We start from the raw sequence: 144,179 nt of genomic DNA, 5'->3' as shown, positions 1-144,179 counted from the left end.
AATCAGAGGGGCAGCTTCTGTCCCAGCACAAAAGGCAAACTCTTGGAAACCAGGCTGTTTCCTGTACAGAATGTGCAAAGCTCCCTCTTAAAAACAAAAAGCCAAGGCTCAGAGCTGCCTAGGTATAGCACCACCTTTATCCCAGAAACAGAATTCTACCTTAAAAGTTAAAAAAAAAAAAAAAAGAGGAAATACTGAAGGAAAAGTAAAGAAAATGAGTAAGAAACAGAAAAGAACCTTGATGATAGAAAGCTACTATAGTGACAGGGCAGACCAAAATACAAACAGATGAGGACAGAATGTCCACAGAAGAAATCTCAAAGAATGAAAAATTGGTCTCAAGCCTAAACAGGTTTCTTGGAAATGCTCATAAAAGACTTCAAAAGGCAAATAAGAGAGGTAGAAGAAAAAAATGAGAAAAGAAATGAGAGATATGAATGAGAGAGTCAACAGTTTGGAAAAGGAAGGAAAAAAATTGAAGAAAACAATTCCTTAAACAGTAGAATAAACCAAACGGGAAAAGAAATACAAAAAATAAATGAAGAATATCACAAATTAAAAACTAGAACAGGGAAAATGGAAGCTAATCACTTTGTGAGACAGCAGTAATCAGTAAAACAAACTAAAAAGAATGAAAAAGTGGGAAAAATGTGCAATACCTCATTAGCAAAATATCTGACCTGGAAAATAGATCCAGAAAAGATGACTGAAAAATTATCGATCTACTTGAAGGCCATGATCAAAAAAAGAACGTGGATAGTATTCTAGAAGAAATCATTAAGGAAAACTGCCCCAATACTCTAGAAACAGAGGGGGAAATACTCATTGAAAGAATCCAGTGATCACCTCTGGAAAGAGATCCCACAAGGAAAGCTTCAAGGAACATTGCTGCCAAATTCCAAAATTATGTCAAAGAAAAACTACTGCAAGCTGACAGACAAAAACAATTCAAATATCAAAAAAAAATTCAAATATCAAGGAATGACAGTCAGGATTACTGTTATGAAATATTACTGTTCTATAAAAGTAATGAAATATTTATATAAATATGTAATGAAAATACATGACGTATTGAAATATTACTGTTCTATAAAATGAAATATTGCTATTCTATAAAAATGATGAACAAGCTGATTATAGACAGGCCTAGAAAGATTTACATGAACTGATGTTAAGTGAAAAAAGCAGAATCAAGAATACATTGTACACAATAACAGTAAAAATGTGCGATGATCAACTATGAAAGACTAGGTTCAGTGGATTATGACCCAAAGCAATCCCAGAAATCTTTGGACAGAAAATGCCATCTGCATCCAGAAAAAAGATCTAAGGAGACATGTCATGTTCAATTTTCATGTTTTTTTTCATCTCTCCCATGCTTTTTCCATTTTGCTCTGGTTTTTCTCTCCCAACATGATTCATAAAGCAATATGTATTTAAAAATAAACTTACTACAATATAAAAAGAAAGCTTTAAGATTCATCCCCAATGCACCAAAAAGAATCTTTAGAGGTCTTTCAGCAGAAGCTGGTGGACACTTATAGATGAGGCCATAAAGTGAATCATTTTTGTGGCTTGGTTCAGATTAAAGGTTTCTCAAGTTTCCTTCACCTCTGAGATCTGTGATTCTGAGATGCAGAACTGAGGATATAGTCACACCATCTAAATAGAATTCACCCAGATATTCACCAGGACACAAACTTAGCTAAAATGGCATGATAACTGCAATAAGATTCTGTCCATAGGATCACAGGACCACAGATTTGGAGTTAGAAAGGACCTCAGAGACCATCTACTCCAATTCCTTCATTTTTACAGAGTAGGAAATTGAGCCTTAGAGATCATTCAGTTAGGAAGTATTGGAGGTTAGAATATCACAGGCAAGCTTCAAAGTTCCCAAGTTAAGGAGAAAATATTGGAAGCATCAAGAAAAAACAATTAAAATATGGAGCTACAATAAGAATTACACAAGACCTAGAAGCTTCTATATATCATAGATCAAAAGAGCTGGGGTTATGATTAAGAGTAACTTACACAGTAAAATTAAGTATAATCCTATATGAAAATAAATGGGTTTTTAATGAAATGAAAGACTTTTAGATATTTGTGATAAAAACAGCATAATTTAAGGGACAATTCATCATAACATCCAGAAATAAATATAAGGTAAACATTAAAGAGCAACTACAAGGGACTCAATAAGGTCAAATTGCTAACTGCTCATATATGAAAATAGTCACTCCTTTTATGACTGTCACCATTATTTGAGTAATTGAAAGAAAGGCTTAGGCTGAGCTGAATATGATGGCTAAACAAACAAACAAACAAACAACTGGTTAGGGAGAGATAAAAAGGAGTAATTATCTCCTACAAATGATGCATGAAAGGAAAAATGTATATAGAAGAACCTAGTAGCAGGGAGGTATAATGCTGGAACCTTTTTCTCATTTGGAATGGGTTAAAGAAGAACAACATAGATATCTAAAATGGCATTAAAAATCTGCTAAAATCATACAGAAATAAGAGGGTAATGGAGAAGGGTGAAGAAAGAAGATAAGGGAGGGACTTATCTCCTCCCTTATAGGGAGATGACTTAGGATGGTAGCTTAGCACCATCCTAAGTGGTGAGAGATGAATAGGTTAAGAATGGGGTAAGGGGAAGACAGCAGGTGGATGTTAAGTAGAGGAGTGAGGAGGAATAGGAATAGGGTGAGGAAGATGGTGAGAAAAAAATAGGAATATACATGACAAATAATTATAGCTTAAAATAGGAATGGGATGAATTTACCCATAAAATGAAAAGTGACAGCAGATTTAAAAATTTGAATTCAACAATATGTTGCCCTCAGGAAATGTTATAAAATGAAAGATACACACAAAGATAAACTAAAGGTCAGGAATAGAATTAATTATGTAAAAAAGTAAAAAGCAGAAGTACTAATCACGATCACAAAGTTAAAGCTAAAATAGGTTTAATCAAAAGAGAAAAATAGGGAAACAACATCATTCAACATGGTTTTTGACCATTTAAAATAACTTGAGAACATAAAATACATGAAAATGTATGTACCAAAACAGACATAGGAACTATATGAACATAAACATAAAACACATTTTATACAATTAAGTTGGGTCTAAATAATTGAGGCAATACTCATTGTTTTGAGTAAGTAAAGTCAATATTTTTTTAAATGATAATTTTACCTAATTAATCTATTCATTCAGAGTCATCCCAACTAAATTACCAACGAAAATCTTATAATAACAAAGTTTATTTGGAAGAATATAAGGTCAGGAACTTCAAAGAAACCATGGGGAAAAGGTATAAAGAAAGCAACACTAAACCATAAACTATTTTATAGGGTGAGAGCATTATTAAAATGTAAAATAAATAGTTTTGATCACTTTAAATTAAAATGTTCTTGTAAACTAAAATCTATACAGCCCAAAATAGAAAGAATGGGAAAATTGGGGGGAAAACTTCTATAGACAATCTCTCAAATAGGTTGTGATTTGTTTGGAATATTGCTGTGATATAGGAAATAAGTTGGTTGATTTAGAAAAATATGGAGAGACTTAGACTAAAGCAGGAAGAAGTTATCTACTTTTAGAGAAACAAATGACAAGTAGAAATAAGCGTGGTATATATATTGTATGTGTATGTGTACGTATTACAGCTATGTGTGTGTATGTATTTATATACATACACACATTTTATATATATATATATATATATATATATATATATATATATATATATATATATATATATGTTCCCATTTAATTGCAGTCTTTTGTGGGGAGAAAGGAAAATATAGTAAAAAGTACACAGAAGAGAACAAAACATAAAGAAGCTAAGAAAAGCTGGGAAGCTTTGAAAACAATGTTTGGTATTTATTATGGATTTTCTTGAAATTGAAATTTATTTCTTATGGAAATTTTTATGTTCTGATGTGTACATGGAAATTTTCTTCCATTGTGTATTTCAGTCTAAAATAAATTTTAACAATTTCCCAAAAAAGGATATGTCAGAGGGAACACATGAATACAAGGCTTCCTGATGCCATGTCCACTAAAACATGTTGCCTCTCAAATCTGGATGTATCTATGCATGCCCAGATATCAGATTGCCAGTTACTCTAGTTATTTCTCCAATCCACGATGGATTGGCTGTGCAGATGATAGTCTTCATCCACAATGTATGGGACCCAGGTACATAAGCATTCCTGCCCTAGCTAGTCTATCATTCAAGATATGGACTGGTGAGATGTCCAAATGCAGAAAATCAATGTGAGGATGGAGGAAATGGAAAAAGGTTATTCTGTAACTAAAAATAATGAGGTCACATATAAAATGGCAAGTGCACTGGGCAGGAAGTCAGAGTTCTAATTCTCCCTTCAAGACCTCCTTGCCATGTTATCATTTAATTTCTCTGGCTCATCTGAGTGTGTTGCTTGTCTCCATCACTCACTCTCTTGTAATACTTATTTATATGTGTCTCTGCCCAAAGTCCTACTTTAAATATCTTACTATGGGGAACAATTGACTTGGGGCCCTTGGAGGCCTGAACAGAAGAGTAATAATAACTGTAAATGATTCTCCATCTATTCAGGAGGGTACAATATCTACCCACCTAGATGTCAGTTGGGTAAATCAGTGCACAATGGAGGGATTCATGCTGGTCACAGATTAGCACCATCTGCACATTTCCAATGATAATTTCCATTTAGGAACAGGCCTATGAGACATCATCAGAAATATTTCTGGTCATAAAAAGAGTTGGGAGGATCAAGTACATTTAACAGCAAAAGGTATTTCCTCCTTGTTTGAGTAATGTTTCTCCAGAAGCTTCACACATCAGCATTTTCTTTTAGGAACAACAAGACGGGGAGAGCAGAATTGATGGTCCACCTGTGAGGAGACAAATTTTGGGCAGAGCACGATGCTACCTCTGGTAGTTAAGAGGAAAGATTATTAAAGTTGGCTTAGGGCTATTGAATCAGAAAAACTCCTTTTAACAGAGGTTATCTTGTGTGATGACCCTCTATTGAGTAATATCACACATGCAACAGTAGAAGAAAGCTTCTATTCACCAAGGGTTTTTGATTTGACCATAGAAGATGCTAAAGACAAAATCAAAATGGCAGAAGAATTGTCTGTACATATCTAATACTAGATATATTTAAACAAGAGAAAACGAATGGATGATGAACTATTTCTACATTAGGAAATACAATTCAATAAGCAACTGGTAAAGCTGGTCTTTTGATACCTAAATCTTGGACAAATGCTAAATATAGTTACTGAACTGGATGTGGAATGAGAAGAATAGAGAGGGCTAAATGGCTTATGGAGAAAGAATGCAGCACTTCGAATGAGTCAAACCTTTCTTCTGAAAAAAATACCCAACTCCTTAATAGTAGCAGTCTTTTGATGACTCACTCCCAGAAACTCTGTCTCTAGAGGATAGAAGTCATGGGTCAGGTGAGTAGCAGAGCAAAAGTGGTCAGAAATAGACTGTTATCAATGAAAAACAATAGATATCCTTAGAGAGATGTACAATGGGAAGGGAAAGGATGATGAACAAGGCATGTAATAGAAGTAAAAGAAAGTAAAAGCAGAGCACGGGGATCCTTCTCCCAAAATTCAAAAGTTCTAGAGAAGGTTCCCAGTTGGTTGGGTGAACTCTTGGGTGAGGATTTATAAGAAGAAAACTAATTCCACAGAATGAGAAGGCCTCGTTGGATTATATCTATACTTTTGGAGAGGAAGCCTACATGTGCAAAATCACAGATCCATCTAAATGCTTAAGTTTAGATATATTTAAAATATTTTTCAGTCAAAAGAATTTGAATTTTTCTAACTAATTTTGTGCCAAAGAATGGGTTACATAGCTTGCTTATTTATCAGATACAGTTTCACTTATAAATTAATTAAATTTGAATCTCCAAGGCCCCCTTCCTCTTGCTTTAATTTGTATAATAAAATCAACACATTGAAGAAGTTTAAAATGTGCTAGAAGCACAAACAAGAGAATAATTACAAGATATTTCCTTCATTTTCCCAAATTCTCAAAGTCATCCATCTTGAATAGAGGAGTAAGCAGAGCAAAAATCATAACTCAAGATTCAAGGATTCAGAGTTGGAAAGAATCTCAGAAACCATCTAGTCCATGTGTCTCAGTATTTCAATCATCGAATAGATATCTGTTGGAGAATCAAAGCAGAAATGAGATATCCAGCCTTACATTAAAGGACTATTTTGTCCCAAAGCCCAGGGCCTTGGATGGATCCTCTAGGAAAAACTTAAGGTTCATGAATAAAATAATTCCTGATCTGAAAGTATAGTTTGGCTGTGGTCTGCAGTCAGACAGAGACCATTCTCCAAAAAGAGCAGACTCCTCAAAGGATAGGAGAGGTGAAGTCCCTACAGAAAAATGAAGCAGACACTGTCCAGAAGACAAACACAAAGCAACACTCACAATAATAGAAATATCAAACCCAAGAAACATCCACTGGAGGCTTGCTGTGCTCTCCATCATGCAGGTCTCCTGTCCCTAGGGATGAAAAACCAGAGGTCAACATATTCTAAGGGGCGTCCCTTTGGCTTATGTATATGTTATTATTATCCATGGTTTGTATCCTAAATATCTAGGAATACAAATGTTGGAACTGAATTTGTTTTTATTTGAGTTATAAAGAAATGAATGGGCAAATATTTAAGGAGAAAAATAAATGTGTTTTACTCTTTATTGAAAGGTGAGAGAATAAAACACACTTATGATGCTGCAGCTTATGATGATACAAAGCAGGAAATGGAGAATGGGAAGAGAAGAAATGTCAGTTCTTTAGCCAGGGTGAAGGATGATAAAAAGATGATAAAGGATAGAAACTAAGGGCTGTCCTGCATCTGGGACATACTTAGGATGTCATGGAAAGTAGCCATGCAGAATGAGAAGGATTTACTCCTCTGGAAAAAGAGGAAGCTGGAAGAAAGGATTTCTGAATTTCTTTCCTATTCTCCTTCTATGATCTTACTTAGGGTTCTATGATAAGTTGTAACCTGGAAGAAAGGCAGAAGGAGAAGGAAAAGGCAAAGAGAGAGAGGGAGGCAAAGAGAAAAAGAGAGAGAGAGACAAATTTTGATTCATTTCTCTTCATTCTACTCTCTGGAGCTAAGCAGGAAAAGTCTAATCTGTCTTCCACTAAAAATTCTTCAGAAAGAAGAATATAAATTTAGTTTCCTCTTCTCCAAGCTAAATTTCCATTTCTCCCAGTCAATGTTTAAAACACGAATAGGATTCCCTCTCCTCATCATGGCATCTTTTTATTGATTTCTGCTTTATAGAAGTCTTTTGTAAGATGTAACCTCCAAAACTGCACACACAATACTTTATATATGTTCTGATCAGGACAAGTGGATCAGGTCTCTTACCTGGTACCTTTCCTAATCTAGCCAATAATCTCATTGACTTTTCAAATGGCATAGCTATTGATAAATGCATGTTGGTGTCACATTCTGTAAAGCCCTCAGAATTTTTGTTTATCTTGAAGCATGGCTTTCTGGTAATGGCTCCCCCATCTTGGACATGGGAAGTTAATTTTTTTTCACTTTTTTTCTTTCTATCAAAGTTCTTACTACGAATTCAGGCCAGTATTCCAACCTATCAAGGAGAGATCCCTATATGCCAGAGTTAGCTTGCTCTCTCAGCTTTGTATCATCTGGAAATTTGATAAACATGCCAATTATGCATTCAGACAAGTCATCAATAAACCTGTCAAAAAACAAAGGACTAGCACAAAGCCCCGAGCCACTCCTCTGGAGACCTTCTACCAGGTTGACATGGAATCATTAATGACTACTCTTTGGATCCGGCTATTCAACCAATTCTAAACCTGCCTAATTCTGCTATCATCTAACCCACATGTCTCCACAGAAGGAGAGATAGAAAACCCAATGAGCCAGGAAAACAAAGAGCCTTAGTATAAACTTTATCACATAAGAAAAATGGATGGAAACCATCATGTGAATGTATGGTGGAGAGATGACCATAAAACCTCAAAAATCCCAAAGCCAACTTACTCTGTAAAACCCACATGTTCCCACTCAGTTAAACCAATATAATTCTGCTTTCAGCTATTCTATTTTTTCTCAATGTGGAAAGGGAAAAAATTCTCATTAAGCGAGGAAATTTAGCTTCCAAATAAATAGTCAAGATTAAAAACAGAGAGTCCAATTAGGTTGAGAACCGAGACGATTGTGTTTTCTTATTTATTTCTTTTTATGAGGCACAGGTTTATAACACAATGGAGTGTGTAATTGCTTCTTTTGAAGTTTTTAATCACTTTTTGTAAGATCAAGTGAAACTGACAAGCAAGGCTATCGGAACAGCGACTCCATACAAGAGAGGCACGGGGGACACTCCCAGGCTCGCCCCCCTGGTGGTAGGTGGTGGTGGTAGGTGGCTGTTAATTGTTTCCCAACTTCTCCAAAACCTCCAGAGAAGGAGGGAGACTCCTCCAAAGATTCCCCTGAAATAAAGGATGAGGTCAGAATTCCAGATCTCCCACAAACCATTTGTCTGTGAATGTGTTATCAAAATATGAGCTATCCCCCTTCAAATATATTTTAAACAATGTTAATGTATTTTCACATGTCATCCTTTGACAGCTCCACCACACTCCCTAGTCAGCCACCAGGGAAATTTACATGCATTTGAATTCACCCTGCCAAGCACAGGCATCCCACCCTGACAGCCCATTTAACTAGGTGATAAGTTAATCTGTACGATGTTTGATAGATTTCTGTCTTTGCTGGAGCCAGAGTTTGCAAAAGTGATTCAGCTACACAATGTGCAAAGCGCTTGTGTCTCAGGAGCGGCTGGCTGCAAGGCAGGGAGCTTCTCCAGCACCCTTCCCAACGGCCCCTGCACGCCGCAATGACTCCTTTGGCTGCTGTGCTCTATTGCAAACCCTCGGCCCCTGCACTCCAGCAAGGATGCCTTTGGCTGCTGTGCTCTGTTGCAAACACCTTTGCCCACAAGCTTCACAACCACTGGCCCTTTATGTCTTGCACTTTCTCAGCTTTCTGGAAGGGAAAGAGCACCAGCCTGGCGATGGGGAGACTGGCCTTTCAATGCCAGCTCTGCCATTCGTTCTCTAGGTGATTCTGAATGAATCACTAGAGTTTTCTAGTTTCCTTGTTAGTCATAAGACAGAATGTAAGCCCTACCCCATCTTCTCAGAGGATTATTTGTGAGGAAGAAATGCATGAATCTGAGCAATATTCCTTGATTGTGAATTTCAGCTGGAGTGGTAACTGATTGATATAATACATCAGTAAATACATTTTTGTTTTTTAAAAATAATTCACAACTTCTAGTACCAAGGACAGAAGCATCAGGAAGGAGCCCTCTGAAGCCCTCCCAAATTCCCTCCAAACAACTAGAAAACCATCTTAGAATTAAGAAATGTCTTCCCAGCAAGGAAGCAGTTTACAAGCACTGCAGGAAGGGAAAGAGACGAGAGTAAGGTCCAAAAGCAGCAGCAAGTCCCCCCGCCCCCCAGCAGGAAGCCTACAGCAAGGCTCCAAGCTCCTTGCCCTCCTGAAAGCCAGCAGCTCCCTTGGCAAATGAACAGTATGCAGAGCACAGCAAAGCCCCAGCCCAGCAGCCCCAGCTCCTGTAAGGCCTCGGCCCCATTGCTGACCAGGACTGGCCCATGACGAGACCCTGGCCCTAGGGCTTACCAGGGGAGAGACCTTGTTTCCATAGCAACCCAGCAGGAGGGCCCCATCCTTTGGGCAGATCAGGGACAAAATTACTCCTCCAGGACCTGCTAGCAGAGGTCCTGTTTCCATAGCAACCCTGCAGCAGGGCCCCATCCCTGGAGCTGGCCAGCAGCGAAACCCCATCTGCAGAAGAGGTCAACAGGAAGGTCTCACCCACTCATATAAGCCAGAAAGGAAGCCAGAGGAAGTAAGTAGCCAAGTTCTGAAGCCCATTGGAAGCCAATAGTAAGACCCAGACCTCCAGAATAAAAAATCTAGAACAGAGCAAGGCCAGAGTCCAGTCTCACATAAAGCCACCAAATCACTCCTCAAAAAAGGCAGAAATATAAGCAGACAAAAATAACAATAACAAAAAAGAGCTTGACTATGGAAAGTCACTATGGTGATAGGGAGGATCAAGTATGCATAAACTTAGAAGAGGACAATAGTGTCAAAATGACTACATGTGAAATCTCAAAGAAAAGTGTAATTTGGTTTCAGGACTAAAAAGAATTTCTGGGAGAGGTAAAAAAAGATTTTTAAAAATTAAGCTAGAGAAGTAGAAGAAAAATGGGGAAAGAAATGAGTAATGCAAGAGAATCATGAAAAAATAATGGCATGGAGAAAGTTTACTGAGAAAAATAATTCCCTAAAAAATAGAATTGAACAAGTAGGAAAGAATGATTCTATGAGACATCAAATACAAAAAAAAAAATTTTTAAATAAAAATAGAAGAAAATGTGAAATTATTCACTGGACAAACAATTGACCTAGATAATAAATCCAGAAGAGATAATATAAGAATTTTGGATTACCTGAAAGCCATGATTTAAATTTTTTAAAAGCCTGAACATGATTTAAGAAATTATCAAAGAAAACTGCTCTGATACATTAGAAACAGAAAGCAAAATAGAAATTGAAAAAATCTATCACCATCTGAAAAATTCCCAAAACGAACGCTCCCAAGAACATCACAGCCAAATTCCAGAACTCATAAATCAAGGAGAAAGTATTCAAACAGTCAAAAAGAAACCATTCAAATATCCTGGAGCTACTGTCACAATTACACAGGATTTGGCAACTTCCACATTAAAGAACCGGAGGTCTTGGAATATTATATACTAGAAAGCAAAGGAGTAAGGATTACAATCAAAAATCACCTACCTAGCAAAAATGAATATAATATTTCAGATGGAAATGAATATTTAACAAAATAGAGGACTTTCAAACATTTCTAATTAAAAGACCAGAGCTGAATAAAAAATTTTGATATCCAAATAACAAGACTCCAGGGAAACATTAAAAAGGTAGAAATGAAAGAATGAGAAAATATAAAAAAATTCAATAATGCTAAACTGTTTATAATTGTATATGGCAAGATAATAGTTGTATTTCTTAGTAGCTTTATTACTATAAGAGCAATTGGAAGGAGTTTATATAGACAGAAGTTGTGGATATCTGATGAATCTAATAAAATGATAACCCAAAACACAAAATTAAGGGGTATGAAAGAACATGGAAGCATAAGACGGAGGGGCAAGATTAAATGGGGTAAATTATCCCATACAAAAGAAGTATTTAAAAAAAATTGTGGGAGAGGAAGAATTGGAAGGTGAAGCTTAAACCTTACATCAAAATTAGCTGAAAGAGGGGATAACATACATACACAAACATAGAAATCCATCTTATCCTATATAAAAATAAAGAAATGGGGATAATAAAAAGGAGTGTAACTAACAAAGTAGAGTATATATTAGGGAAGGTGGGGATCATAAGAAAAAACTTGTGAGAAGTAAAGAGTAGAATGTAAGGGGAATAAAAAGGCAAAATATACAATAAGGAGGGACATATACAGTTGGTTATCATAACTATAAATGTGAAAGGGATTAACTCATTCATAAAACAGAAGCAGATAGCAGAAGTGATTAAAAACTAGAATCCCACAATAATGTTGTTTACAAAACACTCACATAAAGCAGAGAGATACATATAAGCAAAGGGAAAGGGCTGGGACACAATCTATTATGCTTCAACTAAAGCAAAGAAACAAGTAGCAATCATGATCTCAGATAAATCAAAGGCAAAAATAGAAAATTTAAAAAGACAAAGAGGGAAATTATATTTTGCTAAAAGTTACCATAAACAAGAGCTTCTTAAACTTTTTTCTACTCCCAACCCCATTTTACCTGAGAAATTTGTATGTGACTCCAGGAATAGGTACACAAATCAAACATTTACTGATAATAAATCATAATTCCAAGATCCCCACATGATCCATTTAGTTATGAAGCCCCATAAGGGGTCATTTAAAAATTTTGACCATAGACAATGAAGTTATAAAATATTAAACATATATGTACCAAATGGCTTAGTATCTAAATATTTGAAGAAGTTGAAAGAATTTCAGGAGGGAATAGGAGAAAAACTATAGTAGGAGGACCTCAACTTTCTCCTTTCAAGAAAAAAGTTAAGGATATAAATAAAATTCTGGAAAAATTAGATATGATAAATCTCTAGAGAAAGTTGAAAGGGAAGAGAAAGGAATATATCATTTTTCAGCAGTACCTACACAAAAATGAACTTTCACCTTCTGGACAATGAGGGGAGTCTGAGGTCTGAGTCTAGAAAAATTAAGGGAACCTTGACTATTTAGGAAAGCCAGACTCAACTGTCCTGGCTAGAATGAACCAGCATGCCTAGGGAAGGCAGAAGCAGTGGGGCAGGGTCACTGCTGACTACAGACTCTTGTAGGAGGACAAAGTGTTTGATTTGGGGTTCCAGATCAGAGGGGAGAGCTGAAATGAAGCCTAAGGTACTATCTCCCCAGCCCACAATTAGAGGGTGGAGAACAGACATGATTTTCCATGACCTCCTCTGACCTTCTCTCAAATCAACAGCAAATTAAGCCTCTAAACTGGTTTTGGAGTCACAGAACCCACAAATATCAGGAATACAACATTCCCAGAAGAAGATACCTTGAAAGAACTTCAGAACAGGTCTGTTTCATTCTGGCAGGGGAACAGTCTGCTGAGCTCAGACGACAGCACAGGGAGCCTGGGACAAAGAGTAGGAGAGGAGAGTCAGAGTGTTTCAGCTTCCATGCACCGGGAATTTTCTGTTAGCCTTTTAGGCTATGCTGTCCTGGTTGCAAGCAGGTGGTTTGGCATTTTTGCTACAAAAGGTAAATTGTAAACCACTGAGCCCGGGAAGACCTAGCCATAATTACCCAGCACCGGAAGTCAATCAGCAGAACTGCCTTAGGGCAAATTAAAGCAGCTGTCTCTCCATTGCATTGAGCAGACCTCAAGCCTTAAATGAGTGAAAAACCAAAAAGAACTCTACCATAGATAGCTTTTATGGAGAGAGAGAAGAATAGATCTCAAATCCTGAGGTTTCTAAAGGTAAAAAAAACTCCAGATGAAGCCCCAAAGGGAGATATGAGCTGGTCCCCATTTCATAAAGCTTTCTTGAAAGACTGAATAAAATCTTAAAAGAGAGTTAGAAGAAAAATAGGGAAAGGAAATGAGATTATTAAATCTCAAGAAGGAATGGAAAACGCACATAATGCCCTACAAAAGAGATATGAAAAAGACACCAATTCACTAAAAAACAAAACTTGTAAAATGGGAAAAAATGCAATGAACAAAATAATTCAATTGGCCAGTTACAAAAGGAGGTAAAAAGGTAACTGAAGAAAATGATACACTAAAAATTAGAAATGAACAATTGGAAGTGAATGACTCAATAAGACTTCAAGAATCAGTCAAACAAAAACAAAGACAAATGAACAAATAGAAGAAAATATGAAATATTTCCTAGGGGAAAAAACTGACCTAGAAAATAGATCTAGGAGAGACACTCTAAAGATTATCGGGCTTCCTGAAAGTCATGATGAAAAAAAAACCTAGACATTATCTTACAGGAAATCATAAAGGAAAATTGCCTTGATATTTTAGAATCAGAAGATAAAATAGCCATTGAAAGAATTCACAGATCACCTCCTGAAAGAGATCCCAAAATTAAATCCCCAAGGAATATTGTGGCTAAATTTCAGAACTATCATACCAAGGAAAAGATATTGCAAATAGCCAGAAAGAAATAATTTAAATACCAAGGAGCCATAATTAGGATTACCCAAGACCTAGAAGCTTCTATCTTAAAGCATCAAAGGGCCTGGAATATGATATTCTGAAAGGCAAAGGATCTTGGATTACAGTCAAGAATAAATATCCAGATAAAATGAGCACTATCTTTCATAGGCAGTCAATGATATAGGTGAATTTCACCCATTTCTAATGAAAAGACCAGAATTAAACAAAAATTTTTATCTCCAAACACAGAACTCAAGAGAAACATAAAAAGGTAAAAAGGAAAGAACTCTTGAGAGCTATATTTCTGTTATGGATATACTTAGAGAGTATTGGTATAATTTGATTTTATTATGAAAAAATGCAAAAGAAACCAAAGGTGGAAAGGGGATCGTACTTGTGCTAATAGTTCTCATTTTTTTTGAAAAGGCAAGCAAGAAAGAATATAAGCAAAAAAAAAACCAATATGGGAATAGGGAAGATTGGGGGTTTCATCTTCAGAGGAGGATGCTGAAGTAAAAAAAAAAGCCTCTTCTACTCTAAAGAATAAGGTTAAATGGCCACCTACCTAGAAAGAACTCAGAAATATTTTAAAAATCAAATGAAAGAAATTGAATAAAACTAAAAAAATAAGAACCACCATCCAAAAAAACAAGAAGCTTACAAGGAAAATATGTTAATCAACTGGAAAAGGAGATATAGAATCTTAAAGAAGAAAATAATTTCTTGAAAATGATAAATTGACAAGAGGAAGTCAGTGAAGCTATAAGAGATCAACAAATAATAAAGCAAAATATAAAGAATGAAAAAATAGAAGAGAATGTGAAGCATCTTATAAGAACAGATGAAGAAGAGAAAACATTAGAACAATTGAACTACCTGAAAGCTATAAGCAAAAAAGAACCTCAACATAATAATACAAGAAATAATCAAAGATAATCATCCTGGAGTGGGAGAACATGAGTGAAAAATAGGAATCACCACCTCAAAGAAAGAAATTCTAAGAAAACACATAGGAATATTATTACTAAATTTCAAAACCCCAAATTAAAGAGAAAATTCTGCAAGGAACAACCAATTTAACTCTGTTGGGGCTACAATTAAAATTATACAGGATTTATCAGCAGCTATAATAAAAGACTGCTTGTCCTAGAATAATACATATCAACAATTTAAATAACTAGACCTGCAACCAAAATATCATCACCATAATATTGAATGGAAAAAAATGGACTTTCAATGAACCAAGAGATTATCATGATTTTGCCTCTACCAAAGCTGAACTCAATAGAAAATTTAAGATATAAAAATATTAAATAAGCTGGTTCTAAAGAATGGATGAGTTGGGGCAGCTAGATGGCACAGTGGATAGAACACCAGCCCAGGAGTCAAGAGAATCTAAGTTCAAATTCAACCTTAGACACTTAATACTTACTAATTATGAGATCCTATGCTAGTCACTTAACCCCAATTGCCTCAGAAGGGATAAAATAGAATGAGTGGAAAAAACAATAAATCATAGAAACAATCCATAATATCACCCAAGAGAATGACAATGAGACAACATAAAAAAATTTACTGAATGCAACCAAAGGGAAACTTTTAGGGAAAAATTCATATCTCTAGTTGTTTACATTAATAAAACAGAGAAAAAGCAGATCAATGAATTAAGGCATACAATTAAAAAATAAGAAAAATTTAAAATCCCCATTTAGATACCAAATTGGAAAGTCTGAAAATCAGAGGAGAAATTAATCAAGTTGAATGTAAGAAAAATATTGAATTAATAAATTAAACTAAAACCAGGCTTTATAAAAAAAAAAATAAAACAGATAAATCATTGGTTACTTTGATTTAAAAAAAAAGAAAAGAAGAAAACCAAATTGCTGATATCAAAAATGAAAGGGGTGAATTCATCACCAATGAAGAGAAAATTAAGACAATTGTTAGCAACTATTTTGCACTAATATTTGACAATAAATTTGGCAATCTAAATGAAACGAATGAATATCTACAAAAATATAAACCATCCAGATTAAGAGAATAAATAAAATATTTAAATAACCCAATCTTAGGGGGAAAAAAGATTGAACAACTCATCAATAAACTCCCAAAGAAAAAAATCCTAAGAAAAAACCTGATGTTAATTGAATACAGACCAAAATAGGCTATTTTTCACTTTTTTTTTATTTTTTTCTTTTATTCATTTTCTTATACAAAATTACTAATATGGAAATATTTTATATAATTTCATGTGTATAAACTATATCTGATTGCTCACCATCTCAGGGAAGAGGAAAGGGAGGGAAGGATAAATTTGGAACACTAAACTTTAAATAAAAATGTGAAAAAAATAGTTTATATCAACTCAGATCATTTGAGGGCACATTTGGATTCACAACCAAATTCTACCAAAGATTTAAAGAACAATTGATCCCAATATTATGTAAAGTATTGGGGGAGGGGGGAATAGGTGAAGAAAAAATTCTACAAAATTCCTTTTACAATACAAATATAGTGCTGATATCCAAGTTGGGAAGAGCCAAAGTAGAGAAAGAAAATTATTGATCAATTTCCCTAATGAATATTGATGCAAATTTTTTAAATAAAATACTAGCAAAGAGATTATACAATATATTACAAGAATCATACACTATGACATGTATTTTCTTGGTATTGTTAGGCCGAGACAATCACAAAAGACTATTAAAGAAGCATACTATCAGCCTGCAGAGGGGAAAAACTAATATTGATTGAAAATAAACCAAAACATGCTATTTTTGACTTTCTTTTTTTTCTTTTAGTCAAGTCTTCTTATACAAACTTACTAATATGAAAATGTTTTATATAATTGAACATGTATTAACTATTTCCGATTGCTTGCCATACCAGGGAAAGGGGAAGGGAAAGAAGAACAAAATCTGGAACTCAATATTTTAAATAAAAATAAAATAAATTTAAAAACCAGATCATTCAAGGATAAAAAATTCCTTCTATCCTGGATAGATAATACAGATGGTCAATAACATTTCCCAAGCATAGAATAGAAGGCGAGTAGGCAAAATCATCTTTGGGAAACTGCACAATGGTTTCAAACCCTACTACCAACATTCTTATTTTAGAACGTTTCTCTTGGTGACGCTATATAGTTGCTAATCAAGGAACCAAAAGCTCTCAAAATAATCAAAATAGTGAGTGACCCAAAGGACAATGAAAAGACACATGGCAAAGGGAAGTAGGCTCTATTGTATGATCAATTTTCTCTTGCTTTCGCTATATCCCCAATTTTAACTCAGTGGCAAGCATATAGTAGACACTTGATAAATGCTTGTCAATTGGCTGACTTAATACAAGCATTTTAATAGTTTCTTAGTGCCTGCTTGATTAATCAATTATCTGTGCTTTCAGAATATGACCACTAGACTCATGTACTTATACTTAAGTGCATTGACTGGATGCCCTATTCATATGCCTGGAATATAGTTCTTCCTCACCTCAGCTCTTAAAAATTTCTGGTTTTCTTTAAAACTCAGATCAGGTGCCGTTTGGGGTATGAAACCTTTTCAGATCCTACAATCTCCTGATACCCTCTGTACAAAAATTGTTTTGTATTTACTTTGTATTACTTATATATGTGTGCTTATCTTCCCCAATATAAGCTCTTGGAGAACAGGAAGCATTTACCTTTTTGTCTTGTATACCCAGCCCCTAGCAGAGGAGTGCTCCCTAAATGACTGTTGACTAATTCAGATGAACAAGATCAAGTTACTGACTCTAGTGAATAAATAGGCTCTAGTGGAAAACACACTAACCAGTTTCATCTGGTGGTATTTTTCTCCAATGAGAACAAAACATCATTTACATTTGATAAATGTATATACATTGATGTACACCAAGAAAAATTGAGACTTAAGTCTTCAAGTTGAATCAAGAGATCAAATTAAACCAGTGAACAAAGAAAGGCAGCACTTAAAGATAATTTGGCCTTCTCCAGGCATAAAACTATCAAGGAGAAAGCTATGTCAGAATATTTAAACAACTAATTGGTGCCCTAAAATCGAAGCTTAGGAGAAGGACCCATTTAAAGCAATCTACGGTTGGTAAGTACCAGTTTTAATGTCGACTTTGGGATCAGAAAATGGAAGATGACAGATCTGAAAAGTATCTTAGCAAAACCTGACATAATATTAATGAAACACATGACTCATCATCCTAATCAATCTATAAAAAAATTAATAATTCTGATCCAAAAATATGAAGAAGATAATTAAGAAAACATCAGAGCACATGATAACTCTGTTTTAAAAAATTACAGAATTACTTTGAGAACATTAAAACATCACTTCCCTCAAGCAATAGGAAAAGATTAGCCATTCTTAGGCATGGTTATTTTTATGCATTCTAAAATTATTAATCAATGCAGATAATGAAAGAAAATGGCAGAAGCTATGGGGCACATCAGGAGAGGTTGCAAAATTTTATTATATACCGAAAGATAATTCAATAGCTAAAATAAATGTTCCAGAAGCTGCTTTTCATAACTTAATACAAGTCATCACACTACAAATACAGACCCCAAACTACTCTTTAGAATTCAGCAAATAAACTACATGCAGGACAAAAGTATTAACACAAATCAGCTGCCCATAATTGACTGTATATGATATCAATCCAAAACCACTTAAGAATAACCTTTTTAACAATGAATATCACCATATTTAGTCACCAGTAACTTGCCTTCATTATCACCAATTTCTCAAATTTCCAATGTCTCCCTGCTATCTCTCTCCCTACTACCTTCAAACATGTCTGTCTTCCTCATTCTTAAGCAACTTTCATTAGACCTTGCTATCCCCTCAAACTATTGTCCTCTGTCTCTCCTGTCTGTCAGCCAAACTCTTTGAAATATTATCTACACTTAACATTGCCACTGTTTCCTCTAATTCCTCAATCCTCCAGATTTCATTTTTCTCTTATTATTCAAAGAAATTGTTCTATCCAAAGTTACCAATAATATTATATTTGAAAATTAAGACAAACTAAAAGACAATGGTCTGAGCATGATCCATTTAGGATAGCAGTAACCAATATGTCAGATCAATAGCTTTTCTGAGGGGCAGCTACATGGCACAGTGGCTAGAACACCAGTCCTGCAGTCAGAAAAGACCTGAGTTCAAATTTAACCTCAGACACTTAATACTCCCTATCTATTCCTGGGCTCACCAGCCTTAATATAATTTAGGAAAGTATAGAGTTGGGTAGGTAGGGAATAGAGTATGACTGATTACATAAATGACAAAATCACAAGGGTGGAAACAATATGGTTAGTTATTTTAAAGACAGTGGGCTAGCACATCCATGTGGGACTACTGACCACCACCACTCTCTGACGATTTAGAAATGTTAATTATTTCATGTGACTCATCAACATCTTACAGATCTTCTTAGTAATACTGGGTTAGATTCCTTGATGTCCAGAAAGTTTTGTTAGGAAGTAAGAACCTTCTTAATTGTATTAAAAAAAATACATCTGACACTGAGGACTCCTCTCTTCTTCTGGCTGCCTTCCCTTCAGTGGGTTTTTTGTGACACCATTATCTCTTAGTTATCCTCCTTCCTGACTAACATTTCCTTATCATTCTCCTTTGCTAGTTCACTAACCGTATCATTCGCATCAAAACTCCAAACTATAGGCTCTCTTCTCTTCTCTATACTTCTCTTCCTCTATATTCTCTTTTGACAACCTCATTGGATCCCATAGGTTTAACTATTACATCTCTGATGGATGATTTCCACATCTACATATGACTCAGTCTTTCATTTAAGCTTCAATCCTGGATCACCAAGTGATTATTGAATTTTTATTTGGACATCCAGGAAACATCTTTAACAAATCCAGAAGTGAACTCAAGATCTTTCCCCCTAAACCTCCCTCCTCTTCCAAGTTTCCCTATTGCTTTTGAAAACATTTGTGTCTTTCCATTGTTTATAATTCATAATCTCAGTATTATATTGGGTTTTTCATTCTCCCTTGCCTCATGTACCCAGTAAATTGTCAAATGTTGACATTTAGTTCCTTTAAATACCTGCTGCAGTAACCCTTTCTGTCCAATCACTTTGCTGTCATCCTAATTCATCACATCACTCTTTTTTCATTCCAACAGGCTCTTAGTTTATTTCTATGCCTCAGCTTTTAGCTTTCTGTGGTACATTTTTCATGTAGCTGCTAAAATCATTTTCAAATTTGTGACTCCCCTACTTAAATGACTCTACTGGTTTCCTATGGGATAAAAAATAAACTGCTTTTTTAACTTTTAAAAACTTTCACAATCTAGCCCAAATCTGCCTTTTCAGCCTTAATGGCAATCATTTGTCTTTGCACATAGTGCCTTGCGAACCAAAATGGTCGTCTCTCTTTTCCTCACTCACAACATTCTATCTCTAAGTCTACACCTTGTGTTGGGGTGAGCTCCCATTCCTTCTATGCAGTCCTTGGTTACTTCTGTCTGTTTTCCTTCAAGGTGCATCTCTTACACACCACCTTCTTTTATAGAAAGTCTAAAAAAGCTTTAAAATAAAGAAATCTTTATTTATAATTTCAAATTACAGGGAACAAAAATCTTTCAAAATGCAAAGACCAATAGAAGAAATCAAATCATTTGAGATTTACACAAAGTGGTACAAAGTGAAGTAAGTAGAGGTAAGAGACACTGTACCCAATTATGACAACAATATAAATTGAAAGGACAACAATAAAACTACTAGAAAACTAGAAACTACTAGAAAATAAATGTTTCAAAATTATCAAAAAATAAGCATTCATAGTCACAAAAAAAATAGCTATAAGACCCCTTTGTAGAAATCAGAAGTCCATAGATGGAGAAACAAACATTGCATAGATTTTCAGATTTTTACTTTTTTCTTTCAGAAAATTTTCTTTATAAGTTAGGATAACTTGCTGGGAAGGTAAGAACAACAGAAAAGGGAAAGTTTAGGCAATGTTGAAAGAAAAAAGAGATAAATAATTTTGTTGAAAAAAAAAAGAAAGAAAGAAATAATGTGAGAACAAGATGAAGTGTGTGGTCTTGTCCCAGTCGTGGAGCTGTCCTCAGCATATTTTCTCAGAACCTGCAGAAGATGAACTTCTGCCCCAATCCTGTTATTCATTTACAAAAGGCATCCATTATTTCTACCTATGCAAAGAGTTCAATGAACAGCAGAATCCCATCTTGTCCCCAGCTTTTTTTTCTATTGATATTTCATCAAAAAGAGAAGAATAAAATGAATGACAGCAATGAGACAATAACAATAATAAGGAATCACATTTGCCTGGCATCTTAATGTCAGCACAGTGCTTTATATACTATATGTATTCACATACATACATACATGTATCTAAAGCTTTGGTCAGTTCTAGTCAAGACACAGCATAGGGCTTCTACAAATTAGGCCTAAAACTGAGCACTCCCAGTTCACCCAGATGGCCCTGAAGAAACTGTCTGAGCAAAAAAAAAAAAAAACTAATCAGTGATCAAAAGTCAGTATTTGTTTTGTTTTGTATCTACTGTATGCAAGCCACCAGAGATAGAGTAGCACAAATGAAGAAGCCGTACCTTCAGAGAGATTATCATCTACTGAGGGAAGGCATATAAGCTATAAAATAAAATATACACACACATATAAAGCCATATATCTGCATGTATGTTTATGTACACATTATACAATGACGTTATTGGTCCTCTTTGAAAATGAAGGATGTGTTTATTAATTAGTAGATTGCTGTGGTCAGACCACTTTAGGACAATTTGGAGAATGGACTGAAGTAGGGAGAGACTGTGAGAAGGTTGTTGAATAATCTATGCAAAAGGTGATAAGGGTTTGACTTACGGTGCTGAATGGATATGGGGATGTTACAGAACTGGAAAAAAACAAACCAAGTTTTGTGTGAAGTACAGGCTAGTTCCTTGGAGGGCCTCGGGGTCCATCCAAATTAGGATAAAGTCCTTGCTCTTTAGGGGGAGAAGTGAGGGAGACAGACAAACTGCTTGCCAGTTGCCAATGGCGTAACCTGGAGTCTTCAGTCCCAAGTCACCAACTTCTCTCCTCCTCATCCTGCCTCAAAGTGACTCTCTCATCCCTCTCTCACCCTATCCTCAAATCCATGTCTATGATTATCTTAACACCAAACATTCAGTAAGCACCAGTGAGAAGAGCCATTTATCCAAATATATGCTAATAGAGTCAATATTTCACATCGAATAGGTAATTAGCCTTAAGTGTTCATTGTCTGATTCAAGCACACCTTTTTCAGAGTTTCAGCCCTCTACAGTTTTGGTGATGGATTGGATACTGGATAGGGATGAGTCTAAGATAAGCCATGTCTTAAGGGCTTGGGTGGCTAGAAGAATAGTGGTGCTTTTGATAATGATAAATAATAATAATTAGTCAGAAACTAGACCTTGAGAGAGGGAGTAATGAATTTAATTTGGACATGTTGAGCTTCAGGGGGCTGACAAAACATCCAACTATGAAATAGCCTTAGGCAGGGGGATTTGTAGGACTGAAGTTTGGAAGAGAGATTTTTCAGTGGTTTGGATATGTTACCTGTGGGTCTCAGTTTCCTCATTTGTAAAAACAAGTGACTCAAACTGTATAGTCCCTGAAGAAGGAAGTCCCTGAATTGTGAAGTCCCTTCTATGAACTTTCTCAGTTGGAGTATCATTCTCCTTGGGTGTCTGATATATTTAAATGAAAATTATTTCTTCCCAATCTAACAGCTGTTGAAAAGGGACTGGATTTTCTTTTTAAGTCCCTATGTTGGATTCTGGGTTACAGAATCATATATTTGAATCTAGAAGAGATCTCAGAGGTCATCCAGGGCCATTCTTTCCCCCTTTCTGAAAGAGGAACCTGAAGTCAAAGGGAGTAAAGTGATTCACTTAATATCGCATAGATAGCAAAGAGCCGGGGCAAGATTCAGAACTCGTTTGGGGATTCCAAATTCAGTGTTGCTTTCGCTTCACTCCTTGGACTTATTCCATCCCCCTCTTCGGGCCCCAGTTTCCCTCTCTGTAAAATGAGGAGACATCTCTGGAGCCTCTTCCAGGGACCTGTGATTGACTCTAAGCTGATACTTTGAGGGTCTTGTGAAAACCTTTTTATAATGTGTAGGAGCTCTGAGGAAATTCAGCTGATACCGGTCTCTTTGGAGCCCTGAGTAAACACCTCAATCCTTCCTCATTGCACTCATGCTGGCAAAGACAGATGCATCCTGGACCCAGAACTGTCAGGACAGTCTTCAAATCCAAGTTTCAGCTGCTCCCGCGGTGCACACCTGTGGCTTGTTGGCGGGGTACTGAGACGAGCTATTCGGAGGATGCTGGAGCTCCCGCAGAGCCACATGGCTGGCCCATGCTCACAGAGGTATTTAGCACAGGTGTGCCTGTAATTGTGATGCATTAGAATATCTCCCAGTGTGCAATGGGCCTAGCAGTGCCCTCCTCCACCTGTGAGCAGAAGGCTGGCAGGAGCCAGGTCTGTGCCCACCCCGACCGCAAGACTTCCCCAACGTCCCAGGTGCAGACTCTTCGCCTTGACGTTACCTTTGGGGATGCTCAACAGCCAAAGAGAGCTCAGATGCCCGCTTCGCCCTCTCAAGTCCCTACTCCCTTCAAGAGGCAGGATGATGGGTGATTTTTTAAAGTCCTGGAAGTCGCAGCAGACTTTGGCTGGAGGCAAATGAGTGAACTTTATGGAGATCAAGTGACAGACTGAAGTACCTCAAAAGGAGTTTAAACAAGCAAGCTGTCAGCTGGTGGCAAGGGTTCTGGTGCATCAAGTGAAGGGGAGCAAGTGTGCCCACCAAGGAAGGGGGCAAGACAAGGAAAAGCTCAATATGCCCAGGAGGAGGGAAGCTCACATCTCACCCCAGCTAAAGGCCACAACATACAGATGGACAAACTCAGATTCAGAGGCTTCTTGTTGAGTTTGGGGCCTGCTTTAGATTTCCCCCTCTTACAAATGGAGAAACTGAGACCCCGAGAGTTTTCATCAGATTTTAAACAGAGAAGAAATTTTGAAGGTCATCTTAATGACAAGCATGTATCTAGAGTTGGAAGGGACTTGAAAGGTCATCAAAACCAACCTCCTCATTTTCCAGATGAGGAAACTGAGGAGTTTTCATAGAATTTTAGGACTGAAAAGAAACCTAAAGATTTTCTAGTCCATTCCCCTGAAACTTAATGGTATGAAAACCAATCCCCAATGACTTCTTGTGAAATTTCAGGCTGAAAAAGGACTTGAAAAGTCATCCCACCTGAAACGCATATTTTATCTAAGGGGAAACTAGACCTAAGTGTGTAACCTCAACTTGCCAAATTTTCATATCCAGGAAAGATCAAAGATCAAAGCCATCTCTTGTGACTCCCAGGCTCTGTCTACCTCTTTGATCTCTGACAAGTAAGTCTTGAGGATGCCCGAGGAAGAAGGACAAGGAAAAAAAGGGCAAGGGCAGAATCAAAGATGGCTTCTTCCACAATTTCCTCAACAAACGCATTGATCTAGAGGGAAGGTTCTTACCTCTCCAGTGGAGACAGAAGGGAGGCGTTGCATTGCTAACCTGATTCCAACTCTCTCCCAAAGAAAAGAGATCTGGGCTTTCTGAGTTGTGTTGGGCATTTTGGGGGCTTCTCCAGGGCCCTAGAAGTGAGCAGCTGGACACAGCTGATGCTTAGAGGAATTAATGCAACTGATTTGCCCACAGTCTCCCTAGTCATAAATATCAGGGGCAGGATTTGAAACCCACTCTGCCAAATGCAATGTTCTTTCCATAAATTAAAGGACTCCATTGGAACTGTAATCTTTCTTTAAAGGCTTCCCATAGGTACCATTCATTGTCTATTGTCTTTCTCCCTGGGACCTGCTGAATTGGAACCTGTCAACAAGGGTTGAAGAGAACTGTGTGAACATAAGGGGAAAGGGGGAGCATAATCTATCAATCAACAAATATTTGTTCAGTTCCTATGTGTTCTGGATGCAATGCTAAGGCCTAGAAATTCAAAGAAAAAAAAATGTAAAGGGTCTTTGTCCTTATGGGGTTTAAATTCTAATGGAAGAAGCACCAGATAAAAAGCAGAACTAACTGGGTAAATTCAAAGTAGATGGAAGGCAATCTTAGAAAAAAAGGTTAGGGGTAAGGGTGAGGGGAAACAGAAAAACCTCTTAGGAGAAGTATGTTGAATGTGTCTTTAAGGAACACGGATTCCAAGAGTTAGAGCTTGGTAGGGATGGTACTTCAGACTATGAGAAGAACAGTGCAAAAGCATGGAGGTAGGAAATTGAGTTTCATGCACAAGCCACAGAAAGTTGACTGGAAGAGCTGAACTGAAGAGTGAAGAGCTCCTGTGGAGAGCAGTAGAATGTAAGAAGACTGGAAAGGCAGGAAGGAGGCAAGCTCTAAGTGGGAAATAAAATCCTGGAGAGGACAGGGAGCCACTGATGTTTATTGAACAGATAGGTAATTTGGTCAGAACTTTACTTTAGAAAAATCAGGCTCAGAATAGAGAAAAAATTGAATAGATCTGGGAATCATCAGCATCAGTTCAATTTGGTCATTTTTCAGTGATGTCCGATCCTTCATGATCCCATTTGAGTTTTCTTGATAAAAATATTGGAGTGGTTTGCCATATTTTTCTCCAGCTCATTTTTATAGGTGAGGAACTGAGGCAAATAAGGTGAAGTGACCTGGATAGGTCACACAGTAAGGGTGGAGAAAACAAGAGGAATGGCCTTAAGGACACAATGGATTCACCTTGACAAGAAAAGAGAACTTTTTTCACCCCAGAACAGAATGAAGGAGGAAATGTTGGGGGCCAATGAGTGGGGGATATTAAAGGAGAAGGAGGTAACATAGAGAAAGATGAAATGGAAAGCTGTTCCAGTAAGAAGGAGAGTAACTCAATGAAGGAGGGCAAATCACATTGCCTTGTGCTACTGAGAGCCCCTTTGGGATTAGGGAACAGCAATATCTCTTGGAATTGAGTCAGCGCGGTTTCACGATTTCTTCCGATTCCATTTGGTAGCATGTGAGTGTTTGGGAAGGAGATGGATTGTGAAAGTCATCCATAGCTGGGGTTTGGCCAACTAAGATTGAGACGAGACAGGTAAGAGATTCAAGAGCGCGCTTAAGGATTTTTGGACCCCTTGCAATTTACTCCAAGGTCTTTTATCGGGGATCCTGGATCCACAGTTTGGAAAATTTCAGCCCAACATGTCTATTTTATAAGGCAGGAAACAGGCCCAGAGAGAAGTGATTTTCCCAGAATCACAAAGCTAATTAGCCACCAAGCACAGGTGTGCACCTAGATCATCTGAGTCCAATGCATTATCACCTGAAAAAAAGGAGGAAGAGATAAAAAAGAGGGATTGCATCTAAAACAAGCCTTATGCAGGCACAATTCTGCCTCAGGGTGAGCTGCCGTTCTCGGGGGAATTCATCTCTGGCATCTATTTTTTATTGATAAGGAGCATTGAGACTGTTTTGCAAGGATTTCTGTGACCTAGTAAAGTATAACTTGGGCACATTCCTTCTATCCAGGGGTCTTTCCAGAGGGGAGAGTGGCCATTAGCTTCCATAAGAGGAATGGCACAGAAATGGGGGGAGGATGGAGATATCATACATCTCAGGGATACCTGCCCAGTCAGGCAACAACATATATCAACTGCTTTCTCTGTGCTGGGAGAGCCGGATTCTCGACAGTCTGGAATGGAAAAATCTCCCTCCCTGACAACCTCAGAGTGAGAGGGCCCGGAGCTGGAGGGGACCCAGGTTGGCCTGGAAATGCTAACAAGCACAAGTCAGGTAGGAAACCAAATCATCAAAGAGGACGTTCCTAGGACCCATGGAATCGGAGCTGAAGAGAATATGAAAGAGCGCTAACTTGCTCCATTTATAGAGGATGCATTGGATGCCCAAAGAAAGGAAATTCCATGCCATGAAGTGGCCAAAGTCTCAGTGAGAGGTCAGGGATTTTCACCCACGTCCTACTTCTGAAACTTCCCAACCAAGCTTCACTTGAAGGCTCCCAACTTTAGGGAATCCATGATCTCCCAATGCTCTAAAATATTCCACTTTGGGAGAGTTCTGAGAGTCAGGAGTTTTAGAAAGAGCTAAAAACTGCTTCCCTGACAAAATTTTCACCATTCTCCCCATAAAAGACTTGAACACAATCATCTTCTCCCCAAATCTGCCCTTCTCCAGGTAAAACATCCCCAATTCTTTCAGCCAATTGGAATCTTCTCACAAGATTCGCTGCCTTTTTCTAAATTGAACTAACCAATCAAAAAACAAACAAAAACATTTATTAAAGACCTACTATGTTCTAGGCACTGGACTAGGTCATTGGGGTACTCTCCAATGTGCTGATTTCTTTTCCTATAATGTGACACCCTGGATTGAAAAAGCCTGATACACTGCAACAGGAGGCAACATGGTAAGATCATTCTGTCCTTATTTCTGAGTGCTTTATGTCTCCAAGCAGCCAAGATGGCCTTCATTTTGCTACAGGCCATTCCCCTATCTTCATTTATATTTGATTTTCATCCACAAAAGCTCTGAAATCACATTGTAATGATCTGGCCATATCCTTCCTTCCTAATTCCTATTGCTGACTCTTTCTTTTAATTCAAGTGTAAGATTTTACACTTAGGTCTATTAAATTTCATTTTCTTAGCCTGAAATATGACTTTATCTTACATCCTGATTCTCATTCAGATAGGTCACTTATTCCTTCCAAATAAGAACAATCTGTAAAATGGGCAAGCATGAAACCTTCAGCCAAAGTGTTCATAACAATCCCAGAACTCTTCCTTCCACATCATTTGTGACATTACATCCTGAGAGAGACCAAACACAACCCATAGCAGCCAGCCAGTAAGTCATATAAGCCAAGAATATGATGAGTTGTGGAGGAAGCCAGTAAAAAGCTTTGCCCAAAAACATGCATCCCAGCTGGTTTGGGGATGTCTAGAATTCCACCCCGAGAGGAGGTCTCTGTCCTCCTACTCATGCAAATAGCAGTGGACCAAGTGACACTTCTGCCAGTGGCAACTTGGGGGGATTTTATCAGAATCTTTCCGCAGTGGGAGGATAGTGAAGTGAGGGTTTATATGAGAACCATCAGAATTGTTTAAAAGTGAAATGAGATGTCCTTCACTATGGGGTCATAGGATCCTTGGCTAAAAGTGGGAAGAGACTTTGAGGTCATGGAGACTTGAGAGGCAGAGAGAAGTTAAGGAAACCGTCCTTAGAGGCTTTTCCAGCTCTCCTCTTCACACTGGCACCTTCCTACTGAGATGACGTCTCCTTTGGTCTGTATTTATTTTATATATTCCAAGTTGTTTGCACGTCATATTAAATGGCTGTTGACTAATGGATTAAAAACCAGTCAGTGTCTGAGGTGGGATTTGCACCGAAGTTCCTAACACGTATTTATTAAGTGCTCCCTGTGTGTCATAAGCTACTCCTGGTGCCAAAACACGGAGCACAATGGTGAGCACTGTCGGGTTTTGCTCTAACAGAATTCTAGTCCTGCTGTATGTCGATCCAGCTGCCACTGAGATATTTCCACCTTGGAGGGTCAAAGAGGAGGGCAAGAGTTTGAAAATACTCAGTCCCTGGAAGGGGAAGCCATGGAGATAGCTTCATTTTACATTCTCATTTTCCACAATTTCGGGCAGACCCACAAAATAGGAGCCCAGGAAGTTCCAGTTCCCTCTCCCTAAGGATCTCCCTAAGATTCCTACCCAGGGATATTTCCCCTTTTCCCTCATTCCCCAAACTGCCTTCTCTTGGCAGAGACAACATTTGAACAAGCTAAAGCCATAAAAAACAAAAGGACCATTGGATCACTGGATGCATTGGGAAGATACCTCCACGCCCATCATTTTACAAATGAGGACCCTACAGCTTGAGAGGATGTGACATGGCCATGGTCACAGAGATTGGGCTCTTGATAATACTCTTGATCACCTGTAGAGGTCACCTTACCCAACCAACTATTCTTATGGAAGCACAATCTAGGCTCAGAAAGAGGAGTTGTTACCCCAAATAATTCAGTTGTAAGTGTGTGAGCTGAGCTTCCAGCCTCCCCAGCACTGCACACCTTCCTCCCCAACCCAGACCCCCAGGGTGATTTTGCCTTTCAAAAGTCCTTCATGGCTTCCACAAACCTCTGCTTTTCTGAAGGTTTCTGGGTGTCTCTCCTGGCATCAGAAGCCCTTGGAATTACATTTTCCTCGCAGTGTGCATGCCATGTTTTTTATATCCGAGGCGTTGCTTTGAGATGGAGCCAATCTGATCTCATTGGAAGTTTATGAGAAAACCCAATATGCTCCTGGCCTTCCGTGGAGGGCAGTTTGGCAGGGACATGCCGCAGCCAGATTTCTCCTCGGCTACAGTGCAAACACATGATGTCGATTTCCTCTATTTTCTCCTATGCTGCCCGCTTCCAGGGCAGTCTCAGGGGCTTAGTATTCTTGCCAAAGTGTTGATGACATCACTCATATTATTAATAATTACAGGTTATTCACAGATGGATGGACAGATGGACACACAGTGACAGAGATTTGTCTAATCTCAGCAATGCCATCCCCCCCTTCACACAGCTCCCTTTGCCCACAAGTGCCTCATCCCTGGAGAAGCAGAATTAATGAAATGCCAAAATGGCCACAATCTAGAAATGAAAATGATGTTTGCCATCTTTCTCACATAGGGATGGAGGAGAGAGGGCCTGAGATTTGACCCCTTCTTTCCCAAGATGGTCTCTGAACAATAGTTCTCTATGGACCCCCTGAAAAAGTCCTGAAATATCAGAGACATACCCTTGTCAATCCTGAGATTATCACATCCTGTCAGCCTTGATTTGTGGCTGAAAACTCCCTGAAGAGAAAGGGACTCTAGTGATCCCCATTTCATGGAAACCACAGTTCAATTTTTCCATGGCACAGCTTGCTCTACTCTAGCAAGAGAGATTTTATGGAGGGAGGGGGTTTCCTCCTTCAACCTATCTTAGATTTATCTAAAACCATATCTATGGACAGACTGTCCAGATAAAAGCAGCACAGTGTTATCCATATGGTTCTTCTGGGCCAATGGGCTGGAGAGAGCAACTATTGCTTGTGGAGCCTCTTGCCTTTGACTCCCAAAGGTAGAACTGGAAAGATGATCAGGTTTTGGGGAAGGTTTCTAAGTAAAATAAATGAGAAAGGAGGAGGAGGAGGAGGAGAAAGAAGAAGGAGGAGGAAAGAAGAAGGAGGAAAGAAGAAGAGGAAAAAAGAAGAGGAAGAAGAAGGAGGAGGAGGAGGAGAAGGAAAAGGAGAAGGAGAAGGAGAAGGAGAAGGAGAAGGAAAAGGAGAAGGAGAAGGAGAAGGAGAAGAAGAAGAGGAAGAGGAAGAGGAAGAGGAAGAAGAAGAAGAAGAGGGAGGAAGAGGAAGGAAAGGAAGAGGAAGGAGAAGAAGAAGAAGAAGAAGAAGAAGAAGAAGAAGAAGAAGAAGAGAAGAAGAAGAAGAAGAAGAAGAGGAAGGAGAAGAAGAAGAAGAAGAAGAAGAAGAAGAAGAAGAAGAAGAAGAAGAAGAAGAAGAAGAAGAGGAAGAAGAAGAAGAAGAAGAGGAAGAAGAAGAAGAAGAAGAAGAGGAGGAAGGAGAAGGAGAAGAGAAGAAGAAGAAGAAGAAGAAGAAGAAGAAGAAGAAGAAGAAGAAGAAGAAGAAGAAGAAGAAGAAGAAGAAGAAGGAGAAGGAGAAGGAGAAGGAGAAGGAGAAGGAGAAGGAGAAGGAGAAGGAGAAGGAGAAGGAGAAGGAGAAGGAGAAGGAGAAGGAGAAGGAGAAGGAGAAGGAGAAGGAGAAGGAGAAGGAGAAGGAGAAGGAGAAGGAGAAGGAGAAGGAGAAGGAGAAGAAGAAGAAGAGAAGAAGAAAAAGAGAGAAGGAAGTGGGGAGGAGAAAAAGGACTTGGGGGAAGAGGAAGAGGGAAAAGGAGAGAAGTTGGAGGGAAGGAAGGGGAAAGGAGAAGAGATGGAGGCGTGGGAGTGGATGCTGAGTGAGTGGTGCAGTGGAGTAAGAACCAGCCTTGGAGACCGTTTCTTGAGTCAAAACCCATCCCAGCACTTTGCTCTTAAGGTAACTGTGGCCTCTGTTTTCCTAAATGTCTAAAAGAGGTCACTGGATTGTCTCACTTTTGAATTCCAAAGCTATCATGTCACTACTAATTTCTTTCATTGGTTTTAACCAACAGCTCCTAAGCATCGGGCCCTACACTAGCCGACTAAAAATGCAAAGTTTTGTACTCAGGGAATTTACATTCTGTTTTGAGAAACAATATTTACTAATTAACTTGCAATTTCTCTCCTCTTTTTGTTCCTTTGCAGCTATTCTCTTCAATACAGCAAAGTTTTGAACATCTTCTATATAAAACCCTGTGTGGGCAGAGGAGAAGCTGTAGCTGAGGCTGCCCCTGCCACCGTGACACTTTCTCCAGCCCTCTCTTTTGCTCCTTTTACATCTTTCTCTTTTTCCTCATTCTCCATTCTTTTCTCCTCCTCTTTCTCCTGGGCCTCCTCCTTTTCCTTCTTCATCATTATCCTTCATGTCCAGCTGGGCTTACACTCAACTAGAAATTGGAAAGAGAAAAAGGAAAAGACTTCAGAATTGGAATTGGAATAAGGCAGATTTCTCCAGAGCTGGTCCAGCCCCGACTCTTCACCTTCGTTTCCTGTCATTCTTCATCCGAATGAGTCATTTTCTTTTTACTTTTCCCCTCTAGACTTTTCTAGGAAGTGTGCTTAGACCCTTGAGCTTGCTATCAATAGTCATTAACCCCATAGGCTACACTTTAGTTAGGCCCTCATTACCTTTCACCAAAATTATTCCAATAATCTCTGAACCAGTGACTCAGTCTCCCCCCATTTCTGTCCAATCCAGCCCAGTTAGCCTGTCAATAAACATTTATTAAGAGATTACCACATATGTACGAGCCACGTGTTAAATGCTGGGAATACAAAGAAAGATTTTAAAAAATTAGTTCCTGTGCTCAGGAAGCTCACAATCTAATAAGGCAAAAAACATACAGATGACTGCACAGGCAAGCTATATATGGAATAAACTGGAAATAATAACAAAGGGAAGGTACTAGAATTAAGAAGAATCCCACACACTGCTGCCAAAGTAATGTCACTTAAGCTAAGATCTGGTCATGTGATTTCTCCATTCAAATAACTTCAGTAACTTCATGTAAGACAACATGTAAACTTCTCCGTTTAGCTTCTAAAACCCTTTACACTTTGGTCTCAACTTATTTTTCCAGTCTCACTGGACATCCCAATATATTATGAAGATTAGACATCATGATCAGGTTGGATTTGTACCTGTCATGTGGCATTTGTTTATTATTAGGAAAATAATAAATTTAATTAATCATTAATAATGAAAATCAAGAAGATCTAATTGTATTTATAGATCCAAAAATATTGCAAAATGTAATATTCTAAAATATTAGCAAACATAAGAATAAGCATTGCTTTCTTTAAAATAACAATGTATTTCAACCTAATATCTAAAACAAAGAGCTGTCATCATATGCAGTGGGAGATAAACTAGAATCCTTTCTAATAAATTCATGGATGAAACAAGGATACTCACTGTTACCTCTTCTATTTGACATAGAACTAAAAATGCTGGCTCTACTAATAAGAAATGAAGAAGAAATTGAGAGAATTAAGAGAGATAAAGAAGACACAAAATGATTGCTTTTTTTCAGATAATGTCATGGATCACTTAAAGGACTCTAAAGAGTCAGCTAAAAAGTTAATTGGCATAATTAATAACTTTAGTAAACTTTCAGGATATAAAATAAAAATCCACATAAATTATTAGTGTTCTCTCTAATGCCAATAAAATCCAGTAGGAAAGGATAGTAAAAAAAAAATCCATTAAAAATGACAATAACATGCATAAAACACTTGGAAGTCTCCCTACCAAAATACACAAGAGCTATATAGCCACAATTATAAACTATTGTTTGGAGAAATAAAAGCAGACCAAAATAATTGGAAAACATTATTAAGTTATGAAAATGACAAGTCCATGTAGTAACGATGATATTAGCACATAAATTGACATACTTAAAGCTATGCTGCCATACTAATCACACTACTCTATAGAACTAGAAAAAATAACAAAATCAGAGGGAAGCAAAAAAAGGACAAAATTCTCATGGGAAATAATGAAAAGAAATGGAACAAAGAAGCCCTGACAGCGCAAGATTTCAAACTGTAGTACAAAGCAGTAATTCTCAAAATTTGATACTGGTTTAAAAAAAAATAGAGAGATCTTATAGAAGAACAATAAGTACACAACATTTATCTCACACCAAGTCTTTGTAAACACAAAGGCCAAACTATTAGGACAGTGATTCACTCTTCTATAAGGACTGCCAGTGAAACTGGACAGCAGGTTGTCAGAAATTCGATTTGGTCTAATTTCTTGAGTTCTAAATGCATATGTGACCTAAGTAGAAAAGGTCACATTATACACAGATTAGAAAAAATGGGGGAAAAGTATATTTCAAACATATGGAGATAAGAAAAGTTTATGACCAAACTTTCATAGAGAATGAAATGGACAATTTTGATTATGTAAACTTAAAAAAAGGTTTTATACAAGCAAATATGATATACTTAAGATTAAAAGGGATAGAATTGGCCAAATAAATCTTTATAACAAGTTTTGATCATCAAAGTCTCACTTCCAAGATATATAAATAAATGATTCAAATTTATTAGAATAAGAGTCATTTCCCAGTTGAAAAATGGTCTTAGAATACCGACAGGCAATGCTCAAGGCAATAAATTTAGGCTGTCTATAAAAAAAATTCTTCTGTCATTAAAATACATGTTTAAAAAGCAATCATGAGATTCTACCTCACCCCCAAAGATTGACAAATATGATTTTTTAAAATTTAAAAAGGAAAGTGACAAGTGTTAGAGGAGCACACAATTCGAATTTAGAATTAGAATTAGAAGTAATATAATATATACACACATATGTGTGCATATATGTTCACATCATACATTTACATACATATTTATGTATGGAAGAAATGGAAGGTAATGGGAAAGATTCTACACTGGGAATGGGAGAATGAGGGAAAGGGAACCAAGAAACTTCCTTCAGAAGAAGTGATTTGAGCTGAATTTTGAAGGAACTAAAGAATCCGAAGCTGGAAGTGAAAAGGAAGAGTATTCCAGGCATGATGAGGAACTAAGCTTACAGGAGCTTACAGGTTCTCCAATTGAGGAAATTAAGTCACATGGAAGGAACAGCAAGCTGACTAGATTCCAGAGTGGGTGGAAAGCAGCCAAATGTAAGAAGATTGAAAAGTAGGAAGAGTCCAGGATGAAAATGCCTTAGCAGCTAAAACCTTCTGACAGCTTCCCCTCCAATACCCATAAAATGGAGTCTGTATTCCTTAGCCTGGCATTCAGGCCCCACTTCCCACTGTACATGATCAGTCACTTCTCCTGCAGGTCATCCACATGTCTCTAGGACTCAGTACAACTGCATGAGTCCCCATCCCCCAAAAGTCCTCTCCAATGTCTGTCTTTGGAGCTTTGCTCACTGTTCTCCATTACAGACATATTGTCTCTTCCCCACTTCCTGCACTAATCTCTCCACTCTGATAGTTCTTCAAGGCCAAGTTCAAAAGTGTCATCCTTTAGGAATCTTTCACAGCTGCAGGTGGTATCCACTTCCTTTGATCTCCCTGTCCTTAGGAGCACAAGCATCCTCATTGATCTTCCTGCCTTATCCCATCCTCCATAAGCTGAAAAAATGATTTCCCTACTATGCCCAAAGAGTTATCAAAATGTCTGTACCTTTTGATCCAGCAGTGTTTCTATTGGGCTTGTATCCCAAAGAGATCCTAAAGGAGGGAAAGGGAGCCACATGTGCCAAAATGTTTGTGGCAGCCTGTTTGTAGTGGCCAGAAACTGGAAACCGAGTGATGCCCATCAGCTGGGAATGGCTGAATACGTTGTGGTATATGAATGTTGTGGAATAGTATTGTTCTCTAAGAAACAATCAGCAGGAGGATTTCAGAGAGATTAACATGAACTGATTCTAAGTGAAATGAGCAGAACCAGGAGATCATTATGCATGTCAATAGTAAGATTATATGATGCTTAATTCTGATGCATGGGGCTCTTTGCACCAATGAAATAATTGAGGCAGTTCCAATGGTCTTGTGATGAAGAGAGTCATCTACACCCAGAGAGAGGATTGTGGGAACACACACACACACAACACAGCATTCTCACTCTTTTTGTTATCGTTTGCTTGCATTTTGTTTTCTTTCTTATTTTTTTTTCCTTTTTTTGATCTGATTTTTCTTGTGCAGCAAAATAATTGTATAAATATTTATACATATATTGGATTTAACATATATTGGATAATTTGCCATCTAGGGGAGGAGGTGGGGGAAAGGGAGATGAAATTTGGAGTAGGTTTTACAAGGGTCAATATTGGAAAATTATCTGTGCATATGTTTTGAAAATAAAAAACTTTGGGGGCAGCTAGGTGGCATAGTGGATAGATCCCCAGCCCTAAAGTCAAGAGGACCTGAGTTCAAAAAACCAAAAAGAAAAGAAAAAGTTTTAATTAAAAAAAAATTATTTCCCTGAAGTGATCAGAAAAGCTCCTTGTGCTATTTAATACTCCCAGGATCAAATAGAATGTCCTCAACTTGCCATGTACAAACCCTTCACAACTTGATCTCCAACCACATTACACATGACTCCCCTCTCCAAACTCTCCAATGTAACTAACCCATGCTTCTTGCTGATGCTCATGAATGCCATTTAACTCCCCCTTCTCTGCCTTTGCCCCAGCTGCCTCCATGCTTGTAATTTACACCCTCCTCATCTCCCTCTCTTGGAATCTCTGCCCTCTCCTTCACGAGACCCTCCATGATCCCTCTAGTTGCTCATTTCTTTCCTGCCAAGGTTGTCTTGGTTTAAATAAACTAATCCACACACTTATTATCTCAGCTGTCAGGATGTATACTCCCTGAGTTCGAGGATTCTTTTGTTTTATCTCAGTATTCCAAGCACCTAACAAAGACCCAACCTTGGTGGTCACTTACAAAGCCTTAGTGATTGATACTTTTTTCCCCTTTTCTTCCATATTTATCACATTTCAATTGTTGATATGAGATTGCATCAGTGGTGAGGGAACTGGACTTTCTTGTCGGAAAGATCTGGATTTGTGACGGTCTTACTTGGTCATTGTTCTGGTTAAGTCCCTAATGTTACAATTGCTGTTGGAGAGCTACATTAGTGGATGGAGTTTTCACCTTAGAAATTCTCTACTCCCCAAAACAAAATACACCAGATCTAGGAGAGGGGACCCCCTTCCATCATACAAAAGTTGAGCCCCGGAAACTTGGAGCTTTCTCTAGACGTCGTTGCTCTGTCCTGCTTGGCTTTCCGATCTTTGGCAAGGACGAAATCAAGCTCGGTTCTCTGCCAGTCCGTGAGTCTCATTCGAGTAGTCACAGGAAGACAAAGCCGAGGCCCGAGAGCAACTCCATCTCTCTCAGTGGTTCTAAGTCATCATCATTCATCTTCCAAATTGGCGTCTTCCTCCAAACACATTCATGAGATAGTTGAATGTCGACCCCACTGAGAATCAGCATTTTTTAAAAGCCATCTCCTCCTACTCCACTGATTCCAAAGCTAAGCTGAAAAAAGGGAGAGACAATCTGCTTGGTTGTATTTCTGGAGGCCGAGGTTTGGGGAGGGGGGAGGCAGACATTGAAATGCATGAGGAGAAATGCATCTGAAAACATAAGCTTGAAATTTCATTCTGTAATGAAACAAATGGCAAGCAGAGGGAAAAATTCTAATCGCATATACAGAGATCAAGAAAGTATTGCATTTCTATGTAAAACAAACTGATTTCTTACAACTTGGAAGAAAATTAGAATTATTCATTCATAACCACAGAGATAAGGACTTTTTTTCCATAGCAGACAACTAATCCCTATTTTCATCACTGCTCAGAAGAAAGAAGTAGGCAAGCTGCTTCCTTTTGGGACATTACACATCCCGGTTGAGGTGGGAGAGGACATACTTCACACTGGCAATGAAGGTTTTTGCAAAAAAGACGGAGGGAAAAAGAGGTGTGATCAATTACCGGGAGCTAAAATGAATCTGCCCCAGATTCAGTCTTAGAAGATGTGAAATTAGATAGAATTTCTCTTATTGTTCACCATGATGGATCCAAAAGAGAAACAACGAAAGTTTCACCAAATGGGAGATTATATATCATCCTTAAAACTGAGCCTCAGTTTTTCCCTCTGTAAAATGAGTGCTTTGGATTCAATGACTGTGAAAATTCATTTCAGCCCTTACTTTATGATCTTTTGAATCCCTGGCCAATGATCCAAGAGTTGAAAGAGAAGCCAGAATGGTATTCTGTGACTCTGTGTTCTGGAGCAAGATTTCAAGTCACTAAAATTTCCAGCTTGAGTTGGCCAGGAGTTGTCCCAAATCCTTTCCCCTCAACCCTTCTAGGATAAGCATGTCTCTACCCAATGAACAGAGCATCAGTTCTGTCCTCAAAGAAAAGGTACAAGAGGTTGAAAATGCCCCAATTAGTACAGTCACCTTTCAAAGCTTTAAAGTGTACAAAGTGCTGCCGGTATATTATTTTTTCTGTAGCTATTTCTGACCTTCTGGCTGTAATCCCAACAGCCCATCTCTTACCTGACTTTGTACTGGCTATAACCCCCATTCTAAAGATGCAATTTCCCTTCACCTGTTTCCTATAATCTTTTTGTTGTTCAGTCGTTTCAGTCCTGCCTGACTCTCTGCAATCCCATTTGAGGTTTTCTTGGGAAAGACACTGAATCAATTTTCTTCTCCATCTCATTTTACAGATGAGGAAACTGAGGCAAATGTGATTAAGTAACTTGCCCAGCAACCCACATCAACCAAATGTCTGAGGTCAGATTTGAACTCAAGAAAATGAATCTTTCTGACCCCAGGACCAGCAATTTATCCATTATAGCGCCACCAATCATAGTTTCCTTCAAAGTTTACCTCAAGCATTCTCTGCTACCTGAAGTTTCTAATGCTCCTCGCTGGAGATTCTCCCACTGGAATCACCTTGTATTTATTTGGTACATTTGGGGTATTTGCCTGTGCACTATCTCCCCCATAACAGAACAGAAACTTCATGGGGAAAGAAGCTTCCCCATGGGGGGAGGGACTTTTTCTTTTTTGTCTCAATTTTTTGTCCCAATGTCTTCATTGTGATGATAATCACAATGCATTGAAACCAGCAGGCTTATTTTGTGCTATGCTAAGTAAAGGGGATGTAAAGAAAAGCAAAATACTTGGCACACAGCAGGTGCTCAATAAATGCTTGTGGAATCTCTTTTGAGCCTCAAACAATCTGAGGAAGTGCTCTGGAGGGTATTGTCACAATTTTTAAGAATGAGGAAACTGAGGCTCAGTGAAGTTATATGATATTCTCATCGTTAAGTAGCTGGTGGATAGGATGGGAGGGACTCTGGCCAAGGGCTTTCTAACTTCACATGCTTCACACCATCCACTCTGCTATCCTGCCTCCTTTCCTACGGACTAATTTTTAGCTCCTGAATTTTTTTCAGCCCATGAGAGGTGGCCAGAACAATCACCTCCGTTTCTCAGGCGGAAGCACCATACATATGCTAACGACTTTAAAAGTCAACCTAATCAGACAGAGCAAAGCACTCAGACTACCTTTGAGGAGGAGTGAACCCTGCCTCAAGATCTCAGATAACCTTCTGACTCAGGAAGAGCTCTGCAAGAATTGCTGATTGTTTTATGTTTGACTTAAATGCAAATCAGCAAAGGTTTGTTCAAAGATGGAGGAATAGAGTGATGTTCTTGTGAATGATCTGAAACTTCCTGGAGCTGATATATTCATCCCAGTAGGGAGGAGATCATTGGGGCAGCCAGAATGGTCCAGGGTTATTTTGAGGAAATGAAAATGACCCACTTATTACAACCTTGAAGTGCCCATCAACCGATTCCTCTAGATGCTGGGGAGGAGGTGAGGATGCTCACCTTCCAGTGGAAGGTGAATCCATTTCTTCTGATGATTCCAACTTGAGAATTACTCTTAAAGACCAATGGAAAAAGGGAAAGTTCTCCAACACCTTCCCTGGCTTTCACAGTTTAAATAGTGACATTCTCCTTGTGATCAGAGACTAGAGCACACTCATCTATCAGAAAAAAAGGAAAGGGATAAGAACTGAATCTGTGATTTCATTAAGGGAATAATAATTAGATAATTCAGATAATATTCTTGGACAGAATTGTCTATCAGGCTAAACAATTTGCCTAAGCTCACATGGTCAATATGTGTCTGAAATGGACCCTGGGATCAGCTCTTCCTGGCTTTGAGCCCAGAGCTTTATTTATTCTTGCCACTCTGCCTCTTTCCTATAAGAATGATCAATATTAGGGAGAGAAAAGTTTTACTAGACTAGTTGTCTCTTCCCAACTCAAGAGCATGTTTCCAGTGAAGATTGTGTTCTCCTTCTCCAAACTAACTTTTCCGTGCTGCTTAAATAAACTTCCCGATTCCCAGACGTGACCATGCCCACCTCAACATGTTTATTCTTTTGCTCAATAATCTTCCATATCTGCCCATTGCCTTGGAATAAAATATCAGCTCTTTGCTCTCGCATTGAAGGTCCACCATGTTGTTGTTTGTCCCTGTGCTCAAAGAAGACCAAAAAACATCACAAAACAGGAGTCGATGTACGGCTGATCACGTCAATCGGAGATTGTACAGCTCTCCCACAGATCAGGCAAAAATAAGCTAAAGGATCATTTGGGAGGAAAATGTCTAAATTTGTGCAGCTCACATCTCTTTTGTACTATTGCAATTCTGCTTTGCTCAGAGGACATAGAACTTCTTTGATGTGACCATTCCATGCTGGGAAGTCCTGTGCTAATGTCTTCTGTATCTGAGAATTGATACCAAAGTTCTTCAGAGGGAACTTGCATGTCTTTGTATTATTGCTTCTTTTATCTACCATGTGAGCACCTCCCTTGTGTGAGCTCTCTGCAAAATATTCTTTTTAAAAATTTTTAAAGCTTTTTATTTTCAAAACCTATGCGCAGATAATTTTCAACATTCACCCTTGCAAAATCTTGGTTTCTAAATTTTTCCCTCCATTCCCCTCATCCCCTCCCCTAGATGGCAAGTGATCCAATATAGGTTAAACTTGTGGAATTCTTCTATACATATTTCTACAATTATCATGCTGCACAAGAAAAATCAGATCAAAAAAGGAAAAAATGAAAAAGAAAAGAAAAACAAGCAAACAACAAAAAACTGAAAATCTCTGTTGTGATCCACATTCAGTCCCCATAACTCTCTGGGTTCTGCAAAATATTCTTTTAAACAAACATTCATTTGGCATTTGAACCATATGGCCAACCCATCAGGGTTACTCCCTGCAGTCGAGTTTGAATACTTGGTTCAAGAAAGGCCTTCAGTATATGGTACCCTTATCTTGCCAGGTCATCTTGAGAATTTCCCTAAGACAATTCAGATAGAAGTGAGTCCGTGTCCCGGCATGATGTGTAGACTGCCCAGGTTTCACAGGTATACAACAGGTCAACCCTGAAGATCTTCAGTTTGAGAGGCAATCTAACCCCTTTTCTCTCCCACATGATCTTTATGAGGCTCCCAAATGCTGAGCTAGCCCCAGAAATGCTTTATTTATGGGTACTTCCTGGAAAGGAGGCTGCCAAGGTAAGTGAGCTTATTCGCAGCATTTAAAACTTCTCCATGTGCTAAAACTGATGGTTCCCCAAGCGGAGGATGTGGTGCTGGGCTGCTGGAGACCTGGGTTTTCTTGGTGTTAATCTTAGGTCAAAATTAGCCCAAGTAGCAGGGCACGGATCCATACTTTGGTGCATCTCAGCTTCGGAGGCTGCAGTGGGTACGTGATTCCAAACTACCTTTCCCAACTTATTTCACACTTTATACCCAAACAGAAGAAGGCAAGACACTTATTAACTATTCCCCCAACTTAGCATGTCATCTCCCACCTCCGTGCATTGTTACCGGCCCTCCCACTTGCCTGAACTACATCTTCCCATCTCTCCACCTCCTCTTATCTTCATCCTCCTGCTAGGCTCAGGTCATCTGCCACTGCCGTTCCTCAAGTCTTTGCTCTGAGGTTTGAAATCTTCTGAAGATGGGGCTCTATGAGTGATCGGAGAAAATGGCGATGATGGACAGCCTGAAGACTGGAGTGGGGTGGGAGGGGGGGAGACACAAGAGCTGTCTGCAAATGCATAAAGGGGGGTGGTCTAGATTTGCTTTATTTGACCCCAGAGGGCAAGAGGAGAAAGGGGAGGCTGATGTTATGACCTTAGGAAATGCTTCCTAAGGATCAGGCAGATCCACAAGAGGAATGGTCCTTGCTCATCCTGATCTGCTTGCAGTTCCTCAAACATGGCGCCCCGTCTTCCAGTCCCTCTGCCCTGGATGTCTTCCACGCCCAGAGTGCATCCCTTCCTCAACTCTGGCTCGTTGAGCCCTGGCTTCTTCCTGATGGCAGAGTTCCTGGCGGCCCTTTCTAGCTTTGGCAGGGCCCTTGACTCACGGTCTAATGAATTAATGAATGAAAAAAATCATTTGTTAAATGTTTACTATGTGCAAAGTCCTGAGCTAAGTGCCGGACAGTCCTGCTTTCAAAAGTTCACGCTCTAACGAGAGAGACAACATAGCTATCGGCCGTACAAAGAGTCATAGGGTCTCTTGGGCCTTAGGTCACAGTGGGAAAATGGGATACTACTCTAAATTCGGCATCTTAATTATTTAGTCATTACTCATTTAATGAAATCGCAGGTCCAGTTTCTGATGTTGAACCACTGGACAGGTCCCCAAGGAGTTTGGGGGCAAGAACTCTCTTTTCTGAGCCTTCCATAGGGAGGTTAGAGAAGCTCAGGGAATAGGGACTGGGCTGCATCTCCATGGGAACTGCTTCCCAGAATGAATGCTGCCGACACTGTGCTGGAAGCATCAATTCTCCAGCGGTTCTTGGGTTCGGGACTACAAGATGTCTTCTCCATGGCCTGGTGGGACACGGTGGTCAGCTTGGCGAGGGTGTCTTGACATGTCTAGCACATGGCTGAGACGGGAGAGTTGGGACTCTTGCTCCCCGGGGCCCTTCTCAGCTCCCCAGTAAGCTCTCCTCCTTTGAGGTTCACTCACTCCATGTCTACCAATCAAATAAGGTGCTGCTGGTGGTTGGCAGTCCAAGGACAATGCTTTCCTTTACCTGTGAGTCCAAGGCCTCACTCATGGGCTTTCTTCCCTCCTCAACTCCTGCCTCTAAAGTAGGATATTCCCCCAGACACTCTAACTTCCCTGTTCTCAAGTGTTTCATTTTCCATGACCTACTCTTCCTCCACCTCAGCGACATACAAACATGGCCACAGCCTTGATCCTTCCATCACCCACAAAAGCACCACTTTCAAGTTCATGAAACTGAAAATGCTTTATCAGATCACATGATCACAATCTGTCTTGCATCCCCCAATTCTGTTCCTCTTCCTCTCTGGGACCTCCAGTCCCTTAACCCATTAAATCTGTCTTAGACACTCCCACACCAGGTTCTCTCTACTCTCTTCCTCACCTCACCACTTACTGAACCAAACCAATTCTGGACGTTCCCTAGCGTCCTCTCCCCTTTCTCCTATGATCTGCCTTGTCTTGCCAAGCCTTGGCCTTAGATTATTCCCACCTCCCGATGCCTTTGTTCCTATTCACAGAGAAAATGACAAAACCATGTTGACTGTGTTCACTACAAACTGTAATATCACAGGTGGGGAAAATATGTTTACACGGCTCTAACAAATTCAGTAGTCCATTCACCAGAGGCTTTTCCCGGCCTCTCAGTCTGCTTCCGACCTCTCAAGGCTGCCTTTCCCTCTCCCCTCTCCCCTAAGAGTTTAACCTATTTCATGAAACAAATGAAAACCATTCACCATGAGAAACTTCTCCCCTCTTCTTCATCTCACTTTACTCACTTTCTCTTCCTTCACCTCTGTATTACATAAAGAGATGGCCTTTCTCTCTCCTTGCAAAGAAGGCAAACTCCTCTACATGGAAACAAGCGATCCCTTTCCATCCTCTCTCCTCCAGCTAACTGGCCTTCCTAGCCTCCTCTGCTCATTTATCTTCAGTCTCTTCCTGTCTTTGGACTGCTACCTTACTGTCTAAAAATATACCCATGTCTCCCTCAACCTCCCCTTGATAGATTTCTTCCTCTTAATCGTCACCTCACATCCTGCCTGCCTTTTGTGGTTAAATCCTCCGAGAAGGTCATCTCCAATCAGTGCCTTCACTTCTTCTGCTCTCATTCTCTTCCTAAGTCTCTGAAGTCTGTCTTCCAACCTCATCATTCACCCAATGCTGCGCCCTCAAAGGTTACCAGTGACTTTTAATCGCCAAATCCAGTGGCAATCTTTCTTGAAGTTTCTTCAGCTTTCGATCTTATCCATTGCCTTCTTTTTGTTGATAGACTTTTCTCTCTTGATTTTCCGGATACTGCTCCCTTCTGGTTCTCTTCTCCCTCTCTCTAACTATTCCTAAGTTTCCTTTGTTGGACCTTTATCCAAGGTCATGTTCATTAATCGTTGATGTACCCAAAGCCTGCCCAGCTTGTTTCTTCTTCTGTACTATTTCACTCATCAGCCCCATGGATTTAACTATCATCTCTATTCAGGGACTCTCATCTATCTGTTGACCTGAATGCATCTCCTGACCGCCACTCTCTCATGTCTACCTGCCTATTCAATAGCTTGAAATGCACGTTCCGTGAACTTCTTAAACTCCACATGTCTAAACTTGAACTCATTATCTTTTCCCCAAAAACCTCCCCTCTTCCCAGCTTTCCTATTATTGTCAAAAAGACTCCCACTCTCTGAAGTCCGCAGATTCCCAACCGAGGTGATCTTCCACTTCCCCCTCTCTTTCACCCTCTCTGTGCAATCAGTCGCCAAGTCTTGTCATTTCCCCTCCATAACGTCCCTCATAAATGTTCCCTTCTCTCCCCTGACACTGTCACCACCCCATACCTAGACTATTCCAGTAGCCAGGACATCGTTTTCCTTGCTTCCCGTCTCTCCACCTTCACTCGACTCTGAAATTGTTTTTCTTAAACCTCAGATTTGACGGCGTCACCTCCCCCTCGCGCTCCACAATCAGCCAAGCCTAGTGGCTCCCCTTTTGCCTTCAGGATCCAGTAGCAAATCTTCTTCTTGATTTTTAAAGCTCTCCACAAAGGAACCCTCTTACTTTGCTTTTCCAGGCTCCTAACATCTCACTCCCCACATACTCTGCCATCTGGTGACCACGGCATCCTTGCTCTGTTTCCGAAGAAACATTTCTCTTGATGCTTTCACCGACTGGGCCCCTGCCTGCGATTCCCTCTTTTCTCATCTCTGCCTTCCAGCTTCTTTGGCTCCCTTTAATTCTCAGCTAAAGTCTCAGCTTCTACACAAAGCCAGACTAAAACCCCTTATCGCCTGTGCCATCCCTCTGTTAATTATCTCCAATTCATCATTTAGTGGGAGTGGGAAAGGGAAGGGAAGAAGCATTTACAAAGTGCTGACTATGGGCCAGGCGCTGTACTAAGTGCTGGAAAAATCATATCATGCTATTGTCCTCTCAGCGATAACATCCCTTCAATGTTCATTATCCCCATTTTGCAGCTGAGAAAACTGAGACAAACAGGTTAAGTGATTTGCCCAGGGTCACACAACTAGGAAAGTGTCTGAGATTGGATTTGAACTCAGCTCCAGACCCAGTGCTCTACAATACTGAGTTGCCTCCTGGAAGTGTGAATGTGGGTGTGTGTACACATGTAGGTGTGAACACATGCACACATGTATGCATGCACTGAACTGCCCTCCCAGGGAGTGTGAATGTGGTTGTGTATACATGCATGTGTGTGCTGCACACATATGCATTTATATATACACACACATGCACTCTGTGTGACATTGAACTGTCCCCCTAGGTGGGGGGGTGTATACATACCTACACATATATATTTGCACATGTATACACATATACATGCACTGTGTAGATGCATGGTATGCTGTGTGCACACATGTATTGTGAACCAGTACACAGGTTTATGTGTGTACATGTAGGCACACGTGTGTGTGCATGTAGAAATTTAAGGTCTAGTACCACTGTACTGTGCACCCAGTATATATTGGCTATTTGTTGCCTTTCTTTGTGTCCTTAGAACTTAGCATACAGGAGGTATTTAATTAATGCTTGTGTTTGTTGTTGGACTGATTGACTGGCTGATCAGTCAACTCCCTGGGCTGGTCTTAGAAATCTTCCATCTGACATTGGACCATCTCTGATTTGGTATTTTGTAGACTGGGGAATCGTTGCCCAGAAAAGCCTCTGAAGTCTCTGGGGGCTCTGAAATTCTAGGACATTTTTAACCATTCATGTTCTTTCTTTTCTCATTTCTTCCAAGAGCTCCTTGCTGGCTCCTTGACCTTTTCACTGTCTACCTTCCATTACAGATCTCTTCTGTACACATGATGTTGTCGGTCCCCGCCAATAGAATGAAAATTTATTGAAATCAAGGACAATCTTTTTGTCTTTGGATCCCCTGTTATCAACACTATCTTGAACCCAGTAGGTGCAGAATAAACATGTGTGGAACTGAATCAAATACCCAGAATGTTATATTAAAAACATTTTCTGTGTTGAAATATTTTCCTTTAAAATGTATGTGAGAGAGAGAAAAAAACTGGAAATAATTTAAAATCTCATAACAGAAGGTTGGGAAAATAGAATATGATACATTCCTGTAACATAATACTCTGGTGCAACAAAAATTTAAGAGTATGAGGAATACAAAGAAATTTGCAGAGATGGAAAATAAAGCATAGAAATAAGAGAGACAGAGACAGAGAGAATGAGAGGGGGAGAGAAAGGAAGAGAGACAGAGAGACAGAGAGACAGAGACAGAGAGAGACAGAGAGACAGAGAGACAGAGAGAGAGACAGAGAGAGAGAGAGAGACAGAGAGACAGAGAGACAGAGAGAGAGAGAGAGAGAGAGAGAGAGAGAGAGAGAGAGAGAGAACCATCAGATATGACAGACTCACTAACATAAGAGGAGGAAGAGTGAACTGAAATTAAGGAACAAAGAATTCTGATGAGGAGGGAAAAAACAGAGTTGGGATATGATACTTCCATGGTTGAATCAATTAATTTAAATGTAAATAGTCAATAAGTCTAATGTTGGAAGGGTCGTTCTAAATAAAACACTTTAAAATACAATTATTCTTTTGTTTTCTTAGGAAAAACTCTCCCTGTGGGTTGGATGTCCACCTATTTGCCCCTTCTATAACAGTACTGAAAAGCCCAGGGGAACAAGGACTACTGACCTGGAAGTCTTGACCTTCATTTGCCTGGGCCCTGGCACTGGGCAGTTAACTCTTTCAGGATCCGGACCATTAGTTAGGAAAGGCAAATGGAAGCTTGCCTTGTCTCATTTGCCAACTCGACCCGTTCCTCTGAATTGGTGCCATGGACTCCGGTCCAGCTCGAACAGGAGACTGGATGGTGAGCCTCCATTACCCGGTACAGTGTTCTATCAAGCCTATTTATTGTGATATTTTAAAAATTACAATAAATTTGCTTTCTTCTGAATATTCAGATGCTTCAAAAAGGTACCCAAAGGATGCAATTAGACCCTGGGGAAATATGCTATTATGTGCACATATCATGTTTTGCATAGGTTTTCCATCATCTACATAATTTATGTGTTTCTGCATAATTTCTTGTCTTTTTATGTTTTCTATGTGTTGGTGAGATAATCCCAAAGTCAGTTCCCTACCACTAAAAACACTGAGAAAACTTGTCGGCGTTCTCGCTTCACCCAGTCTGCTCCCCTCCCCGCGAAGCCTCCGGTGCAAACCCCCGGAGACCCCCTTTCACAGCCCCAGACATCAAGGCCTGAAAAGAGTGGAAGGTCCAGGGAGTTGGGGAGAAGAAAACAGAACCTTGTCCATTCACATATTCTTTGGGGTATTCATGAGGGCCTCTGATGAATAGCGTTAACATTTTAAAGCTTTTAAAACTGTTTATAATCCTGACTTTGGTTTTGAATCCTAGGAAAATAATGCCCAAAATGAATGGCTTTCCCCCCATTCTGATGTGAGCTAGATGCATACAAATTTCCCTAAAACTGGGAAAGTTCATTATCTGGGGACCAGGTAAGTTGGGCTTTACTCTAGTTGGACTTTAATTGATTTTTTGCCTCTCAACAGTCCTTGCTTCCCCATATTCTCCCTTTTTAATTTTCCTCTCTCTTGTGCTTTCTTTGCTATTCAAATTTCCTCGCTGTCTGTCCCCTCCGCAGCCAAGGAGGCTGTCTCTCAGACTAGCAATGACACCAAGTGGTGAGGTCTGAGCTCGCCAGCTCAAGCTTTGTGCAAAAGCAGGGACTCTGCCCAGCCGGGCTCAGAATTGGGTGGGGGGGGCCATCGGCAGGGCTTCGGACCGGTCCCTCGCAGGAAAATATGCCCGCTAGGGTCAGCCTTGCAGGGGAATGCTGGTTATTCCAGGTCATCATGGGCAGGAAGAAGGCATGTTCCACAAAAATGTCAAATGCAGGATATGGCAGGTAGCAGATGGAGTCGGCTTTGGAGTCATAGAGAGCTCCGAATTCTGCCTCTGTCCCTCACTACCTGCAAAGGCAGGGTCGCCTTGTTTAGATCTCGGTCTCCTTCTCTGTAGAGTGGACGGACTGGACCTTGAAGACCCTCTCCTTTCTGTGATCCCCTGTGGCTCCGACACAGCCCTTCATAAAGCCCTCCTGACTACCCCGGCCACATCTGCCTGATACTGCCTTTCTCAGTGTTGTTCCAGTATTTGTCACATCTGACACTTCATGACCTTGTGGGCATTTTCTTGGCAGAAATACTGGAATGGTTTGCCATTTTCTTCTCCGGGTCATTTTATGGATGAGCTGAGGCAACAGGGTAAAGTGACTTGCTGAGGGTCATACAATTAATAAGTGACTCAGGCCAGATTTGAACTCATGAATTCCTGATTCCAAGCCCATTGCTGTGTGCTCTGTGGCGCCCCCTAGCTGCCTTCCTTATATCTCACCACATTTCCAAGAAGCTGATGGTCTCCATGGTGTCTTCTCACCACCCGTCCCCATCACCCTCCCCAGCGCAATGGTCAGAGCGGGGCATCCCAGGTGACTGGACTACGGGAAGGAGAAAATTAAAAAGGGAGAATATGGGGAAGCAAGGGCTGTTGAGAGGCAAAAAATAATTCAATTCCAACTAGAGTAAAGCCCAATTTACCTGATCCCCAAATAAGGAACTTTCCCAGTTCTCTAGCTTCCCTGAAGTCATTCCACATCCTCATTTTCCCGAAGCCATTCCTGACCTTTGTGGCAGAAACTTCCTGACTCTGAACCTCCTCCTGATCAGACATAGGGCGATTCTTTCTGGCAGTAGAGATGGACTGTTGGTACTTATTTATTTATTCATTTATCTACACATTCAAAAAAATGTTAATAAATCCTGCTATGTGACAAAAGCAAAAATAAAATAATCTATGTCTTCCAAAACCTTACACTCTACTAGGTTAGGGTAGGATAGGGGAGAAAGGATAACAACAGCACACAGGATTGCTGGGGGAGCTCTCCGGGAAACCTTATGAGCTTTCTAGAGCTTGGACATGCCCACTGACATTCTGATAAAAAAAAAAGACAGAAAGGTAAGTTTTAGTTATATTAAGGCTACTCTAAGAAGAATCAGCTGGTTTAAGCTTTAGCAGGAGGAAGAGAAAGTGGGCTTGGTAGCAAGGATGGTGAAGCAAGAGAGTCACTCATGGACATACAGATAATGGTCATGGGAGAAAGGCAGGGAATGGTGGGATGTTGAAAAATTACCCAAATAAAGGTCTGATTCCAAGGCAAGGAGCACTTTCCCAAGTTCATAAGTGTGCCCCGGATTGAAAAATGCCCCAGATTGTTTAGAAAAACAAATGCTAATTTGTTAAATGCTAACTAGGAAAAAAAAACTTAGGGCAAGGACAGCAGAATAGTAAAATATGGGGCAGGAGAGAAAGGGAGGAAGGGGGAAAAGAGCAAATGATATTATCTGGGGAGAATTTTTGCCTCTTCACTCTAGTGGCTGTTCAGTCTCCCTACTTCTTCAGTAACAAGTATTTTCCATATATGATCCATTTTCATCCTATGAAGGGCTAACCACCAGAGGTATCACTAACTCCATTTTATGGATAAAGAAACTGCGGTTCAGACAAGTGAGGTTGCTCATGGCCATAGAGCTAGTGTCAGAAATAAAACTCAATACCAGGTTTCCATGATGCCATGATTCCATTGGTATTCTTATAGAAAGGATGGAGAAATGGGCTAGACAATAATACAACTAAATAGACTGGAAATAATGGAGTAACTAGATCCAAAGAAAAGTCATTAAGAATTCATTGACAACTTGGAGGCCTCCAGTAGAATGGCCCAATGATCTTGTGGTTGGTCCTATAGTATTGAATACATTTAACAATGGCTTAGATGGACACATGAATGGTGCCCTCGAAATGTTTGCTACAGACATTGCATGGGAAAAGCGACACCTAAGACCCATGATGATAAACTCGGGATCCAAGCACTTCATGGGCCTGCATATTGGAATACATTTACAAAGATAAATATTAATAAATGGAGCAATAAATGTCAATTTTTCTACTGGATATAAAAACACACAATCTTACAAGGAGGAAATTGTGATACCTTACAAAAAGTATCAGAATACAAAATAAATCCCCCCAAAGTGTGAACTTTTCTACATAGCAATAATAAAGTCCCAAAGGAAATAAAGGAGAGGGAAAGCTCATTCAGAATAATTGTAAAACACATAAAATATTTGGGATGCAATCTTACCAAGATAAAACATTCTTTAAGAAATTTTTAATGAATTTAATAATTAGAGGGTTATCCATTGTTTATGGTTGGACCATGTCAATGTGGTAAAAATGACATTGCAATCTAAATTAATTTACAGATTTAATGCTAAATGAACCAGATTTCTAAGAGGATACTTTATAGTTACAGCAAAAATGCTAAGGAGAGAAATACTTTATAGAGCAAGAAAAAATAATAAAATTTATTTGGAAGTACAAATATTCTAGAATCTCAAAGAAAAATAATGAAAAAAGCAGGACTGGAAGGGGAATAACCGTTTCAGAGAACAAATTACATCATAAAATAGTAATCATCAAAACTATTTAGACTAGATAAATAAGAAGAAAATAATCCAGTTCAATAACCTGGTTTTCAATTTCATTGAGAACATAAATTACTATGGATAGAACTCCCAATGAGACAAAAACTTCTGGGAAAACAAGAGCAATTTGGCAGAAATTAGGTTTAGACCAACATCTCCCATCATACATAACAACATAAAAATTGGATATGTGATGTATTTTTTTAAAGAATTGGATACTCTTTTAATCTCTTCTTGGAGAAGAATACTTAGGAGATAGTAGGAGATAAAACAGATAGTTTTGATGACATCCATCAAAACATCCATGCAGCTGGGATAAAAGGGGAAATGCTTGATGAGGGAACTGAGAATGGTGCTAGAGGGAATTTTTGCATCAAAGATCTCTGATAAGGGTATGATATCCAAGACATGCAGAAAACTATATAAGACCAAGAGCTATTCCCAGTGGGAAAATGATCTAAAAATAAGAACAAGCAGTTGTCAAAAGAATAGCAAATAATTAAGAGTCATATGTAAGATGGCTCTAAATCATTAAGAGTGAGAAAAATGCAAATTATATCCCTTCTGAGATTTTCCCTCACATCTAATAAATTTTCAAAGGAGACAAGCTAAGAAAATGGTCAGTTCTGCAGAGACTGTGAGCAGACCGGCAACTAATACATTATTGGTGGAGCTGTGAATTGGCTCAAATATTCTGGAAAACAATTTGTAATTGTATCATAGAAGTGTCTAAATGTCCATGTATTTGATCCATAGCTCCCATTTCCCAGCTTCTGAAGGTAATCAACCAACTTCCCTTCAATCATTCCTCTTATTGTATTCAGATCTGGGCACCATATTAAATAAGAAAATGGATAAGCTAGAATATGGTCATCAGGATAAGGAAGAGATTGTGTCTGAGGAGAACTGGTTAAAGGAACTAGTCATGTTCCCTTGCATAAATAGGCAAATAAAATACTTCAAGAGCATTAGGTCTGGTAACAGAAAAATCTGAGTTCAAATCCAGCCTCATTCACTTCCCAGCTGTGTAACCTCTATGAACTTCAGTTTCCTCAACCCTGAAATGGGGATCAGAAAAGCATCTCTCTCTCAAGGCTTGTTATGAGAATCAAAGAGATGTTTGTAAGGTGCTTAGTGCTTAAATGCTTGTTTCTTTTATTTTTCCTTTTTCCTTTGTGGATAGGTAGACTCTATTGAAATATATAGGTTATCTCTACATTCCCTGTGGCTCTTGGGTTCAAATTGTGGAGACTTCTGACACTGACCTACCTGCCCCCAGTACAAGAGCCATGAAGTTTTGCAATTCAGAGCAAACCTCAGCTTTCTTGGCTAAGCAGTTTCATGGTATAGCAAATAAGTAATATTAGTCAATTAATTTTGAGATCTGTGAACAGAAAGGATAACAAACAGTAAAAAGGGAGAACTCTGATTCCACAAATTAAGAAGTTTTTACACAAACCAAGTTAAAGTTAAAGTTGAGACAGTTAACTGGGATGGAGGGAATACTTGCAGCAAGTTTATCCCAATTTGCAGTAAGTTTATCTAATACGTAGGAACTGATTCAAATCTACAAGAATAAGAATCATTCCTCAACTGAGATTGTTCCCCAAGAAATCCAAGTTTTCAACAGAGCCACAAAATAATTCCAAATGACTAATAATTACAGAAATAAAAATTAATGCAATTCTGAGAATCCATGTCATACCCAGTGCATTGACAAAAAAGAGAAATTGTTGAAAAATACTACCAGAAAATGAATGATTTTGGCCATTTTGGGGAAAAAAAAAGTTGGCAACTATGCCCATAAAAATTATTTTTAGAGCCAGTTCTATGCTCCAAAGACATCCAAAAAAAGACCCAGATATAGAATATATTTATAGATATTGTTTTTGTGATAGCGAAGAACAGAAAATGGATGTAAAGTCCTTCAATTAAGCAATGGTATATGAATTGGGCCATAAAAAATAATGAAAGGGATAGTTTCAGAGAAACCTGGGAAAACTGTATGAACTGATACAGAATAAAGTGAGCAAAAATAAGAGAACAATTGATACAATAACAACAACATGGAAAAGAAAAATGACTTTGAAAGAAATAACAATTCTTGGTCAATGCAATATTAAACCACAATACTTTGCATGTTGATTTCAAGAGTTTGTGTTTTCCTGTATGTGTGTAGGAGCGAAAATAAATGTTTATGTTTGGAAAATGTTGCTTTTGTTGTTGTTGTTGTTGTTGCTGTTGCTGTTGTTGTTGCTTTTGTTGTTGCTGCTGCTATTGTTGCTGTTGCTGTTGTTGTTGTTGCTGCTGCTGCTGCTATTGTTACTGTTGCTGTTGCCGCTGCTTTTGTTGCTGTTGCTGTTCGGGTCCCAGAACTCCCACTTATCAGTTGTGGTACTTGGGGAAAATGGCAGATTTTGTAATGCAGTTCTTTCTCAACAAGTGGTCATCCAATATCAGCTTGAAGACTTCTGGAGTTGGAGAAATCTTCCTCCCTTTTAAGAGGCAACCAATTATATTTTCAAATGACTCCTTATATTGACCTAAATTTACATATCCTACATGTCCAATTATTAATTCTAGTGTAGCTTTTTCCAGGAAAGTATAATAGGTATAATCCTTTTTCTATGGGACAGTCATTCAAAGATTTGGAGGTAGATCTCCTGTGTCTAACTTCTCTTCTCCAAATTAAGAATTCTTATCCCCTTTATCCCACTTTATAGATGATTTTGGGTCACTCCCTCCCTCACCCTACAATTTATCAATGTCCTTCCTGAAATGTGGCATCCAAAACTGAGCACCAGCACTCCAATTATGATTGATCTCAATGGATGAGTATCATAGTACTTCACTTCTAACACCATCGTTCTATAAAGGCAACCCATGTTTCAGTCACCTTTTGTGCCTGTCGAGACACACTATTGACTTATATTGAGCTTGCTTCCCATAGGCATTTTCATCGGGACCGTTACCTAGCCATGACTCCTACATTTTATATTTAAGCAATTAAATTTTTGAACTAAATAAAATAGTTTACATTTCTCTTTATTAAATTTCATTTCATTCAATACAACGATCCAGGCTATTGAATTATTTTAGTTTTGGAGAGTCGATTCTACTTGCTAACTCTCTGAGCAGCAAAATATGTGCTAACATTTGCTAAACAGAACATAGAAGACTTTATTCAAGTCATTGGCTAAAAGATTCAATAAAAACCTTTTTCAGGCTCTTCTATAAAAGGAGGTGAAGAATATTTACAAGTACTGATCTCCCAGGACTAGTTTTGAATAAAGATCAATTTTTTTCTCCCCCAGGTGCCAGAATGCACCTCTGATTTCTTTGTTTTATGGAAATAACCTGCAGCAATGCAAAGAGAAAACTGCAGTACAACATATCATCTTAGCAAATTGCCTAAAATACTGAAAAACTTAAATGATTTGCCTAGGATCCTACAGCCAACAGACTTGAACAAAGATATCTCTCTATATAATATGCCATATGCCTTCCAAAATAATGGTGCTATAATCTTTCAGGGTTGGCAAAGCAATTTTTTCCCCAGAACAATTCAATGACATAGATGAATATGAGTACTATCATTTGCATTTTACGTATGAGAAACTGAGGCTCAGATAAGTGAGTGACTTGCTCAGGATGACATTATTCAGAAGCAAAGGAGCCCTGATTTCAGCCAGATCTGACTCCAAATCCAGTGCTATTCCTACCATGCCAGGCTGTATGAAGAGCATTCTCTCATCCCAGCGTATCCTATGAATGTAATTAATTATTAGTAGAGCTAACCCACAATGCTTTGGTTCATGTGTTTCTTTAAGTTCTCACTAACCAGAGTAAAGGAACCATATCCACAGTCTTGTTCCCTTTTCTAAACTTTCTAATAATGCAAATTGTATGGCCATACAGGTTGCTGCCTATGCAGGGAAGAACCCTCCAGGGAACATGTCCAGCAATGTTTGAAGCCCCACCACTCCTACCCCCCAGCAGGAACTGAGAAAGCTGGGAAAATTTTTAAAACCATGCATCTTTGTAGAATACATGAGGGCACACCTGCTGCTTTCCTTATTTTTTATTTATCATAATTAATATGTTCGGCTTGTACAGCCTGCAGATGCCTGAGACAAAGAGCTGAGGATATAATGAATATGTTTCATTAAGAAGTTCAGTTGCAGTTGAAAAAATTAGAGGGTTAATTAATCACAATAGAATCTAGTTACATAAAAGCCTATTGACAGATGTTTAAAGAATCAGTTGTATAATAACTAGCAAGGAAAGCCAGTTATGATCAGAATTATTTACTGTCAGCTTCCTTGAGCAATAATTACACAATTTATTCTGCATTATGCCTGATAAAAGAAAATTAGGAGGTAAAGATTCAATTTTCTTCATGAATCATTTTTAAACTTTTCAAAAAGTAAAAATTAGATAATATTACATAGCATGGGATTTAAATACTTGTTTAGTCTTGCATCCATCCAAACTGCAATCTTCTAATATATGAATGATCTCATGGGTATGAATGCACCTTCTACTGGTATAGCTCACAACCCCTCCCTGCTTTGTTATCTTGTGCAGTCTTGTCCATGTCCTCTGATGAATCTCTCAAAGACAATCTATCCAAAAATAGACCCAAACTGTCATACTGTAGGCCTTTTATTATTTTGTTGCTACTGATGTAACATTTGGATTATACATCTGTTATCTCTCACACTCAATATATTATCAGTGTACATCATTTTCTAAGCACTGGAATGAAAATCAAAAGGACTGCTTTTTTAACCTTGGCTTTACCATTTTATAGATACGTAATCTTGGCTTGATGAAGTTAGGAGTCTTATTTTTCCTTATGAAGAGAGAGTATAACAATTTGGTTTATGGAATAAAAAAAGTAGAACAGAGTTCATCAGTCCCTGTGATTGGTAAAAACCCTAACTGTCACCATGGGAACTGAGAGAATCTGAAAGGAATTTTCACACTTTAAAATAAAACAACAACACAGAGTGTAGATTAAGAAACCCTAACTGCAGCAAAAGAAAAGGAGGTCAAAACACAGACTTATTTGCCTTGGGACTGTTCTAGTTAGCTGGCTGTGTGCCAGTGACTGGAGTCTGAATCACAAAAGAGCTGAAGTAGCCTGGGGCTGTTAGATTTTCAGAGCTGAGTTTTTAACAGTTGCTGTTATAATTGAAGGATAGCACAGAGCTATAGCAGTTTAGCAGAGACCAAAACTTAGAACACCATGATGACATCACTAGACAACAACAAAGCCTCTATCATTAGAGGCATAAATTGCTCCAGCTATCAGTATTCCCCTCTGTATGTTCCCCACACATATGTTGCATCCTTTCCTCCATTGGTAGTCTCATAATCCAGGATAGAGTTTGTGGTTTCACTTTAAAATATGAGTGGGTCTTTCTTATAACTTAATGTAAAGGATTGAAACTCTGAGTTGATGCACTGAGGTCAGACAACCGAGCACTTAAGGCTAATCACCGATTGGACAATATTCGCATTTGCTTGGAAAATGGCCCTTCCCACTGTTCTGTGCTGGCTCGATAATTGGTGTATACAGAGAATTGTAGGAGGGACTAGGGGGTGGAATAAGACTAGCCAGCGTCACTTTTGGGCGGGAGACAAAGAGGAGCGGTGTGGAGATCCTGCTTCCATTCAATTCACATCTATCCTTAAAAACCAAGAATAAAGACCAAGGACTTTTGCTTATCTTGACTCTGGCTAATTCTGAGGTATCCAGGGGGCTAACTGGGTCTTCACAACTTAACATACCATGTTGTCCAATTAAATGTCTTTTGCTCTGAAATAACATGATCTTTGATAAGAAAAAGACACTGGCTGGGGCTCATGAGCTAAGAAGTCATATAGATGCTGACTTCAAAATTGCTTCAGACACAAAGTAGCTTTCTAAGGACAACATGTGAACTGGGTTCAAGATATTACACTCATAAGTAAAATGTAAATAACAACTATACTATGGAGTCTTGAGAAGATAAAATGAGATTTTGTGTCTAAAATATTCTTTCTTTTCTCCTCTGCCTTTTTGAAACCTTGAGTTTTGATTACAAGTTGCCTTCTGCAGAAATTCTTCCCAGTCACATCAGCTACTATGGCCTTCCCTTCCAAGATAGCCTTCTTTCTTCTCTCTTTAACTTTTATTTGTATATATTATAATGTGAGCTTTTTATAATGTGGCCGGGATTATTTTGATTTTTTCCTTTATGCCCTAATGTTAAAAACATTCCTGAAATCTATTAATTTCATAGATGTTTTTGGCTGATTATTTCTTTTGAAGGTCACTATACAATGAAATAAAATTAGAAGTTCATACTTAGAGTTCTAAGAGGTCAGCCAGTCCCACACTTTCTTTTTACATATAAACTGAGGCTGAGACAGGTTAAATAATTGAATCATAGAATTTGTCATTTGGAAAGAACCTTAGCATCCATCTGGTCCAAACCATATTAAAAGGCATCCTCACAAAAGCATCTTTTACTCTATCCAACATCAGCAGCTCTGCTTGCCTTTGGTGCGTTATGTAACCCACTCCCGTCCTGTTAGATTAGCTGATCATCTGAAATTTTATCACCATGAAGAATAACTTAGGTCTAACTATTCTACACTTTTCAGGGGACAATCCACAGGGCTGGAAATTAGGAAGATCTGACTTCAAAATCCAGCCTCGGACAATTACTAGCTATGATCCTGGGCAAGTCACTAAATCCTGTGTGCCTCCATTCTTCAATCATAAAATAAAAGATACGGCAAACCACTTCAGTATCTTTGCCAAGAAAATCCCCAATGGAGTCACACAGAGTTGGACATATTAACCATGTAACCATGTGCACATCACAAAAACTAGCTGCACCCTAGTTCAATAATGATGACTATGAGGGGCTTGCACTTGGGGTCATTGTCTTATTTCTTCTTCAAATCCTGAGAATCTTAGAGATAGAAGGGCACCAATAGCAGAGATATAGTTCTATAGGAACATGCCAGAGGTCTTGCAAGGGAACAATATCTCCCAAAATAAAGAAGAGAGTCTAATTGAATTCACTAGTGAGAATGGTAGACATCTTTAAAAGAATAATGATCCTCATTTCTCAGAATGGGCTTGGAAATATGGGACTTTGTGAAAAGCAAAAAGTCAACATTATGGTTTTTTCCTCACTGTTGAGATGCTACTGTGCTAATGGTACAAATAGTTGTATTGAACCCTTAGTGGGTGTCTGATCATCTCCTTGAGGCGCACACGCGCGCACACACACACACACACACACACACACACACACACACACACACTGTGTTTATCATTAGGCCACAAGACTATTGAGAAAATGGTGTCCTCTACTTCTATATGCACAACCATCTGTCTCTTTTTCTTTCTCTACTACAAACAGCAACATCTTTGTCTCTACCAGAACATTAGTGAGTTGTTCCATTTATTATGATCTAAGAAAGCATTCCTCCATCCCTCCAACTGAAATGCGATCGTCAATACCAGCTTGTACAATAATTAAATGTAGAATTGAGAACATTGTTAAAGTCAATGACCCAGTGCATTAGCAGTTTAAACACATTTTAACTTAACGTGATGTTATTAAATGTAATTCTGGAAATGTTAAATAAGTGAGAATGTATGTAAGTGTCTGCTAGTGATATCATACAAGCGGCAGGGGCTGAGTAAACAGGCTTCGCTTTCACACCGTGGAATTAACCAAAATCACAAGTCACGAGAAAGAAAGGACACATATGAGTCGACTTCTGAGAAAACAAGCTGTACAAAAATTATATTGGAAATGTTCCCACGCCTGAAGCAAACTCCACTGAAAAGAGCTTCTCCTGTGTCTTTGCAGTGATGCTTCTTTGTGGACTTGGTTGGCCTAATGTCTTGTAAGACTTGGGGCAAGTCTTAAAAGAGCTCTGTACTCCTTGGAAGAGATCAATAACTGAAAAGGAGGACATTTGTAGAGAAACTGAAAGGCCTTTGGCAATACTTGTAGATAGTGGTTGGACTCATCATGAAACATGAATGTGGGTTTTAGTTTCCATGGTATTCTATGAAAACTAAAGGACTGCAAGTAGAAATTGGCAGAAAGTTTTGACCAGCAGGGAATAGTCTGTCAAATCAAGTAAGATCAACAAGCAGGCAATAAGCCCCTACCATGCGCCGGGGTGCTAAGCACTGGGGAGACCTGCATACATGCATGCATACACGTGCATATATGTATATGTATATATGTGCATGCATACACAGAGAGAGAGTGGGAGAGAGAGAGAGAAACAGAGAGAGGTGGGGGAGAGAAGAGGAAGAGAGACAGGGAGGGAGAGACAGAGACGGAGAAAGCTTATCTCCTCTGTACCAGGCATTGTGCTAAGCCTTAGGGATATGAAAAGAGGCAAAAGACAGTGCCTTCCCTCAAGAAAATTCCAATCAAATGGAAGAAACAACATGCAAAGAAATGCTTACAAAGGAAGGTTTATAGAGAATAAATAGGAAATAATTAACAGAGGAAGGCACTAGAATTAAGAGAAGTGAGGGAAGGCTTTCTATAGAAAGTAGGATTTTAGCTGAGATATAAAAGAAGGCATTGGAGTCAGTAGGAAGAGCAGAGGAGGGAAATCATTCCAGATATGGGGACCAGCCAGAGAAAACAAAGAATCTTGCTTCCGGAGGCTGTCATTATCGGATCTTTCATACAAAAAGGCAAAAATGGTCCAAGCCATTAAGGAACTCACAATCTAATGATGGAGTTAGTATGAAAATCACTATGTTCGTACATAATATGTACTAAATAAATTGGAGATTGTTGTTTATCCTCTGTTTCCAAAGAGGAGCAACGAAATCGTGAGTGATGTCTTAACTTGCTCATGAATTGGATTTAAGTAAGGCAGAGTTGAACAAAATCACTAGCCTGATTCTCCCTTCCTGAATCATCAAAGTCCAATGGCAAGAGAAAAATGTGTATGACTAGCAATGGCCCAGAATGCCATGGGTGACTTGGGCTTCTTCAATGTCTGACCGAGCTTTAAGCTCTTCACAGCATCTGTGACAACCTGCAGCCTTCTTGGCCACTCATCTGCCTATTCCACCAGGGGAGTCTTCACAGGCTAAAGTAGACACCCCTCTAACTAACCAACAGGTTTAGGAGCAGCCAGTTATCTTCAACCTGATTCAGCCCCTCTGTCAAGATGATTTACCAAGTGTGGCCACTGTGCCTGCTACAGCTTCTTGAGGTCCAGGTGAGAGATGAGTGTCAGATGGACACTCATGATGTTCATGATGAGCATTTAAATTTGAGGTTATCTCAAAAAGAAGAGATGGAAAAGCAGGCAGGAAGGGAGAAGGATCCGAAAAGACCTCTTCTTGAAGATCCGAGCCATCATGCAGAAGGGAATCTTTCTAAAGAGTCTAGCAGAGTGGGCAGGTCTCATGGAGAAAATGAATGACCTTTCAAACGCAGCTGAAAGTTTTCCGAAGCTAAAAGTTGGAAGTTGCCATCTACTCTTGATCATTTCTGAGAAGGAATCTCTTTAACAGTGTTCAAAAATTTTAATTCTATTAATTCTATATAATTGTTTTTTTAATTCTGTTTTATTCTGTTTAATTCTATAAAAAGACCTTTTTCTCCCCTGCATCTCTCTTTTCTATAACCCTTAGATGCATTTGGATCTGGACACTTTTTTCATAAGACAAGCAAGGTTAGCAAGGGCTTAACAAACAATTCTTTTTTAATTTGAACTGGAGTTCCCATTGATTTCAACAAATTTCAACAATGAAATAAATTTATTCAAATGAAAGTTAATGAAGACAAATATAAAGTTTTACACAAGACCAAGTTTCAAAGAAATTAACTTCATGAGCAAAAGATGGAGAAGTGGAGACCACTCAACAGTTTACATGAAAACTGTCAGGGCGTTTTCAAAGACCCTAAATTTAATACAAATCACCTCTGAGTGTACTTGACACCAGGACACAAATAGTCTCAAGAGAAACCAGAAAGAGTAAGATAATACCTCCCTGCCTTTGATGAATTGGATCCTGAGTGAACTAAAGCTTCAAGACCTGAAAAACCTGGACGGTCTGATTGTGGAACTATTGTCGGTAATATTTGAAAGGGAATGGCAAACAGAAGAAATATCACAAGATTGGGAAAAGGCAAATACTCTCTTTTTAATAACCAGAATCTCCAACCATTTTGGACGGTTGGATACTGAGACTAATTTCAATCTCTTGGAAAAATTCTAGAAGGAACCATTAAATGGATGGTTAGCAAACACAGAGAAAGGGAGAGATTGGTTTCTCAAATTAGCTACATATTGTTTTTACAGGATTAGTAAATGAGGGGATTAGGGGGAATATGTGACTATAACTTGTCTAGATATTCCCAGAGTTTTTAATCCTCGTATTATTTTGCTCATATTATTATTTAAAACACCCAGCTGTAGGGACGAGGGTGTGAAGATTAAGTTTATTCCCTTCAGCTGGGGAAAGGATGAACAAACCGGGCTATGTGCTTATAAAAGAATATTGATGTACCACGAGAAATAACAAGTAGGAGGAATTCAGGAAAGTGCAAGAAGACTCAAATGAATTGAAACTGAGTGAAGTGAGAAAAACCAGGAAGACAATACAGCCAATGGCATGAAATGCAATAAGGCAATAAAGTAACCCACAAATAAACAAAAAGAAAGCTAAAATCAAAGCTGAATGCATAGCATTGTCATAACCAATCCTGGCCCCAGAGAAGACAGGCAAAAATAACATTTCCCATCCTTCTCTTTCTGTCTTTCTGTCTGTCTGTTTTTCTCTTTCTCTCTGGCTCTCTGGCTCTGGCTCTGGCTCTGTCTCTTTGTCTCTTTCTCTATCTTCCTTTGTCTCTCTCTTTCTCTCTCTATCCTTCTTCCTCTCCCCCTCCCTCTCTCTCTCTCTCTCTATGTCTTTCCAACCTATAACATCATTAATCACCACCTCCTCTGGGATCTTCTCTGGGTTTTCCTGACATTGCTCCTTCCTGGTTTTTTCCTACCTGTCTGATCACATCTTCTCAGTCTTCTTTGCTGGATCTCCATCCGGGTCCTGCTCATGAGCTGTGAGTGTTTCTCCAGGCTCTGTCAGGACCACTTTTATCCTCACAGCAGCTGCTCCTCTCTAATAAATCTCCTATTTCACCCAACAACAACTATAACCATTTCCCCCTCAAGCTCCCACTCTCTCAGCCCAGAACCTCCATTCCTACTTCCCTGGAATCATTCAGGGTTTTTTCTGACGGTTCCCTCTTCTTTCTTCATCTTCATCTCATATGGCTCTTCCATTCTGTTCTCACCTGAAGAGGTGTCCCTTCTATCAAGATAACTCCTCCCCATGAGCCTCAATCCCATCCCCCCATCTTTTTCAGCACATTGCTCCATCTATGATCTCCATTCTCCCTCATCCTTGGGATCTCACCGTCCACTGGTCACTTTTCTGTTACCTACAAACAGGCCCATGTCTTCCCCTCGCTTGATCCATTCCTCCCACTATCAGTCAGTGTTTCTGCTCCCTTTCATGGCTAAACATCTTTGGAAGGCTCATTTTAATCAGTCTCCTTTTCCTTTCCTCTCACTTTCTTCTCAACTTTCTGCCATCATTCAACAAAATTCACTCTCTCCAAAGTTATTGATGACCTACCTCTTCATTGACAGATCTAAAGACTTTTTCTTAGCCCTCCTCCTTCTTGACCTCCCTGCAGCCTTTGACCCTGGGCACCAACCTTCTCTTCTTGGGGGGGGAGGTTCTGGACTCTTCTTTTTTCCTGCTTTTTCTCTTCTCTTCCTCATTCTCATTCTGCTTTGCCAAATTTTCACCCACGTCATGTCCTTTAAAGTGAATATCCCCTAAGGCTCTGTCCTAGATCCTTTTTTCTTCTCCTTTTATAGCATCTCCATTTGTCATCTCATCAGCTCTCACGGATCCAATTATCATATCCATGCTGACGATTCTCTGATCTGTGTAACTATGTCTCATCTCTTGACCCAGCTTCAGTATCAACAACTACAACTGCCTATTTGAATTTTGGGCTGAATATCCCATAGGCCTCTCAGCCTCGATGAGTACAAAACATCATTTTTTCCAAAACCCTCTCCTCATCTGACCATCCTCATTACCGTCAAAAACACCGCCATTCTCCGACAGCCATGTTCACCGCCTTGCTCTCATATCCAATTACTCACTCTCACTTACCTCATCTATCAGGCTGTAGCTTAATCTTTCTGCCTTCACAACTTTGCTTAAGTGTCTCACCTCCGCTCATACAACCCCCATGCTAGTCCATAGCCTCTTCTTCTGTTACCTGGACTGCTCTAATCACCTCCTCCCTAGTCTCCCTTCTTCTGGACCCTCCTCCCTCCAATCAATCATCAGTTCTCCTGTCAGGTGACTATTTTAAAGCAGAGATCTGTAGCACCTCCTTTCACAATAAACTCCAGTGGCTCACGGCTATCTCCGGGCCAAGGATCAGCTCTTTGGCCTTTCACTCCTGCCCTGTCTCCTGCTTGCGACCCCTGCTTTCTTGCCCCTTCCTCTTCTTCATACACTCTTCTGAGCCAATTTCATGAGCTGAATTGCAAATCTTCAAGCACTCCCTCCTGCCTCCTTACGCTGTCCTCCCTGCACTGATTGTCCCATTGCTTAGCATATTCTTCCCCTCCCTCGGACCCTCTTAGCTTTTCTGGTGGCCTCCAAGACTCAAATTACTTCCCAGCCTCTACAGTAATCCTTTTCCAGTGCTTGCCGCTGCTGGTGACTCCTGAAACAGTCTGAAAGCAGTGTTCCAAATTTCCTTCCATTGACGCAGTATATATTCTTTGTGAAAATAATTTCTTCTCCGGGTCAGGAACTGTTTTAGCCGTTCTTTGTATCCCCAGAACTTGGAACACGGACACACAGAAGTGCTTCATAATTCTCATTGACTTTCCTCACAAATGTGGACTATGAAGGGGGTGAGATATGGCAGGCTCTCCATGTCGCTAAACGGATTTTCGTTGTAACAAGGAAAGCATCATGGAAGTCCCAGCCTTCCATCCTCTCAGACAACTCTCAGGCTAAACATTATAAAGATACGTGCATCGAAAGAAGGGACGTCTTCACTGGAAGTTCTCTCTACCTGTGTGGTCACAGGTGAGGACCACATGGAACATACAACCCCACCAAGGAGGGTTCATTGGGTTGGGTGGGGGTATGGGTGGGTGTATGTGAGATGGAGGTTTAGTAAATCCAGAAAAGATTATGATATAAAATATGACACCAAAAAACTTTAATTTAAAAAAAAACAGATTATATAAAAGGTGAACAGATTTCTGGGAGGTAGAGAAATGTCTGCTTAGTCTTGCCATGCTTTGAGGGGTAATTAGGGCATACAATAAATCCCAAATAAAGGGATCGCAGAACTTAGACAAATTGTGTTGACAAATTAAAACTTTGTCATGTGTTACCAACCTTGCACTTAATGCCCTGTGATTGCATTGTGGCCCGCCGTGATTATATTAACTGGGTTGTGTTGGGGGTTGGGGGTGGAGGGATACAACACCCTCTCTTATTCTGGGAGAGAGCAGCAATGATCAGGAGCCACGCCACCAGTCTTCACTACTCTTTGGCATTAGCTTCTGTACAATTACAGAGATGGTAAACTGAGTCACGTGACAATCCACCCGAGTCCAAAGGTCCAGGAGTGACAGAGGAGCGACGTGGCCGGGCGGGAGCTTCCGCTGGGCTCGCTCACGGGTTTTAGACACATCCCTGCGAGCAAGACCTCCGAGCTCCTCCTCAGCCCTTGGGGCCCGGCAGCCCTGGCCAGTGAACTCTCCCATGATATTATTCTCTGTGACAAGAACTTAGCAAGATTCAGAACTGTGTGAGGGGAAAAGGTTACGAGAAACTGTGATTCTCAGCCCAAACAGGGGTGAAAATGAAGGCTTCGCAGAGCTCAGGTCTGCGGGGAAAGGCAGAAAGAGGCCGGCCCTGCCCTTGGCAGCCTTTATGCAGCCTCAAACTTGGCAGGAATGTGGTGAGCAGGGTGAACTCTTCCTTGGGGCTTTGAGGTGGGCAAATATGTCGGCTCATTATCACGATTCTGCTGATTTTGCAAGTGAGGAAACTGAGTCAGAGCGCTGTGGTTTGCCCAGAGTCCTACAGCAAGGCCGTACTCCTCGGTCTAAGCCCCTGGCTGAAGCGCTAGCTCCCTGAGTCCTATCAACAACCCTGTGAGGAGGATGGGTATTGTTGCCTACATTTTATAGAAGTGGAAACTGAGGCCTGAGGGGGGATTTACCTAAGTTCTGTAACATTCACAGAATAAACCAGCTCACGAGTAGGAAGCCTGTATTAGGTGCTTACCATTTACCAAGCACTGTTACGTGGGATGCGCTCGTGTAAAAGTGATTTGGCCCCTGCTGAAGAACTCAGGGCCTAAGGACTGTATATGACTAGTTCAAAGGCACACAAGGAACAACAATGATAATGTTTACTCATACCGGGAGGTTTACAAAGCATTTACTCGATGCTCCCAACAGCCCTGGAAAGGGGATGTGGTGATCATCCCCATTTTACTGAGGAGGAAATCAAGCCTGAGCCTGGTTATATGGTTTGCCTGCAGAACTTCAATAAAGTCTTCCTGTCTCCAGGCTTCACAGCCTGTCTGCCACAGTACCTTGGGGATAAGGAGCAGCCTTCTTTTCTCCTTCAACCCCTCAGTCCAAAGGGACCCAGTCCCAAGCTCACACTGCCCAGAGGGAGACAGCGGAAGTCAATTCATTTCATTAAACTTTGATCCTGTCCATTATGGACAAGGATTTCCTTGGGCCAGGTACTGAAGGGGTGAAATTAGACACGTGAAGGACAGGAACACATTGGAGATATAGAAAAGGCCATCTGTGTGTATGTGTGTGTGCGTGTGTAAAAGACAGACAAAAAGAGAGAGAGGGAGAAAAGAAAGATGAAGTAAGAAAAGAGAGAGAGAGAGACAGACAGACAGAGACAGAGACAGAGAGAGAGAGAGAGACAGAGACAGAGACAGAGAGAGAGAGAGAGAGAGAGAGAGAGAGAGAGAGAGAGAGAGAGAGAGAGAGAGAGAGAGAGAGAGAACACAGAGACAGGCACCTGAGTTTCAAGTTTATCCTTTTGTTTTTAGTGATAGATGTTTGTGAAATAATTCTCTGCAACCAAAATTGGGATTATACCTGCCAACCATCTCATCCCAATTTCTCATCAATAAGAGCCTGGATAATGTGAAAGCCATATTTAACCATCTAAGACAAGACCTTTTGCTCAGGTTGTGGAGACAAAGTTAGAAAATGACTCAGAGGAAGGAAAGATGCATGTGATTCTATTAAAAGGTAGAACAAGGTAAATATGGAAACTGGATCAGAGAAGAGAGATGGCAGCCATAGATTGTTGTAGCCAGAAGGCCACTGGGAGATCAGCTAATCAGGGCATCCTTGTACAGATGAGGAGAAGCAGATGAGTGCTTCTCCAGGGTTAACACTGCTGCTTGTGGGCAGAACTTAGGGGTGATTGGAGCTTCCATGATCTTTCCACTGCCCAACATCATACTTCAAAAGCAAAGATGTCAGAGGAAACTATCAAGGAGGGTATGGCCATTGAATTCAGCCTTGAAGGAGGAGAGTCAGTGTTCTCAAATGTGTGATGGGAACATGGGAAGATGAAACAGGCAAAGAAGATCTAATTGATTTAGCTGAAGGGTAGAATGAATGAAAGGGGCTTATATTTTTATCTTAGAGTCAATGGAGAGCCACCGACGATCCATCATCTACTAACAGGACAACGTGCTCAAACCCAGCATTGGGGAAATGGCTAGAAGCTCGGTGAAGATGGGTTTGCCAAAAAAAGAACATTGTAGGTGGAAATACCAGCTGAGCGACTGCCCCCAAATAATCACTGATCACTTGGATGGGAGGAGACACACTTTGAGAGTCGCTCCACAGCTCGGTCTTTTGTTTTAGGCTATGGGCGCCATGTTGAAATCACTGTCCCCAGGACACTAGAAGGGAATTTGTTATCAGTGGAGAAATTCAGGAGAAATGAGTCCCTGCATTTATTGAGAGAGGGCTTTGCTGAGATCCTAGTAAGCATGTGTGTTTTGCATTCATTTTTCTGGGGAAAGGAATATGAAAGCAAAATGACCCATTTAGATTGTTTTTCTCTGTTAAATTTCTGATTATTCTCGATTTGCTAATGGATCTGGTTCTGTAATGTTGATGCATAGGATGCTGCTAATTAATTAAAGAAAGGAGGTTTTTGTTTCATTGGATGAGATGCACCAAGGATTGTAAAGAGCCTGTAAAGAGGCTATCTGCCTTGATGGAAACACAGACACAAGTAGGAATCCAATGATCCCAGCTTACCTCTAGTAATTAGGATCCCAGAACTCCATTGTCTGGGTTAGACTTCATTCTGAAAAGCCTTCTCCTCTTGCAGCCACATCAGATTACAGATCCACAGTGAGAAGGGACCTTAAGCCTTTTCATTTTACAGAAGAAGAAACTCAGGGTCAGAAAATAGAAGTGAATTGTTCAAAGTTATGAAGGTTTTAAGTGAGAGAGCCAAAATTCAGATGGATATCCAAACTCCCAATCCACTTCTCATTCGTTTGTGTCCCGGACAGCCGGTCAATAAAGTGACTTCTCCATCAGGCTTCGAGACCCACTAAAGGAGTCCTGAGTGAGTCATCAGCTCAGCACAAAGAGCAGACTGCTAACACTTGGTGAAGTCATTGTGCTCTGTACCCACACCAGCCTTTGCTCTCTCTCCCCGTGCCGTTGGCCCGGCTGGTAAGAAATCTTCGGGGTATTAATGTAGTTCCTTGCCACACGGCCTCAGTTCTGAGGGCGAAGCATTTCTCTCCTGAACAGGGAGGAACAGATGCCATCGCTGGAATCCCCAAGATCCTATCTGCAACAAACAGAGCTAAATAGCCTTGGACCAAAATGCTGAGAGAATCAACTCAGCTGGGGCCCCAAAGTCCTGCTGGTAGATCACACAGCAAGGGATTAGACATGCAAATAATACTCTAGGCACGCAAGGACATTACCCAGCATGACCTGGATGATGCTTCAAATATACTGTGATCACATATGGGGACCCCATATAATTCAAAATACTCCAGTGGATCTGGATCTCATCAATTTGGAAATTTCTTCCAAAGATAGATTACAACTCCTACTCCTGGCATCAGAGTAAGCACTTAATAAATATTTGTTCCCTTCTTTCCCTTTTTCCCTCCTTCCTTACTGCCTTCTTTCCTTCCTCCCTTCCCTTTTTTATTTCTTCCTTCCTTCCTTCTTTCTTTCCTTTCTTCTTCCCTCATTCCTTCCTTCTTCCTTGCCTTTCTTCCTTCCTTCTTTCTTTCCTTCCTTTTCTTTTTCCTTCCTTCCTTCTTTCCTTCCGTCCCTCATTTATTCCTCCTTTCCTTCCTTCTTCCTTCTTTCCTTCCTTTCTTCCTTTTTTTCTTCCTTCTTTCCTTCCTATCAGTATCTGCCCATGCAGCACAACTCTTCTCTCTGTCCTCTCATAAATTCACCACCTGGGTCCTTCCCAATGTTCTGGGTGGCAACTATCCCTACTTTCTCTTAGTATCACAAGAATACCATTGAGGCACTCTGGCTGTTCCCTTGTCATCACAATGTGACCCTCCTGTCTTCTCTTCCTACCATAGAGTTTCATCTTCTTCTCCTATCTCCCTCCCTGCTGATACCTTTTTCCTCCCGTTCTTCTGTAAAGATTGCCCTGGTTCAAGATGGCAGCCTCTTCACGTGCACAGTATGTGCCTCCATTGTTCTCTTGATATTGATGAGCTCATCTATCATCTGGGGGGAAAATCAGGTTTTAATTTTGCCACTTTGTGAAGATATGTGAAGAAGTGAAAAAAAATGCTATCATGAGAAAGACAGAGAAACTGTCATTATAACCTAAGTATTAAAAATAATGAAAAACTCGAATTTGGGGGGTTTGTTTTGCTTTATTGCTCCTGATCAAATCTGCTTTCTGGACGAGAATTCCTTGACTCCTTTCACTGACTCCTGTCACGTTCATTCTGACTGACTGGCCACTTGACTCCAAAGCCAGCCACCAATGGGCTCCTGATTTTTCCAGAGCATCAGATGGGGTCCCCACTTCAGCTCCACTCATCCTCCAAAGCAGGGTCTTGGGCCAGTTGTAACAAACAAGGGAGGAAACAACCCCAGAATCTTGTAATTGATTATTTAGTGCAAAAGAGGAAGAAAATTATCCCAGGTGGTGACGGCAGATGTGGCAGCCCGGGATACTTGGCACAATGCAGGCCAGATTTGATTACTGCTTGGAGAGCTAGTAAGGGGGTGCCTGCTCACATGGCACTGCTATGCCTTTCCCCAGCAGTGAAGGAGAAGGGGGGATGTGATATTTTTTTCCATTAAAAGCATTTACTTCTCTCTTTTCCACACCTAACTGGCCGACGTCAATAGCAGCTGCTGAGTGAGATTACATGGTTGAGGGAGGCTATAAAATTTTTCACTAAAGAAAGCCACCAGTAAAATGTTTCAAAAACAGACCATCCCTGTCAGATCTCAAAATGGAGGCATGAAAACATGAAAGCAGAAAGCAAAGATATGGCATCTGGCATCGAACCAAGTTGCCTGCATTTCCAGGCACTGATTCAAAATGTTATTATTGGAGTTAATTAGCACATACTAATGACTTTCTGAATTTCTCCACTCTTCCCACCACGTCCGCCATCTTGTCTTAGGGAGTTTCAGCAATATCAGCCCGGAGTCTCTATGGCTAGAAGGAAGGAGGGGACTTGGGAACTTATAGCTAAAGCGGGGGTGATCTTTGATGTCATCTAGTCCAATTCTTTCATTTCACAGATGAAGAAACCGAGGTTCTGATAGGGAAGTGACTTTTACAAGATCACAATGAAAGTGTCTTAGACAGGATTTGAAGAGGTCCTGGCACATAATAGGTACTATATTAAAAAATGCTTATTCTCTCCCTCCTTCCCATTTTTCCACAGCAGCTATGGAATGAATACATCCTAAAAGATTATGAACCGCCCCCCATCAACTAACTCTTTACCTATTTGTCGGAGTAATAAATTCGGGCATTTAGTAGGCATTTAATAAATGCTTATTAATTAACTCGCCGACATATTTATCTGAGTGAAAGGTGTGGATGCCTGGGATCCTAGAAGAATTGTAGTGCTTTATCTCTGATTTTGTGACAACTCCATCAGAATTAGGTCCCTTCAACAAAATTAAATAAATTATCTCTGGTGTCTGAGACTGTGCTAAAGAGCAGGTATACATTTCCACACAGGAGCATGGCATCTGTTTGGGCTTGTCCTTGCCAAGATGCCATGTTGTCTAGCCCTGAGTAATGGCGATTGAGCAATAATGAGGTTGCATAAAATATTCCCAGAGTATCTCAGAAGTTCTGTGACTGCCCCGTCCTCATCCATGTCGTGCCGACTTATTGATAATGAAGTCAAGGCACACTTCCCAAGCGACAGCCTCTCTAGTATCCAAGGAATTGCCCAGGGAGTCCACAGTAAGTGACGATACCAATGAGAAATAGCATCTGGAAAAGAGGGAGGGCAGTGAATGAGACAATAAAGGGAAAACACAAAAGGGATGGAGAGACTCTTTGGGAAAGGGAAGCTTTCATTATAAGATGATCATTGTAATCACTCTGGGGCAACGAATAGGTGCTTGGTTCATGGGATCAGGTCACAAAGGATTGCTGGAAACAATTTGTGTGCACAATATGGCATAAAAGTTGTAAAATCACAACCCTGAGAGAAGGAAAGAATCTCAGGTCTTATCACCCAACGTTCTCCTTTCACAGATGGTAAAAATGAAGCCCAGGATGAGGAAGGGACTCTCAGATATTCGGCAGCAGAGCCGGAATTCAAACTCAGGGGCTGCAGCTAGGGGGCACCCCAGCAGATCACTGGGCTTGGATGCAAGAAGACCTGAGCTCAGATCTCACCTCAGACACTTAATTAGCACTGTGATCCTGGGAAAATCACTTAACCCCCTTTTGCCTCTGTTTTGTTGACTATAAAACAAAAATAACAAGAGTACTTCCCTCTCAGGGCTGTTGTGAAGAAGAAAGATCAGATTGAAAACACCTCAGCAACCTGGAAGCTCTATATAAATGCTAGTTGTTTGTTGATCTTTTGTTGTTATTTCTTTTTTTAATAATAGCTTTTTATTTTCAAAATACGTACAACATCCCCCCTTGTAAACCTTGTGTTCCAAATTTTTCTCCCTCCCTTCCCTCTAGCCCCTTCCCTAGGCAGTAAGTAATCCAATCTATGTTAAGCATGTACAATGCCTCTATACATATTTCCACATTTATCATGCTGCATAAGAAATCACATCAAAAAGGGGGGAAAAAAGAAAAAGAAAAAAGCAAACAAACATATTATTTCTAATACTTCTCACTCTACTACAAATTTTCTTAGTAGCACAAGAAAAGTACATTTTGAAAGTGATTATTAAAAGTTGGGCAGCACAAGAACTGGGGAAGAACAAACACAAAATTGGAGGATGGATCAATGAGTAGATAGTTAGATAGGCAGGCAAGCAGGCAGGCAGGTAGGTAGGTAGGAAGGCTTCAGGAAGGGCAAAATGAATTATCTTTATGAAAATTTAAGTAAAATTTCCTTGATTCAAGTTTTAGAATAGACAAAAATGTCACAGACACCCAATGGACTTGCACCACTATGTGTTCCAATGCAGTAGCATTGCAATGCAATTTTCACCATCACCATTTCCATTTAAAGAGCATTTTCAGACCGACCATATCGACACTCCAAGTCACTCCAGACCTTCCCGTCTCATCTTTTGACCCACGTCCAGTGGGGTACTTTTGAGATTTCCAGTTCATCATGATAAAGAAATGGTTCCCTCACCCTAGAAGCTCACAGAAGCTCCCTTGTCTCAGGCCTCTCATTTTGGCCTTGGCAGAGTATGGCTTGGGGAGCATCTGTTCCCTCTGACTCTTCTCTATCATTTCACTGGTTTTTAATCCACAGCAATGTCTCCAAAAGTGGAAATGAAACCAAGGTTTGTGGCTGCCCGAGTCCGAGAGCTGGCCAGGCATCCTGTAGTCAAGTGCCAGAATGAAGATAAATTTGGTCATCTGATAGGCAAGGGAAGGGGGCCGAAAAACTGGTGAACCAGACACATCTCTACTCAAGTGTTTCCAATAGTGGAAATGGTGCCGAGATAGACTGGAGGATGGTCCCCTCTTGGACATGGTTCAAAGTATCTTTTTTCTCCTGGAAGAAGCACAAATGCCCTGGCGTTCACCACATGTAGTGAGAGGGGCCTCAGACAAGGGGCATGACAGCTTCTTCTCTTGCCAAATCAGGAGCGGGGTTTCCAGAAATTGTTTCCTTCTTAGCCCTCTCTTAATGCTGGGCTCTATCACACAGCCTGCGTGGTAGTGGGGTGGGGACTTGGCTGACCGGGCTAATTCTAACCTCCAGTTTGTGCTTCCGCAATGAAAGACTACACATAATTGCAGAAAGCATGGGGATGGAGAGGGGGAAGGAAGAGGAGTTGTCCAGACAGGGTAGTGTTCCCCCATCTTTAATTTGGACCAATTGGATCCATACTTCCAGCATCCATCATTTCCGCAGCATAGCTCTTCCCTTCACCATTGCAAAGCCGCTTCTCTTTTCCTTGGCAGAGAATTTTAGAAATGGAAACTGGTGGATGGGACTTGGAACCAGGAAAGTTTGAGTACCAATACTACCTCAACTGCTTACTCTCTCACTTCTGAACTCTCTGAGTTGCTGCTTCCTCTTGTTTAAGATGCCAACAAAATAGCTGTAAACACCTCCTAAGATTCAGGTGGGAATCAAATGGAAATCATACATGCAAATCTTGAAATGCCATGTAGATGCCAGTTATGAGCATTATTTTGTGCTTCTAGCCTATATGGTCAATGGGATCCCAAGAGAGGTAATTCTAGGATACATCACTATTCCATGATTATTTTTTGATATTCAGTCTTTTGTGAACTATTCCATTGGCAAATAAAATAAATGATATTTTATAATTGAAAGTATTGGGATTGAAAGATTATCTGTGGATAACTGGGGTGAAATATAAGGAAGGAAGAAAGGAAGAAAGGAAAAGAGATAAAGGAAAAAAGAGAAAGAAAGAAAGAAAGAAAGAAGAAGAAAGAAAGAAAGAAAGAAAGAAGAAAGAAAGAAAGAAAGAGGAAGAGAGGGAGGGAAAAAGGAAGGAAGGAAGAAGGAAGGAAGGAGGAAGGAAGGAAGGAAGGAAGGAAGGAAGGAAGGAAGGAAGGAAGGAAGGAAGAGAAGAAGAAAGAAAGAAAGAAAGAAAGAAAGAAAGAAAGAAAGAAGAAAGAAAAAAAAAAAAGAAAGAAAAAAAAAAAAAAAAAAAGAAAGAAAAAAAGAAGGAGAGAGGGAGAGAGGGAAGGAAGAAGGAAGAAAGGAAGGAAGAAGGAAGGAAGGAAGGAAGGAAGGAAGGAAGGAAGGAAGAAGAAATATCGAGAAACAAAGTGAGAAAAACAAAAGAGAAAGAAAGAGGGAGGGAGGGAGGAAGGAAGAAAAAGAGAGAAAGGAAGCAAGAAAGAAAGAGAGAGAAAGAAAAGAGAAAGATTGAAAGAAATAAAGAAAAGAGAAATAGAGAGATGAAGAGAGGAAGAGAAGAAGAAAGGGAGGAAGGAAGAAACAAAGAAGAAAAAACAAAGAAACAAAGTGAGAAAGAAGAAAGAGGAAGGGAGGTAGGGACAGAAGGAGGGAGGGAGGGAGGAAGGAAGGAAGGAAGGAAGGAAGGAAGGAAGGAAGGAAGGAAGGAAGGAAGGAAGGAAGGAAGGAAGGAAGGAAAGGAAAGGAAAGGAAGGGAAGGGAAGGAGGAAAGAAGAAAGGAAGGAAGGAAGATGGGAAGGTGGAGAAAAAAGGAAGAAAAAAAGTTTATCCATGGCTTTATTTCGGGGTGAGGAATGTCTGTCTCACAGTCTGTACAAGGCCCTCAAAATCATTTGCTAAGGCAACCATAGGCAATAATGAGCTGAAAGCTAGGTATAAAAACCTCCCATTGCTTGAGTTCTATAAGTTGATAATTTTGTATGGTCCATGGATGATGTTATAAATAGCCAAATAACCCTTGGCAGAAAAAAAGGTTCCCCACCCCTGCCTTACAAAAATCATCTTTGGATGTATATATTTTTGTAAGAAAGAGAAAGAAAGGAAGAAGGAAGGAAGGAAGAAGGAAGGAAGGAAGGAAGGAAGGAAGGAAGGAAGGAAGGAAGGAAGGAAGGAAGGAAGGAAGGAAGGAAGGAAGGAAGGAAGGAAGGAAGGAAGATTGTTGTTTATGATGATGATGATGAAGATGATGACATCAATAAACAAATTGTAAGAATTAAGAAGTCCACTGACTGGTTTGCAGCATAGCACTCAGAAGCTTCTTCAAGCTACATAAGGTTGCTCCTCAACAGAGCCGCAGCCCCCTGGTCCTGACCTTGAAGACTTTCAACTCGGTAAAATTTCCCAGGTTTTGCTCTCCCCGATGCTGCCTTCAGGAATCTCCTCTTCTCTTCAAATGTTTCCTGCCAGAATTCCTTCAAAACTTAGAATCGATTTTGATTAATAACCCCAAAGGAGCATCACCCCGCCATGTCTCAGAACTGGGGGTGCAGGGAGCCTAATCTCTGTGCATCCAGCTTCAAAACTGCAGAAGGTCATCAAAGGCTGCTGGCTCCACTCATGTGAAAAAGCAGTGCCATTAGGGTTCGCTAATGAAGGAGGCGACCGAGGAAATGTGCAAGCAAATTCTGCACGAAATTCACCATCCACTGTAAAAGCCTCGGCTACCCTGAGCAAGACAGTGATCCAAGATAATTCCATGAAAAATTCCATCCATCTCCAAAGAAAACGTTCGTGACCTCTGAGAAGTCTTGGAACTTTCTTTTTTTCCTGTTTGGCTGCACCACAAGGCGGATGTGGAAATCTGTTTTGGATACCTCCATATGCATTGTCACTATCACATTGCCTGCCTTCAGATGGAATGAAGGGAGAGCGGGATGGAGAAAAGGATTTGGAACTCACATTTTTAAGTGAATGCTAATTTTCACATCTAATTAAGAAATATTTAATGAATTAAATAAAATGTATTTTCAAAAGGGAATCATTATTAACAAGAATGTTGGGACCATACTCAACAGTGGAGAGAAGGGAAGGGAAAGGAAATGAGAATATATTAAGCGCTTATTATGTGCCAGGTGCTGTGTCCTCACAACAACACAACCAGGTAGGTACTATTAGGAGCCCTATTTTACACCGAGGAAACTGAGGCAGAGAGAGGTTAAGTGAAGTGCCCAGGATTCAGAGTCAGAACCAGGCCTTCCTCGGCTTTAAGTCCGGTGTTTCACCAATCTTACTTCCTTATCTATTACCACTGCCTGCCAGGTATTATGGGGATGGTATCAAGATGGAGCTTAGGGAGTCTCACCCCCAAGGGCCTCCAGCCTCTCTGGCGAGTCACATGAATTTAATATACATGCAAAAGAAATATAAGGTATCATCAGGAGGGAGGCAGCAGTGGCTGAGGAGGGGGGAGAGGGAGGCAGGAACAGTCGGGAAAGTCTTCATGGAAGAGGCTGCATCGGAGCAGAATTTTGAAGCAACCTAAGGAGGGGTTCTCAGACGGGGCCCACCTGGGGAAAAGCACAGAGGGAGGAGATAAAACGCCAGGGGTGAAGACCAGGAAGCCCCTTTGGCTGGATTGTAAAGGACCTACTAGCAATAATGCCCGTGAACTAAGCCTGGAACTGGAGAAGGAAATGGCAAATCCCTTTGCCAAGAAGACCCTCTGGGGTCACGAAGGGCCGGACACAAATGAACAACTGAACAACGAGCACAACAATATGCCTAGAAAGCTTTGGGCCCCGGGAGCGTTTTCTGAGGGCAGGACTGAGCTGGTCCAAAACGTATTTAAGGAGAAATCTCGTTGCCATCCACTGTCAAGGCCGGGATCCCCCCATTTAATTCAACTTTATTTGACACAATCCCTGGCTAAATCAGGAGGCTGACTGGTCTCTCTTGGTGCGGGCTGTGCCAGCCCTAATCATCGCTTCATCCCGGTAATTTAGTTACTGAGACGGCCAAGAGCTCGGGAGCTAGCGGAAGTCGCCATAATAACTCCGACTCCGTGACAGATGGAGACCAAACCCTCTCCAGTAGAAATGCCTTTGAATCAAAGAAGCTACGGAGGGCACAAGCTGTGTCTAATGGGCAGGAGGGGAACGCGTTAGTGTCGCGGGTGAGAAGGGGGCAGAAATCTCAGTCTGACGGAGCAGAGGGAAGACGGGGAAGACTGGGGTCTTAAAAGGCTCAGCTTCTCTTTGGAGACGCGCGGGAACTTCGGAGGTCTCATGGACTGAATTTTTAGAGGTTTGCTCCTCGTTAATTAGCATCCCCATACATATGGAACCGGGGAAGGCGTGTTTCAATAGCCTCGCCAAGATTGCTGGCTCAGCAAGTCATCTGGAACAGAAACTAGATCTGTAAAGCCGCACACTGTGGAGAGGGCAGGGGTCAGCCTCTGCGACGGCACAACGAGAGAACACCTCCCATTAATGAGGCGCCTGCCGTGGAACAAACGCGACGCAGCCAGGCTGGCAGTGGCGAGGACCGGGCCGCCCACCAGCGCCGAGCGGAAGGGAGCCGAGCCCGGCACCGGGGCCACGGTCGGAGCTGCCCGACTTCCAAAAGGCGCATCCCGACTCCCCTCGGGCCGGCATTTCTCTAAAAACAGCCGGCCCTCCCGCGGGCCAAGGCTGAGCCCGGGCCCACGTAGTCTCCATTGAGCCACTTCCCTGTTCGAAACCCTGCCCGTGGAGCCGGCTCCTTCCGGCTCTCGTACCGCTAAGTGGACGTGGCAGGTCGTGTCCAGACTCCGGGCCTTCGTGCATCCCCCCTACCAGGCTGCCCAGTTCCGGGAATCAGGCCCGCCTCATTACCGGCCGGGCAGGCACCCGGCTCCATCCCGGCCTCAGTCTGCGTACTCCCACAAGCCCGAGGCACGGCCCCTTCCAAAAGCCGCCCGCAGTCTTCCAGACCCCTTTCCTTTCCAGCTTGGAAGAGCCAGTCTGCACTCGGGAGTCAGCCAGGGAGGGTTTCTGATGCTTCCGGGATGAATTGCGCTCCCCTCTAGCCCAATCTTGCTCCCTCCTCTCCCCCCCCCCAAAAAAAAAACGATCTTCCGGTAGTGTCCGGGTCTCTCATCCCTAGGGCTCCCTCCTCACCGTTCCTAGAGCTCGCTGACGTTTGCCAAGCATTTTGCGGCTGTAACATGGCGGGTCCCCACAACCAGAGGGGAGGATGGGATGACCAGCCTCCTTTTGCAAATGAGGAAACTGTGCCTGGGAATGAGGTTGCAGAGCCGCGGAAGGGCCGGGGTCCAGGTTAACTCACCTCCTTGACCTCAACATGATCCCATCCGTAAAATGGACGGGAAAGGATTTACACCCCCCCTGTTGTTAGGAGAGCACTACATAAACCTCAGAATTCAACCGAATTACAACCCAAACGACAAGGGTTTCTTTACTAAGAGTGTGCGGTATCCCTCGCACTGATCACCAGCTGGGAACGCAGGGGACCTGGCACTTTATGGGAAATGGGGCAAAAGCCAACAACGGATCAAGAAATGCAAAGTCTTTCTCCTGCCTCCGCTGGTGATGGGAGCCATGTGGGGAACTCAGCGAGCCGGTCCTTCATGAATGATGGTTTGGGTTTTTCCTTCCTTCCCTCATTGTCCGCACTCCAGTCAAGCCTGATTCTTAGGAGTCTAAATGCCGGGGATCTCTGGTTTGTCTGACTCAGCCATCCAGCCTGAGAGCCATCCCTCTGAGCTTTGGGCCATCCACAAACTTGATGAATGAAGTATTTACTCGTCCCTTTATCAGAGTCACGCTCACGATTTCAGACAGCACTGGCCCAAGCAGGGGGCTCTGGGACCGGCAGGAAGAGCCCTCCCTGCAAAGGGCATGGCTCCATTAGGGATTCCTCTTCGAGAATAGCCATCCAACTCCGGAGTTGAGCATGGTGCAGCTGCTTAGTGAATGTTTGTTGACTGACTAATTGAGAAACAATTGGAATAGTGGGGAAGCAGTGGCTAAAGAACCCAAGGAATGGGTTTCCAATCCCATTTCTGTCACCACCCATTTGTCACCATTTGTCACCATTGTCATAATTTCTCTGAGCCTCCAGTTCTAACATGAGATGCTCAGGGTTCAACAATTTCTAAAGTTCCATCCAGCCCTGTGTCGATGACCCATTGAGTTGTCCCATCTTTTGGGCCGTGTCTTTCCTTCTTTTTCATAACTGCATCTGTGACATTCTCTTGATCAGAACCTTGAACAAGAAAATGGTGTTAGCCCGCCCAATCACACCTTACTGATCCGATGTGATCTTGTCCTTGAAACCACTACTTGTTCCCTCAGCACCCTTTCCTATTCTGGGCCCAGTGAACAGAAGGTGTCTTCAAAGACACAGCCTCTCCATATGGAAGAGGGGCCTCATCAGCCACTTTAGCCAACCCAGACCCAAAAAGAATTCTCATCATCATTGTAGTGACCATCCAACCTTGACCCAAAGACACCGAGGGAAGGGAGAAGAAGTCCACTTTCCAAGGAGGGCCATCTCTCTCCCAGACATCTTTCATTAGCTGACAGTTTGTCCTGACATCAAATATCAATTTTCCTCTTTATGCACACTTCTCTTATTCCTGTGTGTGCACAATGGAGCCGAACAGATCACTATTATCCCTGCTCCACACAGCAGCCCTCAGATCCATGAAGCTAGCTTTCATGTCTCCCCCTGTGTCTCCCCTATTTTAGGCTAAATATGCTCAGGTCCTTCACCATTCTAGGTGGCTCCTTCTGGATGTTCTCAGCTCATCCTTGTCCACTCTATACTCTGGTGTCCAAGACATGACCTGGCCGGAGGAAAATAAGAACAGAATCTTCGTCTCTTTGTTTCCAAAAGTCAACCCTCTAATGCTACCATCGCTTGCATTAACTGTTCTGGCTGTTATATTACTGCTGAGTTGTATTTGGTTTACTTATAGTCCCCCATATCGTTTTCAGAATTGGTAAGATCTGGCTTCAAATCTTAATCCAGATATTTATTCCATGAATGAACTTGAATAAGTAACTTAATTGCAGTTTCCTCTTCTGCTAAATGAAAATAATGAGAATAATACTCTCTCCTGTCTCACAGGTTAATTGTGGGGGTCAAATCAGATAGTATGTGTAAAATGCTTTGCCAAACTCACAGCTCATAAGCAAGTTACAGTTAGCTAGCTAGTTCACCAGCTCTCTAATCGTTCTTGCTAACGAGGGCCTAAGACTATTAAGGGCATAATAGAGAGTTGAGCTAAAAGCCAGGAAGACCTGGATTTCAATCCCACCTCTCCCAGATACTGGCTTGTGACTCAGAACCGTAGCTCCTCTCTGAGACTGTACATTGCAGGGTGTTATGTGAGCATTTCCTCATCCTTGGAATAACCCGTATAAAGCAAACAACAGGTTTGCTCCTTATTTTTATCTCCTGACAAAGTGCTGAACTCTATTGTTTCTAAGAGGCTCTAAAAGCCTTAACTCCAGGATCCTGAGACAGCGTCCAGATTGCCCGCCTTCGTTACTTTCCTTGTTCCAATTCCATTCTGTGTACTTCTGCTTGCAGTCACTCTCAGTTGATCAATACAGTGAAGTAGAATGTGGTATCGATTCATTAATCAATCCATTTATCGACAAGCAAAGTGATTTGTCGGTTCCATTTCACTCTAACCAGGCTGGGTTGGGTGTCAAGCAATGAACATTCAAATACATACACACACATACACACACACACACACACGTGAGCAATGAACATTCAAATACCAAATATACAGATATATGTATATGTGTGTATACTCATATATAGATATAAGCAAAGAACATTCAAATGCCAAATATACAGATATATGTATATGTATGTACACTCATATATAGATATAAGCAAAGAACATTCAAATGCCAAATATACAGATATATGTATATGTATGTACACTCATATATAGATATAAGCAAAGAACATTCAAATGCCAAATATACAGATATATGTATATGTATGTACACTCATATATAGATATAAGCAAAGAACATTCAAATGCCAAATATACAGATATATGTATATGTATGTACACTCATATATAGATATAAGCAAAGAACATTCAAATGCCAAATATACAGATATATGTATATGTATGTACACTCATATATAGATATAAGCAAAGAACATTCAAATGCCAAATATACAGATATATGTATATGTATGTACACTCATATATAGATATAAGCAATGAACATTCAAATGCCAAATATACACACATATATACATATACCACATGCAAGCAAAGAACATTCAAATGCCAAATATACATATATGTGTATATATCTATACACATATATATATATATATATATATATATATATATATATATATATATACACACACATACATACCACATATATACATATATACACACATATATGTGAGCAATTAACATTCAAATACCAAATACACGCACATATAAGCAATGAACAAATACCACATATACATATATGTACATATGTGTATATATACATTCATATATAGATATGAGCAAATACCAAATACACACACATATATATACATCTATACACACATATATGTAAGCAAGGAATATTCAAATGCCAAATATACAAATACATGTATATATCTATACACACACACACACACACATAAGCAATGAACAAATGCCAAATATACAAATACATGTATATATCTATACACACACACATAAGCAATGAACAAATGCCAAATATACAAATACATGTATATATCTATACACACACACACACACATAAGCAATGAACAAATGCCAAATATACAAATACATGTATATATCTATACACACACACACACACATAAGCAATGAACAAATGCCAACTATACAAATACATGTACATATCTATACACACACACACACATAAGCAATGAACAAATGCCAACTATACAAATACATGTACATATTTATATACACACACACACACATAAGCAATGAACAAATGCCAAATATACAAATACATGTATATATCTATATACACACACACACATAAGCAATGAACAAATGCCAAATATACAAATATATGTATATATCTATACACACACACACATAAGCAATGAACAAATGCCAACTATACAAATACATGTATATATCTATACACACACACACATATATAAGCAATGAACAAATGCCAAATATACAAATATATGTATATATCTATACACACACACACATAAGCAATGAACAAATGCCAAATATACAAATATATGTATATATCTATACACACACACACATAAGCAATGAACAAATGCCAAATATACAAATACATGTACATATCTATACACACACACACACATAAGCAATGAACAAATGCCAAATGTACAAATACATGTATATATCTATATACACACACACACATAAGCAATGAACAAATGCCAAATATACAAATACATGTATATATCTATATACACACACACACATAAGCAATGAACAAATGCCAAATGTACAAATACATGTACATATCTATACACACACATATATATAACCAATGAACGTCCCGATATCAAGCACACCCGTGTACATTCTTCTATGGGCTGTGTATGATTGTCAGAGCAGGTGATGGCTGAGGACCCCCCCCCGCCCCCCGCAGGGCCGGCTCCCTCCCCCCGGCCGCCCGCAGCCGGTCCTTCCCCGGCTCATCCCAGCCTTGCTCCGATGCCCCCTCTGGCCCCTGTGCAGTAATTGACAGACGCGGGCTGAGCAGGGAGAGCAGCGGGCCGCGGGCCGCCAGCCATCACCATCGATTTCCGTGAGCGCTCCTGTCTCGGCTCCCGGCCCGGCGCCCGCATCCCCAAGTCCCAACTTGGCGCGCACCTGCCGCTCGGCAGCCTCGCCACGCGGCGCCCGGACCGGGTCAGATCCACTTAGTCACAAGCGGGGAATGATCCTTCCCCCCGCGCGGAGGGAGGCGGGGGGAGGAGGGCGCAACAAGACAACTTGTTTATTTCCACACGTCGGGCCTCCGACCTGCCATCTCCGCCCGAGCATGTCATTGTCTTAAGAGCGCGTCCGCTGCCTGGGGAATATTGGGGAGGGGCGGGGGCGCTTCTTGCATCGGAGCCTGGCCACGGATTGGTGGCGGCCCCGGGGCCCTGCTCCCGGCCCGAGGTAGAAACGCGTCCCGGTGAGTGTGACTGACACCGCGGGGCAGGAGGCTTTCATTTGCTCGGCACCGGGCTGTCTTTGTTACCAGAAATGGACGAGAACGTGTAGACGGCTCCCACACGTCCAGGGAAACTCCTCCCGGGGGGAACCGGGGACGGATCCGTTAACAAGGCCCAGAGAGGGGGAGAGAGGGACGGGGGAGGAGGGAGAGGGAAGGGTAGAAGGGGGGAGGGGGGGGCTTCCACATCCAGGGAAGCAAGAAGCCTTCGGGACCTGGGACCGCCGAGACCCACGCCCGCGAGTCATGGACCCCCCAGCTCCTTCAGAGGAGAATTCTGGACCTTCCACCGGAAAATGCAAACCCCCCGACTTTCAAGTCTCCAGAACCCGATCCTAGCCTCGTTTTCTAGAACGATGTCACATCGCCTCCTTTATGGACAGAGGCGCCAGACAATCTGCCTCAATCGCTGTTCCAAACATTCCGCCACATCTCCCACCTCCAGGCCTTTGCACGGGCTGTCCCCCACTTCTGGAAAACTCTCCTGCCTCACTCTGCCCCTTAGAATCCCTCTAAGGCTTATCTTGGGGGTTGCTACAAGAGAGAGCTCTTCTTGCCACCCAGCCCCTCCCCGTAGGGCTCTTCTCCAGGCCCCCAAATTGCTGCTTATTCCTCTTATTGTTCTCAGTGGTATTTTAGGTTTCCAAATACACGGAAAGATCGTCCTCAACATTCGTTTTTGTGAGACTTTCTGTTCCAAATTTTTGTCCCTCCCTCCATCTCTCCCCCCCCCCAAAGCAAGTACCATGATGCAGATTAAATATGGGCAATCATTTTAAACAGATTTCCACAATTGTAGTGAGTGAGAAAAATCAGACCAAAAGGGAGAAAACCACAAGAAAGAAAAAGAAAAAACAGGTGAAAATTCCATGATGATCCCGTTCAGTCTCCACAGTTCTCCCTCTGGATGTGAATGGCAGTTTCCATCCCAAGTCTATTGGATTTGCCTTGAATCAGCGCACTGCTGAGAGCCATCATGGTTGATCCTCAGACAATCTCCCTGATACTACAGGCACTGCTCTCCTGGTTCTGCTCACTTCACTCTTACTTCTTATTTCTTTAGTCCATCTCTCGTATTGATTTTTCTGAGGATAAGCGGCTTCCCCCTTTAGAATCCCTTTTCGAAATCCCTTTATTATTTTCTTTGTGTCACTCGTACCTGTCCGAGAACCTAGCACACAGCTTAGGAAATAATGTCTCCCATTGACAAGTTCATTCCAGGGCTTTCATTGTGTGTTTGGGGCAGGTAGAGGGGTGGATACAACATGAACCCAGATAAAGATAATTATGGAAAGAGAAAGAGGGCAATACGAGGAGACCCTGTCGCTCGCTCCAAATACAGCCCAACGGGGCTTCTCACACTGTGAAACCCTTGTCCATCACCTCTCCAAAAGCTTCCATTGAAAGTTGTGATTGAAGAAAGCGGGCACTGACCAAAGCATTGGCCTGGACACTTTCTCGAGCAGTGAGCTACCCAGCTCAAGCTTGAAGCTCTCAATTCCTCCGGGGGGGGGGAATTTGGCAACTAACCCCCTGACTTCCCAGACAGTCAAATGCATGTAGATAGATAGATAGACAGACAGATAGATAGATAGATAGATAGATAGATAGATAAATAGATGATAGAAGATAGATAGATATAGATAGATAGAGAGAGACAGACGGACAGACGGACAGACGGACAGACAGACAGACAGACAGACAGATAGATAGATAGATAGACAGACAGACAGATAGACGGATAGATAGACAGATGGATAGATAAATAGATAGACAGACAGATAGACGGATAGATAGACAGACAGATGGATAGATAGATAGATAGATAGATAGACAGACAGACAGACAGACAGACAGACAGACAGACAGACAGATAGATAGATAGATAGATAGATAGATAGATAGATAGATAGATGATAGAAGATAGATAGATATAGATAGATAGAGAGATAGACGGACAGACAGACAGACAGACAGATAGATAGATAGATAGGCGGATAGATAGACAGACAGATGGATAGATAGATAGATAGATAGATAGATAGATAGATAGATAGATAGATAGATAGACAGATGATAGATAAATAGATGGACAGATATGGATAGATAAGACAGACAGATAGATAGATAGATAGATAGATAGATAGATAGATAGATAGATGTATGGATGATAGAAACAGACAGACAGACAGGTAGATAGATAGATAGATAGATAGACAGACAGATACATTTACTTGTACACACATACACACACACATCACTTCAAAATATTCTGAAGAGGTCCAAAGTGCAGACACAGGTTTCATCCACACTCAGAATCCTAAAGCTTCCAGAAGGTCAGGTATGCTCATGCATGTGTGTGTATATGAGCACACATGTGTGCACATGTGTGTGTGCACTTGCATGTCTGTGTATGGGTTGGAAGGAGAGGGTGGAACAAAGTCTGGGCTTGTTGCTTTGGTCATTGACAATAAAGGATCCAGGCAGGAAATACGACTTTGAGAGATGCATTGAGAAGCAGCAGAGAACTCTGGGAATCCTGGCCACTACCTCTCTGAGCCTCAGTTTTCTCCTCTGTAAAAAGGATGGGGTGGGTTGAAATTCTGACTTCTAAATCCCAGAGCATCTCCAGCTTCCAGATAAAGACTGAATAGCTGCAAAGGCCATTTGCATGAGAAGGAACCACTCTTACTCAGTTAAAAAAAATTGTTTTCTTGTCCTTGAAGCATGTTTCTGTTGTTCTGTCTCTGCATCCCATCAGAAATGATCTGCCCTTTCCCTGACTCTGAGCAGCTCTTTGCACCTCAGACCCTCAAGACGTTCCAGCTACATTAGAGAATCACAGAGTTGGGGGGTCTCCGAGGTCAGCTGCCCCCCCCCTGAATCCTGTCATTCTTGTGTATTTGCTGTGCAGGATACTTCTCAGGACCCTACAATACGGTGCAACAATAATCCTAACGGAACCACGTTAACTAAGATTGGAGGATGATGGAGCCAGATCCTATCTGGTCCTTTTTGGACAGATGAAGAAACCGAGGCAGACAGAAGTCAAGTGACTTTTTGCCCAAGATCACACAGCCGATGAGTGTCGGAGGCCGGATTTCTGCTCAGATCGTCCTGATCCAAGCCTGGTATCCTTCTAACTACCCCATACTTAAATTCCCATACTCGTGCTCAGCTTTGACAAACATTTACTCCCTTTGTTGAACAGCTGGACATAGAATGAAGAGAGAAGGGCAAGAGGAGACAGCCTTGTCCCCAGACAGTTTCTTTTGGAAGGACCACGTCCCAGCAGGAAATAAAAAAAGTTTATTAAAAGTTAGAAAAAAGTCTTGAGAAGGTTTTATTCTGAACAGGGTGACTGGACTAGGCAAGGGAAGGGAAGGTCCTACCAAGGTAGAAAAGATAAACTCTAGATCCAAGGAATAAATGGCCCCTAACAGGGGAAAAGGCTCATTACTGTGCTGACTGCCAAGCAATGATTTTTAATCATAACAATTCTCAAAAGTCATCAACCAAATTGTAGATGGAATCAAATCCATGTCTACAGAGACACACGTACGAGGCTCATCTTCGGTCCTTGACACCTCAAAATGGCCATAGATTGTCATCTGCCCCCTCCCTCGTCCATACTTTAAGCTTCTTGGTGGGGCAGGGGCCATCACACTATGGAATTTATCTTTATATCCTCTCCAGAACCTAACACTGCATTTGGAAATCTTTGCAATACAGATGTCAACATTCTGCACTTTAAAAGAAAATAAATCAAAGTTTAAAAAGTAGAAATCAGCAGGGCACATCATCATCCAGTGTGTGTTCCTTGCCCCCCTCCCGCATCCCCCTCACAGTTGGGACCCAGGGCAACGGGGCCCCACCCCAGTCTTAGGCCATCTCATCTGATTCATCTTAAAATCCAAAATGGTGCCGGGCTCCTGGTACCCGAGACGCTGATCAGCACTTCAGCTCCCTTCCCATGGTCACCTGGGTTCTGTAGCAGCTCCCACAGCTCGGGGAGGTGGGCGGGTCATCAGACACGGAGAGACGCTGCTCGAATGCTTGGTCCTTTGCTCTTTACCAAAACCGCTGTGACCTGTGGCCCGCACCCGGCTGCCTGACCTGAGCGGCGAACACAAACACACATACACGCCAGCAGCCGCGTGGCTGCCAAGTCCTCTCGTGTGTGGGTGCTCATCAGCAGTGGCACAAGCTGGAAGCATGTCAAGGGAAATCTTGATTTGGAGACCAGAGATGCCTGGAAGCCATTCCCTTCTGGCTCACCTCCAGTAATCCACTAAAAATCAGAATTGGTCAAGTTCACGTGGAGAACAGGGAGATGGCTGCGAAATGTACAGAAATCGTGAGAAATACTACATCTGTTGGGAAGGCACTTAATAAACGTTTCAGGAAACCTCAGCTTTAGGATGGAGCTCCACTCCCCAAAATGCTGATGCTAAGATTTGGGTTCCTTCCAACTTATTTGCTTGGAAAGTAGAGCTGTCTCTCTGTTTTGGAGATGCAGTAGTTTGTGTGTTCGCTTTGTGGGAAAAGCAAAACCCTGGGAAGGGAGATGTAGCAACCAAGAATTTCCGAGCTTCCCCTGACCGCCATAATTCAACCGGGAAACATTTCAGTTCTTCCTCAGAGAAGATAGGAAAAGATTAAGCAGCCTTAATGATGCTACTCAACACTCCCAGCCATCCTTTCCGGGTGCATATTTGACCTTGCGTTGCAGAGTACCACTTCCTTCTGCTCTTGTTGCAGCAAATAGACATTTCTCTTGGAACCTCCTCCATCATAAAGTAGTAGATTTTAAATATAAACCAACTGCCACCATGTGAACTGTCAGAGGAACTCAGAAAACTTACATTGACTAGAGAGCATGGTAGACTTTCTTAGTGGGTAAATCCAAAGAACACGACTTTGTTCAGATTTTTATATTTAGAGTCTAATGTTCTTCACTTCATTAGAACTAAAAAGGTCAAAAATATCAGCAATTCTCTCATCCATCCATTTCTCTATATGTACATGGCAGGCATCCTGTTTCATATGTTTATCATTTCTCATCTGGATTATCGCAATAGCTTCCTACCAATCAGCCAATAAGTCAGCATTTATTAAGCACCTATATTTATTTTATTTTTAATTTAATTAACAAAACAAGACTTTTAACATAATACAATAAAAAAGATGATTGTAGGTGAAATGGCACATCTGCCATGCACAATTTTGTATTCATTTCTAATATACAACAAAATTATCACATAAATTTATTTTTTTCTCCTCCCATAGATGGCCACCATTAAACCCCAATAGGCAACCAAGGTACTCAGAAGGATAGTAGAAAAGTAATGAGGATCATGTTGAGGTTTTTTTTATTCCTGGGGACATAGATGAAAGATTCTACCTGGAGGCCTCAGATCCTCCCTTCCTGCCATCTAGAAAAACCCCAAAAGACTATCAAAGTCCTTGACTCCAAATTCTGGTCTCTCTTATACTTTCAACTCTGTCCTAGACACCAGCTTTCCCATAAGCTCTGTTTACCTTAAAGGTTGGGCTATGACCAACCTTGGCCCAGGGTTTTTGATTTTCCAAGGTATAGTCCCCAAAATGTCCATATCCAATCTTGAGAGCACCCTGAGAAATGGCTCATCTTATCATTCCGACTTGGGGTAGAAGATGAGGAAGAAGAATTTGGGGTAGGGGATGAGGGGAGGAGGGACTGAGTTAGTTGTAGGAAACAAGGGCAAAATAGGAGAATAGTTCCTCTATCAAAGTCATTAATGAACTCTAATCAAATTCAATCATTTATTCATTCAACTCACCCCCATAAACAGTTATTCTGTGCCCTGTGCCCGGCGCCAAAATGTACCCAGAGCTTAGGTAACACATGGTACCTGCCTCTTGGAGCTTACTAGCCAGAAAATATAACATCCTCCTTGTGTTCAAGATAGATAGCAAAGATGTCTCCTCCAACCTGGAGGGGGGAATAGAATTTCTGTTGTTAGTCTAATTATTTTAAACTCACAGCAGTCATTTTTGTGTGTTTTAAATATCATTTTTGTACAAATGGCTGCAAATTCATTTATGTGGCAGACTCAGCAACAACTCTGGGACTCCCAGTCCTAGAAAGGTATTGAAGTTTGCCCAGTTTTCCATGACAAAGATCTTCCACAGCCAACCTTCTGGCTTCTACCCCTACACCAGTTCTCAACACAACTGTCTAGTTTATTTGGAACAAGCAATTTGGGATCAATAGACCTATGCTTCTATCTCCCAGTCTGACCAGTGAGGCAAGAAGTACCACATGGCCAGGTCTGCTAAAGGGTCAACTGGACCTTATTCTAATGCCCAAATAGGCATTTGTAACCGCAGCTGGGTTTTATTCTTCTCCATAGCGTTGGACTTTGCTATCCAAAAGCTTATGGGAAAGTTGGTGTTTAGTGTAAGTATAAGAAGTATAAGAGAGTCCAGAATTTGGGGTCAAGGACTTTGATAGTCTCTTGGGGTTTTTCTAGATGGCAGGAAGGGAAGATACTGAGGGCCAAAATAGAATCCTGTTTCAAGACAACATTTAATGAGAAAATGCCCTTTTTAAAGAAACTTATTCACTTCTTATTCCATTAGGTCCATTTAAAACAATTGATGATTCCTGCGTTATAGGGAACCTTTATTATTCCTTCTAACTTTGTATTATCACTGTGAACAACTAAAAAACATGTAACTGCTGGGGAAAAGAGACACCAGAATGGTCTCCCCATTCTTTAGTAAATTACCTGTAATTTTCAGGGATCTCAAAGTTATTGTTGTAAAATCCCACTTTTTTTAACACCTTTTTGTCCTCCTGTCGAAGCTAAGTGTTTCAAGAGGCTGATGTCCTCTGTCTGTGCACAGAGGCAAGCCTGAGATGGACACTCTCCTGGGGAAGCTCCAAATGAGCTGGAAAGGAGCTCGATGTAGGGTATGGAGGAGATGGCTATTTGCTCAAGAACCACCCAGAGGAGCCACTTATTGGGAGGTTCATCAGCAGATCACTGACCATGGTCACTAGAGATTGGCTATTTTGGCCATAGTAATGAAAGGACACCCTCCAGACATGAAAATACGATTTTTAGGGTAGAAAAGGTACCTTTACCAATGAAGTCATAGCTCCCTCAGCAGGAACAAATCATCAGTTATGCCAGAATCGTCCTGTATGTCTGTTTAAAGTCATGCTATCTGGGAAAAAATAAAATATTAAATAATATTTGTAAAAGGGGGGAAAGTCATGCTATTATCTTGTCAAATCAAAGATCAAAATTAATGCAAAGCTAGAGGAAAGAATAATAATGAGAGGAGATGGTCTGCAATTAAAATACCTTCACCTTGATCTAATCAAACAAGTTAAAGATGCCAAAAACTCAGAAATGGATGGTGGAGAGGACATCAACACTGAATCAAGTCATTCATTTCACACAGAAATTTAGCCAGTGGAAATTAATTGCCATACAAGAGAACCTCAAAATCACTTCACTTAGTAAATTATTGATGCATTTGCTAAGCAGAAAGACAGGCAGCCAAGGACGATGCTAATTTGGAATACAAAGTGATCTGCAAAATCTTACAGAGAAGGAAGGATGAGAGAAGATTATGAGTAATATAACCTCAAAAAATATCAGGACACAGTGGAGAGAGAAAAGAGCTTTTAAAAGCATAGGGGCCCAACTAGGAAAAATTGTTCTAAGGATGTATAAGAAAACTGTAAGGAGGACAGGGAGTAGATGAAAGGTCTGAAAGAACAGACGGACAATTTTTCACCATCAAGCTGAAGGCCTTGTGGAACCACAACATTTATATCGGTTTTGAATGTGCTTATAGATGAGAACAAAAAAAAGACCCTGGAGAAAACAAAGATGGGGCCTAAAACATGTATAGACCGAGGAGCTCCTTGTTTCCAAATGATGCATGATCCCTTGAAAGGCATAAAAGTGGAGATAATCTGATTTAATGGACCTTGAACATGAGGCAATACATGAAACAGGGCAGAAGTCATCTGCCAAAGGGAGTCCCGTGGAGAAGATCCAGGGTATAAGCCCAGGTGGGGAGAGAAGATATGAAAAAGGATTCTGGATGGCAAAGTCCTCCAAGGCTGCTGTTGGCAGATGGTACTTTGCCAACTGTATCAAGCACCAGAACATCCAGAACCTCCTGAATGAGATGGCTAACTGCTTAAGAGAGTCTGGCCGAGCAGAAAAACTGAGTGGATAAAGAAAGATTGCTGGCCAATAAAGGATATGCTGAAAGTCAAAAGCATAACCTAGATAGCTCATGCATCAGGATATCCATCTACCTATTTCTATTTCTAGTAATCTACCTATTTCTGTCTCTCTATTAATCTGTCTTTCCCTATTTCCATCTATGTCTATTGATCTATTTGTCTATCTACCTGTCTACTTATTTCTACATATCTCTCAATTGCTCTATGTATCTATTTCTCTCTCTATTGATCTACCTCTTTCCATCTATCTCTATCAATCTATTTGATTATTTCCATCTATTGATTTATTTGTCTATCTACCTATTTCTCTCTCTCTCTATTGATCTATCCATGTAACTATTGATTTATCTAGCTAGCTAGCTTTTTATCAATCTATCAGACTAATGACATATACCAATCTTTTATCTGCCATTTTATCTCTCTATGGATCAATCTATGTATGTTTTCAATCTCTCCATCTATTTGTCTACCTATGAGGATCTGCCTCTGTCTGACCAGCTTCTATGTACCTATATTGTGTTTCAGTCACATCCAATTCTCTGTGACCTTATATGGAATTTTCTTGGCTAAAATACTGGAGTGATTGGCCATTTCCTTCTCCGACTCAGATGATGAAAATGAAGCAAAGAGGCTTAAGTGACTCAGCCAAGGTCATGCAGTTAGTAAGGTCTGAGCGCAGATTTGAACTCCGGTCTTCCTGGTATTCTATCCACTGTACCACCTCACTGCCCACTATATATGTAGACAGATAGATCATGGATAGCATCTATTTTAGACAAATAAATCAACAGAAAATAATTTGGAGCCATAATTTAAACAGTAAATTTGTCTTCCCATTTTCATTTTAACGAAGCAACTGGTGGTGGAGCCTGAAGTCTGGAAGACCTGAACTCAAATCCAGCCTTAGACACTTCCTAACTATGATTCTGGGCAACTCATTTTGCCTTAGTTTGCATCAGTTTTCTCATCTGTTAAATAAAAATCGTAATAGTTCTGATGGTTTTTGTGAGGATCAGATGAGATAATAATTTTGAAGTGCTGGCACATAATAAGCGTTATATGAATGTTAGCTATTGCCAATATCATTGTATGTATTCTACGACACATTGTCAATGTCATCATTATTATTATTGTAAAAACACTCAGCACAGTGCCTGAAAGTAGCAAGTGTTCTATAGATGTTTGTTCTTTTCCCTTCCTCTCAATGACCCATTTTTCCCTGAAATGAAGGTCATTTTTTAAAAATCAACATTTTTCTGGAGTGGTCATATGGTCGTGAGTCAGGTTCCAAAGACTTGATATTGAAAACCAAAGAACAAAGGAAAGGCTCATGCTGGAAGTAAACATTTTTCAACATTTTACAAATAAAGACAAGTAAGGAAAAGTAGAGTAAGGGATCTCATCAAAGAAATGGATAAGCAAAATAAAAGATGGGCTGGTCGTGTGGAGAAAGCAAGGACTGAACCGGCCATATGCCTCATTAGCATTCTCCTAATGTCAAAAGAAACTAGTAAAGTGCCAAGTTTGATGGATCCACCGCAGTGACCTGAAAGGGTAGGGTGCACAGTCACACGGGATGGATAGGCAGGCTTGGGTGAGATGTGAGCAGCATCATTAAAAGGCACGGCGCCATTGAGGAGGTCACAGGGTCTGAAGTATCAGGGGGTTTGTCCATTTTACCAGACCAATAATTTCATTAATGTAAAAAGCTCCTGAGAAGATACTTCGTGACCAATGCACAGCCACGCTTGCTTGGGAAGTTATGATCTCAAAGAGGTAGTTGTGACGTTGAATGGTTAAGAGATTTCTTTGCCAGGGTCAGAGAGCCAGGATGTGTGAGAGATGGAACGTGTTCTCAGGTGCTCCTGACTCTATAATGGACTGTCTGATCACTACATGAAATGGTCTCTCAAGTATGGGACTACTATGATTATAGTTATTATTATCATATTTGCATTTAAAGCTATAGCTCTAAAAAATTACCTTACAAAATAGTGAGAACTACTTTATAAATCCTTCTGTACCTCAAGCATCATCCGAGCAGGTCGGCAATAGTCTTGTCTATCTCCTTCATTGGGAAAAAGATGTGATGGTGAAAATGGGAAATGACCCAAATAGGACCCATTTTGATTATGTTTAATGGAAATAACATCGGGTAGGAATGGGAGTAATCTCAGCTTTTCAGAATAAACTGTTAGGATTTCATTATTTCCAGGCTAGAAACGTTCCCCATGTTATTCCATTTTATTTTCTTTAAGGCAACCTTTACTCTCCAGTTCATCAGATGCATTTAAAACCAATGGAATGCTCCTTCCGAGGCAGAGCTAATGAATGGTTCTTTTTTATTTTATTTTTCCATTTCTTGATAGATAGTATCTACCTTTTTGGGGTGGGGGTGGGAGACAGAGAAACTTCAGATTCAAAACCTGGTTTCAAACTTTTTCATCGCTGTCTGCCAACGACTTCAACATTTGACCTGAATCTCAAAGTTAAAAAGGTTTTCCTGTCAGTCTGGCAGAGTAAAAGTCCACATGGGTCGATCTGTCAAATGGACGGACAATCCAGCCTGCTTCCTGTGGAATGAGATGAATCTTTTGGTTGGGTCGGATGCACCAGCATTTTCCATGGGAAAAAAAAATGGCATTCACCAGTTTAATTCCAATCAAATGAGCCTGTTTTTACCCTGCTATTCATCTCCCGGTTATCACTGAGATTTTGAACCAGAGAGAGGCAAACTTGAGACAAGAAATCCCGGAATATCCAGAAGAACGGCATTCAGGAAAATTTCAGAATTGAGCATTTTCATTTTCCTTCTGTCATCTTTACCTGGGGTTTCCTGTCACAGCTGATCCATGGGACACTGGGAAATCACTGGAGCAGGTGAGACACCCCCAAACGCTCGTTTATTATCGGGAGAGCCCGAGATGGGGAAGTGACTCATAACCTTCCCAAGTTTACATTTATAGAAAATCCGGGGAAAGATTCATCGTTTTAAAACCTCCATTCCTTTTAGGAGTCAAAAATATCTAATACTCCAGCTCAGGGAATACTGGCCATAATGAAGCACGGGATGGATGGCGCCATTACCGTCAGGGGACCCGTGGAGTCCGACATTGGCTGGGCTAGTCTGGGTGGGCCGACCCCCGGCAGCCGGCGCGGGCTCTCCATTTGTTACGGCATCAAAGTCTCTTTAATATTTTTGATCATTTCCCATCACGTTCCCTGTAACAACACCCTCAGGAATGACCTTCCCACTGGGGGATGTTTTTTCACCTCTCCTGTCGTCTTCTGCAATTTGGTGGAGCTTAAAATGATCCTTCACCGAGCTGGGACAAAAATGACAAATGTCACAGATCTGAAGGCCTCCTCCCCCCCTTCTCTGCTATTCCAACCCCATTTCAATCTCTGTCAATTAGCCTAAGCCACTACGTGGCACTTCAGAAGGGAGCACTGTGGCCGTGGGGAAGGCACACTTTCCTGAGGGAAGGGAGCACCCTGTCCTTTCCCCCCCTGCTGGGCCTGGGCCTTCTGTCCTGGGCCCCCCGTCCCTCTGGGACCTGCCCATTTCCAGCTTTTGCACATCAGGCTTTTCCGCACCTCTCCCTGTCTCTTTATTAGATGTCCTGCCCAGGACTTTGTTGTTTTCTTGCCTGTTTTGCTTAAGGTAACAGAAGCACTGGAGCCTCTCCGGGGATTTGGATGCTAAGTGATTTTGCAACACTCCTGCATTCTCTATGAATATCTTGTCAGCCGGTTGTCTGCAGCATTTAAAGGAAGAACCAAAGGATCCATTTCTGTGTCCAGTGCACTCCGATGGGCGAGCTCTGACTTTTGGACTGTGGAGCCATGTCTCGGCCCAGGGCTGAGCTTCGACAGAGAGGGCTTGTGAAATCTGGGCGACTCAGAAGCAGCTGGGCTGTGTCCGCCTCCTCAGCTCGGCTCAGGAAAGTGGGGACCCTTTAGTCCCCGTCCGTCCCCACAGAATGAGACAGGAGACCGCATCAATGTTCCCCTCAGCCCTCCGAAGGACATGAGCGTCCCCCCACTCCAATCCCCATCTCTCCGCAAACACACCATCATCCCATCACTGTTCCTGGACCAAGCAAGGTCAGATGAAGGAGGAATAGGTAAAGCTCCACCCCTCCCATTAGCTGAGGAGGCAGGAGAGCACTGGATTCAGAACCTTCTCAGAACCTGCCTCCAATATTTGGAGGCAATGTGGCATTGGCCAAGTGGCTGTCCCTCTCTGCTCTCCACAACCAGAATAATCCCCCTCCCCGACCCCTGTGGTGACCTGAGAGCAGGAGAGGGATAAGCATGAGATAGCAAACCCCGGGGTAAAAACTGAAAAAATTCTGCACAAGGAAGCTAATGCTCAATATCAGGAAAGGAGAAATGCTGAGGAGAACTTGTTGGAAAAAGACTGCAAAAAGGCACCTTTCTCCAGGAAAGAAAGATTGCCCAATAGCAGAACAAAGTAGCAAGGACTGAACAAAGTAGTGAGGGAACCGCAGGTCCTTCTCCCCTTGCTTGGGCCTGGGGGGTGCCATGGACAAAGAGTGCCGGAATCAGGAGAAGCTGAGTCCAAATACGGCCTCCCACACTCACTGTATGCTCCTGGGCAAGTCTGCTTGCCTCAGTGGCTTCAACTGTAAAATGGAGATAATAGTATCTCCCTCCCAGGGTTGTTGTGAGGATCGAACGAGATGATATTTATAAAGAACTTAGCACAGCGCCTGGCACGTAATATAAATGTGAGGGATTATTTTCCAGCTCTCCCCGTGACAAAAGGCAAGGAAGAAAGGATTCGGGGAGGGAGAGAGACCCACAAAAGATAGAAAAGGCATAAAGCATGCACGTCAAGCAAACCCAGAAAACAAATCCAAATCAATCTGCCACCTGATTATATTTACATCTCTGTCCCGCTTCCTCCGGCTGGCTGCCTTATAAATCTCGACCTGGCAAGTCAGGTAACAGATCCTGAAATTTCCACCATAAATCCTCAGCTGAAGGAGAAGGCACAGCAAGAACGAGGCAGGCCAGGCCCAGGTGGAAAAGTCCATCTGTCCTTCTCCCAGCACGAGGCAGGGACGGACCCACAGCCGGAGCCTCACATTTGAATCATTCACGGTTCGGGGAGGAAGAAGGAGAAACACCAGCTTTTGTGCGATGCTTTTTTTTCAGGAAAAGAATCAGGTGTTTACAAGCCACAAGATTGTCCAGGCTACACGGCCTGGAATCAAATCCTGGTGCTGATATTTAACTGGCTCTGAGACCCCATCAACATAAGTTAATGTCCATGAGCCTCTATTTCCTTATCCACACCCTGAGGAGAACAATCCTCGAACTGCCTTTGCTTCCTAAAGTGTTTTATACGTTTAATGTGATATAGAAGCCAGAGCTGTTACTATTATGACCCTTAATGTTGTTAACAGAGTCACAGTTTTATAGAGGAAAGCCCGATGGGGCAGTCCAAGGGCTCTCGCTGAAGGACACCCAGTAAGACACCCAGTAAGTGCTGGAAAGCAAACCCATACCTCTCTCTGCTCCCTCCCAGCCCTCCTCTCCTGTAAAATATCTCTCCCGTACACATCTTACACAGACGAATCGAGCTCCTCACCTGAGCTAGTGGGGATGGGGGTATATGTGTGCATGCACATATGCACAAAGGACAACAAGACGAACCCGAGGGGGACCCCGACTCTCTCCCCATTTACACCAAGCCTCCTGATCGCTCTCATTGTTGAAGAGGTGGCTGCCAGGGTCACCTCCACCTTCAGGCCTCGGGGATTGCTGAAGGAAGTGACCTGGAAGAGGTAAAAGCTGATGAATCCAAAGGGAAAATGGGAAATGGGGAAGGGAAAAGACCATCTGGTCCACAGTAAATGGCGGAGTGGCCAGAGTCTCCTGAGCTTCTCAAGCCAGGGGCCATGACCGTTTCCCTGTTCTGCATTATACAGACTGGGAGGAAAGACAAGATGCCTCCTCCTTTCTGGTTCCCTGACACTCTAACTCTGTAACTTCCTCAATTGTGTAGACTCTTATTCCTCCCCTCCCTCTTCCTTCTCAATTATTTGTTCCAGGATGAGAACTGGCATGCAGACAGCGCTTAATATGTAGGCTTGTTGGAACCAATTAGCTTCATCTCGGGGTGGAAAACTGCATTGTATACATAATAGGAACCTGGACATTCTGGGCCATACAATGGCCCCTCATTGGAATCCCCTCATGGAAAGAAGCAGGAAGCTCTGGTTCCAACCTCATCCCTGAGACGCTGTTCTAGCTGTGGCCAAAGGCAAAGTCCATTGCCCTCTCTGGTTTTAGCTCAATTGTAACATGGAATCATAACTACTTTTCGGAGAAGCTCCAATGAGCAACTGTAGGTACTGCTTTACATTCATGTCCATGTCACTCTTCATTCTGACACTCCTCCTATTTCTTCCATCCCTCTTTTCCAGGCCTCTTCAATGCTAAACCACATGGTCCACGAAGCACCGTAATGAGTAACAAACCCAAATCCACCCTCATTCTCTTGGTGTCTATCGTTCCAGTGTTTGCAATTTGCTGGTTTTAGCTTCTTTTTTGCCCTTGCTTTTGTTTTGTTGAGTTGCCCATTCACTCACGTTAAAGGTTGTAATTGTTAGATCCATTTATTCCTTTTACCTGGATTTTTATTTTCTTCTTTTAAAGTTGTCTCTGTCCTTAGATTTACTTTTACTACTCTGATGCTTATCTGCTCCCAAACACTCCTTCCCTACCTCTGCTCCCATTTGCCTGCCAAAGTCAGAACTCTTTTAATTAACTTAAATTATAGAATATGGACACCTGGAGTACAAGGATTATCTCAGTTTATCTTTATATTCCCAGTGCCTAGCACAGTGCCTTGAGCAGAGCAGACACTTCAAAACGCTTGTTGATGAATCATTCTCTGTGTTATATACAGGAATGAAGAAACAAAAACTTGGAGGTCCTTTCTCCAGTAGTCTCTGCCTCAATGGGCAACCTGTCCCCTCCACTGATCATCGGGAAAGATGGTCAGAGTAGAGAGCAAATCTTCTTGGATGTCAATATTAGTGGCTTCTATTTCAAGTTTGGGGAAGTTATTTTAATTGCTCTGTTCATCAGTTTACCAGCCAAGAAAACTAAATGCAGATCAATTGTAAAGAACCTAACAAAAAACAGCAATTACACAAGAGCCTTGCTGAAAGTACAGGTCATCTAGGAAGTCTTTCAATTTTCTTTAAATTAAGCAAAACATTTACCAAATTTATTTTCTTCGAACATAGAAGAAATGCAAGTTTTTTCTAGTCTTTTATTATCCTAAAAAATTATTTAATAAATTAAAAACAATTATACTTCTTTAGATTGTATTTTTCTCTTTCTTTGCCCTTTCAATTTCTCTTTCTCTTTTTGGCTTTCGGTGTCTCTCCCAATTAGTCCTCAGGAAATCTGAGTTTCCTGAGATGAGTTTGAAGTCCCAGTGAAGTTACTGCAAGACCAGGGATGGCGTCTCAAAAATCACCCTCCCTATTGGAACCAAATGACTGTCTTGAGAGAAAGAGAGAGCCTGGTTGAATGGGGCATGGAGATTTAATTCCTCCCGGATTCTCTGAGGAGCCTTCCACGGCCCAGTGAAACACCCTGACCAAGCCGAGAGAGAGGGCCTCCGCTGGAGCCCCTCTTACGTATTCCCTCTGCCATCCCCGAGTCTGGATTGCTTGATATTCCTGGAGCTCCTCTCTGTTTTCAAAAGGCAAGTTTGATTTTATGGGTTTATGAGGCTATCTTTAAAACAGCCATGTGTCTTCCCTGGAAGAAAAACACTGTGGCCTCCACATATATGTTGGCTGGGAAAATGTCTTTGCGTTTGTTCACCAAGCCCTTTTCACCTTTAATATTGAGAGAAAGCAGCCCAGTCCCTGCCAAATACCATCAAGGCTTTTGTGCTTGCAATAGCCTGTGTCCTTTGTGCTCAGCACCTCCGTCAGTATTACATTTACAGAGCAAATGTTTTCCCTGATAACTGGCCACGAGCAGATGATAGTAATAAATGCGGCGCACAACTCATAAAACGGAAAGTTCAGCCGTGCACACACCTGCAAAGACTTCGATAAATAAGTGGTGGAGAACAAAGCCAAGCCGGGAGATGGAAAAGATGGCTTTGAAAGTTCAGGAACTATTCCCCGGCACGGAGAGCTACGGGGCAGAATCCCGAAGCTCTTTGCAGCGGCGGCTTTTAATGCCAGAAGGGGCCCCTGTGGTCACCTTATCCAGCCCTCCACCCATTTTATAGATGAGCAGCCTGGGGCCCCTGAGACAGCGACTGAGCTAGTCATAAAAGAAACTTTCTAGAGGCATCAATTTATTACCCAAGGGAAGGAAAACCCACTTAATGCTTTACATTTCAGTTCATTCAAAGTATCTTTAAATTATTTTTAGTTAGATCTATGATCAATGACTATTATCTCCAAGAATGGTTATCACAACTCATTCACGACTAGTCACCAGTCCTTGTTGGAAAAAAGCCCTGATGGACATTGAATACAATGATTTCCCACCCAGAATCCTTTTCTAAGCCACGTGTACAGTGGTCAGCCCATCCTGACTGAAGATCTCTACTGAGGGAAAGCCCACTAGAAGCTGAGACAGGCTACACATCTCAGGGGACAGTGTGGGGACCAATTTGTGTGAAATTCATCACTGGAAATACTACTGCTTCCTCCTCATGACCCTGCCTTTCCATCTCCCTTTGGGTCCCGAGATACAGAAGCTTCCCAGGCACAGCATGACACACAAGGATAGCAGAGCTTAAAAGAGAGGGTTTTGTCAACTGGAGTTCGTTGGAAGGATGGCAGGAGTTCCCAAATATAATCCTTGAACCCTCAAAGTGCTAAAGGCTGGTGGCTCAGAGCATTGGGCTTCAACTCAAAAATACCTGAAATCAAACCAAAAGTCAAATACTGATGATGTGTGTAGCCTTTGGCAAGCATTTAAGTTTCTGAAGTTTGCCTGCATTTGCTCAGCCACAAATGGGGATAATAAAGAGCACATCTTGCAGGATTGTTCTGAAAAGCCAAGAAGATAATATTTGTAGAAAATGTTTAGCGCAATGTCTGGTAAATAGGAGGTGCTCTATCAATGCTTTCCCCCATCTCCCTTTTGCCTTGTGGTCCTTCTAGGCTTTCACTAGGAATTTATGAATTGATGGAGTACCCATTTGCTTGCATATTTTCATCTTTAAAAGTAATTCATTTGGGCAGCTGTTTTTTTTTTATTTAGATTGTCAATGTTTTTTTTTGTTTTGTTTTGTTTTGTTTTGTTTTTATCAATTACAGATCTCATTGAAAAAAGTTCAGTAATGTTCTGGGATTTGACAAAAATCAGCATGATGTCATCAGCAAACAGAAGCATCTAGAGGACCTAACCTTCCAGAGGAAGTTTCACTTTCTATGATAGTGGTAAACTAGCATCCATTGCCCAGTTTTACATCTTAGGCAGTGTTAATAATCACAGGATAACTGAATAAAGTTATTTTAATTCATGATCTATCAAGGAATCTTATGAAAAAAAAAACTTTCTTGAAAGAAAGGTGCCAAGGATGGGTTTTTTTCTGCTAAATCAATCAGTATAGTTTTTAATAAACAATAAATATACCTTTATTTCATATTCCAAATTTTCTTCTCTTCTCAAATTTTCCTCAAACATTCCCAAGATATGTTCAGATAATTCCCATCAAAATTTTATAGGAATAATAATATGAGTCAGTAGATATTCATGGAAGCTGACTTTTTCAGTATTCAAGATTTTTATTCTAGTACTCTGGTATATTCTTCTTTTTAAGATATCTTGAAAACCAATCCCTTAATAGTTTCTATATGGAGTCATTTTCTTCTGGGTATAATTGATCTTTAGAAAGCTCCTATTCTTGACTTTACTTTTTTAAAAATCATTCTACTTTGTTCAACAAAAACTTAATTTCATACACCAGTATGGTGGAAATGGTTGTTGGTTATGAGATTAGATGTGAACATAAACACTGAGAAGGTTGTTCCATTTTCTGTTTTCTTCCAATTTCATCTCAAAATGTCATTGCTAAGTCATGGATTATTTGAGACTCATGAAAATCTTTCTTAAAAATAATCTCCATTGTACATGTTTAATGTGTGTGTGTGTGTGTGTGTGTGTGTGTGTGTGTGTGTGTGTTAGATTATTTGCTGTTTAGGAGGAAGGGAGAGAGAAAATTTGGAATACAAGATTTTGCAAGGATGAATGTTGAAAACTATCTTTGCCTATATTTTGAAAATTCTAAGGCTATTCACTTCCACTCTTTCTGTTATTGTGTGCTTGCATTTTTGTTTTCCTTCTCAGTTTTTCTTTCTTTCTAGATTCGATCTTTCTTGAGCAGCAAGAAAATTGTATAAATATGTATACATACATTGTATTTAACATATACTTTAATATATTTAACATGTATGGAACTATCTGCCATCTAGAGGCAGGGGTGGGGAGAAGGAGAGGAAAAGTTGGAACAGACGGCTTTGCAAGAGTCAATGCTGAAAACCTACCCATGCATATGTTTTGTATATAAAAAGCTATAATTTTAAAAAGCTATTTTTGAATTAAATTAAATAAATAAAATTTAAAATTATTTTCCCCTCAACCACTTTTTTACCTGTTTTATGACAGTGCCATTAATCATCCTCAGCTAAATTCACCATTTTACAAAGGAATGAGTTTATATTCTCAGCAACTTTTTTCCCTAACTGGCACTTCTCAATGCATGGCAAGTAGGTCAGATGTTCATGATATCTTCTGACCTCCATCTTCTCTGGAAGGCACATTGATATGTTCACTCAGTGGTCAAAATGAGTCTTTCATTCAGAGTACCGGTAATTAAATTAATGTTTGTCAGTGGCTTTGATATTCCATCCTTTGTCCCTTCAATGTCTTTTTCTCCTTCTGTCCCCACCACTGTCAATGAGGAAGTGAAAAGGGTCCACAGAGGAATGGAAGTCACTTTGTGGTTCTCTTTCTCATAGGTTCTCACGGTCAAAGAATCTGTCTGAGTGTTCAGATTCAGGGTGATATATTTCTCTTTACTTCCCTAGGTCGATCTCTGAAGAATAGACTAAGTTGACCCCCAGGACTTTACTCAATGTTTCCTAGCTTAGTAGAACCTACCAGAGGCTTTAGAACATGTTTTCTATGGAGAATCGGATGCTATTAAACCCTCATTCCCTCTTCTCAGTCATATCCTCTTTCTAGCAGGAAATATTTGACTTATAGGCTAGTGCACATCTTAATGGTGTCTTATAGTTTACAAAGTTAATTTATCTACAATTCATAAGCAGTTAGATTTTCTGGCTCAGACAAAATCCGTAGCTTGATAAGTTAGTCTGGCTGCTATTCTTAGTCCCTGAAATATACAGTCTATTGTAATAGCGTTTTTGACATTTTCAAAAACCTTTCCTTCAACTGTTTGAAAAACCAGGAAGCTTCCGAGATATTTACCTAAGTCTAGGTTTTTCAACCTTATCCTTTCCATGAGACACTTGAATATTTCTTGAAATTCAAATGGCTCCTAAAATGGGTGATAAGTACACCCACTGAAGGAAACGAGTACAGATGTAAGAGGAAGAGAGAAAGCTTGTGGGAAAGAACAAAAGGAAGCTTTTTTTGAATTAATTCACAAGGTTGACTGGTAACGATGGTTCAAGAGGCGATGGACAAGTGACCTACCTCCATGGATTTCATCCCTGTGAAGGGTCTGGCACTGTGAGGTATGAATAGAAATCAGGAGAGAGAAGATGGAAAAGATATCTGAAGGAAGAAATAATGGAACTTGGTGACTGCCTGGGTATGAGAGGTGAAGGAGAAAGAATAGTCAAGGAGAATATCAAGGCTTTTGCCTTCAAGACTGGTTCATCTTTTCAACAAGCATTTATTAAGCACCTACCATATGCTAAGTATGAAAAATAACAAGCCAAAAAGTCAATGGCCCCTTGCTTCGAATATCTGATTTTTCCATGGAAGGAAATAACATGCATTGAGATAAATACATTGATAATATGCTCAGTTCTCCACTATATCTATGATTTTATCAATTCTTAAATTTCTTCCAAAATTTCAATGCACAACACGATTACACTGATACTTGAAGAAAGATGATTCAGTGATATGGCCATGACAAGACAAGAGAAAAAACCCATGCAAATGCAGTGAAGTGGGAGATGGATGTCCAAGTCCAGGGAAGAGCCAGATATCCAGGTGGCCAGAAACACAGAGTTGTCGAGTAGAAGGGTGGAAATCAAATAAATAACTGCTCAAGAGAATGATTTAAAAACTATAAATTGGGAAGATGTCCTAAGTTTAGCAAAAAAGAGTTTGCTTTGGGATAACCTATGAAAAAAGAGGTGTCTTTTCTCCTTTAATCCCTGAGATCCTTTGAACTCCTATCCCTAAAGACCAGAGAGTGACATTTACCCAAAAAAAATCCCCCTTTAATCAAAATAAAGGTCAAATAATTAGGCAATGAGGTGAGCAATTCAATGTGACACGTCTGAGCTAATGACCACATTGATGCTCCTGGGAATTATGAACTGCTCTATCACTAGGGTTCATAATCAGCAAATATATTTGTCTTCTCAGCCAATAAGAGTATCAAATAAAAGAAATAACTTTCTTCTTACTATCACTCCAGTTAACATTTGCCTCTGGAGAGTATAGATGCTTTCTTCTGAAGTTTTAGACTGAGCTCAAGTTGTGTATTGTGTATTATATTTGTGTGTGAGAGAGGGTGGGGGCTACTGTAAGTTTTCCTTTCACCATGAGTCTCTTCTTTGATGATCTGTAAAATTTCATTAAAGTAGTCGATGTGATAAAGCAGATGAAAACTATCCTGAGGGATTAAGGAGACCCAGCTAATTGACTGAAGTCATGAACTCCCTTTCCCATGGCTTCCTGGGCCAGCATTAAGAGAAAAACGTGATGATCTCAGAGGAGTCATCCATCAAATACCATTTTCTTTACCCATACTCTACAATAACAAGGGATTGCAAAGTCCAGGTGGACTGATTAGAGTTTTGAGTATGTAACTTTCCAAGTTTAAAAAAAATCATATTTATGATATTTGAGAACAGTTCTGACATTTTCTCTTACCCTTTAGAGCTCTCCAGAATATACTGCAGTTTTGGAACTTAAAACTAGAAAGTGTCAGCATCTTGACCAAGATGGCACCCAAGACAGGGTTGACTCTCTGGCAGACAGAAAATAAAAATGACCGAGAAAAAAGCAAAGGGCAAAACGAAGTGGCCCGTGCCCGTATTCCAATCACTCGGATGTCTGGCCCCTCAAGGCTCCCCAGAGGAATAGAAGCTCCAATAGGACAAAAGCTGTTTCCTTTTCTCTTAGCATGCTTACTGCCTCAACAGATGTTTGGGGAACCGAACTGAACTGAAGGGAACAAGAAGACTTTTACAAAGAACTTGAAGCTCATAGAATCGGACATCGGTACCCTGCCACCACCTATTCCACGTTATCTCACGTGGCTCAGACTAGCCACTGTCCCCCATTCTTTGCAGTCCCCCCTTTCAGTGTTGTCTCCTCCTCATTAGAACATCTCCTCCCTGAGGTCAGGGGCCTTCTTGTCAGTTTGCATTTGTATTACTAGGGCTCAGTGTAGTGCCTGGCACATAAGGCTTAATAAATAACTTGTCTCTCTCTCTCTCCATATTTCTATCCCTCCTTATTTCAATCACCTCCTGGGCTATCTAACTGCCTAACTCCACCCATTTATCTATCATCTTCCATCTATCTATCCATTTGTCATCCATCTTCCACTATTTATCTACTTATCTATCATTTGTCTATGTCTTCAATGTCCTCCCTCTTCTTATTCTGCCTTAAAGAATCATTTATCTTTCTTTAAGCCACATCTCAAACCCCATCTTCTGCACGAAGGCTTTCTCCATCCCTCCATACACACGCTGCTGATGCTTCCCCCTCAAACTACCCCGTACTTAACTGCTTTGTTGGAGAGCTATGTTTCTTCACTTGTCATTTGTACTGTGTCTAAGTGTCCTTGCTGTCTCCCCCAGTGAAAGTAAATTCATTCCAAGAAGGGATTGGGTGAGAAATGGGACTAGGGTAAGAAATCTCACATAGTATCTGGTACATAGTATTTCATAAATGCTTGAGGATTGATTAGCTGTTCGTAGATGTAGAGCAGGAGGGAGCCTTGGACATCGTTGAGTCCAATCCCCTCGTTTTAAAGATGAGGGAACCAGACCCAGAGAGTAGAGTTTAGGGGAAGAGTATTCCCAAGGTCACAAAGCTAATTCAAAACAAAGATTTGAATCAAGGTCTCCTGACAATGAAATGTAGAACTCTTTTCAGATGGAAGTTGGTTCTCTTGGGGCCTGGCTTGGAGTTAGAATATGGGATCAGATCCTGTGCTGGCTACTTTGGGAGTGATAGATCAGGGTGAACTTGAGCAAATCATTTTTTCTCTCTCTCAGACTCAGTTTCCTGATCAGTGAAAGCATTAGACCTAGCAGGATTTCCACAGCCCCTCTTAACTTTCAATCTGATGATCCTATAGGAGGAAGTCTGTAACCCAAATTATAACTAAGCATTCTTCATCATCATCAATTGAGTGATAAAGTAATAATGAATCCCAATCTTCTTCTTCCTCCTCCTTCTTCTTCCTCTTCTCCTTCTTTCTTCTTCTCCTTCTTCCTCCTCCTCCTTCTTTCTTTTTCTCCTGCTTCTTCTTCTTTCTTCTCCTTCTCCTCTTCTTCCTCCTCTTTCTTTCCTTTTCTCCATCTTCTTTTCCTTCTTCTTCCTCCTTCTTCTTTTGCCTCCTCCTCCTCCTTCTCCTCTTCCTCTTCTTTCTTCTTCTCCTTTCTATTTCTTCCTCTTCTTCCTTCTCCCTTCTTCTTCTTCATCCTTTTGATCCTTCTCCTCCTTTTCCTCCTTTTCCTCCTCCTCTTCTTCCTCCTGCTCCTTCTTCACAAAGGCTAGGAGACTTAGAGGCCAACTTCTATCATATGCCATGATAGTGGTTCCAGTTATGACAGCAGGGGTCAAACAGAGAGAGTTACTTGAAGTATGGATAATTGTGACTCATCAGATTGATTTGGATTTTATTTATATTGCTAAGTTAAAATAACGCTGCTAATATTTGCATGACCGTGAATTATGCAATTCCATATGATCTTCAAAAATAAAAGCAATAAAGAAATATTAAACTTAAGTACCTAATTGGTATCTTTTAGCTAACTTAAATTATGATTGATTAGAGCTTAGTTTTAATGTGGGTTACAGACTTCCTCTTATAGGAGCATTTCTATAAGACTTTCAGTTTTACAACACTTTACAAATGTCTCATTCAATCATTACAACAATTCTGCAAGAGAAGGGCTATTATTGTTTCCATTTTATAGTTGATTAAACTGATGCAAATGGAGGTCAAATGACTTGCCTGGGATCACACCATTAATGAGTGTCTGAGACCACACTGAAATCAGGTCTTCCTGAATCCAGGTCCAGCCTTCTATCCTGACCCATCAGTTGCCCCTGTAAATGTGCTATATGATATATGGGTAAATACGTGACAGAAGGGTTACTTTTTTAACTGCATGACTTCAACCAAAAGCTATCAACAACATATTGCTATCAAAGACCAATATGAGAACTCTGTTCTTTGAAATGTAAATTCCCAAACAAAAGAGTTAGGGAGCAAGGTTTTGAGCCCTATAAGTTTGGGGGTAAAATGTTCTCATTCATGAGAAGAACTGATTTGTGAAATCCAAGAAAGTAGCCAAAGAGAAAGAAAATGAGAGGCAGGGAAATCCTGCAGAGAGCTGAAAGGGTTTCCCAGTGAGCCTAGTTGGAAAAGCAATGACAGCACGCCTAGACCTTCCTTACCCTCATGGATTTACATCATATGCAACATGTCACATTTTTAGAGAATTTCTCCCTCCCCGAACATTGGTTAGCATCTCAAGACATGGCAGGATCATAGACCTGGGCCTGAAAGGGGAGTCCAAAGGAAATCTGTATAGGGAAAGCTAGACCTCATCTGCACAGAGATGATAATTGAGTCTGTGAAGGGATGAGATTACAGAGAAAGAGAAAAGGCAGAAGTAAGGAGCATTTATGGCCGTGGTGCTCTCAGACTGACCTCATTCTGACCATCCAAAAGCCACTTCCTTCAGAGTTTCCTTCCCTCTTCTGTCCAATGAGTGGACATGTCAGAGGAGAGAGGGAAGGGAGCATGTGGTCCTAGAGAAGGAGGCAGAATTGACAATACATAAATTCAGGGTAAGAGAAAAATGAAGAATAACATGTAGGTTGAGAACCAAGAGGATTAGGAGGATGGGGGTGCTCGACTGTTACAGGGAAATTTGGGGCAAAGATAATGGACTCAGTTTGGGTCAAGTTGAATTTAAGACTTTTGCGAGAGCACCAGTTGGAGGTGTGCAATAAGCAATTGGTGTTTTTGAGACAGAAGGTCATTATCTATTTCCATTTTCTTACTACCACTGAAATAACGGCTGTAAAGATTTTTGTGCACTTAGTTACTTTTCCTCTTTTTTTTTAGCTTCTTTGGAAGATGTCCCTAGGAATGTTCATGCTGGATCAAAGGGGATGCACAGTTTAGAATCAAGGGGAACATAGTTCCAGGTTGCTTTACAGAATGTCTCTCTCCACAGTGCTTTAATGTACTTATATTCCCATAGCCCTGGAGCTGAGTCTTCAAGGAACGTGGACATTCTGAGAAGTGATGGAAAGCAGGGCAGATGGGGAGAACAATCACTGAGAGGGAAGATGAAGTGCAGAACTGAAGAAATGATTGGTCAGCCACATTAGCAACCAACACACATATATATATATATATACATATCTATTAGAGAGAGAGAGAGAGAGACAGAGAGAGAGAGAGATGGAGAGAGAGAGAAATAGAGAGACAGAGACAGACAGACAGACAGAGAGGAAGAGAGACAGAGAGACAGAGAGAGAGAAAGAGACGGAGAAAGACAGAGACAGAGACAAAGACAGAGAGAGAGACAGAGAGAAAGAGAGAGACAGAGAGACAGAGACAGAGAGAAACAGACAGGCAGAGACAGAGAGAGAGAAATAGAGAGACGGAGACAGAGAGACAGACAAGACAGACAGAGACAGAGAGAGAGACAGAGAGGGAGAGAGAGCAAGAGAGAGAAACAGAGAGAGAGAGACAGAGACAGAGACAGAGACATAGAGAGACAGAGAGGGAGAGAGAGAGAGCAAGAGAGAGAAATAGAGAGAGAGAGAGAGAGAGAGAGAGAGAGAGAGAGAGAGAGAGAAAGAGAGAGAGAGAGAGAGAACAGGTGGAAACTAAATTATGGATAGTTTCAATGCAATTGCCTGAGTATTACATTTTAGAGGCTCATTCAGAATTGTTTCATGCTTTCTTACCAGCTCCTTGCCCTCAGTTTGGGGTAAAACTTTCTAAGGATTTTCTCAATTTGTGTCTCTTTCTGGATTCTAAAAAGTTCCATTGTTTCAAATGATAATAATCAATACTCAAATGAGATTTACAAAGCACCCACTAAGTGCAAAGCACCGTGCTCCCGAAAGCAGGGAACATTGTCTTCCTCCTGGTATACCTTCCCAAATGCCCTGTGTTGATGCCATCTGGTAAGCTGCCTTTTGCAGCTCTATCCCTTCTCCTGTTGTGCTCGGCTTCTCTTGTGAGATTTCCTGAAGCCCTCGGTGTCGGAGCAGCTCAGAAGCACCTCCAGGGCAGGGGGACAGCCAAGTCCTCCAGCAGCACTCCCAAAGTCTTGCTGCCACACCCAGGAAAAAAGGCAGCAAAAGTCTGCAGAGCCTCCAAGCTTAAAGACCTTGGAAACTCCTCTTCTCCTACAACTGGAAGACATGAGATCACGTACTATTGGCTATGGGACAGCGGCAGCGGCAGCAGACACTTGTCTGGGTTAGGGTCCAAAATTCCTTTTGACTCTAGTCATGGCCCTTGCTCATCCAGAATCTTTTATTTACCTTTAAATGAACCTAAGGACCCCCTCCCCGCCACCCTTAGGAAACCCACCCGGGAGCTGAGCATTGGGCATTCCCAGCAATCCCTCCATGATGCTCCTGGAGGACTGAAAGCACACAGGTAAACACGCTGTTTGGGGACCCTTGCCCTGCTTTCCACCAGCTAATAAATTTGATCCACTTCCTACAGATGAATGAATAATACACAGATGTGATAAGAGAATTGTGTTCCCGGGGAAGTGCCTAAGATCACCAAGAGGGTGAGTGTGTATGAAAAAGAGAAGAGAACATTGAAGACCATCCACTCTTGATGAGTGAGACAAGGACGAGTCTGCGCTGGACACTGACAAGGAGCAGGGAGACAGGCAGCAAGAGGGAGCCATGTCAATGAAGCCAAGGAATAAGAAACGCCACGGAAGGGAGCGTGGTCTAGGAGGGTTAAAACCTAAGGGAGATCAAGAAAAATGAAGCTTGAGATCTGCACTTCCCAGTGAAGAGAAGGTTGGTAACTTGGGTGAGAACAGTTGCGATTGACTTCAGGGATTGGAGCCAAATTGCCACGTTTCAGGGAGAGACACGTGAACGGAAGCTGTGGGTGGAGGTGACTTTGTGGGAGTTTGGCTGTTTTCCTACGGATCTATGTGTATGTAGGTATATAGGATGATTAACCTCAGGGGATGGCAATAGCAAATGAAGGGGTTTATTTATTTGTTTGTTGTTTTAAATAAGGATCAAAGACCCGAACGTGTCCATAGGCAGATGTGGATTGGCAGAATGCATTAAAAAAATGAAATACTGGAGATGAAAGTGAAAGAAGGAATGGTGATGGGGGCAGGCACCCAGAGGAGACGGGAAGAATGAGATCAAGGTCACCCAGTGCATCGTACAGCTCTGGAAGCAGGGGAAGGCTTTAGCAAAGAGAAAATTCACCCTCCCAGAGAATTAAGCAAAGAAAAATAAAAGGGACGGTGGCATAAAGGGAGTCTGAGGAGTAGGGAAGAGAAGGTGGCTCAAGGTTTGCCCCTATGTTTCCAGTAAAATGGGTTATGAGATTTTAGGAGAAGGAGAGGACAGGTAAGGTGGAGAAACTCAGAGAAAGCAAGCATTTTGGGTACGTGGACATTCTCAGACAATTGCCTTGAAAGAAATGCAGTCTAGGTTCCCACAATGACCTTTCATTTCAGACTCAGTCCCTAGCAGAAACCTGATCCCCATCCCCAATGAGAAACTGTACCCATTACTCCTTCCAGAACACAAGACAAAGACCTACAATTACACTGCTAAACCAGCAGCTCCCGTGGTTAATCCACCTACAAGGGCCAAGTCAAGCTCCTAAGATGACCACTTCTCTAGATGGCCAGACAGTAAAATCACCCTCCTCCAGTATCCTAGAGACTCGCCTGGACTCGGGTCCAGCCCTGAAAATGAGATCAGCTTTCTGAGGTTCTAAGACTGTGGCCAGTGCAATGATACCCCAGTGCCCAGCACCAACCCTTCCCTCCCAGTTATTTAATCCCAGCTAAAACTGCTTCCATGAGACTCTGTAACAGCAGCCAGGGATGCACCTTATGTCTCCCCTGCTCCACAGACGCCCCTAATTACAGAGTGAATCTCTCCAGGACTGTCTTGGCCGGCAGTCGCTATGAGAGAATCGCCATGACTTGGATACCACCTCCTGGCAATCCGTGCATATTCCCACAGCTTCCATTCCCAGGAGCTCTCAGGGACTGACCCGGACGTTGGGATGGATTCCCAATCCGTGGGCCTCACAGCATTAGCACTTTGTCTCAGATGTTGCTTAAATGTCGATGCGCCACAATACAGCATTTTCACTCTTTTTGTTGTTCACTTGCATTTTATTTTCTTTCTCATTTTTTTCCTTTTTGATCTGATTTTTCTTGTGCAGCACGATAACTATTAATATGTATACATATGTTGGATTTAACATATTTAACATGTCTAACATATATTGGATCACTTGCCATCTAGGGGAGACGAGGGGGGAGATGATGGGGGAAACGGGGGAGAGGATTTGGATCACAAGGTTTTGTAGGGGTCAATGCTGAAAAATTATCCTTGCACATGTTGTGAAAATGAAAGGCTTTAAATTTTAAAAATGCCCATGTGCCAGGTAATAAACTACCAGTTAGATCATTTTCTAAAGGCAGCTTTTTGGAGGCTCAGGCCTATGTCTTTTGTTCCCACCCCACAGTCACACAATCATTCATTTTAGAATACGGACAGATCTTAGAGATGATTTAACCCAGAGATTTCAGCCCAGAGAATTGACTTTTCAGTCATTCCTTTATTCAACAAGCATTTTAGAATCAAATAGGTGATCAAATAGGTGCCCAGGCCCACCTGCTGGGCACTATGCTAGGTCTTGGATCAAGACAAAAGGGAAATCAAGCCTGCCCTCAAAGAGCTTACACTCTATCAGCAGAAACAAGAGCACACAAACACACACACACGCACATTGTGCAAATTAATAATAATAAAACTTCTTATACACAACATTTGAATAATGCCTTAAGGACACAAAGCACTTTCCATGTACAACCCTCACAACAAACCAATGGGAAGGTACTGTTATCATCTCCATTTCACAGATGAGGAAGCTGAGGTTTAAGGAGATCATTTCCTAAGATCATAGTTAGGGCCTGAAGCGGAATCTGACCCGGGTCCATTAACTCCAGATTTAGCACTCTCTGTTCTAGATCACCTAATTGCTTCATTGAAGGTGTGAGATCTGCAGAAAGAGGAGGTCCCAACGGATGACTTGCCCAAATCCAGCTCTTCCAGCTCCACATCCAGCCATCTGTCCCACCCGCCATCTACTGCCTTTACTTAAAAAGGGATCTAGTTGAGGTCAGAGACTATGACGGTCTTAATTCTCTTCATTTATCTTAAAGAGATGTCTTCCCACGGGTAAAATAAGCTTTTACCTTCTGGACAGGAAGCTCGGTTTGCTAAGAAATGTTGGGGCCGGCCGAGCCCTTTTCATTTCTGCCAAAGCCGGAGCTGCCGGGTGCTGCCTGGCGCTGCCCTCCGCTCCCAGGCCCGGTGCTCCGAGGTCCGGCGCTCCCAGGCCCGATGCTCCCAGACCCGGTGCTCCGAGGTCCGGCGCTGCCCTCCACTCCGCTCCAGGCCCGGCGCTCCCAGACCCGGCGCTGCTCCCAGGCCCGGCGCTCCCAGGCCCGGCGCTCCCAGGCCCGATGCTCCCAGGCCCGGCGCTCCCAGGCCCGGCGCTCCCAGGCCCGGCGCTCCCAGACCCGGCGCTCCCAGGGCCGGCGCTCCCAGGCCCGATGCTCCCAGACCCGGTGCTCCGAGGTCCGGCGCTGCCCTCCACTCCGCTCCAGGCCCGGCGCTCCCAGGCCCGGCGCTCCCAGACCCGGCGCTCCCAGGGCCGGCACTCCCAGGCCCGGCGCTCCCAGGCCCGATGCTCCGAGGCCCAGCACTCCCAGGTCCAGCGCTGCCCTCCACTCCGCTCCCAGGCCCAGCACTCCCAGGCCCGGCGCTCCCAGGCCCAGCGCTGCCACTCCCAGGCCCGGACGGGGCTCGGCCGGCAGGGAGGCGGCCGGTCCCGGAGCTCGTCCTGAGCTGGCAGCGTCTCCGGCTCCCGCCGCCTGCAGCACCTGACAAGCACGTCGGAGCCTGCACATCTCGGGCTGAGCTTTTCAGAAACTTGTTCCCACACAGTGGCCTTTGTTAAGCTGTCAGCGTACACCTTTCATGACAATGGTGGCGATGCTGGAGACAGGATGTTTCCTCATTATTTGCCGCTCCGAATCAAGCTGCACATTCCCTCAAAGCGGGCTCCCATCTGATTCCTCCCCGAGCGGGTCCCCGCTGCGTCGCCAGCATACCTAATTGCCCCTGTGTTATGTGCATGTTGAAAATTGCGTCTTATTACACAACACCCTCCACACCCCCGCCTAATGAGATTTCCTCCTCATTGTGACGAGTGCAAATAAAGATGTTCATTGGGGCCACCATCCTCTGGCAGGTTTCATCTCCTTCCCTCATTTCTTTCTTGGGGCTCGAAGCCTACTCCCTTACTGGCTGAGGCAGCTCCTACAGTTCTGAGGTTGTTATGGTGGGTGTTGTTATTAGTATTATTTCTGGGAAACAAATGAAGTCATGGAGGGAGTGACCAGCCCGGGGCCGGGCCATTAGCGACCCTGTTTCCTGCTAGTTGGGAGAGGGCCCCTTCTCAGCTCAGACACCTGCAGAAGACCTTTGGCTCTGGGCCCTTGGGGGGAAGCGTGCTGTCAATGGACTTGCCATCTCTCGGGCGAGCCCCGGTTCCTCCAGCGCCTCCCCAATTAGAGCCAACAGCTTTCTGATTGGTAGCCTCGCGCCCATTTGTTCGCTAATTCAGACTGCTGCGCTATTACACAAAGTGAGGAGTTGGAAGGAGGTTTCTTCCCTTCCGCTGGAACTTTTCCAAGTCTCACATTCACCTTGTGTTTGGGGCTCCCACTCGGGGTTCAGGGTGCGTGAATCACCGCCGCGCGCTGTAATCGTGGCCGTCCTTCTTGGTTAGCATGGTCCAGAGCCAGCGAGCGCGTCGGGCAGCCGCCGGCTGGTGATCTGCCATCTTGCTCCGTGGGACCACCGCGGGGCTCCGGATGCACTTCCTGCTGCCTGACCACAGCCCCTCAGCTGGGCAGCTCTCTGGTTGGGAGGAACTCGCCCTCCAGCCCAGCCCGGCTCTCTTGGTCCTTCTGGCCTGGTGACCAGTAGAGCACGTGACATTCATCTTCTCTGCAGCCTTGCAGCACATCCCCACCCAACATGAGCCAGGACAGACGATAAATGGTTCCTTCAGGTCTTCTAAGAAATGGCTGGGTTTTCAATAACAACCATAAGCTTGAAATCAAGCCAGCAAGAACTCATAAAGTCTCTGGGTACAAGTGAAACATATTTACTTTCCAAAATATAGTTAGTTCTTCCTGCTACGAGAATTCATTTGGGATAAATTGTCCAGAAACTATGAGTAAGAATCCCATTTCCTGAATTTATTAGGAACGCTTTGCGAGGGTGGGACTTCTGACCGTGGCTTAACTTCCCCGGCCTCAGTTCCCTCCATGTAAAATGAAGGAGTCTATTAACTAACTTCTGAGCTCTCTTCTCCCTGGAGTCCTGTGGTCCCGTGTCAGGGACCTAGAAGAGGCAAAGTCCCTCCCTACAAGTCTCTCACAGAGACCACGTGGAGGAGCAGACCTAGTAATCACTCTGTGTGCTCGTATTTATTAAGCACCTGCTGTGTACTAGACACTGTGCCGAGTGGCGGGCAGGCCATTCTAGTGACTAATTAGAATATCACTAACTCACTAGCTGCTCTGCAGGAAGGAGAGTCTGGCTCCCGACCCCCAAGGGAAGAGCACAACACATTGAGCTTCCCCCGGGGTGAGCTGAGCATGCAGCCCCTTCCCCAGCTACAAGACCTCGGGTTCTCCTGAGCAGGAAAGTCACCCCATGTGTGCACTTGTCTCCCTGATTCAGAGATCCTGGCAGAGTGGGGAGGAAGGGGCCTCCTGGGCCTGCTCCTTACAGCACATCTGACCAAAGGCAGCTCAGGGCTCTTTATCCATTTGGTTTATCTCTGAAAACTTTATTTTTACTTTTTGGATGTTACTTGATGAATGTCCTCCTTCCTCTCATTCTTGAGCTTCACTTTGGGGTGAAAAGAGCTATAATTACCTGGGGTGGGAAGCCAGTTGTCTAACCCCAGGATCTTACAAATGAGGAGGCTGAGGTCCAGGGAGACTCAGTGATTTGCCTGAAGTCGTAGAGGTAATCATTGGAAAGAGTAAGGATTTGAAAACAGGACCTCAGACCCAAATCCAATGAGTTTTCCCTCTGTTGCCGGCTACCTCCCAGGCCTGGGATGCATCCCCTGCCTTGCCTCCCCTTCTCAGAATGAAGAGTTACCTTTAGGGCTCCCCTTAGGACCACCTCTTCCACACTCCTACACTCACTCATTCCCTGCCCCTCCTCCACAGCGATTACCTGGGAGCGAGTTCGGATTTACTTTTCTACCTGTTGTTTCCCTCCACAGAATGGCAGGATGAGGGACCCGCTCAATACCTTCCCATAGTAGGTACTTAATCGACACGGCTTGCCGTTATCACTGAGAGTCTCCATTCAGCTTCATCTCCTGTGGGATGGGACCTTTTCAGAAATGTTCTGGGATCACTGCCAAGGAAGCAAACACTTTGCAGGTGGAGAGACATGTGTCTTTTATTGGGAGGGGGACAATCTCCCCAATGGGCCGATAGCCTTTGCAGCTGCGTCAGCCGAAATAAAATTTCCCCAAATCAAGAGACGGCTTGGGGTCCTTCTGTAAGTAAGTGCTTGGAGGTGGAGCTGACCTCCAAGGGAGACAGGTGCTGACACACAAGGGGAGGTGCTCACCTCCACCTAAAAGAACCTTGTTGGTTGAGTGATCAGTGGGTCTGCTCATCCCTGTTCTTTCTATTAAGTGAAATCTGCGCAAGAGAACCACAGTCATTGACGCAGAATCAAAGGCCTAGAGGGGGAAAGAAGCCCCAGAGACCATCGAGACCAATTTCCTAACTTTACTGGAAGGAAATCTTCCCTTCCCAAGACTGGCCAAACCCGCCCTTGGGAGCCTGACTCAACCACTGCCATGCAACGGTTCCTAGAGAATCCAAATCTTCCCATCCTCCTGGATCCATGATCTCCCCTATGTGGGGATTCCTTTCAAGAGTCCCCCCATGGCTCCCCATCTTTGTTCATACCCCTCCATTTGTTCTCTCCAGGACAACCGGTCAAACATGGCGTGAGCTTTCTCCTGACATTATGAGAACCCCAAACACATACGTGGGCAGTGCATACAATGCCCCTGGCTCTTGACATGGGACCAAGCCATCTCCTTTTTTGCCTAGTCACACTTTTCATTAATAACATCCTTGCCCCTGACTCTTCTTGGTTATATGCTGCAGGCTGTGCATTCCCATCAGGCTTCTCTCTACTGACCTCTCAGTGCTCCTTATTCATATTGCTTTTGTGATAGCCACAGAAAAGCACTGGCAGAATAATGGTATTAAAAAGACAAGCCTTTGTTCCTGGGAGAAATCTGGAACCATTAGAGGAGATGGGCATTTCCCCCCAGATAATCCTGCCTGCCCTCTTCTCCCTGTTTAATTCAGGGGCCCAACTCACCCACTTATATTAGCAGATCAAGACATAAAGAAATCGATAATTCTACAAACCACCCATTGAACCGTATGTCCTGGAACTGTATGTTCTCCTAAAGAGAACTTTAGACTTGCTACCTTGTCAAAAATATTTAATTCCAAGTCAGACACACAGAAAATATGCAGATTAAGTGCTAAAGGGTCATCTAATCAAACCCATTGGTTTATGGAGGAGAAAACTGAGACCCAAAGGTGAGAAATGACTGGTCCAAAGTTTCCCAGCATTAAGTGGATGAGTAAGGAGTCTGCCCCGGGACCTCTGTTTTTTTTTTTTGTTTTTTGGGTTTTTTTGCTGAGGCAATTGGGGTTAAGTGACTTGCCTATGGTCACACAGCCAGGAAGGGTTAAGTGTCTGAGGCCAGATTTGAACTCAGATCCTCCTGACTTCAGGGCTGGTGCTCTATCTACTGCACCACCTGACTGTCCCGACCTCTGGCTTTTTTCCTCTGAACTAGGTACTCTCTTTTAAAGGTCATTTTAATCGATGGGATTTTCACAATCACCCCCCACCAATCCCCAAAGAGGAGGTTACTGTCATCCTGGAGAGGTACATCACTTCCTCAGAACAAAACGAGCTCTCCTTTCTGCCTCAAACTTCCACTGAGAGCACACACAAGCTTCTCCTGGCTTTCTGTTATTGACAGTCTGTTCTTGGCAAGGCCCAGGGGAGCCGGAGAAAATAAGATGACAAGAGGAAAGAAAGGTGAGAAAGCATCAAGTTTACACTTCCCGTGAAAAATAATGGGAAGCCAGCCGAGGGTCTTGTAAGAAAGGCACCCTCTCAGCAAGCACAGAGTGGAAAAATCAAAGTCAAAGCTGGGAAGCCCATACAGAGTCAGCCCTAATGTAATTCAGTGACTCAAGGATGGGAGTAAGAAAAAGAGGGAAAAAGTGTATGTGTAGAGACGTAAGGGGATCTCGGGGCCATGGAGCCCACTGCACCACACTTTACAGATAAGGACACCGAGTCACCGTTAAGTGCTCATCCATGGTTAATATCAACTCAGGCTTCCTGAATCCAAGACCTCTATTCCCCCATTACCTAGTATGCTCAAAACGCGCTATCGAGGATGGCCATCGCAGGCCAGACATACTATCCGTTCCCAGGTCCATCCTTGTCAGCTTGGCAGGACCCACCAGGACCCGCCTTCTGCTGGCACTGAAACCAGAAGCCCAGGGTGGCTCCCAGTGACAGGGAAGCTGATCCAAGAGGACTTTTGAAAAGCACGTAAAAGTGTTCCCTACATGGAGGAAGTCCCGGAGAGAGAGAGATGCTGCTATTGTAGAAACACAGATCCATGTCGAAACAGCCCATAATGTCATCCCTGTCTAGACTCCCGGCAATGTCTTATACATATGGAATTCCCTTTGAAGTCAATAAGGAAGCAATATACTTCCATATCTCCCCTTGGGCATGGTAAAAATAGTCCATTTTCTGCCAACAACAGTCACTCCAAAGCCTCCGTCGGCCGCTGGAGTTTGACTTAAGTTCAGAGTAATCTCGGAGTTTAGAGGGTGACTTTAAAAAGAAGTCAGACTCCAGCCCGACCTCCGAATCTGCCAGTTTGGAGGGAAAACCTCCTGAGAACACATCTTTTTGTGAAATCTACAGAAAACCAGGCTTGAAGACAACAGCTGGAAAGCCAAAATTACAGCTCTTTGGGGCTCTTTTGTTTCTTAGAACATTGGCGCAACAGGGGGAAGTTAAGGAGTCAATAAAATGCAGGCGAATCACGTCCTTTTTTTTTTTTCCAGAAAGGGTGATAATTAGTAGTGAGACAACATCCCATCGGTTTTCTGGGACTTTCTGGGGTCCAGAGAAGCAGCCCAAAGGGAAGGTTTCCAGACTGACAAAGGCTCAAGAGAGAAACATCTCAACCTGAGCTACACCCACATGGGCACTGGACAGATTGAATGCTTGTAAACAATTGCTTTCGCAGAAGGAGGAAGTACAAACACCAGCTCAAACTCTTTGGCAATTTGGAACAAGTCAGAACCAGTTCCCCCATCATTTTCACACAAAAGATTTGATAACTCTTTAGGCGTCCTGTGAATTTTGAAATAAAACTTTTTGTTGATTATCCATGAAATAAAAATGTCCCCTCATCTCGAATGGAAACCCAGTCCTAAGAACATCAGAGTCATGCTTCATGCAGGCTTCAAATAGAACATATTTCTGGCTTCTGGCGCCTCCTCATTTTTATTTAATTCCTTCTCTCCCCAGGTGAGCTTCATTCCTTTGCACTAACTTCTCCTTTCTTGCTTTTTTCCCCTTCTTTCTGATTTTTCAGGTGCCTTTTGCATGCCCATTTTGCCAGTCTTTTGTTTCCTATTATTTTCTTTTGGTTGTTTTTATTCTTCTGTACCACACTCATTCTTATCTTCTTTCTACCAAGGTTAGAAAGTCCAGGGGTCGACTGAAATAGCTAGAATCTACTGTTAAATATTTAGCCAGAGCATTTATACATGGGAAACTGGCCGATGCTACTAATTAGGACTTGATTTCTTGTTTTGTTCATCTTTCAGATTTAAAAACAATTATGCAGAAAATGCTAATAACTAGATTAAAATTAAAAGTGTTTCAAGACTCTTTTGAAGAGACAATAAACATCATATAGCATCCTCGGCTGAAGACTTAATTATAGCAAAGAACAATTAGCAAATTTGCTAACTATTCTTTCTACACTTTTAGTAATGACTACCAAAAATACAATATAAATCACAGAACAGGGGAAGACCAATGGATTTGATACCAGAAAGACCTGGATTCAAATCTCTGCTCTTTTAAACACTAACTACGTAACTGTGGATAAAAAGACACAATCTTTCAACTTCAGTTTTCTGGTCTGTTAAATGGCATGATAATATTTTTAAAATGATTTTCCTCTTTTTCCTATTACTTTTTTCTGTTTAAAAAAACATTCCTTGTTCTGATGGTTTGCTAGGAGAAAAGAGAGATAGGACAAAGGTTGCAGGGGGAATTTTAGATGAGGTAAAAAGGAAGAGCTAAAAGTTTATTTTTAAGAAATACCTTCCTTTAAACTGAGTGGATGCCCATCAGTTGGGAAATGACTGAATAAGTTATGGTACATGAATGTAATGGAATATTATTGTTCTATAAGAAATGATCAGCAGGATGATTTCGGGAAATCCTCAAGAGACTTATATGAACTGATGCTGAGGGAAGTGAGTAGAAACCAAGAGATCATTGTATCTAGCAACAAGATCATATGATGATTAACTGTGATGGACTTGGCTCTTTCCCACAATGATTCAGGGCAATTCTGATTGGATTGTGATGGAGAGAGCCATTTGCAACCTGAGAGCGGATTGTGGGATCTGAATGTGAATCACAATGTATTTTCATCTTTGAAATTGTTGTCTCTTTGTTTTTTTCTCTAATTTTTTTTTCTTTTTATCTGACTGTCTTATGCAGCATGAAAAATGTGGAAATATGTTTAGAACTGCACATGTTGAACCTTTATTTCAGAGAAGGAGAGAAGAAGAGAGAAGAAGAAAAATATGGAACACAAGATTTTGCAAGGGTAAATATTGAAAACTATCTTTGCATGCATTTTGAAAAATAAAAAACTATTATTTTTAAAAAAAAAAAAAGAAATCCTTTTCTTCCAAGATTGGTGTGAGGAAGGAGATTTGGAAATATGAGAGCAATTTTTAAGTGAGTCATTACTATTATATATTTGAGGGACAGGGGTCCATTGAGCTAATCAGTCAGTGAACCAATCACTCCACTTAACCCTGATACCTCTGTCAAGAGAGGCCACATCTTGATGGAATCAATAGATCAAAAGTGTAGACTAAATGTGACCAAGTACTACATCTATTGATTCTATTGGATACATTTATGGAATCAATAAATCAAAGACTTTCTGCTTGATGTGAAGAGCTACAATCAGTGTAGAAGTCTTGGAGGCACTGAATGAAGTGATATTAGGAGCCTGGGCAGATTGGCTGGGGGACTTGGTCAGACCATGCGGGATTTGTCTTAAACCGATAAACTTACTGGAAATTGGAGACTCAAGCAAGATCTAAAGGAGTTACCCATCACTAAAGGAGGGAGGAGAAGCACTCCATTCTCAGCCTCCATCTCTGCCTCAGTTTCTTCCCTATTCCCCTGAATTTTGGAGGGCAGGGGGCTTTTGGACTTCCCTTCCTAGTGTCCCTAGTCCTAGAAGCATCTCCAGAATATGAGATGAGGAGGGAAAGTGTCTTCAAAGCCCTGTAAGAAATGCACCCCAAAGCTGGGCCACATGTCAGAACAACCTCATGAGTCCTATTCCCCCACCCAAATACCTTCCTTCCCACTCAACTTGGTATGTGTATGTTTCCTATATTCGTTAACTTTGTACACTTGCTGCACCCAGAGCTAGAGTCCTTCTCATCTCCCTCTTGATAGGATGGAAGGTTCTGGCAGATAGGGTTCTGTCTCTAGGGACCTAATAGGTGCTAAGTAAATGCTTATTAATTGATGTGAATCAAACTCACAAACATGAGAGAAGAATAGGCAAGTCTTCTCAAAAGAGACTCAGCATTCCCCTCTAACGCCATACAAAAGAGGCAAGATTGTGTCCCAGCCTTCCTTTCCCCAAAAAAGAACCCCTTTGTGCTTGGGGCTGAGCCCCTTTGGTCAGGAATTGCCCTCCTTTTTTTCTGCACCTACTGATTGCTCATTCTTCAAAGTCTTCCTGGAATGCCACCATACCCACAAGTCTTCATTGGACCTCCCAACTGTCCAGGATTTCCCTTCAGAAAACAGAGAGCACTTGGCTTTGTATTTCTCTTAGATCCTTACCCCAGTATTCCAAGGTTAGTGAGACTGTGTAAGTTGGCATTTCCCTACAGCTCTCTAGGACTTCCCCTTTAGAGCACAGAGAGCACTTGGCTTTGTTTCTCTCTGAGACTCTTACCCCAGTATTCCAAGGCTGGCAGGAATGTATAAGTTGGCATTTGTCCCTCTCCTAGACTAGGAGCTCCATGTTTGTGGAAAGGGAAGGGAGAAAGGAACAAGCATTTATTAGATTCTTACTGTGTGCCTGACACTGTGTGAGACACTTGACCGATGTTATTATAAGACACCCAAAATGGGACTGACTAAGGGTATTCTCAAGCCTTCCTGGGCAGCACAAGGTTCTGAAGCTACAGAACCTGATAAGTGTTTAATCTGCACACTGGGTTGGATCTGCTCCTTATTTCTAGACTCAGAAATCAGATTCATTTGGATCTTGATTCCTGACCTGGCACATGCTCCTCCCCCTGCCTTGAAACCTCGACTCCTTCCCCCCCCCCAAAAGCTCCCTCTTTCTTCCTCTTGGCTCTGGCTCTCCTTGTCTCCTAAGCACCCTATTAACAGCTGGCCTCAGGAAAGGCTACAGCTTCTTTCCTCAACACTCTGCGTTCCTGAAACAACCCAGAATTCTCCTCAGATGTTTTTTAAATAAAGTTTACTCCGGCGTCTGACCAGGGAACGCACAGTGGGACACAGTCACAAATGGAAAATCTGCCAGCGACCAAGGTCTGTCCCTTAATGTTAATCCTACAAAGGTGTCGGTTCTTTCAGAGCATCCTCCCTTTCTTGTCTGGCCCCCCTCCGTTTCAGAGCCTGTCCCCAAATCAGACAGCAGCCTCTTTTGATCTCTCAGGCTGGATACTCCTGGAATTCCTCTCCCAGACACAAACACAATCCAAAGCAGCTTCCTTCCCCATCTCCTTGTAGTCACAAGACGCCTTCACCAAAAGGGCATGCGATGAGCAACAGGGACCCAATAAACTTGTTAAGACAAATTCAGTCAGGAAGAGAAGCCCCTGGATCCAATACTGTAGTGGGAGGATGGAGACTAAAGGCCGAGGCAGGCCATTACTGAAGTCACCGCTTGAGGTGAGAAACCAAGGGGTCGGAGGCCAGGCTGCCTAATGCAGCCATCGGGAAGGACACTGTGGAAAAGTTTCTTGTTTTAATTCTGGGACACTACACTCTCCACAGATCTCTACTTATATTTAGGGAACTTGACACTTTTCAGGTTTAATATATGGTTTGGATTCATCAACTATTCAAAATTTCAGCCCATTCCCTACCTACATGTCTCTGTGCCAAACCATCCAGAAGTCAGGCATTTGAAAGAAAATGCATTTAATTAGGACTGAGGAGATCGTAGTTTTAGAGGCAGAAGGAACTAAGGAGATCATCTGGTTCAAGCCCCGCATTTCACAAATGAATAATATGTGCCCGAAGATATAATGTGATGTAACATGTGACAACATGACTGATAAATGAGAAGCAGAATTAGAACTTAGCTCCTTGGATTCCAAGCCCCATGGGTCAGATTGTCTCGCTAAGTAAGGAAGAATCAAATAAGGAGGTAGGTATTTTCTGCCCCCATATGCAAAAAAAAAAGAAAAAGAAAAAGAAAAAAAAACTGCTGTTTCCTAATCTTCTATTTTTCTCACTATAATAGGAGAAGGATATAATGACTTCAGTCTTATAACATTAACAAAAAAAGTTGAGGGACCAAAATCTTGAGGATAAAAGGCAGAAACTGTCAATATTGGGAAAAGCTATGGGACGATAGATAAGCCCCTATGTTATTGGTGGAGCCATGAATTACTCCAAGCAGTCTCAAAAATTTCTCTGAGACCAAAAATGCCTCAAACAGGAAATAGTCAATAAGGATTTCATGGATGCAGTGATGGGGAGGGAGTTCTTAATTAACATAAGGATTGCTCACTTATTAGTTTAGGTTGATTTTTGTTATTATTTTTCTCCTCAGACTCGAATGTAGGAAACTCCCACTGAAGAAACTCTGTATAAATGCAAAATGATCTGGAATTCATTTTCTATGGTGTGTTTTGTTTTTGTTGTTGTTGTTATTTTGATTTTTATTGAAGCATTCTCGTTACTACTTTTATATTACAATTAATTTTATGAGACATCTAACAAAATAAAACAATTCAGTAAAATTAATAATAATAAAGACCTCATCTGAAAAATGCATGCAATATTCCACATATATGGCAATCCCTAACTCTCTTTTTAAAAATACTCATAAAAATCTATTTTCTTTCCTTTCCCCTTCAGTGAATTGGTGGGGGAGAAAAACTAAGTTTTGGAAACAAATATGCATAATTATTCTCAATGGTTTCACCCAAAAATATACATGTCTCATTCTGCCCCCTAAATCCATCATTTCTGTCATGGATGACCCATTTCATTGATCCTTGGGAGTCACAGTGGTACTTGTAGCTTCCAAGGTGTTTAGCTTTAGAGGGCAATTGTCATATAAACCATTCTTATTCTGCTCATTTCATTCTTTTATAAAAAATTTACATTTTTATTTATAAAATCTTCAAAATATTCATTTTTGTAATATTGATGTGCTGCATAAACCATTCTCCTGTTCTGCACCCTTCCTTCTGCATCAGTTAGTTCAAACAAGTCTTTCAGTGTCTCTGAAACCATCCATTGGCTCATTTTTTTCAGCACCATAGGATTGGGTACATTACAACTAGGGTAGCCAACCCTTCAGCTGTTGGACATCCCCTTCACTTCAAGTTTGGGGCCACCATAAGAACAAATACAAATGTTTTTGTACAAGAAAGACCTTTTCTTCTTTCTCTGATATCTTTTGGCCATTAGCCTATTGATGAGATGGGTGAATCAAAGATTTAAACTTCCTCCATAATTTACTTCTCAGCAAGTCACCGGAGGCCATGGGAGATGAGGTAAGCTTCCCAGGGTCAGCCAGACAGTTTTGAGTCAAAGATGGGACCAGAATCTAGGTCTTTCTCAATTAGTCTGGTTTTATCCACTGCATCCAACTGTAACATAAATATCTGCCCAAATTTTAGCTGGGATGGAAAATGGCAAACACAGTTTTTCATCTCAATATCCCTCATATCCTTTCATTGATCCCCAAAAGAAACAGGACATGATTTGGCAGCATTTCTCATGAAAATCGATTGGCAATAAGGGAAATGTTCATTTAAAACAATTCTAAGTTTTGCCTCACTCATTAAACTGGGAAAGATAATAAAGACAGAAATCATCAGTGATAGAGCAGGTTATAGAAAGTCAGACATGACAATGTGTTGAGAATACACATGGTAAAGTGGAAATATCTAGCTGGTACAGAAGATTGTGGAGAGTTCAGATGGGAGGTCACCTTGATGTGACTCAGTCTTTTCATCTGTAAATTGGGGATAATGGTGATGTCTATGATCCATCTGGAGAGTGCTTTGCAAACCTCCAAACACTGGCTGTTTTTATGATCATCCAGAATCAGGAAAACCTTGATTCACTTCTCATTTCACACCCTTAGAGGATACTGGGCAAGACACTTCACTTCACTCAGTTTCTTCGTCTGTAGAGTGAGGCTAGAAAACTCAATGGTCTAAGGTCCCTTCCAGCTCAGATTCTCTGATCCTTTGGTAAGCCCAGAAGTCATTCCATTGGGTTTGTGGTGTGATGCCTAAGGTCTCCATAGGAAGTTTGGATTAGAGGCAAATGGGAAATATCACTGCCCCTGAGTGTCAGAGCTGCGAGGTTTCTCCATGCCCTTCCCTCCTATCCTGGTCCTCAAAACTCCCACTGCAGAGAAGGAAACCCCACTCTCCAGGCCAGCTCTCCTTGGAGCTTTTTCACTTCTCATGCTGGGAAGAAATAATACTTCCAGGATCTTTAGTGAGCCAGATCCACTGAACCATTGTCAATCCTTATGAGAATAACCATTCTAGAATAATACATTAGGGTGGGGGCTATGAATTACCCCAACTCTTGTGAAAAGTACTTTGGAATCATGTGAGAAAAAGAATTTAGCTGTTCAAAGTCCTGATCTATAGAGAGAACCTATTACTCAGCCCAAAGGAGGAGGACAAAAACACAAATAACAGCCCAATGCATACACCAATATGTACTAATATTCATAACCATTCTCTTTGTGGTAGCAGAAAACAGAAGCAAATAGGATATCCATCAATTGAGGAAAGGCTGAATAAACTGAATTATAGCAAAATCATGGAATAGTGTTATTATGCTCAAAGAGACAACAGAGATGAGGAGTTCAGAGGAATATGAGAAGACCACATGACTTGATATGGATGAAGGAAGCAGAACTAGAGACAAGATGGAAACAAAGAGATCGTTCAAAAAAAAGCCAAACTCCAAACAATTGTGATGAACCCTCAGCTCTAGAGAACCAATGCTGAATGCAACTCTCGTTTTTCAGGCCCGCGGTGGAGGCCTATGGGGACAGAATGGGGAATACAGGGGGCAGCTAATAGACCAGGTAGCTTTGCTGAACTGTTTTTGTCTTTATTACAAGGGAGGACTCCTAGCTGGTGGAGAAATCTACCTACAAATGCTATATATGAAGAATTAAAGGCAGATAGAAAATTTCTTACCAAAAACATCATTGAACAACATGCACAGAAGTGCTTAGAGAGGAGTAAATCAATAAGCATTTATTAAATACTTAGTATCTACTAGGCTAAGCATTATGAAACACATAGTATATACTAAGCTAAGCATTCATTAATCAGTATATATTAAGCTAAACATTTGCTAAACACTGTATGTACCAGGCTAAGCATTTATTAAACAATGAGTGTATACTAGGTTAAGCATTTATTATATACAGGATAAGCATTTATTAAACACTTAGCATATACTAGGATAAGCATTTATTAAGCACTTAATATATACTAGGCTAAGCGTTTATTAAATACTTGGCATATACTAAGCTAAGATTAAACACCTAGTATATACTAGGCTAAGCGTTTATTAAACACAGTATATACTAAAGTAAGTATTAAACACAATACATGCTAGGCTAAACATTTATTAAACACTTCATATATACTAAGCTAGCATTTATTAAACACTTGATATGTACTAAGCTAAACATTTATTAAACAGTATATACTATAGTATATACTAAATATGCATTTATTAAACACTTAGCATATGCTAGGCTAAGCATTTGTTAAATACGTGATATATACTAAGCTATGTGTTTATTAAACAGTATATAATAAGCTAAGAGACATAGATAATAGGTTATGGAAAAGAGATAATAGGTTATGGAAAAGGACACAGGTTTCTCCTTTGGTTCACAGGCTTCTTGGACGGCTGAGAGAAGCAAGCTCTGTGTAATCTCTCCTAACTTGGCCCTTTGCTTGTGATGTGCTTCATAATAAATAGAAAAATGCGATAACCTGATTCCAGTTCTGGGTGAGAAGCTGTGTGAGGCAACAGAAATGAAGCTTCATCTAAATTCAGGAGAATTGGGCTTGAGATCTAGCTCTGTGACTCCCTCCCTAGCTGTGTAGCCTCAGGCAAGTGACTTTCCTTCTCCAAATATAGCACTTGTTGGGAAAAGCTATCGGGAGGGAAGGTTCGGGAAAGCTCCATGTGGCACTGGAGAAGTGGGAGGGATTGCCAGGTTATCGCTCCCCAAGTGGGAAACCAAGTCCCTTGGATTCATCGCGCTCATCAGGGCCGGAATGAGATGGAGATGCTAGAGTCCGAGCCCCTCATTTTACAGATGAGGAAGCTAAGGTCTGGAGAAAGAAGCTTCGTTAGAGACAGAGCTGGAACTAGACCCAGGTCTGTTGGGTCCCTTCAGATGCCTTCCTGCGCCGTTGTTCAGGCACGAAGGTCCTGAGGCTCCCAGAGTGACGCCGGTATTTCCTCGCTGGCATAAATGACTATAAATGTACCTAAGAGAGTGGGTTAGAATCCAGCAAGTGATTCGTCAGTGCCTGATGAAAATCCAGGCCCCCTTCCCTTCCCTTCACTCTGACAAGATTATGTAGAAGCTGGAGAGGTCGTCAACCCCCCCTCGGGTGACTGAGGACTATGGGCCATCACTGGGCTGAAGAGGCCCGGGGCTGAGAGAGCCCAAGGAGCAGGAGGTGCCGCCAGTGGCCACAGCAAGTGGGTCCCAGTTTTCTGGATGACCATTAAGCCTGTGTACTATAGCAGGGGATCCTAGAGGCCTCAGTGACCACCACTGATGCTCCAGTTCTGAGACTCTTTTGGAAGATGGGGGTTTCCGAGCCTACCTGTAATTCCCCAGAGTTCAACTCTCCACCTTAGCTCCCCCACCATAACTTTCGCCAACCTCCCACTCTCTTTCCCCACCCACAAAATCTCTACTCACTCAACCTGGACAGGGGCCAGTTACCCCGCCTGGCCTCCTGAAACTCTTCCGCCATGAAAACAGCGACCACCACCAAGTCTGCTCCCCGGCCGCTGGACACGCCGGCCCTTCCGATCCCCCCGGGGTCCAGCTCCGGAAATGGCCCGAGCGGCATCAAAGTTGGGACTGTTAACCTCCTCTGGGCAACCCCGGCCGGCCAGCGCGGGAATTCTGTACGCGCGCCAGGCTTTCTCGAGCCTTTCTGCTGCACGGAGCTGAGTAAACTGAGGCAGGGACCGTGCTCCACCGGCCCCTGTAAGAAATCTGAGGCGAAGCCCCCCCACACCAGGTTTCCCCCGGCCCTCCTGGCTCAGCCAGATGCACCCCCGCACGGGTCACACTCCCTCTCCCCGGCCGCTCCAGACCCCCAGGGAGGAGCCCCAAACAGGCGGGGAACGAGTGCCGGGCTCGGCTCCCGGCCCTCGCTCGGGTTTGCCTTTAAAAACCGGCCTTGTTTGGGGGGCTGCGGCAGCCAGGCCGGGCGCCATGGAGAGCTCCACAAGGGCCCGGCAGCCTCGCTCTGGATGCCGCCTCTGAAGCCATCGATCGGCTCTAATGAGCGCCGGGGAGCTACAGCTAATGGTGCCGGCTCCGGGGTTAAGGGCAAGTGTGGGAGGGGATTAGCGACCCAGGGGGGTTGGCAGCTGCCGGACTGCCCTCAGCCCTTAGGGCGATGTTGCACTTGAGAGGTCACTCCATCAAACGAGGGGAGAGCTGCTCGGCCCGAGCTGCTGCAAGCGCCCCGGCTGCAGCCCAGCCTGGAGGCCGGCCTTGGCGTTCCTCCTCCTCCCTCTCCTTCTTCTTCCCCCCCCCTCCCTCCTTCCTTCTCTTCCTTCTCCTTTTTCTTCTCTTCTTCCTCCTCCTCTCTCTCCCCTTCTCTTCCTTCTCTTCCTCCATCCTCATTTTCCTTCCTTCTTCTTTTCTTCTTCTTTCCTGTTTCCCCCTCCTCTTCCTCCTCCTTCCTCCTTCCCTCCTCTTTCTTCAACTTCCTTGTCTTTCTCCTCCTTTCTTCCCTTCCTCCCCCTCCTTCTCCTCCTCTTCTCCCCCTCTTCTTCCACTTCTGAAACTCTTCTGCCCTTGCTATAACAGCAGTTTCTGCTACCCGCCCTTCAAATCTTCCTGATTTCTTCTCCCTCCTTTTCCTCCTCTTCCTTTTCTCCCTCATAGATTCCTTCAGCAAAAAGCTTCCATGCTAGGTATAGCCCTGACTGCTCCTGCCCCCCCAACATGACTTCTGCCCCCCTCAGCAGCTCCCATTGCTAATTACAGAGCCTAATTAACAGGGTCTGAGCCTGCCCATGGGGTAATGAGGTCCACAGCCCCATGCCAATGTAGAGATACAAGGTCCTGCTCAGCTCCTCCCTACCTGAAGCAGCTGGGGGCCAAGCAGCCCTTTCATGGGCTTCCCTTACTGTACCCAGCGGTACCCATGGCCCCTTCAGAAATCTGAGCCAGTCCCCCAAAAGAGCTTCCCAGAGACCAGGGGCATTCTGGGCAGGTGAAACAGCAGATCTGATAGAATGCTGGCAGTCAAATGTTCCTGCAGAGAGGAAGCCACAGGTCTCAGGGAAGGTAGAAAAGTTGTGTCGTGGCGCCCGCCGGCCGGCCATGTGGCACCAGCAGAATGCTGCCAGCTTACTGTGCTCTTTGCAGCTGGGGAAGGAACCTGGACTAGGAGGGGAGGGAATAGACAAGGGGGGCAAAGCCTGCCCTCCGTGTGTGCTCAGCGGGGTGAAATCACCCCAGCCCTTGTTGGTTTTAATGCTGTAAATAAGCAATTTAAATGTTCTCCTGCTTCCATCATAAATCTCGGGGAGAGGGTGCCCGGCAGCCAGAGCACATTATTTATTAGGGGGCTGGAAATTCCAAGATTGAGAATTTGCTCCTCGGAGACCCTGTCGGGTCAGATTATTTAAAATGTGGATGGTTTGGGGCTGTTACCTTCTTAAAGGGGCTGCCTCCCCCTCAGTCTGTGAAACACGAGCCGTGAGTGCCCTTGCTCCGGAGCAGACGCAGATCCTTCAGAGGGATCTATCTGTCTGGCCAGCCACCCCCAAAAGGCCCTGCACCCCTTCCCACATGAGCCAGGGCCTGTTCCCAAAGGCAGCTGCCGCCCACAACCACTGGGGATGAGGAGAGAGGCCTCAGGAAGCCAGATTAGAGCTTTGGCCCCGGAGCTCGGGACCCAAAAGGCTTCTGCCTGGTGCCCCACAAGGCCCCGGCAGCTCCCCTAGAAAGGCTGGGGAGGGGAGGCCCAATCTTTTCAGAAGCTGTGGTTTCCCTAGGGCACCCAGCACCCCTGAGGCAGAGCCCGCTCTGAGAGCCAGGAGAAGGGCTTCCAGGGTGGCTCCAAAGGAGATGGCCGCCCCCAAGGCGGAGTCTCGCACCCTGTGCACAGCGTTAGCGCAGGGCCCAGCATGAGGAAGTGCCAGGCTAGCTTTTGTGGTGGTGTTACTAAAGCCCTCTGCAAGCATGTGTTATATGCACGTGTGTAGGTCAATATGTGTATACACTAAATGTCTATTCAATGCATTTCCCATTTCACTAAATCAAAATGTTTTAGGGGGGGCATATAAATACAGCTGGGAAGCGAGGAATGCAGGGCCTTGGGTACCCGAGTTCAAACCTCTCTCTGGCACATCCCGGGTATGTGCCCGGGTAAGCCGGCGGTGCCCCAGCCCAGCCGCAGGTGCCCTTGGGACCCCTCCAGCCGCAGCGAGGCCCCCAGAGTTCCCAGTCAGTGCCTCCTCTCTAGGAGAACAGCAGCCTGCCAGGGATCTCCCTGCCTCCCGGTGGCCTCCTCACCTGACCAGGAGAGGCCCAGAAGACACCAGGTTCCCTAAGTGGGACCGGACGGAAGTCTCCCTAACGGCCTTTCCTTGGGGTCTCCTTTGCTCAGGATGATAGCACAGGTGGGACGGGAGGGTGGGAGAGGAAGATGAAGAGACAGACGCCGTTCTAGGAGCAGACTCCGAGCCCCCCACTCAGTGACCACAGAGTTCCCAAGCTCCTGAGCCGGTAACCCTAGGAGAGACTGGGTTTCCGGGGCAACGTGGCCTGTCCAGGGTCCTCTGGAGCCCCTGACTTCAGCTCTTTCATGGCCCCTTTGATAAGTTAGTGAAGTCCAACTGGAGCCCATACAACAACCCACAAGGCAGGGAGCGCTCAGCCCTCGCTGACAGTCCCACGCTGGTCAGGGAAAGCCATCGGCAGAGCGTCTCTAATGATGGTGGCTGCCGGGGGATGCCATCCTGCACAGAGTGCCCGCCTGGAGTCAGGGAGCCCCATCTCCCGAGTTCAAATCCAGTCTTGCACTGGCTGTATGCCCCCAGGCAAGTCACTGCATTCTGGGTGCCTCGGTTTCCTCATCTGTAAAATGAGCTGGAGAAGGAAACGGCCAAGCACCCCAGCCCCTCTGTCCAGAAAAGCTCAGATGGAGCCACAAAGAGTTGGGCCTGACAAGCACCACGAGGATGAGCCGCTGTGGCTGGGAAGCTCAGCAGTCCCTGGGACGGCCGATACCTGACCGATGCTCAAGAACGTAACCTAGAACATAACCTAGACAAAAACAGCAACACCCCCGTCCGAACCTACACAGACCCAGAAGGAAACCTCCTTGAATCCACCTTGTATTGTCTTTGCCTCCCTGTGTCTCTCACAATGCCCCGTGCAGGGTAGGGCTTAATAACTACTGCTGCTGCTTGGATGAATAAATGACAGTTCCTAAGGAATTGATGCTGAATGTAACAAACTAGGCTAAAGGTGGATTTGAGCCAGAGAAAGAGCTAGATATTGGATCTCCCCGGGGATTCCCAGCCTGGGCTACAGATCCCATGGGGGATGCAAGAAGGATGTCCAAAGTGGGAGGAGATATTTGGTAAATAACTGTGAGCCTACTAAAATTAACTAACATCATTAGTGTATTTCTTATGTGCCAGTGCTTATTATATTACAATATTACATATCACATATATATTATATGTTATATTATTAGAAGTCGTTTGCTTTCCTATTAAATGGGAGGACAGGAACATTTACTGAAAATCAAAGCATACAGAAGCCAGACCAGGTAGGGAGTCCTCCATCTTGATGAAGAATTGCCCCATGTCAATACTGAATTTTGTTTTGTTTTGATTTTATCAACATGATGTACCTGCTGGTTTTACTGTCACCCGTATTCTATAATAAACTCTAATAAAGTCAAAGCTCTAATAAGCCTTAGAGTTTATCTAATCCAAATTGCTCTTTTTATAAATGAGGAAACTGAGTCCTAAAGAAGGTGAGTCATTCACTCCATATCATTACTAGTAAATCAAAGCAGGACTAAATTACTTGGCCCTGAATTTGTTGGATGACAACTCCTAAGCAAAAATTTTAAGGAAGCAAGTTTCAGCCCAACAGAAGGATGTGTTCCATAGCAAATAATAGTGTCCTTGAAGTGCATAAGCAGTCCTAGAAAGAAATGCATCCATCCTCCCTCACTGGGAACCAGGGTTAGAGGGGCACATTATAGGGATATTGTGGGAGGAGTTCATTACCCATAGACCAGATGGTTGCTGAGCCCCTTCTAACTTCAAATCACAGTTCTGATGGAGATGCCTTCCTCTATGGGAAAAGTGGCTTTTAATCAGTCCCGAGATGAAGAAAGAGAACGAACACAAAAGACCGGCATCGAAAACACAGCCAAACAGCAAAACAAGCAAAAAAAAAAAATTACATTTCAGAATATTTTAAATTTTAAAAAAGATGTCCATTTTATTACTATAAAGATATCGTAAAGGGCTGGCAAGAGAATAAAGCAGACTGATACCATTTACATCCAGAGACTGTTTAGGGAGCATTCTGATGAAAATCAATAATTGTGAAAGAATCTTTATTACATTCCATTTTTCTTGTACATCAAGTTAAGGAAATGGGCGGAGGTCGAGGCCAAATGAATTGACAAGCAGTATAATGGTGCCGATGGAAAGAACATATTGGCATTTCAATGGCAGGACCTGCTTCATTTTCCTTAAGCCTAATGATTGAGGAAAAGCCAGTGTGCAGGACCCCCGTGTCAAACCCGAGGAGGGTGCCCCTTGGTCATGGAATCTCCATCCATCATGAGAAAGCCAATTAGGAAATCCATGCGTAGGTAACCCTCGATATGTGGAAAACCTGTATTTCCCAAGCAGGCTGCCCCTGATGCAGATATCCATATACAGACTCAGATTCTCCTACCAACCTCTATTAAAAAATTGAAAATGTGTTCCTATTGAAAACAAATATGTACATATATATATATATGTATATTTGGTCCCAAGGTATTATAAAATCATACTCGGGAGAACAATAAACCTTATTTTTAAATTGAGTTCTTACAGGAAAAGTTATAGTTTTCAGAAAAAAAGTACTAATAACTCATATAATATATAAATATATATGAACTAAAATATATAAATGGATGTGAACTGAAAACACCAGAGACAAAAAAGCACGTTTATTTGTTTAAGGACATGGCTCCCTGATTTTAACAGCAAAAGACTGGGAATAGCCTCAATCTCCCACATTTGAGAAATGGATGGCTAAATTGTAGTCTATTTGCATAAGGAACATAATAGCCTTGTTAAATATGTCTACATATATGTGTATATTTGTGTGTGAAGAACACAAGAAAATCTGAAAAGATGTAGAGAATAAGGCAAAGTAAGGTAAGTATCATTTTAAAAAGCAACATTTTGAATAACTACTTATAAACTTTGTTTTGTTCTTAAGCAAGAAAACAAAGCTTGGCACATCCGTGAACTGTTTTGGAAAAGACACCATAAATGCATTTATTTTTGCTCTGTTTAAAATATGGTCTTTTGAAATGTATTCCTTTTTTGTGGAGGTGGGAGACGATGGGTATAGAATGGTATATACAGTGTCATGTATAACTGATATGTTGATGGTTTTGAGGAATTGCTTCGTATCTTTTTAGTCATTTTTGTCAGGAACGGCTCCCTGAGTGGGAAAGGGGAACGAGATATACTCAGAAATGACAGTAATATGAAAACAGAAAAGAGATTTTGGAAATATATATTGTTGCTATTTTCATCTTATTTTGTTTGTGTGTTTCATTTGCTTTTTCTTTCTCATGTTTTTCCCCTTTTGGTCTGATTTTTCTTGTACAACATGACAAATATGGAAATATATTTAAAAGTATTGCACATGTTTAAATTACATCAGATTGCTTGTTTTCTTGGGGAGGGAGGAGGTAACAGAGGAAGAGAGAAAAAAATTGGAATACAAAATCTTACAAAAATCAATGCTGAAAATTATCTTTGCATGCATTTGGAAAAACGAATTGGAGAAAACATTGTAAAAGATTAAAAAAACTTTCATGCTATAATTATATTATCCAGGTTTTGCTGTTCAGTTGGATGGATGAGTCATAAGGCTGACCCAAAACTATGAATATCTTGGACTGAAGCTAAAGATAAGTGATAATGAAGCCCAGGATGTATAGGAAGGGGGCAGTAGGTTGCGTTGCCCTGGAGAAGGTGGACAACCCTTTTATTGGCCCCAAACTTCTCTCTTTTTTAGATCCATCACTCAAACAACATGCTTTGGGGATTGCTGTATGGCTTCAGGTCATGGATACCACAGTCTTAGGGGGAAAAGTCTTCTTTCCAGGCATGCAAAAATAAAAGAGAGATCCATGGTGGCAGGAGTTGGCTGTAGGATGTGGTCAATAAGGGAAGTGGTCAAAACAAGAGACAGCCAAAATAGACGTGGACTAATCTTGTAATAAAGGTGGTGAGAATAAAGTCCTTGCAGGTTAAGATGTCAAGGGTATGACTCTTTGTAGCCCCAGCCCATGGGATGGACCCTATGTGGAGAAACCTCACCTGAGAAGACAACAGAGTTCTTCACGGAGGTAACAGAGCCATCAGAGTGTCACAGAACTATTTTACAAGATGCTTTCTTAGTCCAAATGTAAATAAGTCCCATTTTCAATTTCTAGTTTGAGAATTAGTCTGTTTGCTTTAATTATTCATTTATTAGTATTTGCTGTGAATATTAAGTAAAATGTTAAAAAATGAAATAGTCACAGCAATCATGGCTGACATTTATATAGCACTTAAACTCTACAGAGCACTTAACACACATTATTTTGAAAAAAGAGGCAAGGCTGGAAGATGATGGCCAGAAACAATCATGATTTTACAGCTTGGCTTAGCTCTCCACCCAGAGATTTTTTCTTAATTTCCTTTTCAAAGTAATCATTTCATTTCAGAATTTCTTTCATTCTCGCCCTCTCTCTTCTCCGAGACATCAGGTGGCCCGGGGATACCACATCGATGGCTCTAGGTCCGAGAGACCAAATAGGAAGCGCAACCCAAAGCCTGCCCCTTGATCCCAGCCCTGCCACAGTAATGCAAGCACAGCAGGCAAGTTGAGTCAGGGCCCGGAGAAGCGGACCAGTGTCCACCTCTTTGATTTGAGATGAAAGGCAAGAGCAGAAGCCAGAGAGGAATTTTTTAAGTGTCTCTTGCAAGGCAGCAAGTTCCAGCTCTGGGGAATTTCCCATGCTCCCTTCTGCCCCCTCCCCACTAGTCACCTAATCAAAGGATTTCAAAGTTGGAAGGTGCTTTAGAGAGAACCTGTCCAGCCTCCCACCTGGTCCAGGAGGAGTCCCTTCTATTGAACCCCTAAGAAGAACTCATAAAGTTGGGAGTGGGTTGGTGAAGGGTGGGGGGCTGGTGTGTGTGTAGGTGTGTGTGTGTGTGTGTGTGTGTGTGTGTGTGTGTAGAAGGGGCAGAGACGGAGGGAAGCAGACAAAGAGACAGAGAGAAGGAGAGGAAGAGGGAAGGAGTGAATTCTAAGAATTAGGGTCAGAAATACCAGTAGAGTCATCAAGTCCAGGGGCCCTGTGGTACCGGGGGAAATTTTTTAAAAGCTGCACTGGAGTCAGAGGATGTGGATTCAGATCCCCCCCCCCCTTGCTACTCTGTGTGATCTTGAGCATTTTGCTTAACCTCCTCCAGCTTCCTCTATAAAACAAGGGACTGGGTTGAATGACCTCCAGGTCCCCTTGAGGATCTGGCCCCAGAGACAGAGCCAATAACTGGCTCCACCGTTTTCAGGGCAGCTCCTTTTCATCTCTGCTCCGTGACAGACAAGCCTGAGGCTGAACACAAGGAGGGTGAAACTACTGCAGAAGGAGCAAAGGATGGGGCCCTGCCCAAGTCCAGGACCAATATGCACATCACAGAGTGGATTTATTCCCTAATTTATCTGTCTTATTACTTCCACCTGTCCAAAGCCCAAGGAAACCTACACTTGATAAAATGCTGGGCAGATGTAGGGAGCCGGCAGCAGCGGGATTCTAGTGCAGACTTGGACTGGACTAGTGGGCCTCTGAGGTCCCTTTCTGCTCAGAAATTCAGTGATTCTATAAAACAAATGGAGAGAATCACCTGAAAAGCCCATCCCTCTGCAAGCGGGCCTGTGACTCCTTGGATCAGTTCATAACCATAACCCAGAGCCAATGTACCATTTGCCCTGGTTAGCTGGAAGCCGCAGGCCCCTGATGCCTTCTTCTAGGCCCATAAATTTCCCCCGCAAGTGTCTGATTTTGTTCTTTGCCTGACAACCTTCAGTGTAACTAGAGCCAGAAATGATGCAGACCTTTATTCTTCATGTCCCTATTCCATTCACTCACTGCAGTCCTTCAAGGGCCTGTGATGTCACTGGTACTTTCTACCAACAGAAAGCATAGACCTGCTTCCTCTGGGGGATGGTCTCCTAGAAGTGCCAGGGCCAAAAGATGCACCCAGCCATCCATTTGTCCATCCATCCATCCACTCATCCATTTGTCCATCCATCCCCTTACCCACCCCTCCATCTATCCATCCATCCATCTGTCCTTCCATCCATTCATCCACCCACCCATCCATCCATCTGTGGTGTTTTAGTAAGCACCCAGCGCTGAGCTGTGGACAAACCAGGAATGACGCCGGCCTTCCAGGGAGCTTATGTCCGTGACCAGCCACACGGAAATCAGGAGAACTGGTCCTTCAGGGCACGTCTGAGGCTTCCTCTGGGCCTTTCCCTGTCCATGGCTCGTGTCCTCCGGACATCCTGCCCTCTTTGTCCCAAACCGGCTCCTGGGAGAGGATCTTTCTGCAGCTCGGAAGGGAGGGTGGCCGGCTGTCGGGTGGACAATAACCCGCCTCTTCCCGGATCCCTTTGTCCCTCTCACCTTCTAAGGTCACAGATTCAGATCTCATAGGGACTTCAGTGATGGCCAAGTCCAATACTGCCACTTTACAGATGAGAAGACTGATCCCTGGATAAGTTTAGCAATGTGCCCATGACAGTACACAAGTGTACAGGCTACCAGACACTGCGCTCCTGGCAGAAGGGCTCCTGGGGCTCGGCGGCCTCGCTCAGACTGGTGGAGACCCAGACTCATTCCCCACCAAGCCCGTGGCTGCTCACACCGTATCCAAGTAGAACTCGGGGAGGATGCTCTCCTCTGCAGCTGAGCGTGGCTGGGACCATGGCAGCCGAGGAGCCTGAGGGAAGCACCAGAACTCCCAGGCAGACCCAGATCTGCCCTGGCCTGGTGGATCCCTTGGTGTTGTGGGGCAGAAACCCTCACCAAGCCGCTCATGTCCCTCTGAGCTCGGCTTAAGCTCCACGATATTCCCTCCCTTTCTCACCTACTCCGTCGGCATCCAGCCCATCATTGGGCCCATGTGTTCCCACACATGTGGCGTCCATTTACACGCACGGCCTCCCCCACCCCAGAACGTGAACTCCTTGAGGGCAGGCCTGTTTTGTCACCTTATCCCCAGTGTCCAGTGCACACAGCAGGTGCTTAACAAGTGTGTCCGAGGGGGCTCTCCTCAACAATGAGATGATTCGGGCCTGATCCAATGGTCTTGTGATGGAGAGAGCCTTCTACATCCCAAGAGTGGACGGGGGGGACTGAGTGTGAATCACAGCATAGCTTTTTCACTCTTTTTGTTGTTGTTTGCTTGAATTTTATTTTCTTTCTCATTTTTCTTCATTTTTGATCTGATTTTTCTTGTGCAACAAAAGAATTGTATAAATATGGATACATATATTGGATTTACAGTTTTAATATGTTTAACATATATTAGCTTACTCGCTGTCTAGGGGAGGGAATGGGGGGAAGGAAGAAAAAATTTGGAACACAGGGTTTTGCAAGGGTCAGTGTTGAAAAAATTATTCATGCATATTTTTGAAAATAAAAATCTGTAATAAAAAATAAAAATTTATATTTAAAAAAGAAGTATGTGCATAGTAGTTGATGCTTGAAACCTGTCGAGGAATGGACTCTCTGGACACACACAGAACCTTTGAGAGCCCAGGTTGTCTTGGGCCATCGTTAAGCTTCAGAGGAGCATGTCCATGAGAGCCCCGGCCATCAGAATTCAGAAATGCCAGGGTCGAGTCTGGAGCGTGAGTATTTCTTCCCAACAATGGGAAGGGGGCTCTTGGGACCGGACGGGTCCTCCTTCGGGAAAGGATCCCATCCCACAGTGAGTGGGGTCCCTATCAGGCCCTGAGGGGGCCCAGACTTGAGCCCTCTGTGTCACAGGAGAGCTGAATTTGGAGCCTCGAAGCTCAGAATCCCGGCTCTGCTACTGGCTGTTCTCATGTTTGCTGGCTCCTGTCAGCAGGTAAGCTGACCTTGTATCCCAGTGCACATAGTGGTTGTCTCCTTGTGAGGAAAGATTGCCTCATCCATTCCCTCGCGCCCCCAGCAGCTTCCCCAGCATGGGGGCTTGTGGGTAGGTGAGTTGCTTGTTGGGTTGAGTTCTGTCTAGGCACAGGAGGTCCCAAAAGCTCGACCTGCATGTAGCCATCACCTCGCCTTTCTGAGCCTGTTTCCTCCTGTGCAATCTGAGGGGACGTGCTTGGAAGAGCAACGACAGCCTGAGCGTGCACATGGACTGGAGCCTGGGGTCAGTGGGGATGATTTCATTGACCAATCAATTACCAACAGAGGCAACTCCATCAAAGCAAGAAGAACAACAAAACTGGGCAAGTTCTTCCCGTCTCCTGTATTCTTCCTCCCCTTCTTCTCCCTCCCAGATCGGAAGGGAGACTGGAAGTAGATGACAATAATTAGGTAGAGAACACTTCCAACAGCCCCTCCAAAATCTCTCATGGGAACCAAGAAACCAGCAGAAAGGAGAGAAATCAGAAGCCTCCAGGTGACCATAACTGGTCTCCACTTCCCTCCTGAACTTCTGAGCAGCGAGCCACCGGTGAGGGCCACTCCGGACATCCTTCTTGGGGCCGCTAAAGCACCAGGGAAAGAGCCGGCCCTCCCTGAAGACAAGGAGCCCGCCTCACTGGTGATTCAGCCACGGCGCCCTGGGACGAGCCCCTCTCCCTCGCCTTGCCCCTCGGCTCCAGCATCCTTGGAGCTCCTGGCTTGTCCTCCAGGCAAAGGCTCCCGTCTCACCTTGAGTTCTCCTCTGCTATCAAACATGAAATCCCCTCATGGACCATTCCGGAGTCATGCCAGAAAATTACCCTTGCTAATTATCATGAAATAAAGAACACCTCTAAGACAATAGAGTTTAGCCAAGCAGCGGGTCTATGATTCCTCTCCAGTAACTGTCAAAGAAAAAAAAAGCGGCGGCAATCTGCATCTGCATTAATGAAGATGGCAAAGTATTGTGCTTTCTGAGGAAAGTGGAAGGAAGAAATTAACATCTTTACTTTTGTCTGCCAACAGATGTCTTTAGTGCGCGAGATGTCCTTCTCGGCTCAAGGTTGGGAGGAAGAGATCAGAATTCTGACATTAACCGACTCATTCAACGTTTCTCCAATCTACCTGAAGAACACTTAAGGCGGATAATATTTCTTGTAGAGACCCATTAATCTCAACGTTGTACTGGTCAGAAAATGGCAGCTTGGCCCACGGCTATTAAACACGAACATCCCTCCGTTCACCTGGAAGCTTGCATTCCCTTGCCTTGCCGGGGACCTAGCCCTCCTGACTCTCAGTTCTGTTGCCTCCTTTTTTTAGGGTCTATTCTTTATTTTTTTTTCTCTTGGAAAGATCTGACAGTGACAAAATCTTTGTCCTTCATTAAGAGTACTATTACCTCTTCAACTATGATACTATTAATACTAAAAGTAATGAATGTTTAACAATTCTAAAATAATACTCATAATCTCCAAGCTACATAAAATGAAAAGCTTTCAACATATATAGACCGAGCAGAAGAAATTAAACTCATGTGGGAAGGATGGGATGCATATCATCTCCATTATCCATTCTGCCACTTCCGGTATCCCAAACCTATGGAAACTTATGGAATATGAGTTTAAATCTCAAGATTTTATTCAATTACAAAAGACGATCAGTCTATTTCCCTGCAGAGAATTCTGAAGAATGTTAAATACAATTGATTGCAGAAGATAGAGCTCTATCTTCAGACAGTTCCTAGCTGAAATCCATCAAAAAGATGAAAAAAATGAAACAATGACAATAATTTATATTTTCTAGATTGCCTTAAAGTTTTCAAAGTACTTGCCATCCATTATCCTAATCATGCTAGCACTTACACGATGCTGTGGAGCCCTGGCTTTGATTCTCCCACTTTTCCTGATCGTTTCATGTGCTACATAATGGCTGTTCAGAAACTCTAATTTTTTTGTTCTTCATTTTACTGCTGTCATCTAGTCTGGCAACATAGAAACATGAATGAGAATAAGGAAAATATGAATTTCCAAAAAGAAAAATTTTAAGATCTTTTGATGATATTAAAAATCTCCCCAAATTCACCATATGTAAAAGAGTTCAATTCTTTCTTTCTATGTCTCTTTGTCTGTGTGTTTTTCTCTCTGTATATCTGTTTTTCTGTCTCTCTCTGTCTTACAGTCTTTCTGTCTTTCTTTGTCTCTCTCTCAGCAGAGGAGCTGTTAGCTTTTTTCAAAAAAATCCTAAGAAAACCATCATAAACTTGGGTGAAAAAAAGAAAGCGAATGAAACATAATTTGAAGGAAGTTTTTAGAGGGAGAAAGGCCACAAAGTCCTATCCCTTGATTTCACAAAATCATTAAGACGGGAAGGAAGGTGTGGAGCAGAAAATCAAGGGCTGATTCATGGAGTCAGTAGATCAAGGTCTTTCATCTAGGAAATCTTTAGCCGGAAAAAAATGAACATCAATCAGATATTATTTCCAATTATTTTTCAAATTGGAACAGAGGCAGGAAAACACACACACACACAGAAACCTGACATGGTGTTACTTGAGTCTGTAGCTGGAAGGAAAGTCCTTGCCTATATTGAAGTAAAGTTCTGAAAATAAGCAAAGAACAGATTTATTGATTTTTGGGGAAGTCTGGGTGTAAAAAAGAGAAAGAATAAAGAAGTGCTCTTTGCCCGCTATGTCCAAATGACATCCCCAGTGGCCTTCTTAATGGTGGGGGAGGGGAGGGGGCAGGTGTCTCCCCTGCACATGGATAGAACTGCCCTTAGGCTAGGGCTAATGGTATTGGCTGAGCCTGCTGTAAGCCTCTCTTTTCTAATAGCCAACTTTCTATGTGCGAGAAGACAGACAGATATTGATTGGTCCAAATGCCCTTGAGTTGACAACATCTGAAATGAAAATCCACAAGGCTAGCACAAACTTTCTCCAAGTTCAATGTCTGGAATCTGATTATGACACTGGACTGTGAAGCCATTCAGACATTTAAAAGGCTTGACTCCCTCCCCCTTCCATACCCCACTCGACCCCCTTCCCCCAAAGTATAGGAAAGCAGTAGCTTCCACACATTTGTTATTCAAATGTTGAATCAAAAAAAAAGGGGGGGGGGGAACGACAGACAACCATGAATATAAGCTGATTAAACTCATCTCCCCAATCCAGGGCTCAAGCCAAAAACTGGGGCATCGCAGGCCCAGGGCCCATCCTGCCTTTCCTGTCCTTCTGGGAAGCCGACCACCAAAGAGACTGATTCTCCTTCCTCTCCCGGGCAGACAGAAGGGCTCGTGTCTCCATTTTCTCCCTTTGAGTTTCTTTTCTGATTATTTCCATTTTTCTTTTCCTCCCCAAATTGAGATGCTGAAGTTGCAGTTCAAAAATGTTGAAGTCCTGGGAATAGTGAGCTTTGCAGGAGTCTATCCTGCTCTTATTAAACGCCGTTCTGCATTCTACAAATTCCTCCTGATCAATACATCGACAGCTGTCTAAACCTTACATGAAGCATTAGTACACTGGAAGGGCACACTGCTCATGTCTTACTGGGTTATTTAGAGGCATAAAAGCAAAACCTTTCGGAATTGGAGTCAGGCTGTTGGGTGCCAAGTAAACTACAGATAGAACGCACATTGAATTTATTCTGCCATTGATTGGAAATGCTGATCCTTCATGCTTCATGTTTCTTTCCTCATTAATCTTAGTTAACCCTCTCAAAACAATGCCAGCTCGGCCACTCGATGTATTGAAAGATCCAAGGTGCAAAGGATGTGGCTTTGGGGGACGGGGGTGGGATTCTGGCATTCGGGGAGCCACAGGGAATTTCACAGCCATCCCCAGCCCGGGATGTGGAGGCTTCTGCTCTGTTTTGCTACTTGGGGGAAGTTGGTCCACGAGGAAAAGGGGAAGAGATGCAGTTTAGGGGAGATCTGTTTGATTTACCTGGACAAAGAGAATGGGTCTTGGGAAGGAGCTTGTTTCTCAAGCTCCAGCCATCCTGAGCTACTCTCAACCTCCACCCCAAAGAGACCAAAGAAAGGGAGCAGAAAACAAACACCAGGGCATTCATAGCAAAAATCGTGGCTTTGGGTAGGAACAAAGAGCTGGAAACAAAGCAGGCAGATGCCAGCCAGGCCACTGTGGAATGACCGAACAAAGTGTGTGTACGAGCATCATTGTGCCAAAAGAAAGAGCACAGGTGAAGGAGGCAGAAAAGCGTAGGAAGATTGAAATGAACTGATAAGAGCTGACATAAAGCGGAGCCAGAAACACTCTCTGCACATGGCCTCCAAAAATGAGGAGAAAGCAAATTTGGATAAGGACCTAGGAAGTGAGATGGAAAGATATGTCCTCCCCTTTCTTTCAGATCCATAGGACCAAGGATGCAGAATATTCCATTCTCTGTCAGACTCAACATGTGATTGACTTTAGTGAATTATTTTTGTTCTCTTTCTTTTTTATGACTTGTTATAAGGAACAGCTCACTAGATGAAGGGGAAAGCTTAGTTGAAAAATGAAAGTGATAGAAAAAATATCAATATATCAATATATATAATAATAACATGATAATATATAATACAAAATATTATATATAAATAATATAAAATTATCAGATATCAATTATTTTTTTTGAAATATGTAAATTTTTTAATGAATGAAAGGTTGCCATTTATGGAGCAATCCCAGGGCAGTCAGGCAACAGGCATTTGTTAAGTGGTTACTCTGTGCCAGAGACATGGGGAATACAAAGGCAAAATCAGTCCCAGTTCTCAAAGAACCCACATTCTAACCATGTACAAATGAGAAAGAGAAAAATGGATGGGGGAAAAAAATGATAATGACATATGACATATATGTCTATATATAATATACATACATATATTCAGGATAAATTGTAGCTAATTTCAGAGGAAAGACATGAACTTTAAGAGTGATAAGGAAAGATTTCTTGTAGGAGGTAGACTTTTGGCTTTGACTTAAATACAGGTGTTCAGAGACTGTCCAATTTTATGAAAAGAAAGACCTCATCCAAACAAGCTCTTCAATCAAACAGACTCTGATGCGCCAGGAAAAGCAGACCTTATTTCCTCTTTAATGCACAAAATTAACACAGTGCCTGACCTATATTAAACATAGCTAATTGCTTAACATTTATTAAACACCCTGTATATGCTTCCTGTTGAAAGAAAACAAAAGGATCAACACTCCTATTAAGATTTCTCTTCACCATCCACCACAGCCCGAGCTCCAAGCCTTTTGTCCATCCTCCTTTTCCTGCTACCAGAACAGGCCTGGAACCCACAAAATCTCAGGATTTTGACTGCTGAGATGGGGGACAAATTAGTGAAATTAGTGAAAAAGCTGAAGAAAATCTTAAAAGATCTCTTGAGAGAAAAAGTTTAAATATTTACCTGGTCTAGAATTTTATCTGGGTGGGTTTTAGGATGCTAATCTATCTGCAGCTATCTGGTACCAAACATTTACTAGATAATTACTGGCATTTTATTTTGTTTCATTTGTTTGTTTTGTGACAGTCAAGTCATGAGGCTATTTATGAATCAATTTCCCCATTATTTATTGATGGTCCTAGGACACCGGGTCTCTTTGCTTTTAGTAGTTTATAAATCCTCTGCTGATGTGCACATCCATGGTGTGAGGAAACAGACGTGATCTGCTGAGTCGGGGTTTCCATGGCTTCAGAAGAAGAAATGTGTACATCAGCAGCCTTCTCGAGTCTCTTTGCTGTGTCCCCTGACCTTCTTTATCCCCCACTGCAAGAAAAGTGAGTCTAAGATGCCATCTTGTCCTGATAGATTGCAGTCCCAATGGTACATTCTTCTGTACATGGGGTGTTGGGAAAAAACACCATTTGGATTCAAAGCCCAGTTCTGCTCTAACTCCTTCAAAGGTTTTTGGCAAAGCGCTTTTTCTTTCCTGGGTCTAACTTCTCACTCTCTACAAGAGAGATAGACAATAATCTCCAAAATTCCTCCTCCTCACTTCCCCAGGTCTAAAGTGAGGACTTGCTTTAAAAGGGACAGATTCCACTTCCCAGTGCCAGTTAATCAACAAAGGAACTGAAGAATCCTCCATTGGCCTTTTGCTACAGAAGACAATTTCAATTATCCACCACCAAAATTAGGGGAAAGAGATAATATACTTGGAAGGGGTTTGAATTTCCTCATCCTCAGGATCAGTCAGTCCGTCTGAAGGGGCACTACCCTCAGGCCCTTGGAATACAGACAGAAATCACACAATACCCTCTGAGACACCCCCATTCCATGAAAGAAAATCTATGTCATCCTAGAACAAAAACAGTATTACCCAGCGTGGTCACACAGATCATTCAAGAGATTTGGCTCCTAATGATTTTGGGCTGGTTCCAAGTGTCAGACCTATCACTGAATAACAAAGATTATCCACCAGTGAGGAGGTTCCCAAGAACAGGAGCCTAACACTGAAATACATATCAAAGCGACTTTGAATAATGATAATATTTATTTTGAAGATTCATGCATTTAGGACAGGAAAGAGCAATAGAGATCATGGATCCCAATCAACTATTCCAACTTTCTCATTGTATTGACAGAGTGTGAGGCTGAGCAAGGGAGAGAGGAAACCCAAAATCACAGAGTTTATTAGGGGGAAATCTGAGGTTTAAAGGAAGTACATACATAATACCTGGAGAATCACAAGCTTCTAGAATTTGAGAGGTGGAAGGGACCCCAGTAGCCCCTAGTTCGGTTCGCATGGGATATAATGCTCACTATTGTGTTTCCAGCCTCCTTTAGCCTCCATTTACGGTCTCAAAGGAAGAGGAAGCCAGCAGCTCTGGAGGAAGCTCAGCTCATTCCATCTCTGGCTCGGTTCTAATTGGAAGAAAGCTTTCCCTAACTTTGAGCCCAAATTGGCTTCTTCTCAGCACCCACTCGTTGCTCCTACTTCTGCCCCCATCTCTCCCTGCTCCCCTCTCCCCAGCTGAGACCAAGCAGAACAAGATAATTCTTCCTCCATGACAGTCCTCCAGATAAATGAGGACAATTGTCTTACG

This window comes from Antechinus flavipes, chromosome 2 (assembly GCF_016432865.1).
Source record: "Antechinus flavipes isolate AdamAnt ecotype Samford, QLD, Australia chromosome 2, AdamAnt_v2, whole genome shotgun sequence".
Lineage (NCBI taxonomy): Eukaryota > Metazoa > Chordata > Mammalia > Dasyuromorphia > Dasyuridae > Antechinus > Antechinus flavipes.
The sequence above is the reverse complement of the archived record's forward strand: the minus strand, read 5'-3'. Positions refer to the sequence as shown.